Below are 144179 nucleotides of genomic sequence, written 5' to 3'. Positions count from 1 at the left end.
GCCAAAGATGAAAAGAGAAAACAATTGTATTTATGGAGTGAAATCAAAGGTTAGCATTTGTATTTATAAAATGAAATCAAAATTTTATTCTTATATTTTGATGGTTATAATTTGATTAAGTTTATTCCTTTTTCTTTTTTTTTTCTCTTGTAGGTGCTTCACCTATGCCAAAAGATTATACAATTCAAACAATTCTTGATGATGTGGATGAGTTTGATGTTGATATCCTACCTTTTGTTTTTGATGGTGTTGACATCTTCTAGGCTATTATAATTTTTTGGACTTGTGGGTTTTATTTAGTAGCTTTTTAAACGTTTGACTTGTTGTTGTAAAGCTAGTAATGGTCCTGGACTTGTGGGATTTATTTGGTAGATTTTTGAACATTTAACTCTTGTTAATTTTATGTTTATCATTTGAACTTAGCTCTTTTTTTTTTTTTTTTTTTTTTGGGCTCAAAATGAAAGTTTATGATTGAAAAATAGTGGCTGGGATGAAACATATTATTTATTAGTTTTATGATTAAAAATGAATGTTTATTATTTATTTGCTCAGTCTATGTTTTATTTGTTTTCTATGAGCTGGATTTTAGATTTCAAAAATGGGCCATAGTTTATGGGCTTCAATTCAACCTTTTTTTTTATTGGGCCACGATTTGGGTCACGGATTGGGCCCAAATTTGGCATGGCTAAATGGGGCCCATGGGGTAGGTCTGGGAGGGCAAAAAAAACTTGTTTATTGAACGGGCTGGGTTTGGGTAACGGGTATGGGCTCACGGGGCGGGTTCGGGTATAAAGAAACCTAGCTCGAACCTGGCCCATTGCCATTCCTAAGAAAAAGTGAGAAAATTTTGAAAAATATAGCCTAAGAAAATTCAAAAAAAAAAAAAAAATCTTCCTCTCCTCTCTCTCTCTAGGAAACCCTACACAAAAAAGCCTCATCTTTATTTTATTTTATTTATTTATTTTTAATCTTTGTGGGGAAGGCTGTATGGATGGGTTAGTTCCTTAATAACTAGACCCATCACACCCCTTTATTATCTTGTAAACATCATTTCCATATATATATGAAAATCATTTCTTTTACTTTGCTTGTTGTTCATAATTGCTTTATTTTTACTATGCTCTTGTACATATTATTTATATATCTATCTCCTTATTTCAATGTACATATTATTGTTGTTGGTTTGTATTATTATGTTTGTATCCCTAAATGGGTATTGGACCATCAGGCTGAAGAAATCTCATCCCACCTAGGCATCTAGGGATTTTACAATTAATGCTTTTATTTTATGTCATCCCATTTACTTTCAAGCAATCCTCATCCCCTTTTATTTTATATTTTATGTCATCCCTTTAATTTCTTGCACATTCCCTCTCCCTCTCCCCCTTCACTTTGTTGCTCTTATATATATATACACACACACAAATTTAGCAGGCTGGGTTTCTCATTCCAACGACCATTCATTAGGAAGAGTAATGAATGCTTATGTTAGGCCCATGTTGCTAGGAGAGCGTTAGGGCATGAGATGTATGGGGTTGACTAGGGTATGTTATGAAATGCAACGTTTGTAAGAAAGAAAAACATGATAAATGAGTTTTAAACCTAGGCAGTATGGATAGATTATTTAGATCAAACTCTTCTGTTAGCTCCAGATCTAGTATACCTCCTGATATTATAAATGAGGAAGATAGGATAGTGCACACGAAATAACTATAAGAATGCTACATAATAATAATATGCAAGAAACAGTAGGCTAACAAGTTAGTTACGAACATTTTGCAATATGTTAGTTACAATGTTAACTGGTTATTCACTCTACCTCAATAGCAGATCGGATCAATTCAAGATCAATGACATTGTTTAAAATTAGCACTAAGTTGATGGGCATTATGTTTTGAAATGAATGAACAAAGTGCCTCACTATGTCAAATGGAGTAGGGAATTAGGAATCAAAGTCGTCAGTTGTCTTATGTGTAGCCACGCCTAATTGTGTGCGCACGTTTGGAAAAAAGAATGGCAGTGGATTCATTTTTTAATTGATTACTATAGCTTCTAAATGAGATCTACTGACTTTGAACATTTCTGCTCCATGCAATTTTCTTGATTATTTATGCTTCATACCATTTTCTCTTTGGATTAAATACAATTCTGTCTAAACCAAAAGATTCTACCATGTCCAATGTCTATTTGCAAATAATCAAAGAACCCTACAGAAATAAAAAGAAACGATTTCGACATGTCCAAAGTTCAGTACAACTACGTACCTGACCGGCAAGCGTCTCCCAAAGTGCCGTGGATCAATGACCCAGCTGCTGCATCAACTGTGTACCAACCGTGGGTCCAGGATCCACATTTCCCACTTGCTGCATATCTGACACGCATGCAATCATGTTAGACATGTAGGTCTATGTTTAATAGTGAAGAAAAGCTTGGCTTTGGCAAGTAAACACAAGCAAGTAATTGAATGTTCTAGAACAAACTCACATAAACAAATAGAGAGAGAAAGAGAGTGAAAGAGAAACAGAGTGAGAGAGAGATTTGACAAAAAATTGAAAACATATAATTGCTCAACTGAATTATACATCAAGCATCTATATATACACTGATTTTCAATCCATTTAATCATATCAAGGAAGTGTTAAAGTAAAACACTAAAATATAAACAACCTAATGTTCATGGCTGCAAGGCATAAACAAAAAGGACACATAGTTGCAAATTGTATAAGCAACCAAACCAACCAACCAAGGTAAGAATCAATGTCTAAATCAAACAAAGTAAACCAACAAATAAACACAGCAAAATGCAAACCAAAGAATCAATTAAGCATCACAAAAAACACCATTCTAAAACACAAACATAGCTCTAAAATTAAAAGGTACCCAATTACGCCTAAACAAGCCCTGCCACCCATCAGTAGTAGAATTTCCCTTCTTTAAACAAAGTGTAAAGTTCTTTTCTTTTGCTTTTGCTTGTTCCCGTACTTGACATCACACTCTAAAAGAAATTTTATTTCATAAAGCAAGAAGTGAAAAGGGTTCATTGTAACTTAGTGGCTAGTGAGCTGTGTTTTCAACAAAAAAAGGTGGAGACAAACATGGAAGTAGGTAAAGGTGCCATTAGAGACTCTAGTGCAATGGACATCTCACTCACAAGCACAGCTTTGGAGGCAACTAATAATAGTCAAATTAATATTGAGCTTAATTAAATGGATTAAACAACTGTGAGACCTATACCGTCAAATGATGGTGTGTGCATAGTTATGTGTCAAATGAACACTGAATTGGTGACCATAACAGTCCAAGAGCTTTGCTTTCTTTTCTTTTGGTTTTTTTTTCTTCATTTGTTTTTATGAAGTCAATTATTTTTTTTCTTAGAAGTCAATTATATTTTTATTGGTCAAGTCTTGGTCATAAATTAGGTTATTAGTAATTCATTTCTTTTCTTCGAATCAAGCAAATTTTTTAAAATCAATAGTTGGCTTTCCTAAGTCAACTAGAAATAGGGTCAAGGTAGTTAAAGGTGAAAGGCAACCTTAAGGTGCCAAGGTCTTATATCGCCCGACGCCCTAAGGTGTGAGGTGACAAGGCCTTTGGTGCAGCCAAGGCCAGCCCATTCCAGAAGACCTGGAATTTACCAAATTGTCTTTATTCTGGGAGAACTTAATTAAAAGTAATCCAACAGGGAAAAACAAAAACAAACAACCAAATAAGAGTCAATTCAACTTTAGATTGACCAAGAAAGGTCCCAAGAAAACTCTTCATCATCTGAAATTCCCAAATTAAAAAGTCTTTAAAGGAAATTGCAATCAAATAAGAGTAAATTCAACTTTAGACTAAGGAAGGTCCCAATAGAACTCTTCATCATCTGAAACATCCCAAATTAAAAAACTCTTTAAAGGAAACCGCCAGTTACATTCCCATCACTGACTCCTAGGTTTTTAATTTTTTATCATTTTTCGTCTTTGTTTTTTTATTGCAATTTTCCATCTGCATCAAAAGCCTAGGTGGCAATTCATATTCCATTCTTTTCCATTAATTAAATTATATATCAATTCCCATTCAAAAGCCTAAACCTTTGTACCCACAAAAATTAATTCCGACACACAGAAATCAATACCTCCACCAATACCCTTGGGAAATAAGTATAGTAGGCCAAACCACCAAAAAAATAAATAAATAAACAAAGCCCTAGGTTCGTCAGAAGCACCCTAGAAGCACCGACACCTGAAAACAGTTGGCTTTTCAGAGGATGTACTATTTCCATTCCCAAAGCCACCACAAATCTTAATGCTCCCTAACCTAACCCAACCTATTATGAAAGGATTGGGTGACCCTAAAAGGCCACTAAGTTCCCTTTTCAACCCCAAATGTAATAAATGATAATAATAATAATTCAATGTACTTAGTCAACAAACATAACCCACAAAAGGCTGCTAATCTGACACAAGACAGAAGCTTGAACGGGCTTTAATACCAAATTTGATGTAGGATTTTTAGGAATTTCAGCACTAAACTAGATTCTTCATAAGATATTGAATGTGTTGATGGCTGTTTGGTATTAAAACAATAAAAAGAACATCAAATAAAGAAAGATAAAACACTGGGCAATCACACCTAGGCTTTCCTAAGCAATCACATTTAGGTAGGAGATAGCAATCGCGATTGAAAAAAGTTGGAATGTTATTAAAATCTATCAATATTATCGACTACAATAAAGCCATTATATAGGCTATTTCTAAATCCTTTCTTAGAAAGACTAGGAATTCTAATAACAAAAAAAAAAAAAAAAGTACTTTAAGAACTTCTAAGACAATTCTAGTCTCTTAAGACAATCAATTATGCATCTGTACACCAAATGTAAGTGACTTTCAACTGATGTGGTAAGTAAGTTTATATGTTCCCATATGATATTACAAGGATAATGACATGAAACCAACCAAAAAAAAAAAACTAAGATGTTGAATAAAAATAATATGGCACAGTTAGAGCCCTAAGCAGAGTAAATGGCAGCAAAGGTTTTAGGATGTCCATGATGTGCATTTTATGGTCTGTGTGTAGATATATGCATGCTTATCCATTATACACACATTATATCTATTATAATAATAACTTAACAGAGTGGAAACTTGTAAAAGCCAGTAAGTTTGAAGCTTGTAAAACCAATAGCTTCTCAATTCAAGATCATTCAACATTGAATTAAAAAGAAATTTTCCCTGATTCAAAATCATGACATAATTTGTTGAAATTATAGAGTTTGATTTGATACATTGTCAAACTATATGAATTACAAAGCAATTCCCCCTAACAATGAACACTATTATCATGCTAACTATATGTTACATGAATTTCTGCCCTAGATGTGCATCAAAACCCAGTTCAAAACCAAACCCAACAAAGCTAAAACAGCAACAATAATAATGAATAGAGATAAAGAAAAATCTAACAGAGAAAAACTTAAGAAGTCACACTCAAATCAGAGTACATGCACAAGCAACACTTAACTCAAATTACATGCAAAGGGAAAAAAAGAAAATTTGAACTCAGCATTTAGAAATTACCTTAATACGTTTCTAATCCTTTAACTCTGAAGACAAATTGGGTTGAGCTTCGGCTATGGTGAGATTGAAAAAGTGTGGGTTTGGGTGTGGGTTTAGATTGAGCTTCGGAAAAGGCCTACTGAACGGTTTGGTTTGGGTATGGGTAGAAATAGGAGAACTTGAAGATGCGTTAAACTTGGGAAGGGTCTATTGAACAAACTGAGGGTGGCTACTGATCGAACTGAGGAAGGGAGAGAAATTGTTGCGGAAGGAAGACAAACAGTTTTAGAGATGTTACATTCAAAACTCCTTCTTATTCTGCATATAACTCGGTTTCCACATTGCCGAGTTACAAACAGTAACGCGGGAATATTTTATTGCCCAAAAGCCAAGCTGGAACACCAGCGTGGCAAGAACCTACACATTATTTATGAGTTTTATGATTAAAAATGAATGTTTATTATTTATTTGCTTAGTTTATGTTTTATTTGTTTTGTATGAGCTGGATTTTAGATTTCAAAAATGGGCCATAGTTTATGGGCTTCAATTCAATCTTTTTTTTTATTGGGCCACGATTTAGGCCGTAGATTGGGCCCAAATCTGGCATGGCTAAAAGGGGCCCAAAAGGTAGGTCTAGGCGGATAAAAAAATCCGTTTATTAAATGGGCTAGGTTTGGGTAACGGGTATGGGCTCGTGGGGTGGGTTCAGGTATAAAGAAACCCGGCTCGAACCCAGCTTGTTGCCATTCCTAAGAAAAAATGAGAAAATTTTGAAAAATAGCCTAAGAAAATTCAAAAAATAGATTCTCTCTCTCTCTCTCTCTCTCTCTCTCTCTCTCTCTCTCTCTCTCTCTCTCTCTCTCTCTCTCTCTCTCTCTCTCTCGGAAACCCTCCACAAAAAAGCTTCATCCTTTTTCCTTTTATTTGTAATCTTTGTGGGTAAGGCTATAGGGACGGGTTAGTTCCTTAATAACTAAACCCAACAAACCCCTTTATTATCTTGTAAACATCATTTCCATATATATATATATATATATATAAATCATTTCTTTTACTTTGCTTGTTGTTCATAATTGCTTTATTTTTACTATGCTCTTGTACATATTATGTATATATCTATCTCCTTATTTCAATGTTCATATTATTGTTGTTGGTTTATATCTCTAAATGGGTATTGGACCATCTTCTAGGCTATGTATGGGAAGTACCCTTAGGCTGAAGAAATCTCATCCCACCTAGGCATCTAGGGATTTTACTATTAATGCTTTTATTTTATGTCATCCCATTCACTTTCAAGCAATCCCAATCCCCTTTTATTTTATGTCATCCCATTTACTTTCAAGCATTCCTCATCCCCTTTTATTTTATGTCATCCCTTTAATTTCTTGCAAATTCCCTTTCCCTCTTCACTTTATTGCTCTTATATATATATATATACACGCAAATTTAGTAAGCTGGGTTTCTCGTTCCAACAACCATTCATTAGGAAGAGTAATGAATGCTTATGTTAGGCCCATGTTGCTAGGAGAGCATTAGGGCATGAGAGGTATAAGGTTGACTAGGGTATGTGTTATGAAATGCAACAGTTGTAAGAAAGAAAAACACGATAAATGAGTTTTAAACCTAGGCAGTATGGATAGATTATTTAGATCCAACTCTTCTGTTAGCTCCAAATCTAGTATACCTCCTGATATTATAAATGAGGATGATTACTCTGTTGAAGAAAATGATTTCACTAAGTTTAAAAAATGGTGCATTCCTAAAGTTGACACTAAATCTATATGTAAAACAAGTTGGATTCAATCTACTTTTAATACTAAGTATAATGTTAAAACTGTTGAGCAAACTTACTCTATCTCAAAAACTCATGAAAAAGGTTGCCTATTTAATAGAAAATGCATTAATGAGTTTCTTGATAAAGGATACAGTTTTTTGCATATTGGCTTAGTTCAAGTTGCTGTTAAACCTCTTACTCGAAAATGTATTAATGCTTCTATACTTATGCGCTTATGAGATGATAGATTTAAAAATTGTCATACTAGTATTCTTAGCATGATTCAATTGTCTTTGTTTGATGACCCTGTTTATTTTTATTGTTACCTTGATCTAACTCTTGCTTTGGATGACCCTAATATTGTTAAGGCTTTGACTTTAAATATTTTAACATTTGGTTATGATATGGACAAAGGAAGTAAACTTCTTGCTATCATTTATCGCATTTATTATAGATTATTAATCCAATGCTCCACTCTAGATGCTAAGATTCAAATTCCAAAAATGATTCGTTGGGAAGATATTACTCTTCCTAATGAATGGTTGTTGGAACGAGAAACCCAGCCTACTAAATTTGCTTCTAATGAAATTAATCTTTATTATATCCAACAGTATCTTGATGGAACTATTATAATAAGTTTTGGTAATAATAATTGTAGGGATGAAGGGCCCAGATAAGGATATTGGGCTGTGGAACGCGCCTGAGGATGTCAAATAGCCCGAGGACAGATAAGTACTAGCGAAGGTAGATAGATTATTAGGCCGAGGAAGATGTCAGGTCATAATGAATAGGTGAAGTTGTCTGAGGAGCTATCCCTCCTCAGCCAATAAAGTGGAGGCCTAAAGTCTGACCACCCATCAAGTACTAGGCAACAGGCAACCGTGCTTGAAAGGATAAGCTTTAGAAAGAAATGAGTCAATAGAGAATTGAGAAATATCTAGGAAGAAAGCTGTTATCACCGCATTGAATACTCTGCATCTAACCCCCTGACCGCATTAATGTATAAGTGATACCTAAACAGTAACTTTTAACCTTACAGCTACCCACAAAAACTTTCGAAATGTGCTGATGGGACAAGTATCAAGGAGATTAGCAATCTAATCTACACTTGGAAGGTTAAGATGAAAGAGGAGAAGGGAATATAAAAGGGAAGAGCTCCCTTACAGAGGGGATCATCAGAAAAACCAAAGAAAAATCATTGTGTAACCAAGAACTTGAATATTTGTATAAGTCTAAGAAAAATATATAAGAACATACCTTCTTCGGACCTGACCGAGGAGTACTTTTCTTTTTCAAACTGTTTGTCTTGTTCATCCTAATACTAACTAGCCTATTGTGATCAATCTTCTAACTCATTGAACGTTCAGTATCAAGCCCACTCTCTAACAAATTCATTGTTTTGGGCTCATTGGGCCATTGTCTAATCTATTTGGGCTGTGGACCAAAGTGTGTCCTTACATCAATAATATATATTTATTTTAAAATTGTTACAATGTACATAATACACATGAATTATATTTCAAATTTCCATATTCATCAAAATTAATTCGCAAATAATAGAATAAATTAGACTCTAAAAAATTAAATAAAGGTAATAAAATAAACTTAGGATCAACCAATAGACCATTACCCACAGACCGACGACCCATTGGAATAATGGGCAGCCCGACCCATTGCTATAAAGGCTCATAGGTAGCCCACTAGACTAGTTGGACAAGGTATGGGCTAGTTTATATGACCATGGATGCCCAAAAAATCAGCCCATTAGCCTAGCCTGTTAGTTCAACTTGTTGCCCAGTCCAATAACTTGGAATTCATAACAAAAATATATAGGGAGAGAATAGGGGATTGATCTTAAAACATTATAAAGGAATTTTTTAAGAGCAATCCCTTAAGCACATACTTAAAGTGATTGTGTTAAACTTAGTATACTAAATATATTTTTCCAGTAGTCTAGCAACTTTGAATTCACTAATTGACATTTTTTAAATTAAAAGTTAAAAAAAGAAAAAAAAAACCATTTAAAGCTTTAATAAATAAAAAATTAAATTGGTTTCTATTAACAAAACAAAAAATTAAATAGGTTTGACCTTGAAAAAATTTAAAAAGTGTTAAATTCTTTTTTTTTTCCTTTAAAAAAATAGATAATTTTTTTCTTATAAAAAATAATTAAATAAGATGTTAACACAAGCCCATAGTCCCAACCCGGTAGCCCAACACGATAAAGAAAGAATGGGCATTGCCTAAGGGCAAGGTCATAGGCTAGGGTTTTCTCTTTCGACCTAGTTTAACCTGACCCATTAACTAGTCAACAGCCTACTATGCCCAGCCCATTGTGCCCATAGGCCAAGTAAAAATGGGCCGACTTGGCCTATTGGCGACCCTTATTAAACCTATATATATCTCCAGATGGGTTGTGTTAGATGGGTTAAGAAAACTGTCAATTTGAATCTGTTCCATCCTAAGGCTAAAAAAGAATTCCAACCCACCCTACACCCATGAAAACAACTTAAGGCGTTAATTTTTGGTTTTAATATGCTGTTAAAATCTATCAATCACATTAATTGTCACGTAAGTTTATAAACATCTGGTATGTAAACGAATCATTTTTTTTTTCCTAAACCCATATTTTTAATTACTTCACTCACAAATGACATTTTATTCTTATTTTTCCTTTAACAATATATTTTTCTTGTTTACTTTACTCACATAGGCCACGGTTTTTTTCTTCATTAATAATTATTTTTCTTCACTTATATATTACATATTATATATTTATATTATGTAATGATGATATTAAGAATGTTCATCATTTGATTTTTAATTTATAATTTGATATGGTATAATGTGATGAAAACTTAGGTGTGTGTGTGTGTGTGTGTGTGTGTGCCGGGGGGGGGGGGGGGGGGGGAAGGTAATCCCAAAATGGTACTCCAAAATAGTCTAGTATCGAAATGTTTTGTTTTAATGGACAAACCGAAACGAGGTCCAAAATGATATTCAGAATATTATTTGAAGTTATCCATTTAGAAGAGCATCATATAGCAACTAGGTTTGAGACTACTGCCTTCAAATAAATAATGAATTTTTAGTTTTTATAATTATTTTATAACTCAAATTGTTTTTTTTTACTAAATGTAGATATCTCATTTTGCAATTTTTTTTCAACCTCATTCTAAGTGCATATGGCTATTTTACAGCATAAGGGAAAAATTAATTTTTTCCATTCAATATCTCTGCACTTTATTAAAATTAATTTCTCAAAACAAATTAAAATTTTTAATGGTCAAACCAACAGATTAAGAGTTATAACAAATGCAACTTTTAATGGTCAATGTGCATCCTCAAGATTAGAACTAACCACGTTTAGTTTTGACTAATTAGTTATGATTGGTTCTTTAATAGATTAACTGCTTTAAAAATCATTTTGGGAAACCTACCAACCAAGCTTACTTTTATAGAAATTTATTAAATACTCTAGGAGTATACTTTCTCTCTCTCACATGGAGGTGGACCCATGGCGGGTGGGATCCACCCCTATATGAGAAGGAGGAAGTATACTCCCAGAGTACCCAATAATCATCCTACTTTTATGTATTTACTAAGGGAAAATAACCCCGCCCATAGGAACCTGCTAATTTTGTGGGAACTTGTCAAATTGCATTAAATATAACCAACCTACTTAGCTTAAGGTTATTATTCTAGATTTTATGGTAAATTTAGTAGCCCAAATCAGTGTTTTTTTTTTTTTTTCCTCTGTTTGTGAACAGCACAGGGGTTGTTCATGGGCCTCTAGCTTTTACTAGCAATCGTAGATTACTATGTAAAATCCAAGTTTGGGTCTATAGGTAAACCACTAAACCCACATAGGTCTAGTCTTTTATCTTTCAAACCACACTTCTTCAATCCTCCAAATGAAAACCATCAGCTTGGCCTATATGAAAATAAAATGAGAAATTGTAAATTGCAGCTGTATAGTTTGGGGTTTACACGCTAACATTTCAGAATTTGAATTTTACCCCCTAAAGTTTAGGAATATTTGGATTTTACACCTCAATTCCGTAACTTTAGGGTATAAAATTTCAGAAATTTTAGGGTGTAAAATCCATACCTTAAAATTTAGGAGGTAAAATCTAAATTCTGAAACATTAGGGCGTAAAATTCAAACACCCCCAAACTTCATGGGGTAAAAATCCAAATTCTAAAACTTTAGGATATAAAATCCAAACACCTCCAAACTTTAGAGGGTAATTTGCAATTTACCATAATTTAACTCTATACATTCTACTCCTTCAGACATTTATAACCGAAAAGAATTCCTTTGGACTTTAATTTGTCTTTTCACATTTATCTAGATCAAGCCGCAATAAACTAATTGAAAGAGGAAAAAGTGGGTCATTTATATTGATAGATATAACAGCTGAGATTACTACTATATAATGATAGTGGATCAGTGTTGCAATTTATAAGATGTTTAGGATTTTTTTTTTTTTTTAGTGATGTGTGTGATTTATGGAGTGGGGTTTTTTTTCTTTTTTTTTTCTTAGGTACTAAGTTTTACTTTTCTTTTTCTTTTAAGTTCATAAAATTTACATTTTTTTTAAAAAAAAAAAAACAACCTTATAATTTTTTTTTTTTTTAATTTGGTGAATCTTTACATATACCATAATTGCATACATTCCACTACTTTAAATTTTTGTAACCGGAAAGAAGTCCTTTGGTTACTAGAGGACATGTCATTTTATTGTTTCTTATTTGTAAAGTTGTGAGTTTCAATTTTGTTATTGTTGGCTTTAATTCTATGTCAAATTTGATTGTATTTTATCAATCATTTCTTTGTATGTTCATATGGGTTAGTGTGTGAAATTGGTGGAGAAATGTGAAGAATAGAGCAACTCGCAACTTACTCGCGAATGGAGCAACCCATGAAAGGTCACATGAGGAGCACATGCTAGAAGTTGAAGTGTTTAAGTGTGATGGCATCTTGCAAGTGACTCATGACTTGGCCAACTCACGACTTGACTCATGAGATGTACTGCCAACCTATTTGTGTGTTTTTCCTCATTTCTTTATCCATACTATATAACCCCACATTACCCACAAAATTGTAAGGAGATTTTCAAAGAGAAAACCCTAGAACTCCATTGGAGAGTTAGAGATTGTACACCTACAATCCTCTACACATTTCTCTTAGTTTTCCTCTATTCCTACCTCTCTAATTACATATCCTTTGAGAAGTTCTTAGCCCAAACACATACCTCACTCATTCTAAGTGTTGAGCTTTTTGGGAAGCATCAAGTTATGTCATTCTATGGTGGATGCAATTGGTGATAATTACGGTATCTAGAATGCTACTAAAAACAAGGCTCAATGAAGCTTGTTGGTAGTAGGAACTTGGAGTGTCTAAGTACAAAGGGTAGTATAGGGTTGATGGGTCTATATTGTAATCTTTTTTACTCCAACTTATTCACTAGTGAATTGATTTGGCTTGGAGGATTGTGGAGAGGTTTTTACGTCGAGCACTTCGGTTTTCCTCTTCAATAACACATCGCCGTGTTATCTTGTGTTCTCTCTTCCCTTACTTCTTGTACTTTACATTTAATTATTAATTATGTATGCTCATGCACTAGGTAGTAGTCCAGTTAATTGCACTTTATTTACTCTTATTCCGCACTTAGTTGAGTGAATTAAAAGCAATTAAGCCGTAATTTTAAAATTGGGGGTCTAAATAAGCTATAGTAGTTTTACTATTGAGCATTTATTGAATATAAATTGCAAAAATTCAACTATAATTTTGAATTTATATTCTTGTATTTAATGATTGATGATTTATTATAATTGTGTGTATGCAACACTTGATTTTCTTGAACTTTAAAGGTTTAAGTGTTTGGCTATTTAATATTTTGATTTGAGGAGGTTGCTAAATTTAAATAATAAGTAAAATTGTTTCTCAGAAAAAAAAATTAAGTAAAATGAGTTGTATGAGATTATTTTTTGATTGTTAAATAATTGGAGTTATAAATTTACCTAAAATGAGGAAATGTCATGGAATATCTAGTTTATTATCTAATTTAATTAACAAATTCAGTATTAACACTCCTTATATTTAGTGTGAACATTCCTTAGGGTTAAAATTTATTTTTTGAATTTTAAAGGTTTAAATGTTTGGTTAATGAAAATAAAGCAAAATATATTGGAAAGAGAAAATTCTCTCCATACAGTGTCATCCGTACAGTGCTTACAAGCTATGATTTTGCCTGTGTCGTTTGGAATGGCACCACAACCAGCCTTGGAGCTGTCAAGGAAGAAGGAAGCGGAGCTCACAAGGAGTAATAAGAAAGTAAAGGATGTAAGGCATGCTGGTTTCATGGAGGAACAAGGATCGGGCTCGGGATCCTTGGAGGCAAGCAAGGCTTTCACCTTCCGTACACCACCATTATCCTTTAAGGATAAGCTGGTGGGCAAAATCCCTGGAGCTTATACCCAGGCTTTCAACTTTACGGAAAGTATGGATGATGATGTGGAATCAAAGGATGAAGTAGAACCTCTCAGGCAAGGTCTAACGGAAGTAAAGTTCATAAAGGAGTTTAAGTAGAAAATTAGAAACCCTTTGTCAAAAGCTCTCATTATCAAAGTCTATGGTAGAACAATGGGCTTCAGCTTCCTACACTCAAAAATTCATTCTCTATGGAAACTGGCGGGTCGTCTAGACTGTGTACCATTGGGTCACGATTTTTTTCTCATCCGGTTCTCTTTAAAGGAAGATTCTGAAGCTGTGCTAATGAAAGGACTTTGGTTCGTGGGGGAGCATTTCTTATCTATTAGGCTGTGGGAGCCTAACTTCAAACCTTCTACTGCCAACATATCATCCATCGCGGTATGGGTGAGACTTTATGAACTCCCCATTGAATATTACAATGCCGAAGCACTGCACCAAATAGGTAAGGCCATAAGTAATGTCTTAAGGGTGGATACCCACACGGTAACTGAAACAATGGGCAAGTTTGCACAGCTGTGTGTCCAGATAGACATTAAGAAGCCGCTTACCACAGCAGTCAAGATTGGTAGGCTGGAACAACCTGTGAATTATGAAGGAATTCATAAACTCTACTTTTCATGTGGTCATATTGGTCACCGACAGGAATATTTTCCGTACATAGTTCGAGGTGATAGCATGGACAAGGAGGAGGAAAATGGACCAGAGGAAGTACAATCTAGACACTCATGCATCTCTCATAAAGCTGGGAGCTTTGACCAGGTAAAAGGGACCACTTTGGATACGCATAGGAAGCAAGGGACAAAAATTCGCAAAGGTAGTAGAGGTGAGTCTAATAGGACGCATGACAACAAATTGCAGGATCGTGAGGATGTTGAGAATGAGACAAGATCAGAGGCTGATGTGTGTAAAACTGCTCCTTTTATTAACAGCTGAAGAGAAGGGAAAAGGAAATTATCTCCTTTGAGAGTTCCAATGGGCCTCCAACTCTCTAAAATGGTGCAATATATCAAGAAAGGAAGCACTCCTCTGGATTTGTGTGCTGTTGGCCCAGGCCCAAAAACAAAAGCCCAAACATACCCGGTTACAAAACAAGGCCTGTTAAAGACTAAGGTCAATCCAATTAGTAAGGGCAATAACGTAACTGGACGTAATAGGGTTTACAAAGCTTCATTTAAGACAACATCTAATAAGGCCACTCCTTCCTCATCACCGAAAATCCAATTTCCTATAACCCATAGAGATGACAAACCAGAATAGAGAGCTCCTGCGGAGTTTCAGCTCACAACCGGGCCCTGGCCAGAGGTGGGCTATAAATTTGGAAGGCATGGCGGTGAAGATACCAGAAGTGGTAAGTGTGGAAATTGCGTGGAAGTTTGTTTTTCCACTGACAGTGACGAGTGCTAGAAAAGACACGATGTCAATGATGGACCTAGCATTGCAAGAAGCTCTCAATCCATGGTGGCACTTTCTCGCCGATGTCCCATCCCCAATGGAAGAGCAAAGAATGAGGTGGGTGAAATTGCCACGGATATCACCATCGCCTCTTCTATGTGAGGTGGACCCAAGTGAAGATTTATTGGAGAAGTGTATGCTGGTGGATAGACTGATTGCGTCATTCATCATGGGGAACAAACCCATAATAAAGCTGTTTCAAGTGCTCAAACCCACAGAAGAATTCAATCTCCATGTGATAGTGTAAGAAATGGAGATGGGATTTTTGCAACACAATCTAACTCTGATTCCGAGGAGAGGTCAAACGATAGAGATGATGAGAAAGATAGGATGGAACTTGAGGGAGGAGGCAAAGTCACTACCTCTAGTTGATGAGTGTCCCACCCTTTACCACTCTTTAATCATGAATATTACCATTTGGAACTACAGAGGCGCTTTGAAGCCCTATTTCCAAAAGCATGTTAGGGATTTGGTGCACAATCATGATCTAGCGATTCTCATAGTTACGGAGACTAGGATTGGTGGAGACAGGGCGGTGGAGATTACTGAGAAGCTTCCTTTTGATGGAACGATCCATACTGACACAATTAGATACGTTGGTACCCTTTGGGTGCTATGCAATTCTGATAAGGTGGAGGTGGCCTCACTCACCAAAATAGAGTAGGAAATTCCTGTCTCCATTAAGGTATGTAACTCTACCTCCTCATGGCTTCTCTCTGCTATTTATGCTAGTCCTAAGAGTGCCGAAAGGCACATATTATGGAATAACCTGTCACAAGTTGTAGACATGCACAACTTACCTTGGATTATAGTGGGTGACTTTAATGAACCCCTTGTAAATGAGGATAAGTTTGGAGGCAGACCTGTGAGTATTAATAGATCCCTTCTTTTAAAAGAATGTTTGGATAAATGCAACATGGTGGATTTGGGCTTTTCAGGTCCAAGATACACATGGACCAACCGAAGAGATATTCAAGGGCTTATACAAGAGAGAATTGATAGATTTTTTGTTAATCACAGCTAGTGCCTGCTCTATTCGGATGTGAGAGTAACCAATCTTACTAGATGTCACTCAAACCATTACCCAATCCTCTTGGAGATGCAGTCTAAAGTTCAGTCTTGTCGAGTTAAGCTCTTCAAATTTCAAAAGTGTTGGCCCTTTGATTTGACCTTTGCTGGGGTAGTAGCAAATGTTTGGAATCAAGACCCTCTACTCATAAGTGCAATTAAGAAATTTCAAAAGGATGCTTCACTATGAAATAGGAATCATTTTGGTAACATTTTTATAAAGAAAAAGACAATTATGGTCTGGCTTAATGGAATTCAGCGTGCAAACTCCATTAGACCTTCGGCCTTTCTTATTAACCTTGAAAATGAGCTTCTCCGGGAGCTGGATGTGATCATGGGGCAAGAAGAGGATCTTTGGATGTTAAAGTCTCGGGTTAATTGGATGCTACAGTGAGATTGGAACAAAATGTTCTATCATGTGTCAACCCTAGTTAGAAGGAAAAGAAACCAAATCCTAGCAATTAAAAACTCTATTAGGGAATGGATCCAAGAGGAGAAGAAAATTGCGAACTTTATCAGGAATGGTTTTGGGGATATTTATACTTCTTCGCTGGCAGCTTCATCAAGAGCAATGCCAGCGATTTCTTAATGGCAAAACCAATTTAATGAAGAGGAAAAAAAGAGCATTGGAGGGCAGGTGACAGTGGAGGAGATCAGATTAGCCCTTTGGTCACTAAAAGCCTATAAGGCACCGGGTCTAAATGGGCTGCATGCAGGGTTCTTCCAAAGTTTTTGGCCAATAATGGGTGACTCTATAGTTAGGGAAGTTAAAAGAATTTTCATGGAGAAGAAAGTCCCAGAGTATCTAAATCAGACTCACATCGCTCTTATTCCAAAAATTCAAAGTCTTGAGACCATTAGGAATTATCGGCCTATTAGCTTGTGTAACACAATTTATAAGGTGGTTACAAAAATAATAGTAGCAAGACTTAGACCGTATTTGGATAAACTTATTTCACCTCTTCAGACGGCTATTGTGCCGGGGTGTAAGGGCATTGACAACGCTATCATAGTGCAGGAGCTTATTCATTCCATCATTAAAAAGAAGGGTAGGGTGGGCTATATGGCCATCAAGCTAGATTTGGAAAAAACCTACTATAAGCTTGAGTGGGCTTTCATCAGAAATGTGCTACTGAGAATAAATCTTCTTGGAAATCTCATAAACCTTATCATGAGTTGTGTTACCTCAGTTTCCACATCTATTCTCTTAAATGGTGCACCTCTAGAGCCAATTCTTCTGCCTAGGGGAATTAGACAAGGGGACCCCTTTCTCCCTATCTATTTATACTTTGTATTGAGCACCTTGGTCAGCTCATAGAAGAGAAATGCAGCAACAATCTATGGAATCTAGTTAAAGCGTCTCAAAGTGGGCCAGCGTTCTCTCACTTAATGTTTGTTGATGATCTAGTACTTTTTGCAAAGGCCGATCACTTGAATTGCTCCACCATTAGAGAGGTTCTTGATGAATTCTGTGAAGTTTCAGGCCAAATGTTAAGTGAAGCGAAGTCCAAAGTTTATTTTTCCTCAAATGTGGATGAAGGCACAAGGGAGGAGCTTAGTGATGTGCCTGGGTTTGCTTCCACTCAAGGGTTAAGGAAGTACCTTGGTATACCTATTAAGCAACTTGGCTCTTCCACACAAGACTTTAACTTCATCTTAGATAGAGTAAAGCAAAAGCTTGCAAGCTGAAAGGCTAATTTACTATCCCTAGCAAGCAGGGCTATTCTTATTCATGCTTCTTCATCAACCATTCCATCATATGTAATGCAATGCTCTTATCTTCCTACGAGAATTCTTGAGGGAATGGATCGAATCAATAGGAATTTTCTATGGGGTACCTCGGAGTCAACTAGGAAGGTTCATTGGGTGGGTTGGCAAAAGGTAACAAAGCCCAAAAAGGAAGGAGGATTGGGTTTACAAGCAGCTAAGGGCAGAAACACAGCCCTTCTAGCGAAGTTAAATTGGCGCTTTCATACAGAAAAAGACTCCCTTTGGGCACATGTGTTAAAATCCAAGTATTGCTCAAGCCAAAGGTTAGCTTCAAGAAATCAAAACAAGCTCCCATGCTCCCAAACGTGGTCTGCTATGAAAAAGGGTAGAGAAGTTTTCAACAGAGATGTTAAATGGACAGTTGGAAGGAGTAGCAATCTTAGCTTTTGGTATGACCATTGGGCAAATCATGGGGTTTTGCGAAGTTTAGTGACAGGTCCTCTTTCACGGGAAGATTTGAACATGAAGATTCGAGATATCTTCAAGGATAATATGAGGGATTAGAGTTGTCTATATTTTGATTTACCCCAAAATGTGAAGCTCATGATTCAAGCTACCCCTTTGGCCTTGGCAGCAATAGGAGAAGACAGACTAGCGTGGTTAGAATCTCCCCAAGGAAATTTTGATTTAAAAAGTGCGTATAAGATGGCTATGGGGGATGACTTGACGCTTAGCTTTTCAGTCAACTGGATTTGGAAGTTGGATATTCTGCCAAGAATTCAAACTTTTGTTTGGACGTGTGCCCATAATAGCATTGGTATTCGAGATTGTCTTCGAAGAAGGGGGCTGATGGAGGATGCAAAATGTCCTCTATGCAACAGGGGGGCTAAGTCGATCCTACATGCTTTACGAGATTGTGAAAAGATCAAACCGGTCTGGAATCACCTTGGAATATTATGGACAGATCCTTGCTTCTAGTCTAGGAATCTTCATGAATGTTTGGAGTGTAATGGGCAAGCAACAGATACACACAGAGCTGGCAAGCCTTCTTGGAGTGTGATCTTCCTTTTTGCAATATGGACCATATGAAAAGTCGAAAAAATTTTGTATTTAAGGGGAAAAGTCCTAACCCAGCTCTGGCAAGGGATATAAAGAAACAAGCAGTGGAGTATTTCTTTTATGCCTACTCGCCTAAGAGTGCAGCCCACTTAACTCTAAGGCCTATCAAATGGGAAAAACCACAAAATGGATGGATAAAAATGAATACTGATGGGTTTGCCATTGAGAACCCGGGGATAGCTGGTTGTGGTGGAGTATTGAGGGATGAGCAGGGCCGTTGGATCAAGGGCTTCGCTAGGAAAATAGGGATTACGAATAGCTTTGTTGCTGAGATGTGGGGACTAAGGGATGGACTCCTCATTTGCTACAGCTGCAATTTTAATTGTGTTGAGATTGAACTAGATGCTAAGGCTATAATCGATGTGCTACTCAACTCTAATTATGTAAATAATATAGTGTCTCCCATCTTGGATGATTGCAGGCAGTTGATATCAAACTTCTCACAAGTTCAGATTAGGCACTACTACTGTGAAGCGAATCAATGTGTAGATAAGCTAGCCAAAATGGGATCGAGTCATAATTTCGATTTTACTATTTTTGACAATCCACCTATGGATGTACTTGCTATTTATGAGGATGACCTCAATGGGGTGTATGTAAACAAGCTTTGCCCTGAGACTGATTTGCTGTTTTAGTTTTAATGAAATATTTTCTTGACCCAAAAAAAAAAAAAAAAATGTTTGGTTAACTAATACTATGATTTTGAGGAGGTTGCTGAATTTAAAGGTTTAAATGTTAAGTCAAATGACTTGTATGAGATGATTTTTTTTTTTTTTTTGTTAAATATTGGAGTTATAAATTTACTTAAAATGATGATATATCATGTAACATTTAGTTTATTATCTAATTAAATTAACAAATTCAATATTCACACTCCTTATATTTAGTGTAAACATTACTTAGGATTTAAATCTATACATGTTTTTGTATGGATGAATACTTTATGAAATAGAAATTCACCACCAGCAACTGCATTATAACTCTTATGTCAAGCCGGGGAGGTGGGGTCATTTAAAACAATAAAGGTCAATGGCAAGGCTTCTCTATCAATATAGGGTATTGGCGTATTGCCATAGGTAATTTAGCTGAATTGTCAATTGTGTGCTGCTAGGTATGAATTAAATATTGAATGGCAATCAGATAGTGCTTAATTAGTTAACAACTAATTATGTTTTTTTGTACCGGATATTGCTATTTTGATATTTGATTGAAGGACCATGATAAATGGGGACTAGACCGTCCACCTCAGACACATTTTTTTGTGAAGTTAACAGGCGTGCAGACGTTATGGTAAAAAGAGGCCTTGACCAAGAGAGCAAGGTTGAAGAATATGAGAGTTGTCCCGTTTTGTCAAGAACATTGTGTATTTATTTGGGCACACCACGAGCGTGCTCTACAGTTATATATCTAAATAAAACTTCCCTTCTGTGAGGGGTGGGGGGTTTTTAAAAAATGCTCCCACCCTCCCTTTCCTTATTTTTTTTTTTAATTTAAATTACTGCTTATTTTGCAAAGTCGGCTGGCTCTAGACATGCTCCAGGTTCAACTTGAAATGCTCTAGACATGGCCCGAATTCACTCTAACAAAACCCAGACACTTAATTCTAATGGACCTCAAAGCCTATCCACATCAAAACTATAATTCTAGATTACTTTTACGAACTTGTCATCCTACAGTTCTTCCTAGTTGGGCAAAGTGTTTCACTCCACCCCCACCCAACTCACACACACAAGAATATCATGCCCCAAAATTATTAGTCAATTAGTGTTCTCATGGCTTCCTTAAAATAGGGACGCAACACAAATACCACTCCATTTTACTAATTGATAGAAAAATGCAGTAATTATGTTGTGATCTTTGTCAGTCAAACAGCTTAAGTGAGAGAAAAGCACCCGCCCTTTGGGGAGAAGGGGGGGGGGGCTTTGTTGCGGTGGAGGGTTTGGTTTGTGGAGATTTCTTTGAAAGAGTTTTAACTCTTTAATAACATTAAGCTTTCTTTAGAACTTCGACACAAAATCAGCCTCCAAATCTGTTATAAGCAAGATTATATGAATAGTTCTCATCATCCGGTTCCAACACTCACTGGTAGCAAGAAAACCAAAAGTCAACCTTATTCTGACATCTGCTTCTTTAAAGACTGCCACTTTATTCAACTGAAAACTCAAACAACATTGTGTGTTGATACTTCTCACCAGATTGAACAACAATAGAAGGGAAGTTTGGTTGGTTTATGGCATTTGGGAATCCCTGAGTCTCCAAACATAGCCCGGCATGCTTTCCATAAACAGCACCTCCTTTACCAACAACCCCATTCACATAGTTCCCAGTGTAAAACTGCATCCCAGGGGCATTGCTCCACAAGTTAAGGATCCTAGAGCTTGATGGGTCCTTCACTTTTGCGGCATGTTTCAAACCTGCTTTTTCCTCCCCACAGTCTAGAACATAGTTGTGATCATACCCTAAACCAACCTCATGGATTGACTCACCTATCCTCTTCTCGGCAGTGAAATCAAAGGGGGTACCCTTAACTGGCATGATTCCACCAGTTGGGATTGTGTTCTGATCCACAGGAGTAACATGGTTTGCCCTAATCTGAATTGAATGGTCAAGAATGTTTCCAGAGTTGTGGCCAGCTAAATTCCAATATGTATGCTGAGCTAAGCTGATTGGAGTTGGCTTGTTTGGCACAGCTTCCATGTCAAGCCTCATTGTTGTGCTTGAAGTAAGCGTGTAAGTCGCAGTCACAGAGACATCACCCGGGTAACCTAGTGACAGGAGAAACAGATATGAACAGCAAATAGGAGAGAGAGAATAAGAGACACTGAGCAAGAGCAAGAGAGACAAATTACCTTCCTCCCCATCAGAACTGTGATATTTGAAAGTGATGGATGGATTCTCGCCCTTCGTAATATTAGTTGCCTCCCAAACCTTCTTATCAAATCCCTTGTGCCCACCTAAAGAAAGGGGGGAAAGTTAGTGAGAGAGAGGAAGAGGAAGAGAGTGTATGATGCATACTACAATGAATATAGAACTTGTCAATTTTCAGTTACCTTAAAAGCAGAATTCTAAGCAAAAAGTAAGCTCACAAAATAAAACAAAGGTTTTTTTTTTGGGTTTCCAAAAGACTTTTCTAAAATTGGTGTATAATCTTGATCTGAAGATTCTGAACTATGGGGAATACAGATCAATCCTACAAGCATAAAGTTCCAACTGGTATTGATTTTATATTATGCAGAAAGGCACTTCCATCCATCATTTTTGTCAAACGCTGAGTTATCGCATTGCATACAAACAATGAGTGCGGATTTGATTTGGTTTGATCTTTTAAACTTGCTCCAAGCCAGGATGTATGCCAAGCCACCAATAACACATGCATAGGAGAATCCCATTCATAATGTGCAAGTACTGATCTCACCCTTTCTTAATTGGCTAATTAGGGTAAAATACCAAAGGAGCCTCAAACAAATTTACTTTTCTAGAAAAAAAAAATCCAAGGAAATATTTTCCCATAAATTCTTTTTCATTACAAATCACTTTTAAACCCACAAATCTTTTAATATCTTTCAATTACAAAATATAAGAGAAAAAAAACCATGTCTTTCACACTATCACCAGCATGCTAGATGGTAATATTCAGGTTTGTCAAGAGTCAACACAAGCAATTAATTTTTGGAAAAACCAAAAAAAATATTATTAAAACTTTCAACATTCAAACACAAATTAGTAGCAATTTTGGCTAATTGCAAAATTAAATAGATGATCTCACAGATATTTAGAACCATGATTTTCATACCACACTGCCTAGAAAAGATTGATTCAGACTAGCATTAAGGATAAAGAGTTTCACGATTGTCATACCATGGAGACTGTTTGGGGGCTTGTTGATAGGCAAAGAGTAATCGACCCCATTGAGTTTAAACTTCCCATCTTTGATTCGGTTTGCAACCCGACCAACGATGCTGCCAAAATAGGGTGCAGCACCTTTCTGATCATACATACATCAAAACCCACAAAACTATGAGATTAAATCAATGTTCACCAATTTAGAATAAAGATACAGCTAAACCCAATAATTGATCTAATAATATGTATATCGCTATGCCCAAAATCATAAATCATATTTTCATGAATACATAACAAACTTTAAAATAAAATAAAAAATTGAATTGTTACAACAAGTGGGGAGGGGATTTGAACCCGACCAGACAATGTCTTACAAGGTTCTTGGTAAATATATAACATAACAAATGTTAAATGACATTTCTGAAAAAGTAAATGGATTTCACACAATTATCAAATTATAAAACTTTATCAAATACAAAAGTAGAAAAATCCAATTTATGCAGAAATCATACACCAAAAAAGACATTGCAGATAAAGGTGGATAGAATTCACAGAAGCATAAAGTTGCAACCTTTACCGAATAATTTCCTTTGCTTTCCCTATAATAAATAAACAATTCCAATCCATGCAGAAATCAATGCACCCAGAAGCAGTTTGACCAAACAAGATTAAAAATCAAATGGGGTTCAGAGAATATTACCAGATATGGTTCAAGAGAGTCGAATCCAAGAACAACATCAGCCAATTTGCCTTCAAAATCCACAGAAACCAGACATCAGCAACATTCCCACAAACCCAGAAAGAAATAATAATAAATGAAAAGACTAGGCAATTGGCAAAAGAATATATAATAAAAATACCATCTTTGTCAGGTACAGACAAGGAAGTGATGGTGCAGCCCAGGTTGGTGATGAGTACACGCATGGTTCCATTGTTGAGTTCGAAAATCTCGGGCTTCAGATTTTGATCGGCCATTGGGTTTTCTTTCAGTTTGAGAATTGAGAGAGATAGAGAGAGTGTGTGTTCAGGTTCTGATTTCTGAGCTGTGAGAGAATCGGATACTATTTCAAGTGAGTCAGATATGGCACAATGACGTAATATTCTCCAACCATGTCTATTGTCAGTTACGATTATGTTAATCCTCTTTTCTCGTACTTTATAGGATAGGATTTTTCCTTTGGATTAAATTGTAAATTACAATCCTAAACTTTGTAACCATTTGGATTTTAGATCCTAAAATTTTAAATTTTAGAATTTACCCTCATAAAGTTTAGAGTTGTTTAAATTTTGCATCTTGACGTTCTAAGATTTTACACCTTAACATTTCAAAATTTGGATTTTATCCTCCTTAAAATTTGGGAGGTGTTTGGATTTTACACCCTAACGTTTTAGAATTTGGATTTTACCCCTTAAATTTTAGGGGTATTTAGATTTTACTCCTTAAAATTTAGAGGTATTTGGATTTTACACCCTAAAGTTTTAGAATTTGGGATGTAAAATCTAAACACTCTCCAAACTTTAGGGGGTAAATTCCAAATTTTGAAACTTTAGGGTGTAAAATCTAAACACCCTAAACTTTAAGGATGTAATTGCAATTTACCCGTTAAATTATATGTGTTAACATGTAATAGACTTGTGGGTTTTAGGCCCACTTTACTTGTTTTACTTAACACACATACTTATACAACATATTTATTTGTAAGGGTGTTCACAATGCAATTTTTGGCCATTTTTAGCATTGCACTTTACGGTGCTGTTTAACTAAAATTATAACTATATCGCACCTCATTTTTGTGATCACATGTGTATTGCGATGTATAAGATACGGTTTGAAGTTGGTATATTTTTCAAATTTTGGACTTTTCCTACCCTAACCCAAAACTAATTTTTCCCTTTGTTTTGGGTCAAGTTTTAAATTATTGAGCTAATTTTTCTTTATTTTAGGTTGGCTTTTCTAATTAACACTTGCTTAAATTATTAAACTTTTTTTTAATTAAAAACCAGGGTTATTAAACTATTAATAATATATTTAATATTAAAAAAATAAATACATTAATATATAAAGAGTGCAATGCGGTGCTGTTTATGCGATTTTCTTATTATAAAACCGCAAACTGCACTGTACCATGTAATGTGGTGCACTGTTAGTTGCGGTGTGGTACAGTTATGTCATTTAGTGCAATTTTTGCAATTTGTGCAGTTTGATGAACACCCCTATTTACTTGTAAAGCACATATAATACTTCTATCATGGCATCCAAGTAGTATGTAAAGATTAAAAAAATAAAAAAATAAATAAAATACATGTAAAGGTTTCCAACCAAAAAAGGATATGTAAGTTTTTATGAACTTAAAAAGACCATGGAAAATAAATACTTAATAACTACAACTATCACTATTTCATAAATCACACACAACACTACAATGATCATCCTGAACATTTTATAAAAGGTAAATCGCAAATTACACCCCTAAAGTATGGGGTATTTAGATTTTATACCTTGAACTTTCAAATTTTGGAATTTATCCCCTAAAGTTTGGAGGTATTTGGATTTTACACCTTGACGTTTCAGAATTTTGATTTTACCCCCTAAATTTTGAGAGTGTTTGGATTTTACACCTCCAAATTTTGAAACTTTAAGATGTAAAATCTAAATACGCCCAAACTTTAGAAATTAAAATCTAAACATCCCTAAAATTTATAAAGGTAAAATTTAAATTCTGAAATATTAGAGTGTGAAATCCAAATACCCCCAAACTTCAAGGGGTAAAATTCAAATTTTGAAATTTTAAAGTGTAAAATTCAAACACTTCCAAACTTTAGGAGTGTAATTTGCAATTTTTCCTTATTATTATATTAGTAGTATTGTTTTTTGTTCAACAAAACAAAGACAATGTAACAACAAATTCTTTAGAAAATAAAGTAAAGGGTAGATTGCAAATTACGACCGTAAAGTTTAGGGGTGTTTGGACACCTTGAAATTTCAAAATTTGGAATTTATCCTCTAAAGTTTGGGGGAGTTTGGATTTTACACCTTAATGTTTTAGAATTTAGATTTTACTCCCTCAAATTCTGAAATTTTAGGGTGTAAAATTCAAACACCCCCAAATTTTAGGAAGTAAAATCTAAACACCCCTAAAGTTTGGAGGGTAAAATCTAAATTTTGAAACATATAAAATTCCAACACCTCCAATTTCATAAGGTAAAATCCAAATTTTGAAATTTTAATGTATAAAATCTAAACATTATCAAACTTTAGGGATGTAATTTATAATTTACGCTATTATAAATAACACCACTAATCCATTATAGCTTATTACTACATGCTGTAACTAACTATACCATATAATCAAAGCATGAACATACAACATGAGTTAACTTATTAATTGCTAATCCAAATTTTCACAATTGTTAAAAGAGAATCGCTAAACTTTTTAGGCAAGATCAAGATAAGATACACACAGTTTCATTTTTGTCTTCCATAGAAAAGTAGATTGTCCATACTTTTAGCTTAATTAGTATTAGTATTAGTACTAGAGAGTTCTCATATACAGTGGCGGAGCCAGGAATTTATATTTGGGGGGGCCAAATATAAAATTAGACAACTAATTATTTTTGTGTATATATTAATTATATCCATACTAACATAATGTATATACAATTTAATAATCAAAACCCAAAAGTGTATTATTTCTGAATTACCAACTCCTAAACTTGTCCATAAACTTAGATTTTTCAAATTAAATTATCACCCATTAAATATAATGACTAAAATTTTAAAAAAATACTAATAATTTAAAGATTTTTAAATAAAAGATAAACAATCATTCAAATTTCAATAAAAAAAAATAGCTATAACTACAACCAAATACATGTTATATTATTTTTTATATATATAAAATGATAAAAATAATATATTTTAATCATATACATTTATGATGTTATGATACATTGATTATTTTAATATTTTAAGAACAAATAAAAATATGAGAAAGTGAGAGTAGCCTACACAGCTACACAACTGCTTTTGCAGGAAGTATTTTAACCGCACACATGGTTATGTAGTGGAGGAAAATTATTTAAGTGCTACCTCTACAATATTTTTACAATAATTTCATAATAAATCCTAAGTGGTAAGTTATTATTAGTTCTAATTTTAATCCACAACTAAATAACTTTTTTGCGCACACATAACAACCAATAATAACTTGCCACTTTAGATTTATTGTAAAAATATTGTAAATATAGCATTTCTTTATTAAAATAATTCCACTATATATATATTATTTTTTCCAAATATTTGCGGGGGTGGGGGGCCTTAGGTCCACTGCTCGTGTACCATGTGTTGCAAGCAAAGTAAGCCACATTGATGTATCAACAATTTGAAATGAATGTTTACACATTCCAAGAGATTACGTGGACATGTTTTACGGGATTTATGACTTTATCACACTACTGATGTGTACAGTATTTCTTTAATTATTCTAATAATTTATTATTTTCAACGTACTGTTTTGTATTCTAATATATATATATATATATATATTTTTTTTTTCAAGATTATGTTTAGTAAAACCATATCATATACTCTATAATAAAAGTTAGATTTAGAAATTGTGATTGCACCAAGTGACTACTCTCACTAATTAGTAAAAAACAATTGTTAAATATTATCTCTTAGAGGAAATATATCCTAACCAAAAATATATCATTAATTTACTAATTAGTGAGAATAGCTACTTGGTACAATCACAATTTCTAAGTCTAACTTTTATTATGTAGGGTATGATTTCTAAACTTAAATCTCACACAATCCACGTTTTTGTTTTTTTTTTTTTTCCTCAAGTTGCATGATTTAACAATAATTTAAAAAAAATTTAAATTCTATTCAAACTAAAAGTCTGTTATAAAATATTTCTAAACTTAAATCCCACACAACCCACATTTTTATTTTTTTTTCCTCAAGTTATATCTTATTAAATTAATATTTTATTAGGATATTAAGCTACAAAGCTCTTGACTAAGGGATAAGATTTAACAATAACTTAATTTAGATCAAGTTTTATCATCTAAGTTTTAGAAATTTAAATTATACTCCAACTAAAAATCTATTATCATTTTTAGAAATTATATATATATTCAATTATGATTTTTCAATACAATCCCTCTTAACCAATAAATCATCCCTATAATTAAATCCCACACAATACACCCCACGTTGTTGTATTTTTTTTTTTTTTTTCCAAAATGCAACTTATACTTATGTTTTAATCTAATAAATTCATCTTACTTATTGTAAGTTTTTTTTTTTTTTTATATATTCAAATTTTGAACTCTTTTGTGTATGTTTTTATTTTTGGTTTTGGTTATTGTATTGTATTGTATTTGTGAGTGTGTTGATTCTTTCAATTAGACTATCACTAGGAAAAAAATTGGTATTAAGGAACTATTTTGTTTATTATTGTTTGTGTTGGTTAGGACATAGATTAAACATAACACAAATAGAAACGATCAAACTCATTCTATATCTCATATTAAGAAATTAACACAAAGTACAAAGAGAATTTTAAAATATGAAAATAGATAAACATTGATAAAGTCTAAACTCTAAACAATCAAAACTTAAAGTAGTTTTTTTAATTAAAATTATTTATTTATTTTATAATCTATTATTACTATTTATTTTATAATTTAGTTTTAATTATTCTAAACTTTTTGAGCTTACATATGAATCTTTATCAAGCCATGTATCACACAAAAATAATACTAGTAACGTGTAAGACAAAGCATTTTAATAGAGAGGTCATGTTAATTGAGTGAGTTAATGGAGTTGAAAAGATTTTAATAGTATTATTCTAAATTAAAATACAATATTATTGATTTAAAAAATTAGTCTTCTTAAAAAAATGTAAAAAAAATTATGTCAAGTTTTTCAAAATAACCTCACTCAGTAATGTCCCAAACTCACTACTCACATCATCTGCCAAATCATATATCAGATGGTTTTCAATTTTTTAAGGACAAAATTTTAAATGTAGCACTTTAGTTGTATAATTCTTAATACATTTATTAATATCAATGTTGATATTAATAAACGTGTTCAAAATTATACAGCTAAACACTAAAGTGGTACATTTAAAATTTTGTCATTAAAAAATAGAAAACATGCGATATATGACTTGGCAGAGGGTGTGAGTAGTGAGTTTGGGACACTATTGAGTGGGGTCATCTTGAAAAATTGACATAAATTATTTTACATTTTTTTCGGAGACTAATTTTTTTAAATCAATTATATAGTATTTTAATTTAGAATAGTATTAAAATCTTTCTAACTCCAATAGCTCTGTCTCTCTCTCTCTCTCAAAATGCTTTGTCTTACACATTGTTTTACTAAACAATACATAGTTGACATTATTATTAATTTTCATTCACCTGATAAAATATTGGGTAAACTATATATTTGGTCCCTATTCTATACATCATATTTTAATTTGATCCCTAACTTTTCAATTGTGTCAATTTAATCGGTAACCTTTTAGTATCGTGTCAATTTAGTATCTACGGTTATCTTTTAGATGAAAATTGACGATGTGTCTAATGACCAAAATAAAAAATTAACTTTTGTTGATGTGAAAATAAACTAAAATTTTATTTTGGCCGTTCGCTATGTTAGCAATTTTCATCTAAAATATAATAGCAGAGACTAAATTGACTCGACACTAAAATTTTAGGGACCAAATTGACATAATTGAAAGGTTATGAACTAAAATGAAATATGGTGTAAAGTATAGGGACCAAATATGTAGTTTACCCTAAAATATTTTTCCAAATTGCAACTGACAATTTAAGGGTGTTCACCAAACTTCTCAAACTACACGATCATACTCAAACCGACTAAAACCGCCCGCAAAATGAAGTAACTGCAAAGCACTGCACTGCACCGCATTATGCAATTTTATGATAAGAAAACTGCACAAAACCGCACTGCACCACACCCATATATATATATATATATATATATTTCATATTAAATATATATTAATAATTTAATAATATATGAAACAAGTGATTAGCCTAGCGTTAGTTCATTTCAATTTCATGCTAAAACAATTTCGCTTTGATTAAATACAGAATCAAAAGTTTAAACCGATTGGTGTCTTGGTCAAAAGTGAACGTCATAGGTTGAAACTCTTTCAAGTTTAAAGCATCATTCACTTCTCCATCTCACTCTCACAAAATCAAAAGTTTAGAAGTTTAATATTATTTTGTTTTGTTTTGTATACACTATATATTTGTAGTCCTTTTAGTTTATTGTCAATCTGCCATGATTTTTTTTTTTTTTTGTGTAATTTTTTTTTCACATAGGTTATATTAAAAAAAAAAAAAAAAAAACTTACTATCATATTGTCATTATTATTTTTGAGAAAAAAAAAATTACTATTGTCATGATTAATAGTAAATTGGCCATGACATCTTTAAAAATATACCATCTCAAAACTAACTAAACCATACTTTGTACACTGCACTACACTATACATGTGCCGCAAAATTGAGGTGCGATGCGGTGCGGATATGAATTTGGCCAAATTGAACCGTAGAGTATGGTGCTTAAAATGACCAAAAACCGCACCATGAACACCCCTAACTGATATCTTTATTTTTTTTTTTTTTTTGGTAAAAGTAATTATACTATTGGTGTAAATTATAATGTTACTTAATAGTAATTGTTGAGTACCTGATCATTAGACTCCCATTCCAAGGATATTTTATCTTGATTGTCCTCCTATTTTTTGTGTTTTTTTTTTTTTCTTTTCTCATGTGGTATTTGTTCCTTTAATTGTTGAGGAATTCCTTCAATTCAAATACGTTCCATATTTCTTTCATGGTAGAAGAATAGGATTAAAAAATAGTTAATAATTATTATATATGAAGATTGATATTATATTAAATTAATCTATTAGAATGAAAGTATGTTCAAAAAAAAAAAAAAAAAAAAAAAAGAAGGCTTTTTAAAACATTACCTCTCAATCAAGGTTGCAGTCTCATGTTTTTCTAAATTTATGTACACTTTTGTTGCACATGTAGATGACAAATAGTGTTCTACTGTATTTAAATTTAATAAAAGAAAAATGTTAATTATCTAAATGAACAAATATGTTTTTAAAAATATATTACCTCGAAATATGTTCACAATCGTAGATGTTACTACTAGTCTACTTACTACAACAAAGGGTCTCGGATTGTTGGTGTAAAAATCATCCTCAATTTGATCTGTTGAAAGTTCCCACAGAGTATTTATTATTTTGATTCTTTTGTTGGATGCAAAAGTATATGAGTTATAAATAGTTTAAAGTAATATTATTTAACAAATCTTCTTTTATTTTTCTTTTTTATTTTATTTTATTTTATTTTATTTTTTTTATTGTAGGAACATTATATAGCTTACTCTGCATTTATGTCTTATGATATCAATATTTCTCATTGGGACAACAGATACTCGACCATGATCGTTTTCTGCTGGTCCAATAGTTGGTTAAGTAATTTGGAACATAATTTAATTTAAAAGAAATTAGAAACTCTTTTTTGTTAGTCGAAATAATAGTTTTAAGATGTTTATATGTTAAAGTATACATAATAAAAATAAATTTTGATATCCAAATCTAATCCGTTCATCTATAAGAAACATGTCCAAAAGTGATCAGTTCTGAATTTTTTTCCGTTGACAGCATGCCACACTCTTGAAACTCGGACTTTTTTTCTTTCCAATTCTCTTTTTGATTAGAAAGTTGCTTGATAAGATTGTAGCTCATTTTTTAATTGACAATATTATCAATAGTTTGTACTCGATTCAGCTGAACTGTTGTTAGAATGGAAATACACATAAAAAAAAAAATATATATATATATATATATATATTTGCAATGATGTGCATAACAGAGCATAGTTGAAATCTGCTATGATGTTGATTTATCTTATGAAATAGAGAAAAAAAAAAAGTTTTTGAGAGGCATAATAGAATATACCTTGTAAACTAGGAGTATTTTTCTCTTCAATAGAGAAACAAATAGTTTTGAGATGTAGTATAGAACATTTTTTTTGAGAAACTGATGTAGTATAGAACATACATTGTATATAACGAGTAATTTTTTTAAAAAAAATTTTTATAGTTGTTAGGTCATCTCTATTTATGTAAAGGGAAAGTTTATTCTCTTGCTAGTTTTTTTTTTTTTTTTTTTGATAAGAAAAGTTTATTCTCTTGCCTTTTGTATGTTATCAATAAGAAATAAATCTCATGGCATGTCTTAAATAGCTTAAAAGTGGTTATGTTACTGCTATGTAAAAGTTTTTTTTTTTTTCCCTTTGAATTTCTAAGGTAACTTAAAGAAATTTGTTTACTTTCGTTTCAATCAATTTTTTTGAGAAAGAGGTTTCCAATTTCAATCAATTGGTATTCCGTTTGTAACCGAAAAAATAATACTGTTTCATGTAATTTATTTTTCATGTATATGAATTATGAAATAATGGCGATATTAATATATACATTCATAAAACCACCTTTGCCATATGAAAAATAGCAAGGTATATTGCAATGACACAAAACTTGAACAATTCTCACTCATTCATTGCAATCCTGAGGTTTTATTTTCAACTATATCACGATATAAGCTTTCTACATTAAAATCCCAGAAAATGACGGCAGCAATCTTTAGAAGATGTTAGGAGGTTATATTATATTGTCTTCCATTTGAATTACGTGCTTCAATCAAGCGAATTCTGACATTTTGAATTACAAATTCACTAAATCTACCCTAGCCATTTTAAAATCTTTCACCAATCGATTACAATCACCTAGCATCTCCAATAACCCAACGACAATATCAGAATCTACGGCATCTTTGTCATCTTTACGTACCACTGCACCAATTCTATTACCTATTTTAAAACTAGTCTCCAATAATATACTAGATATTACGAAATGTATGATTATGGAATACATTACTATTTATTGAATTATTTCAAGTTGTAGTTAACTATTTTTGTTAAACCAACCAAAATGTAAATATATATATTTTTTTAAAAGCTTATTAAAGCAAATAAATCCTAATATATATTATCATTCAAGCTTTCCAAATAATATATTATCATTTTTTTTTTTGAAGAAATAATATATTATTATCATTCTAACTTTCCAAATAACAAAACAAAAATTATCACACGCAAGGGTTTGTGACTAGTTAATTTAAGTATTGAGCTTTTTACATTGATTACATACAAATGGATTAAGAAGCAGTTCCTAATGAAAGGGAAATTAAAATCAATAGTGAGTTTATTTTCTCAATCTACAGGGTACTTGATGTATGACCATCGTCTCTCCATCAATTGTTGCCTTTGCGCAAATCAACCTACCTTGTTCTAACCAGTTCAAGTGGCAGAGATTCCATTGCCGTCTGAAATATGAGAAAGCACAACTTCAGACAACAATTTAGGGCCATTCATCAATTAAAAAACACAAATAACCAGCTTTAGTAATAAAACTAAAAGATGCTTACCCAAAGCGTAGGGGTTGTGGGATCAGATTTTGGATGCAATTTATATAGCTGTGACTGAAAGCTTATGACTACGGAAACTTTGAATTCGATTGAAAATGGACTGCAGATATAATTAAAAAAATGGAGTCAACACTACTAGTAGTTTCAGTTGTATCTAATAAATACAATACTGGCAGTAGAAGAACCACAGAGCACATCAGCTGTATATATTTGTGAAGAACATGTGCTGAAATCTACTACATTTAGAAGGTATGGCAGCTCTGGTTTACCATCATTGTTCTGTTTAACAAGACCAATTGTTACCAGGAAAAGGAACACCAAAGATATCAGAACTAAAAAAATAAATTTAAATGTCCCCATCTTTGATTTTTTTTTTTTTTTTTTGTCATGTGTTAACTGAAGTTTAGTTGCCAACTTGCTGATTTGCCTAAATAATCTATATCACCCTTTCTAAAGTACAAAGCACACACAACACATGAATTCATATGATCTATTAAATTCTAGTTCCTAGGACAAACAGGCAAATTCTAATGGCTAAAAGTGTTGAACCAATCAAAGAAATCATATACAGTTGTCTTTTCAAACTTCCTAACTCCCTTAGGGAATTCACCTCCCACCCCCTTTTTTATTTAAGAAAAAAAAGAATAACATGAGAAGAAATGGGGGGCACCCTTGAGAAAAGCTAATTCCTCAAAAATATAGCAAGAAGCCACAAAATTCTATCATATGCAGATTAGGCTTCATGCTGTTGCATGGTCACAATAAAGATTGCATTCATTTTGAAACACTGATCCTAAACATAATCATAAAAATCTTTAGTCTATCATGGGTCACACAAAACTAATCCCACATTTGTCAATATGCAAATGCCTTCATGTAAGCTAAAAACCAACTCCATTGCATCAAATGTGTTTAGTCTATAATTGATTGTTATGTCACTCAAATCTGAATAACAGAGAATAAGGTTTTAAAACATGGTGTGGTGGGTAAGGGTGAGAAAAGCTTCGGATTTTAGTGTTTTTGAGGGAAGCATGGTCGGTATAATGGGCTGTTTCTGTACACTGATTTTGTATTTTGGATAGATAGGATTTGTTTTTTGATGGGAAACGGGGTTGGGCATGGTCGGTGTAGTTCTGCTTAGAGCCTAAGCACAAGCCCACACCTAATTGAAGTAAAGCGTTCATTTTCAAATATAATTGATATTAACATATAAGGGGGAAAATGTTAAAAGAATATAAATACTAAAATATGTTTGGCCCATTAGCTAAAATTGATAGAGCATTGTGCAAGTAACTAATTTGTCACTTACGAAATAATATAAATAACAATAAACACAAATCATGCTATGTTTGGGGTGAAAGTGAAACATAACAAAATCAGTGCTTTGTTTTTAAGTTAAAGAGTGCAAATGCAACAGGCGGGGAAAAGCACTGGAGAGTAATAGAAGCAAACACAATATGTTCAGGAAAGGGAATCCCCCCCAAAAATAAAAGAAAAAAAAGAAGAAGAAAGAGATATTGCTTTTCTTTAGGGGGAAGAATGAGGAAAGAGAGAACATGCCCAGAATTTTTCTTTTAAAGGGCCAAGCTTGAAAACATTCCCCAAAAAAAGTAAAAGAGCTTTCTCTTTGGCACTTGGGACTTTTCCAAAAAGTCCAAAGCACAAAGCGCTAAAAAGTGCATATTTTTAGTAAACACACTTCACTTCAGTAATCAGAGGCGCTACACTCCTTGTGCTTTGGGTAAATTGAGATTTCTATGCAGTAAGGAATGGTTTCCAGATCTGATTGCGGGTTTGAAGAAGAATGGAGGTGCAGGAAATCAGAGAAATAAATTGACAGGATAAATTAAAGAAACATTCACAAGTCACAATATCAAATGTCAAACCAAGAAAATCTGTAAATCTCAAGTTATCAAACACTAATTCAATAAAAGAGTTACAAACTTTTATAAACAAAAAACCCTAGTGTGAAGTACTGCTAACCCTTGAATAAAATATATCAAAATCAATCATATAAAACATTCACTATAAGAATAAGACTTACAAATCAATAAGGCCCAACAAGTACCATGGATAATTAACCACAGAGCAAAAGACTTATTTTTTATTTTTTATCTATTCATAACCCTGGACCAAAAAGGTTTTCGATTGGATGTGCCTCTTCATTGACACAAGGGCGCCCCAAAGCCTTATAGTCTTGGCATGTGTCATATTCATATTCAATTGCCATTTGTTCATGGAAAAGTATTTCTTCATAAAAGAAAAGCCAAGATGCTAATGCTCGCTTTGACAAAATTAGTGGAAATAAATTTCTCATTGAGCTCAATTGGTAATCACACTTAAAAGTGCAATATAATTGGCTTTTGCTATAACAAATTTCCTCTCCCCTTGGGGCCAAAAACTTTTTAAAAAAAATACTCTTACAAAAATGTATTCAGATAAGATTTGAGAACAATTACTTATAACTAGCAAGCAGCAACTCACCCAGCTAAGATTGTTGGACAAGTCAAAAGGCGAGGAAGTATAATATAGATGGGCAGAGTCATATTATGACAGACATCTCCATCTGCTATCTAACAAATGAAAAGAAATTATATAGCATGTTAAATATAATGTTAACTAACTTTAAATAAGTTAAAAAGATGTAAAATGTCACATGCCTGGGTACTCTGAATCAGAGATGTTTCAGTTACAATTTTCTCCCCAAGAAGAATTGACTCTACACGGAGCAAATGAATGTCAATGGAGTAAATGGGAACTGCTGACGCTTCTACAGTTAGTTCACCAGTGATGGGATCTGATAAAGAACATTGAGTGGACATCTTTCCTGTCACCCTGAATCCACCTAGTCAGTAACCTCTATTATCAGAAGTGGGATAAAGTCATTACTATATTCTCAGATAATGTCATTACCATAATTTCAATACTAATCAAAGAGAGGATAAAAATAGAGGACACCTAGATAAGAATTTTTTTTTGCAATGCATCTAGGCTTTCAAGTATGCGGCCTTTTAAATGCATTAAAAAACAAAAAGACAAACATTTCCAGCATTCCACATAAATTGAAATTAGTACTTCAAATGTTAAGGGACCAAAAAAAAAAACAAGAGAAAGGGATAGCAGAGGAATGTGATAAGAAGCACACCTGATTTTAATTCAAGAAGTAGTGGATGTCTTTGTGTGTCTTGAGTAATATAAAAGATAACCATTTCAGGAGAAACTGGTCGCTCGAGAAGATCATCTGCCGACAGCATAACAAAAAGTAAATTAATTTTATTATCTAGATAACATAAAGAAAGACTAAGACTGAATCATACCTTTATCACTTTCGACTATGAACTCCACTGTTGCAGATAATGTTTTTTGTAGGTATCCTCTTATTATATCTACAGTTACCAGATACTATCAAAAGTGTTGTTAATCATCCACTGTCACTTAAATGTATAAGAAAAACAATGCCTAAATAAGGGACGAAAAAGAGAGACAAACACAAATGGTACTTTCAACACAAAGGTGAACCTGCAGAGATTCTATCAAGACAAAAACACTCACCTGAGCACTGATATTGGCTCCATGGAAGGTCTCATAAAATCTTTCTAGGTTGTCTTTTCCTGGCTGTCTCAAAAACATGGAAAATGGTATCTGCCACAATACATGAACAATTATAAATTACAGAGGATACAACAGGAATATGCAATTCACAAATCTGTAACAAATAACAAACTAAACCAAAGATCAAAACCAAAATGCATTTAGCATGACTTTGAAAGAGAGCAGAAAAGATAAGGCTACTAAAGACGTAAACCAGACAGGAGAAGAAAAGTAACTCAACCCTTTAATTATTTTTTTTTTTATGAGAAGCTGACAGAACATTTAAGCTAGAAAATATGTTACCTAAGTAAATTTTAGAATTATACAGAAGCATTCAAAATTCATGGTGGGAGTAAAAAGGGAAGTTCACACCACACATGAAGAGGAGAGAGCTTCCATAGCAGAACCTAGGAGACTTATAACTAATACTTGAGTCCCAATACCCAAGGATACAACATTGCACATTTCTAAAGATAAACTATAGAGAAGGCCAATTAAAGAAGACCTTCAAGTTAAACTCTTTCATCAGTAGTGCTGCTGCTGCACCATTTTTGAAATCATGATATTGTGTCTGGTAGAATATTAATCAAACAACTAGATTCACAATGTCCTAATAACTTAAGTTTTGGGGATAATCAATAATTCATCATGGTATCAGAACAGGTGGTCTTAAGTTTGAACCCTGTCTCCACTCTACCTCTCATTTAAAAAATTTTAAAAATCTCGTGTTGGACCCCAATTATCAAGAGAGAATATGGTTCACATGTAACGGAGAGTGCAAAAATAATGGTCAAGTAATTAAATTTTCCATTTCCTAACCGTTTAAACGTTTGGGACAATTGGTAATTTATCAATTTCAAAGCAAAGAATTGTAAAAAAAGAAAAAAGGATAGTTCTCCGGAGATGTAATACCTCTGTTGTACCCAAACCAATCTTCCCGGAAGGTCTAACCTCTGTACTCTTATTTCTGTTTCGAAGTAAGAGAAAACAAATTATCTGTACAAATCTCCATATGAGGCAAACATAAAAGTTAACTATCATGAAAGAAACAATCAACTAAGTAGCTCAATGGAATAGCTATTAATATTAATAGTTTATTACATTACAAATCATCACAAACATAATTAACATAGACCAAAAATAAACACAGAAACCGGAATTACACATTATATAGGAACCAGAATTCACATAAACTGAAAGGTATAATTGAGTTATGGCTTCAAAATATGAACTTCGCAAAATTAGGGCTTCTCAAAGATTGAACTTACAAAATGGAGATAGGCTTGACAACACCATATAAGGACTCAATAATTCCAGCCGATCCTCCACGAATCTTCAAACAAATAAAAGCATTTCAGTTGAGATTTTACTATGATAGAGAAACGAAAAGAGAAATAAATAGCTCTGTTTGGTTGCTGAGAAATAAGGAAAAAAAAAAAATACGAATCTCGTTTAAAAACAATATTTTCCGTCATTTTTTCTGGGAAACCAAACGGAGAGGACTGATTCAAACCCACCTGCAAATTGACGGATCCATTGACAGTGAGACGAACACCATAGTGAGAAATGGAAGAAGAAGATTTTACTGTGATTTTTCCCTCCAGAGGTTCCTGAAATTCCAATACTCATCTTTTTAGAGAATAGAGAGAGAGACAGAAATAGTAGGTATCTATGTGTGTATATAGAGAATGAGAGAGAGAGAGAGAGAGAGAGAGAGAGAGAGAGAGAGAGATGAGCTACCGAAGGGTGATAGATACGACTTGCACGGGAAAGTTTGAGCTCTATTGACATTGTGAGAGACGACGATTTGAATGAAGAAGCTAATATTATAAACCAGACTCATGTGTAAACAGACAAAAGCCTGGTAATCTACTAATCTAGCCTTTTATTTTTATTTTTTTATACTAGTACACAATTGAAAGTTTGGCGCATTGCTACTCTCCTCCCTCGTTCCCATACTAATACACAATCCAGCCTTTTTTTTTTTTTTTTTTTAATTGAGAGTTAACTAACATATCACTTGAGTTTTGGTATTAGGTGAGATTTGAACATAAATATGTTATTCAAAAACAAAAGATTTTACTAGAAGTTGAAATCCTACCTATTTTATTCCGATTTGAAGGTACATTTGTTTTTTACTAAAATTATATGTGTATGGGCTTTTAGATTGTCATGTAAGGACAAAGTTTAGTTACAAAATTAGTTATAGTATAAGGCTACAAATTCACTCACGCTCTGTTTGTTTTAATAATGACGTTTTCTAGAAAACGAGTCATTTTCCAAGAAATATTTTCTATAAAACTATCTCATTTTCCAATTTTTGGTAGCAATTTTAAATGAGTTGAAAAATAACCTCCTAACTTCCCTTATTTAACTTACTATGAGATATAGTTATTTTCCAAAAAAATTTAATGGAAAATAATCTCTAAAAATAAGCCTTACTTTTTATGTTGACCAAAGATAGTTTTCATTTGACTCATATTTTTTTATACTATCAAACGCTAGAAAACATGGAAAACTATCTTTACACAAGGTTTTCCATTGAAACAAGCGAAGCGTCAGTAAAATAAATATTACAATATATTTTGAAAATCTAACCGTTAATTGCATGTTCTTTATGCTCTTAATACACATCTTAAATTTTGTATCAATCAGATATTATTTACTATATAATCTATAAGCCTATATTTTATGCATAATTTTAAATTACAAAAACTTGCAATTTAAAAAATTTATTGATGACATAGTTATTGATCTTTAATTTTCTTGAAATTTTGCAAGCATTGAGAATATAAGAAGAATATGTAATCCAATGGTGGATTTGTCAAAATTCACCTCCAATAAAAAGATATTAAGTATGTTTATAGCCTAAGGGTACAACTAATTTTGTAGCTAAACTTTATCCGCCATGTAATGCACGTTATACCAAATATTTAATTTTAGGAGAAATTACATTTTACCATTTTAAACTATATCATTTATTACATTTTGTATCCTAAACTTTTTTAATGAACTTTTTGCACTCTAAACAATAACACTCGTTACACTTTGCACCCCAACATCAAGTTTGAGGTTAACTTGAATGGAAAAGTATGATACCGCCTAAAAAGACTCAATTATCCATTTTCTCAATTCCTTAAAAATAAATAAGAAATTATATTTTACCATCCTAAACTATTAATTACATTTCAGACCATAAACTTTGGATTTTCTTCCAAGTTAATAGCAAACTTGATGTTGGGGTATAAAATATAACAATAGTCATAATTTATGGTGCAAAACATTCATTCGAAAAGTATAGGATGTAAAGTATAATTTTAGATATTGTTTAGGTGGTAAAATATAATTTTTCCTTAATTTTATTGATTGCACATCTGGCAAGATAAGAGTAGGCCATGTAGGAGACAGGTAACAAATTAACATACCAAAGCCCTTAGGAGAGACAAACGGCATCAATCTACGAGAAATTGAATAATAGCAATTATCTCGGGGGTTTTGTCTAAATGGGTGCTCGTGAATACAAACAGTTACCTTGATGCAGTTACTAGAGGGTATTTTAGCCAAAATTTATAGATATGGAAGCAATAAAAACATGACACTAGCAGAAGGACAAGGCAAACTATCCGAGCCTCGAGTATAAATAGGGAGAGATATTTCAACATTAAGACACAAAATTAGTCACAGAAATACAAAGTATCATCTCTTTTTTATCAAAACAATCTGTATCAAAACATTGAGGCAAAAGCTTTTGAAGTTGGCCTTCAGTTTACAAAGAATGTGGAATTACAGGAATAAATTTAGAAGGTGATTCTCCAAATGTTTATAGTATCCTTGCTAGATTATCTCCTTCCCCTGCTGTGGTAGCTCCTGTTGTGTATGGAATTCTAAACTCTTGCTAGGAGGTTCGTTATGTAAGGTTTGCTCATGTGCCTAGGAAAGGAAATAGACTAGCTCATCTTTTAGCTAAGCATGCCATTGACATTGTTGGTTATTTAGTTTGGATGGAAGAGAGTCCTTATTTTTTGGAACAAGCTCTTCACCATGATGTTGTCTTTTGTTAATTAACAAAGTTTTAGTTTTCCTATAAAAAGAAAAAAAATTTGTAGACTTGTAAGAGACTCTCATGCTTGTAAGTTTGTAAAACAGCCTATTATCAATTCAAGTGCATATCACTTTGAATAGGTTTTGTTATCTTAAACTTGTTAATTTAGGTTATTTCCTTGTTCTCATTGTTAACTTGGACACTTCACATAAAAGTCATATCAAGCTAAGTTAGGCACTGCCAAATCTATAACCTCTTCCTTGAAGTTAGATAATTACCTTTGAATAAGTGTAAATCACATAAACTAGCATAAAAATTGGTTTTGACTCAAACGATGGTTTGAAGGAAGTTTCCTCCAAACTTAATTGGAGGTAAACTTTTTTATTTATTTATAATTTTATAATTTGTCACATAATAAGTTGGAATACTTCCAAACCTATAACCTCTTCCTTGAAGTTAGATAATTGCCTTTGAATAAGTGTAAATCACTTAAACTAGTATAAAAATTGGTTTTGACTCAAACTTATTTGGAGGTAAACTTTTTTATTTATAATTTGTCACATAATAAGTTGGAATATGTTTGGAACCAAATTTTGTCCAAGGAAATTTAAATATTGAATGTCTTCGTTTAAAATACCAATTGACCAAGAGATGCCCAATTGTATACACACGTATATAAAAACTTATTTCATGCTTTTAAATTTGTCACTATGAAGTCACACTTTTATAATTGTATCAAATAAAGTCTCATTAGATTTTCTTTAATAGTCTAACTAGAACACAATAAAATTGCATATCAACATGCTTTTAACTTGATAGAAATACGAACGCAACCAACTTTTTTTCCAGAAAAAAGAGAGAGAACCTAACATTTATAAGGGAAGTCATGTAAGTAGTGGCACTTTGTGAAAGTATGACGTTTAATTTGTTATAATTAATGATAAAACTTCTTCTTTTTTTTGTTAAATTGGTTCTAAAGTTTCATAGTGTGTCAAATAATTACTCTATTTTCTCAATGTTTTCTTTTCTTTTCTTTTTTTCTTTTAAAATTTGGTCACAAGAGCTTTAATTAAAAAGTTTGATCAGAAGACACCTCTATACTCTATCATTTGTTCTTCTTCATCTTTCAGTTTTGTGTTTCCATTTTGGTTTTTATCCACCCCAAAAAAAAATCCTATTTTAATTTTGCTTTTTTTTTTTTTTAAATTTAATAGATAGATTGAAATTCCAATATAATGATGATATATATTTTAAAATTTCCTCTTTCATTCTTATAACCATCAAATTATAAAGGATAATCCCATAAAAAAGGATAAACTTTCGCTACAACATAATTTGAAAGAAATTCCTTCAAACAACAACTTAGGTGGCATATTATAAAATAACAAGCTTGTGTCCTAATCAAGTGTCAACTTAACAAAATCCTTTCCAACTTAACACTATTAAGCTCCCCCTCACCCTCTCTATCCCCTACCATGTCTTCGCCGTTCTCTCTTTCTCTCTCTCTCTCCCTCGGGTGCATGAAAACTTATTGAATCACATTCTACAATTTTTGAGTTGTGGTTGAATCCCAGTAAGTTTTTCTCTCCCCCATCCCCCCCTCCTCCAACCCCCCCCCCCCCCGGCACAAACACTACTCTATCTAACTCAACAAATCTCCAATTTCACAACTTGACCTCTCCTTACAGAATACGCAAATCTTCAATTTTGAATAAACCCATTTGTAATCTTTGATTGCATTGTAAACACCACACCCAAACTCTTAAACCACTGTTATTGTCGGTTCAAGCTCCTATCAACCTTCATGTTCTCTCACCAGTCACCACTTGCATCCCCAGCACAAGCCCATGTTGTTTGACCCATTGTCATCAACCTTGAGCTCCGACATAAGGACCATCAATGGGAGAGGCAATCATGGAACACACAAACCCTGAGTTGGTTGTTCACAACTTGATTCTGTACATGTAACCTATTTTCCAATCATTGAGTGCTAAATTGTTGATAGACTTTATAATCTTTTACTTTGAGAAAGAGACTCCCTAGAACAGGTCTCAATTGGAAAAAAGTGACTCTTTTAAAGTAGTTACAACCCATCCCACCTTTCAACTCATACATGCACTCAAACCTTAATCCCATCGCCATATCAACATTTCTCTCTAGCTAGCTCCGATCCATTCTAAAATATTATTGCATTACAATCAATCCCTAAGCCATTTATCCTTGAGAACCCATCCTACATCTCACCCACATTTCCACATTCAATTATAAACAAACCAAATAACCCTTGAAATCCTAACCCCTTAATCTTTTCATATTTAGCAAATAAGGTACTCAAAGTCAAATCTATGGCATAACAAACAAACACTCGCTTGTGGAATTTGGAGTTTTTGGCAAATGCTGCATTAGGATTCTTAAAATAGGCTCAATTTCCTTGAAAATTCAGTAGCGATACAAACTAGATAAACGAGTCCACGTGCAAAAGACAAAACTGTGCTCATCAAAAAAAAAAAAAAAAAAAAATGAAAGAAAGAAATAAAGACAAAACTGTGGGTTGTTCCAAGGTCTGCTGCTCAAATAAAAAAAAAAGTTGTTCCAATATCCTATCAACGAACGCGTTTGCTCCAACTTTTATTACAGAGAAGGTACCTGCATGGAACAGTCAAAAATCTACATCAGTGATTTTTTTTTTTTTTATGAATTACCTCAATAATTTTGATAACTACCATGTCACTTACGTGAAATAGATAAATCTCCGACATATTTTACCCATTCCCAGAAATCCTAAAATTTCTTCTCCTCTTCTTCTACTGCTCGAACATCATTGATCAATGAAAACAATGCCTATAGCAATCCAAAATCTCATACTCTCTCTCCTAATTTTCTCTCTCTATCCTCTCTCAGTCACCGCCCGCTCCTTCTTCATTCTCTCTGAAGACGATTTCAAAGACACCACCACATCCTCTTCTGATGACTACTCGGCCAAGTGGGACGAGTTCGACCCTGGCTCCTGGCGCTCAGTCTTCGAGCCTGACTCCAGCTACGCCAATCCTGTCTCTGTTTCGGAGCTCGATTCGATGTACACCTCTGGAGTCGCCAAGATGGTCTCGGCGGCGAGCTCGGGCAACGCGCCAGTGATGGAGGAGGCTGTGTCGGAGATCGATGCAGCCGCATCTGAGGGACATGCATGCGCACGCGATCGAGGTCGGTGCAAGGGTTTCTGTACGGGACGGGAATGATGGGAGAGAGGAACAAATACAAAAGCTTTACTGTTCCATCACTTCGCTGCCAATGGCGGTAACATGCAGTCCAAGATGGCCCTCGCTTATACCTACTAAGCGCCATGCTGTGAGTGAGCGTCGAGGGGTTTTTACCTTTTTTTGAAAATTTTCATTTGAAAAGTGAATTCATGTTCGCGAGTTAATTCCACTGATAAATCCTTTTATTTTTTAATGTGAGATATGAAATTCAAATTTTACCTACCAAAATTGATTAATGACTTGGTCTATTGAAAAAAAAAAAGAAAAAACTATAGTTTGAAATTCTATATCACATACACCTATCAAAATATTAGTAATAGTAATAATAAAGATCAGTTTGAAAAATAACAAGTTATTCATGTAATCGTGAAGCAACATCCAAATGTAAGAAAATCTACGACAAATTAGTGACGTATTCAATATATTATATGTATGGTTTTTGCACATTAAAACTTCAATTTGTTATTTTATTTTTAAAGGCATGATTCTACTTACTGATGTAAAAATATCTAGTTGTTACATCAAGTACAATTTATGTAGGTCTTTTTTTATATAATTAATTTAGAATCAAATTTATGTTACTTTGGTAAAGCAATAGTATAGATTTGTTTATTTAGCTTAACATGTACGTCCGCTTATTTATTATTCTTAACTAATCTATCGTTTTTTTTTTTTTTAAGTCTTCACTTTATATATATATAATTTATTTTTTAAAATAAAATATTTCAATAAAAAAATTTGTCCAAGCACACTATGATCGAACATTTGTGAACATGAATTGTTACAAGAACATAACTTAAAAACAATATCAAACTCTAGAATTTAACATGTATTGTGTAAAACAAGTTTTTACCTTTAATTATTTAGTTAGATTAATTTTGGGTTCTCTAAAGTTTAGTACATATGCCATTTAGTCCGCTAATTCCTTAGACCACGTAGCTAAACTAAAATTTGACACATTATTACTTTGCAGTGACTTAAGTTTATAATGTGTTGAAAATTGAGATACATGTTCAGAGCACAAAAAGCAAAAGAAGACTAAAGAAGAAGCAAAGTAGTTTTTTGTTTTGTGTTTTGTGTTTTTTTTTTTGTTTTTTTTTTATTTTTTTTATTTTTTTGAGAAACAAGGTAGTTTTATGTAAATGAGAAGCTTATGGCACTTATTGACATGACATCGTTTTGCAATCTCTTTAATACATGTTTTAGTGAAACACTGCCGTATCACCTAGATAGATTAGTTCCCATTTCTGTTATTAACTAAGTCCACGTATTAGCTTGTAATTAGTGGTTAGATTAAAATTGTTTTCCCACTTAATCAAGGAAGGAAGTTAGATTTTGCTTCTTTCTTTTCCATAATTCTATATATAAGGGATTAGATATTTTCTATCTATTCTTAGTTGCTTGTAATCACTTTTACTTGTGAACAAGAAAACTAAGTTCTATTTAGTTTTCTTCTTTTTTCGAAGCTTTGAGTTTTTACATAATAACTTTATGTTAAAATCCATTTTCTCTCTTCCTTGTGTGTATGTTTCTAAAAAATTAAAAAAAAAAAAAAAAAGAAGTTTATAATGACTAAAAAGCAATCACCTTAGACTTATGTCTAAAATTGCTTATGAGCTATAGTTAGGGTCCAACTGCGCATTTTGACCTTGATTTTGCTTTGTTTACAGATCTATGATAAAGCGGTTAAGTTCTATGCTGAATTAGCGGAAGCAGCTGAAAATAGTTTCCGGATATCGAAAGATTCATTAATGATTGAACAAGTGAGGATTAACAATGGAGCAGAAGAGAATGAGGATGCACTAAGGAAGCTCCGAGGGGAGGATGACGAGGAGTTCCAGATGTTAAAACATCAAGTAGTACTCAATGGGAATGCTGAAGCCATGTACAAGATTGGCTTCTTTTACTTCTTTGGTCTCAAAGGTTTAAGGTGCGACCATGCCAAAGCTATGTCATGGTTTCTCAAGGCTATGGAGGAGGGGGAGCCTAGGTCTATGGAACTACTAGGAGAGATGTATGCACGAGGTGCTGGGGTTGAGAGGAACTACACTAAAGCACTTGAATGCCTTACCCTTGCCTCCAAACAACAACTTTTCTTAGCTTTTAATAGGTTGGGCTATTTGTATGTCAAAGGCTATGGAGTAGACACAAAGAATTACACCAAAGTAATGGCCCATTTGGATGGAGGGAGAGTGGAGGGGAGTAGAATAATATTGGTTAAAACTAAGCTAATTTTGTGCTAAATCTAATCTATTCTTTCTCCCTTCCCCTCAATCCAAACGGACCATAAGAGTTATTCATAGCTCTACTACACAAAAGTTAAAACATTTCCTTGATCCTCACTTGAATAATACTTGCAAGTTGTAACATGTGGTGTCTATAGTTTGAAACAATTTATATTTTCAGTTTTTTTTTTTTTTTTTTTTTGAAAATGGGGTTGTTTAAATTTTTTTATTTCAAAAAAAGAACTACATGTTTAACAAAGTTGTAATTTGAAAAAATGTGATTCAAAACTGTTTTACGTACAAGCTAGACAGTTTTTTGCCACCACTCGTTATATTAATCATTTTTATTACGGGCAATAGAGTACTTTGCAAAGGCCGCTAATTTGCATGATCCTCACGGCCACTATAACCTAGGAGTAATGTATCTAAAAGGGATTGGGGTAAAGAAGGATGTGAAGATAGCATTTAAATATTTTATAGCGGCTGCTAATACGGGTCAACCAGAGGTAATCTACCAGTTAGCAAAGATGTTTCATACGGGCGAGGGGCTTTTTAAGAAGAACCTTCCTATGGTAAATTAAATTTGATCACATTCTTTTATCGTCATTTGTTTGTTTTTTTATGTTTCACATACTTTATATTTCTAATGTACTAAGATATCTGTCTTCCTGTTGATTTTTCTTTTTCTTTTTGACAGTTATCTCTTAAAAGTTTAGTGATTTTCTTGGTCAGTACTCTTAGAACTTAGAAAAATAGCATTTATGATATTATAGTTTAAAAGAAGTTATAACTTATAAGCCAGTTTTAGTTCAAATAGCACCTCCTCTCGTTATAAGAGCAAGGAGAAGATAAGATTGTGAATTCATATAACTTCTCGATCAATTACTAATTTCTCAAGGAAATTATCCTTATGAATTTCTCTCCATATATACTACCTAATTATAAGGATGATTTCCTTGAGAAATTAGTATATCCCTACCACGTTTAGAATTTTATTCAAGTTACGTGTTGGAAAATATCATCAACAACAACCAAAAAAAAAATCAAGGAGAGCTAGCACATTGCCCGGGTGTGCTGTTGATTGCCCATGGAAAGTAATTGGGTCCTGATTTCGAAAACTTAAGATAAACATGGCAGAATTAATTGGGCCAATGTGAAACCAACTCAAAAATAAGTACTACAAATTATCACTAGCATTTGCATTTATATTTAGAATTATTAAAAATATTTAAAAATAAACAGAAATACATAGAAAGATATAATTCAAATTAAAGAAATTCATTTAAAATAATAGTAGCTTATCGATTCAAGTTAAAGAAATGACAAAAAAAAAGAAAAGATAAAGATCTTTAATAATATTATTAGTAGAAATAGTTAAAAATTACTTGCTAATTAAGAAGGTGATAGAGTGTTTGTATAGGATAGAATAGAGAAAATGAATAGATGAAATTAACCTTGATTATTATTTATTTTTTTGAGAGGGTATCAACCTATAATATCCACTTTTAATGATACCCTTTATCATCAGATCAAGACATCAATCAACTTTTTGTGTAGGCGGAGATTGAACCCCAAATCTCTTATTCAACCATTAGAGACTTTACCAGTTGAGCTAACTGAAACCTACAATGTTGATTATTTAATTTGTTAAGAATCAACAACCAAACCAAAAGTTTGGGACTTAAGGCTTTGTTGTTGTAGCTGTTCTTTTTGACAAGTTATTTAATGGCAAGATAGTAAATGCGTTTGACCAATTAATTTAATTAACAACTACTTTGTCTCCCCAAGGAAAAATTTTTACATTCGATCGCCAATGGATTTGGATTTATCAAAGCACTTTCCTTTCCCCCCCCCCCCCCCCCCCCCCCCCCAAATGATCAAAATTTTTTACAATCCTTTTGAGAGTTAGATATTTGAATTGCATGTAAATTCCTAGCAGCTATCTTGAATCTTATTGAGTTGCCCTAACTCTGATTTATCTACCAATCAATGATTGAGCTTTATATGATTTTAGGCAATTAGATTCTACAAATCTGTTGCAGAACGTGGACCATGGAGTTTGTTATCAAGATGGGCACTTGAATCATATTTAAAAGGTGATGTGGGCACTGCGCTCTTCTTGTATTCAAAGATGCATGGCTGAGCTAGGTTATGAGGTTGCACAGAGCAATGCTGCATGGATACTCGACATGTATATGGGAAACGAAGCATGTGCATGGGAGAATATGGATTGTGCACAGATGCAGAAAGGCATCAACGTGCACATTCTTTGTGGTGGCAAGCTTCCGAGCAGGGTAATCAATATGCTGCTGTGCTGATTGAGAACCCAAACCATATTCCTGTTTAGCCTTATTGACATTTTAGGAAAGTGAGAAACCACGATTTGAATAAAGCGAATGAAGTAAACAATCAGCTGGTAAACTATAGCTTCTATAGTCTATACTTTACATGTAGAAAAATGATATGTTTGGTGCATTTTGCAAACTCTGTCCTAATTAATTAATCAAAGTTTGTAAATGATCCAGCTGTTTGAATTTTACTTTTTTTTGGGGGGCAAAAACCAAAAAAATAAAATTTATAATTTTATGCTTGTGGCAAATTAAATGTTTAGATTTCCTCCATTTTTTTGTCAGATATGAGATATGTTGCATTTATTTGATTTCTTGTGATTTACTTGGGTTTCTTAAGATTATTAGATCTTTTTAAAGGTCATGCATCTTGCATTTGGATTAATATTGATGGATATTGGTGGTTTTTTTTTTGGTTACTATTAATTTGATAATTACAATATGAGAGAAAAATATTTGAATCTTGAATGTCTTTGCTAAAAACACTAAAAAATGATAATTAATTGAATTACGAGACTCTTGGTGAAATTAATGGATTTAAATTGAATGAGAATTTTTTTAATCATTTTTATTTTGAAAAATTGGCAGGGATCTATGGCAAACATCCACCATCTCATGGAACATACACACCCCGAGTTTGCATTTGGATTAATATTGATGGATATTGGTGGTTTTTTTTTTTTTTATTGTTAATTTGATAATTGCAATATAAGAAATGAAGATTTGAATCCTAAATGTTTTCACTGAAAACACAAAAAATTTATAATTAATTGAGTTACGAGACTCTTGGTGAAATTAATAAATTTAAATTGAATGAGATTTTTTCCAATCATTTTTATTTTGAAAACTTGGCAGGGATCTATGGCAAACATCCACCATCTTAGGTGGTTTTATATTATATATATTATTTATTCTAGTAGGGAAAAAAATGTACGCACACGTACATATATAAAACTTATATATTTCATACTTTTGAATTTGTCACTATGAAGTCACACTTTTATAAGTGTCAAATAAAACCTCACTCTTTATTTAGATGGTTAGATTTTCTTTAATATAGTCTAACCAGATCAACACAAAATAAAATTGCAAATCAACATGCTTTTTACTTGATAGAAATATGAACGCAACCAAATTTTTTTCCCGAAACAGAGAGAGAGAACTTGACATTTATAAGGGAAATCATGTAAGTAGTAGTACCTTGTGAAAGTATGATGTTTAATTTGTTATAATGATAATTTTTTTTTTTTGGTTAAATTGGTTCTAAAGTTTTAGAGTGTGTCAAATAATTACTCTATTTTCTCAATTTTTTTTTCCTATTTTCTTTTAAAATTTGGTCACAAGAGCTTTAAAAAGTTTGATCAAAAAACAACTCTATACGCTATCATTTGTTCTTCTTCATCTTTCAGTTTTATGTTACTGTATTGGTTTTTATCCACCCAAAAAAAAATCCTATTTTGATTTTGCATTTTTTTTCCATTTAATAGATAGATTGAAATTCCAATAAAATGATAATATATATTTTAGAATTTCCTCTTTCATTCTTATAACCATCATTATAAAGGATAATCCCATAAAAGGGGTAAACTTTAGCTACAACATAATTTGAAAGAAATTCCTTCAAACAACTTAGGTGGCATATTATAAAATAACAGGTGTCCTAATCAAGTGTCAACTTAACAAAACCCTTTCCAACTTAACATTGTTAAGCTTCCCCTCAACCTTTCTCTCTCTCTTCGTGGGTTCCCCCACCCCTACCATGTGTTCGCCTCTCTCTCTCTCTCTCTCTCTCTCTCTCTCTCGGGTGCATGAAAACTTATTGAATCACATTCTACAATTTTTGAGTTGTGATTGAATCCCAATAAGTTTTTCTTTCTCCCACACTTGCCACCCCCGCGCGCACATAAACACTACTCTATCTAACTCATCAAAATCTGCAATTTCACAACTTGACCTCTCCTTACAAGATACCCAAATCTTCAATTTTGAATAAACCCACTTGTAATCTTTGATTGCATTGTAAACACCACACCCAAACTCTTAAACCACCATTATTGTCGGCTCAAGCTCCTATCAAACGTCACTTTCTTTTACCGCTTGCATCCCCACCAAAAGCCCATGTCAATCAACCCATTGTCATCAACCTTGAGCTCCAACATAAGGACCACCAATGGAGATGCAATCATGGAACATATAAACCCCAAGTTGGTTGTTCACAACTTGGTTCTATACCAATTGTAACCTATTTTCCAATCATTGAGTGAAACTACTAAATTGTTGATAGACTTGATATTCTTATGCTTTGAGAAAGAGACCCCCCTGGAAGAGGTCTTAATTGAAAAAAAGGTGACTCTCTTAAAGTATAGTTACAACCCATTCCATCTCTCAACTCATCCATGCACTCAAACCTTAATCCCATCAACCATATCAACATTTCTCACTCCATTCCAAAATCTTATTGTATTACAATCAATCCCTAAGCCATTTATCCTTGAGAACCCATCCCACATCTCACCCACACTTCCACATTCAATTATAAACAAATCAAATAACCCTTGAAATCCTATCCCCTTAACCTTTTTATTCAAGATTCCACTTGAATTTTTGAAAGAACACTCACTGATTATTGTGTTCCTAACACTTAGCCTTGACGCCTCTTTCTATCTCAACACTTTCCCAAATTTGTATTATCTCTCTCTCTCTCTCCTAACTCATCCCCATTGTCACGCCAAACTCTCATCACATAGAATCCCATCCCTATTGACCCTTTCTCAATGGCTTCTCAATCTATCTAAAGAAAAGAAAAAAAAAAAATTCTCATTGAAACGGTGAGCTTTGTGCGTTCTCAGTACATTATAAGTTCTCGATCTTATCTTTTTGGTTAAGTCTCTATATAATTTTTTTTTTCTTTTTTTGAAAAACAAACACACCAAAATAGATTAAACTATGTTTTAATAAAAGTCATTTTATTACTCTACAAAGTACAAACAAAACAAAAACTCATTTTTATATATTGTAATAATAATAATAAGATAAGGAATTGAAATTATGGCTTCCAATTCCAACTCGCAATTTCTAATTCGAGAATTGTTTAACTGTGGTGCTTAGGGCTGTCCACGGGTCGGTTCGGGTCGGGTTTGTGCCCAACCCGGAACCGACCCGCCGGAATCGGGTGGGGGAAAAATCCACCCGCCGCCGACCCGCTGAGTAATCGGGTCGGGCGGTTCAGATTATGAACGGATGGCGGGCGGGTCGGTCGGAGTCGTAGATCTGAGAAGACGGCGAGAAAACGGTGAAAAAAACACAGATCCGGCGAAGAAACCCAGATTCCGGCGATAATTTTCCAGATTCCGGCGATATATCCCTTAGATCCGGCGATAATCTAACTGGATTTGATGAGATTTCGCAAGATCCGGTCAAAATCTCACTGGATCTAAGGGAAATGTCGCCGAAATCTGGGTTTTTCGCCGGATTCTGGAAAATTCTCACCGGAAACTGGAAATTCTTGCCGGGATCTGGAAATTTTGGCCGGAATCTGGAAATCTTTCGGTCGGTTTGGATTTTTCGGGTTTTAGGGGAGGAAAACCGAAACCGATCCGCCGGAATCGGTTTCTGGTGGTGAAGATCCGCCGCCGACCCGCCGGAGCAGTCGGGTCGGCCGGATTCGGGTCGGTTCCGGTCGGTTTTTCGGGTGGATCGGGTTACCGGATGAATCTGGACAGCCCTAGTGGTGCTCACAAGATCGTGTTGCGTTAGTGTATGCTAACATGGCAAGATCTGATTGGCCAGGTGACAACCATTGACGTGGCATTCAAACCCAAAATGTTCATTTCATAATCCCAAAATTACCCTTCCCAAACGAACAAGTTTTACAAAATTCAACAATCTCTCTCTGCTTCTTCATCTTCTTCTTCTTTCTCTTTCTTCTGCATCAACAATCAATATCATCGACCAATCAAAACGATGCGTATCGCAACCAAAAACCTCATACTGTCTCTCCTAATTCTCTCTCTCTACCCTCTCTCACTCACCGCTCGCCCTTTCGTCTTCATTCTCTCCCAAGACGATCTCAAAGACGCCACTTCATCCACCTCCGACGACTCGCCCCCCGATCCCACCACTCCCCATGACTCGTCCGAGTGGGACGAGTTCGGCTCCGAGTCCGACTCGCCTCACAAGTCCGAGGACGAGCTCGACCCTGGCTCCTGGCGCCCGATCTTCGAACCTGACTCCTCCTCCTCCTCCTCCTCGGCCCCACCCGATCCAGTCCCCGCCTCGGAGTCCTATTCGCTTTACTTCTCGGGAGTCTCGAATATGGTATCGGCGGCGAGTTCGGGCGACGCGCGGGTGATGGAGGAGGCGGTGGCGGAGATCGAAGCGGCATCGAATGAGGGATACGCGCATGCGAGGTCGGTGCTAGGGTTTCTGTCCGGAATGGGAATGATGAGAGAGAGGAACAAAGCCAAAGCATTTCTTTTCCACCATTTCGCGGCCGCGGGCGGTAACATGCAGTCCAAAATGGCCCTTGCTTATACCTACTCGCGCCAGGATGTGAGTGCTTCTCTGCTCTCCATATTGATTTAGTTAGTTGGTTTGTTAGTTAGTCCCTATAGAAATGATTAATTTCGGGCTTAATTACAATGTTGGTAAGTTCAAAGTGATGACTTTAAACTTCAGGACCAAAATTGATCATTTTTAGTATTTTAAGGACTAAAAGCGATCATTTTAAGTTTGTTTTGGATTAAAAGTGATAACTTTCAACTTTAGGACTAAAATTGAGCTGAAGTTTAGGGACAATATCCATCCAATAATGTATTTTGAGCTTGATTTTGCTTTGTTTGTTTGCAGATGCATGATAAAGCCGTTAAGCTCTATGCCGAGTTAGCAGAGGTAGCTGTAAATAGTTTCCTGATATCAAAAGATTCACCGGTGATTGAACCGGTGAGGATTCACAGTGGAGCAGAAGAGAATAAGGAGGCATTGAGGAAGTCCCGAGGGGAGGATGATGAGGACTTTCAGATTTTGGAATATCAGGCACTCAAAGGGAATGCTGGAGCCATGTACAAGATTGGCCTCTTTTACTACTTTGGCCTAAGAGGTTTGAGGCGTGATCATGCCAAAGCTATGTCATGGTTTCTCAAGGCTGTGGAGAAGGGGGAGCCTAGGTCTATGGAACTTCTCGGAGAGATATATGCACGAGGAGCTGGGGTTGAGAGGAACTACACTAAAGCGCTTGAGTGCCTTACTCTTGCTGCAAAACAACAACTGTTTTCGGCTTTTAATGGGATGGGTTATTTGTATGTCAAGGGCTTTGGAGTAGACAAGAATTACACCAAAGTAAGATTTATCATATATATATATATATATATATATATTTTGTAGCTTGCATTTAAATCACAACCACACCCTGCACCCTGTAGAATACTGCAGTTGGTGGAGGTGCCGTTAATAAAATTTATTCATAGCTCTCAAAGGTTAAAGAATTCCTTAATTGATACTCACTTGAAGAATAACTCGTGCCTGTTTGGTATCAACTTATTTTTCAGTTTTTTGAAAATGGTTTGTTTGAAAAAGGTGTATCTAGAAGAAAGCTAAGCGTAGAAAAGTTGTACTTTGAAATAGTGCAGTTTGATACTGCTCTTCCTAATGTTCTTTGCCCTCGCTTGTTGTGTTCAAGCTGTTTATGGTCTATTGATATGTTAATATGAGAATATATGCATCATACTAATCAAATTGTTCTCATTACAGGCAAAAGAGTACTTTGAGAAGGCTGCTAATAACGATGATGCTGGAGGCCACTATAACCTAGGAGTAATGCATCTAAAAGGGATTGGGGTAAAGAAGGATGTGAAGATAGCATGTAAATATTTTATACTGGCTGCTAATGCGGGTCAACCAAAGGCATTCTACCAGCTAGCAAAGATGTTCCATACGGGTGTGGGGCTTAAGAAGAACCTTCCAATGGTAAATTCAGATTGATTATGTTCTGTTATCTTTGGTTTTTTGCCTTTATGTTTACAAAATTAATATTTGATAAACATTGCAACTTAGCCTTTTGTCTTCATGTTTCTTTTCCTTTTTTAAATTCATTTGACAATTATCTCTTACAGTTAGGTGATTTTCCTGCTCAGTGCTTTGGCTAACCTCATGACTTGTTAAGATTAGCTGTTTCTTATTTCATGATCAAATTAATATTATTTATGATATTCGAATTTAGAAGAAACCATAAGTCAACGAGCTATAGCTCAAATAGCAATAGCACCTCCTTTCATTGTAAGATCAAGGTGGAGGGTGAAATCAGGATTCAAGCCTCACTGAGGCCATTTGTAACTTATTGATTAAAAAATAAAAAAAGAAGAAGAGAATTTAGAAGGAGCCATAACTTTGAACAAAGCTTAAGGTACTACATATCAGTACTTGCATATTTATTTAAAATTATTTTTAAGAAGCCTGATTTATATATTTATTTCAGGATGTTTATAATATTTCTGCAGTTAATCGTTTTCAAAAATAATTTTCTTTGTTTAATGGTAAAACATGAGAATATCAAAGATGGATAAGTGCAAATACAAAGGAAGATACGATTCGGAATGAAGAAATTTACTTAATAGGGGTAGCCCCTATCAATGAAAAGATGAGGAAGAGTCACTTGAGATGGTTTGGTCATGTACAAATGAGAGTGATTAATGCACTGGTCTCGAGATAAGGGAATGAGAAAAGGTAGAGGATGACCTAAAATAATATTAGTAGAAATAGTAAAAAATGACATGTCAATTAGGGAGGTGATGGAGAGTTTGACTCTGTATAGGATTTACGTGTTACCAAGATTATTCTGTTTTGGGAATTGGGACTAAGACTTGGTTGTTGTTGTTATTTAATGGCAAGATAGTAAATTCTCTTGACCAATTAATCTAACAACTACTTTGTCCCCCCAAGGAAAAAATTTTACATTCACCAATGGATTTGGGCTTATTAAAGCAATTTTTTCCCCAAGAAGATCAAAACTTTTTGTAAACCCTTTGGGAGTTTAGAACTAAAAGATTGATTTGCAAGTAAATTCCTAGTAGTTATCGTGAATCTTATTTGTCCCAATTTGATTTATCAATCAATCAATAATTTGAGCTTTATATGATTTCAGGCTACTGCATTATACAAATTAGTAGCAGAGCGTGGACCATGGAGTTCGTTATCTAGATGGGCACTTGAATCATACTTAAAAGGTGATGTGGGCAAGGCGTTCTTCTTGTATTCAAGGATGGCTGAGCTAGGCTATGAGGTGGCACAGAGCAATGCTGCATGGATACTTGACAAATATGGGGAGCGAAGCATGTGCATGGGAGAATCTGAATTTTGCACGGATGCAGAAAGGCATCAACGTGCACATTCTCTGTGGTGGCAAGCTTCTGAGCAGGGTAACGAACATGCTGCTTTGCTGATTGGGGATGCATATTACTATGGTCGGGTATGTCTCAAAGTGAAATAGTTCATTGGGTGCTCAAGTTTCAAGAGATTTAGGTCCAACAGTTTGGTCTCACGCAATGAGTTCCTTAATCTTCTTATCTTTTCTTAGGGTACTGAGAGAGACTATCATCGTGCAGCAGAAGCTTACATGCATGCCAAATCCCAATCTAATGCACAAGCCATGTTTAACCTTGGCTACATGCATGAGCATGGCCAGGGACTCCCATTTGATCTCCATCTTGCCAAGCGATACTATGATCAAGCCCTAGAGATTGATCCTGCTGCAAAATTGCCTGTCACACTTGCCCTTACAAGCTTGTGGATACGAAAGAACCATGCTGATGGTTTCCTGGTGAGTATCCTGGTCTGATTTACTGGCTCGCCTTCTTGCAATTCTAATACTATTATAATTTTAGACAATCAAGTGTGGCAAATGCCTTCTCTATGAAACAGTTGCACCTTGCTGGTTTTCAATTCATTACCTGTAAAAAAATTTTAATTATTTTCAGTGTTAGACATTTTTTCTGATTTTAGTTCCCACATGAATAGGACTAAGACTGACATTTTCAACCCCAACTCCTCCAACACTTACTGGTAGGAATATAAATTTACAGTACTTCACACACACACACACACACACACACACACACACAACACACACACACACACACAAAAAAAAAAAAAAAACCCAATAGGTTTGAGAACCTTCCTTTGAATGGTGAAAAAAAAAAGGTGCTGCATCCCAATATGAGATGTTTGGTACCTAAAAATTTTAGCATAAAATTATATGAATATGTTGAACATTTTCTATATACTTATTTTTTGGAATTTTAAATTACTACTAAGTTGCAATATTCTAGTAAAACTGAAATATATATTATGGGTGAGGGTAATGGGAGCCCTCTGATAGAGGAAGGAACGTGAGAGTTTGGTACAAGGTACAGTTCTGTTTAGCAGGTGCCCTATTTCAGAAGTTTGGCCCTTGTTGCCTGTTTCAGATGTATAATTAATAAGTGGAGAATTTCATCTCCATAAATTGTTAGGCACCATTTAAGTTAATATACCCAATTTTCTTACCAGATACTTTTCCTCGAGGAATGCAAATAGAGGAGAAAAATGTGGAAAAATCTCTTGGTTGTTACCTTAACCCTAAGAGCTTGAAAATGTTGAAGACTCAAAAAAAAAAAAAAAAATGGTTCTCAAATTTTTTTTTTTTTTTTTTGGATAAATTGAATTTCTCTATTGTGCTTGATCTTGTTGATTACAAAAGTTCATGGAAAAAAATCTTCTGATACTGAATTAATGGCTTAGTTTTATGTGTATTTAGGTCCATTTGATTGATTCTTTGCCTGAACTCTACCCAAAAGTAGAAGTTTGGGTGGAGGATGTGCTTTTCGAGGAAGGAAATGCAACCATACTCACTCTTTTCGCTTGTCTCCTCACTGTCCTTTATCTACGCGAGCGGAATCGTAGGCATGCCGTTCCTGCAGCTGGCGAAGTGGCTGTGCCACACAACCCTATCGAACATGCTGCACCTGTACCCAATTAATTCATGTCACTGGTGGCCTACAGAAACTACATGGCTATTTTATTCTCTCTGAGAAAAGGAAGATTTTTTCTACCATATGATGTACAGTTACATGTTTTAGGGCACATTGTAGCATAGTCTTAAGTGAAGTGGAAATAAATTCACATGAAAAATCATGTATTTTACATAGATTTATTACATGCCCACTTTAGTTGCGGAAGGTGTAACTCCCAAGTTTAACCCCTTTTTGTTTTTTTTTTTTTTTTTGTTGAAATTATTCGTACCAAAGAAGGATGGCAGAAGGTACACTTATTGTCCTTAACATCATGAAGTGGTAATTCTTTTGGGGATTATTACGTGTCAGATTTGTAAGATTCAAGCATAGAACTCAGTTTTGAATTTTAATACTCAAATGACGATTTTGAAAATTTTCTCTTGTTCCCCCACCACCTAAAAGAAATTTGGCAAGGCAATTTTCCTTTGTGATATACTGCCATGGTGGAAGTTGTTTATAAGTTGTTTATTTCATGTGAGTGTGATCCATGTGGAAGTCAACATCCATATGCACAATATACCCTTGGTATGACCTGCATTGCCCTCCTAGAGTGGCAAATAGTGAATAAACTTGATAGCAGAGCATTTGCACCAGTTCGTCTAAAATTTTCTGTCTATTTTAGCATAACAACTTATTTTTTCTATTTTATACAGTCATTTTTACAAAACATTTATATCAATTCATTTATTATACACTCTTTTATTTAATTTTTTTTTTATCTTTTTATTATTATTATTTTATTAAAATATCTCTCAAACTCACGTTTCTTCTCTCACTCTCTCATCCCAAACGGCAAAACCCTTCTCTCAAACTCTTCACCTCTCTCTCATCCCAAGCTCCTCACAAAACTCTCTGCCTCTCTATCATCAAAATCTTCTCAGCTGCTTATCTTAGACCCCTTATCTTTCTCTCAGATTTCTCTCATGGCAATGGCTATGGAGACTAGTCCATATTCATCAGCGACATCATGCATAAGGACTATGATGATTTGGGTTTGGGTTGATGGTTTTTCATTAATGGTTTATTTTGGGTTTTTCATTTGATATGTTGGAGTTGATTTTCCATTAATTTCATGTTTGATTTCCACTGATTTTTGGTTTGATTTTTGTTGAATTTGGCTTTGATTTTCTATTGAATTTGTGGTTGGATTTTTATGTGTTGTATGGTTGCGGTGGTTGGGTGGTGATGGGTTGCGATGGTTGAGTGGTGGTGGGTAGACGGTTGATCGACTACGCAAATGAAGAGAAAGAGAGTGTGAGAAGAAGAAGAGAGAAGAAGGGAGAGAGAGAGGGCCTGACTGTGAGAGAGAATAAAATATAATAAAATAATGATTTGCAAAGTTACAGTCAATAACCGTGTATATATGCTCAGTTACTGTAGCAAGTTTGGATTTTACCCAATAATACATTGTCTGATGCGTGTGAGTTGTAGGCTATGTTGTGTAAATTTTTGCACTTTTTCCATTTTGCACTCATTGATGTGAGTGCTCTTACTTGCATACATTTTCTAGGATGGCAATATTTGACAAGACTTGTGAACTCAAACTTGAGACAAACATAATATAGAATTAGCATTTTAGTGTTTAGCATTAATGTAAATAAGTTTGTCAACACGAATAGATATGAATAATAAATGGGTCTAATTTAGGTTGATACGTATAACCCGTAATAACCTATTTGACCCAAATTACTAAACTAAATTTTATCAATTTGCCCTTTCTAACCAGGTATAGAATCCTCTCTCTCTCTCTCTCTCTCTCTCTCTCTCTCTCTCTCTCTCAATGCCTAGTCCCATCCAACCTAAATTGTTTGACCTAACTTTCTAAAGGCGAATTTTATGAATTTTTCCTTTCTAGCCTCAGGTATATAAACCTCTTTTTCTCTCACACGGCTATTTTCCCCTCTAGCACCCTTACAATCGACACCCAGCCCACTTAACTCCTCTCCTTACCTTCTTGTTGCCACCAGCCACTGTCACAATCATTAGCCCATAGCCTAAAACCCGCTATTGTTGCTACAAACCATCATTACAATCACAAGTCATTGTGTTAAGAACTTAATTCTCTTGCATAGGTAGTGGTGGAGCCAAGAATTTGTCTTTGGGGGGGCCAAGTATAAAATGAGACTACAAATTTTCCCTTTGTATATATTTTATCTATATTATGTATAATGAGAAGCGCTATGTTTATAACATTTTCAAAATAAATCTTAAGAGGCGATATTGCGAAAGTATAGTAAAATGTTTAGAACGTAGCATTTTTCTATATAGAATATTCTAAAATAGAATTATAAATAAAATACTACAATTATTGAAAATATAAAAGAATATAATCCAATAAGAAAAATAACCAATCATATGCTTTTGTCAAATTAATAATAATGTATTATATTTATATGCTATTTAATATATTATATTTATCATTGTAATGGTGGTAGGCCTTGTTTGTAATGTTGGGCTGCTTCCTACTACACTAGGCCCAAGTTTTCTGGATAAGGGAGTTGGGACCGATCCAACTGAAACCTACCTTGGTCCAACTTGTGCACAAACTACATCACGTCTGCCAGGCTTTGGTTACATGCCCATAGCAAGCAGAGCCGCTATAAAGAAGTTATGGTACGCAGATATAATACGGATAACACAAGAAAATATAGTCAATACTTTTAACTATAATAAATAAAAGTGAGCAACTAAAAGCTCTTCGTACATAGAATAAGCTAAGTGAAGGATAAACAAAGTTAGTAAAATCAAAGTGTTAGTCTGCCATGCCAAGTAATACACGGGATTAAAACCAAGAAAGGGACCACCGTTCTCTTAACACGAGTAATCTCAGAGAAGAGATTAATTGTTTTGAGAGAACAGGCCTAAATGGTCTATGCCCAAATACAGATCTTTTGCCTTTTATAGAGAGAAAGGCTATTAAGGGAGAGAGGAAATCAACTTATTGGTGCATGCTTGCCGTTCTAAACTCTCTGTTATTCTTTTCCTCTCCTTCCTACTTCTTAGTTTTCTTTTTCTTTGGTTTTACTTCCTTTCCTTCTCAGTGTTTACTTTTGGGTTGTGTTTTTCTCTAGAAATTCCTATTACTGTGATTTTTCGAATCCCCCCTTCTCAGTGCACAGCAAGGGGTCCTTTATAGAGCCTACCGTGACTAGTATTTACTATTTTAGCCCTTAACTGCTTTTACCTGGTGTGGGTGTCCTTACCGACCACTTACTGGTCGTCAGTAGTTCAGCCACCACCACTTACCTGTGCTGGCTGTATCGCTCCCCTCTGCCAGACAAAGAAGGTTATTTTGTTTGTTTGCTTGCTGTGGCTTTTCTACTCCTTACAGTGTGTGTGGTTTCTCTCTCTATCCCTCATGGCATGCACTTGGTGCTTCCAACTCATCCTTGCTTCTTTTGGGTGGCATGTTATCCCAGCAGGACATTTCCCCCAAAAGAGCCTGAGTAAGAACCCCAGAATAGGTTTTTTTTTCCTCTCCCCACCGCCAGACCATACCCTCTGACCCATGGCCCACCACTTCCTATATTGGCTGGGTACAGACTAGTGGTGCCTAGGTCTTGCGCGTGCTTCACCTTCTTCACCCGCCGTTCATGCATTTGCCGTGTTCTAGAGATTGGTCTGTATATTCTGCCATGCACTTTTGGCTTCTTATGGTGTGGGTTGTTTTCCAATCTGCCGTTCTTTTTGACTTGCTTCTTTTAGGGATTGGGCCTTGTTGGATCATAGGCCTTCCTTCCCCCGGCCTATTCTGTGTTCACTCCATGGCCTTGTTAGCATTTTCCTGCCATACCACTTTGCTATTTTTGCCGCGATGTTGTTTGACTCAATCTTGCTAGGCCTCTTTGGGCCTGCTGTTTATTTCCTTCCCAGTGACTCGGTGTGTTCATTGGGCCTTTTCTTACACTATTTGCGAGCTCCTGTATCCCATTTCCCTCTTGGGCATCCTTGGCCCATTTGCTTTCTTTGGGCTTCCTCGGCCCTTTTCCAATCTTGCTTTCCCATAGGCCTTTGCTAACTCTCTTGGGCTTCCTTGGCCCAATTATTTTATACTTCATCCTTGGGGCTGATGGGTCTTCCATTAGCCCCTTACTTTCTTTACTTGCATTACTTTGGGCCTGCTGTGGCCCATTCTTGCTTTTCTACATATTGCCCATGGGTTTGCTTCCTCTCTCTTTCCAAGTCCATTCAGGCCTGTTTGCTTCTTCAGGACCCACTTTATGAGCCCTTGAGCCATTCACTCCTGCCAATTGGGCTCAATGGCTTTTCTTGCTTTACTAACTTTAGTCTGCCCATGTTGCTAGGCCTTTTCTCTTACTGGGCTTGTCAAAAATGAGCCTTAACAATCATAAATCAAAATAGTATAGTTTTAATTTATTAAAAAATAAAGAATACAAGAACTAGAAAAGGAAAGTGGGAGCTAATTTACTTTCTGGTTGTAATTGTTTTGTATCCCATCCCTCTGTTGTTACCCCTTTTTTCTTGTCTAATTCCTTGGGTTGTCTCAAAACAGGGCTTGCCCAAGTGTATCCATTGACAGTATTTCCTAATTAATATTAACTATCCTTTTTACCAAAAAAAGAGAAGGAAAGCCACAAACCTGGGGACTTGGGGAAGAAATGAGAACATTTTTTTTTTTCTTTTGAGGTGTAATGTTTTTAAACCCTACATGTGGTGATCTCTTGGAATTAGAGCAAATATTAAAATATTTTTAGACTTAAAAATTTGTAAAGTACAAAAGGATTTAGAAAACAAGTTAGACCAAAGACCAAAGAAGAAAATTTTTAAAATTTTTCCAGATACAAAACTAAGACAAGAAACAGTCAAGCTCATAAGAAAGGTCCTGTGAATTCATAAAAATTTTGGAGGGGCCAAGGTCCCCTTCGGTTTCAACATGGCTCCACCACTCATAGGCATGTGTGAATATTAAGGTTTTGTGCCACTTGTGGGCTAAGATTATGTGTAAAGAATTAGTTATAGTTTTCCAATGTAAGCATGTGTTAAAACAATTAAGTATGTGTGGGATTGAAGATAGATAGTAGGATATTAGTCTAGTGCCAGCTGGCCAGTTAGATAGATACATTGACAAGCCAATCTTGGCCTTTGTATTATAATAAGCCCTAATATAAAAGGCTGCCACTCATTGTAATCATGCATTGTAAAATGTTAAGCAAATTCTAGTTTCCCATACCTATCCTTTCTCTCTAGACTCTTTTCTTACTTAAAAGGCTTGAATACCTAGAATTAGCCACCCAAATAATCCAATCTACACTAATCAGTTCTTAACAAGTAGCATAAGAGCAGTTCAATCTTAGCATAACTAAAAGAACTCGAGTTGAGATTGGATCCTGAACTAACAAATGAGGCACTAAATAAGCTAACTAAGGCTAAATAAAAGGCAACATGTGCCTCAGATGCTTAACTTGCAAGATCCTACAGCAATAAATGCAACATTGATCAATTTGCCTAAGCCCATCAAACTTGAATTTCCAAGATTTAAGAGTGAAAACCCTTCTTTGTTGGGTGTATAGGGCATATCACTTCCCTAATTTCTACAATATAGTATTTGACAATGCTCCAATATTCTTGATAGAAGAAGGCAGGAATATTGTCAAGCACAGGAGCTTTGTTGGCCCCAAGCTAAAACACAGTAGATTCAAACTCTTCCCTATTGACTTCTCTCTCCAGGAGTATTCTTTGGTGATGGTCCAATTTAGGGATAGGGAGAAAATGGAGCTCTTTGAGGATGTCCTAGAATCTATTAGGTTGGTTTGCTTCATATAGTTACTTGAAATATCTTCCAAACTCAGCCTCAATTTCTTCCAATTTATCGGTAGTATTGCCTTCAGTTGTTTTCGGTTGAAGTATTTTGTATCTGGCTCTACTTTACTTTACCACAGTCTGAATATACTTAAGTGTTTCTATCACCAAATATGACCCAATCACTTCCAGCCTTTTGAGCCCGAAGTATTTCCCTTTTGTAGTAAAGACTCGACTTCTTTTCTAACCCTCCTCCAATGACAAATATCCTCCGATGTTTTGATGGAGAATATACTGAAGTTCCTGGTGTTTCACACTCCACTTTGCCAAAGACCGTTCTGTTCCATAATCTAAATTCCTTTTTCTTTTTCTTTTTTTTTTCATTGATAAGCTTGCATATAAGCCTATAAGCTCTGGATCCACTTGAATTAAGACTCCAAGCATGCTGGGCAACTTCTATGCAATTGGGGTGGAGTAACCACATTTTTTCAAAACTGAAAGGTCTTCTAAATGCTTGTTGCATTTCCAAGTCAAGAACAACGGGTCCATGATACAATCTCAGAATTGGTAGATTCTTTAGAGCATAAAACGAATATGAATTGACCCAATCCACACTAGCAAAAGCTCTATCCAACCTTTTCATGACAAAATCTTCTCCATCTCTCTTGTTCATCCATGTAAATCTCTAACCCTTGGTTGAGAGGTTCTAACTCTGAGATAAGATCTTGTAATTTTTCAGCTCCAATAATTTTCCCCTTGTTGGAAGATAATTTTCCATTGTCTAAAATGATTTGGTTGAAATCTCCAATGCATGGTCCATTAGGATGGGAGGTAGACAATTGTCTTAGCATGTTCCAAACATCATTCCTCTTTGAATGATCTGGCTGTCCATATACAAAGGTAATAGTAAGTGTTACCTTAATTGTCCACCAAATCAGTATCCACTATGTGTTTGGAGTTGTACTTGATTTGCATTCTTTGTTTTGGATTCATCTAAGTAAAAGACCGTCCGTAAGCCTCTCCCTGGGAAATTCCCAACCTTCTATAAATCCACACTGAACCAAAATTCCATCATTTATCCTTTGCTAATCGAGTCTCCATAAAAAAGATTAGATCGAGTTTGAACTCAAGGACCTTTTTTTAACATTGACGAATTACAGAGGATTTGCCCAGCCCTCTACAGTTCTAGCAACAAATCCTTATGGCCCTTGGGGAAGCTGTTGAGGGCCAGCTTCCCAATGCCCATACACGGTATCTGCATGTGTGTTTTGCCTAGTCGTTGCTGGGTTGTTTCTCCAGTTGAAGCACTCCTGAACAATCTCCTCACTAACTTGATCTTCTCATGTAGATCCTTTGGTGAAAATATCACAAAGAGTCTTTGTTTAATGTTCCTGCCCAATATTCCTCTCCTTTTGAATCATTTTCCTTGTATTTGACTTTTTGGCAAGCGTTGGAAAACATCTCTTCACCCTTTTAAGTAGTGTAATTTTACAAAGCAGGTGCAGTTATTAAGTAAAGGGACAATAAGAATTAAAGTGATGCTGGTGATTCCATCCATGGAAGACTTTTTAAGGTGGGTTGTAATGCTTTGTCAATGTAGACAATTTTAAGAGAGATAAAGGAGGAAGATTGTAATCATGGAGTGATCCTACCAGATTATTGACTCGTTTACTCTCCGTTTAATTAACTCCAATCTAATTCAGGCTACTCATATGAAGCCATTTCACTATGATTGGCCAGAATGAAATTTTTGGCAGAGAAAAAACTTTTGCCACTTCTAAAGTAGCCAATTGTGAGTAGAAAAAAAAAAAAAAAAAAAAAGTTTTATATGAAAATGATTGTCTACCACTCACATTTGATTACTTAAGCATAATATGGCAAAAGTTGTGACCATAGAAGAATTGCTTCTGACAATTGCCTTGAGAGTTGAGACAACCTACAACTTGGATAATCGTTGTGTATTGCATTGAAATTCCCTCACTTACCATCTTGCTCTCTCTCTCTCTCTCTCTCTCCCCCCTCTTATATATATATATAGTTAGGAGAGTGGGATTTGAACTTTGGAGTCTCCGTTGGAAACATCAAAGAGGTGTCAATCATCTCACCCATAGTTCTAGCACACTAAAATATCATGTTGAATTGTAAATAATGTAAAAATGCACATGATTTCTGCACAAAAACGCAGAGATCGTATATCTTGGACTAAAGAAACAATTAGTAGTACCAGGCTTCCAGCTTTACGACATAATCATATAAATGACAAAAACACCTTTAACACGGGAAATCTAGATAATCAGCAAACATTTACAGCCACCCATCTACAATGGGTCTCTGGCACGAAACAGATGTTCCCTAATTTATTCACAGACACAAACAGGATAATACAGCATATACAACAGTGCTAGGCAGCTGCTGTTACAAGTAAGATGTAAGGATTTAATAATAATAATAATAAATAAATAAAAAGACGTAGCAACAAACAAATATCTACTCAACCACCTTGGTGTCAAAGATTCTGTAGTGTCTACTTCCCCAAACTTCAGTTTTGGAGAGGTAATAAGATTTCAGGCAAAACTGTACCCATGGTGGATTTCTTGGAGAATTGTTCATTTGCTTGCCATTATCACTTACAGTTAGTCCAAGTAATTTGTTTAGCTTCTGTGTCAATGCATCCACGGAGGGATAACCACCAAAGAATTTCTCCTATTATAAATGAAGATTACAAAATCAACAAGAATCCAAAGATGTAAAAAGAGCATGGATGAAGGATAGCAGTATATAGAACTGGTTGATTTCAATGCATTGATGAAATCTAAACAAATTCAGCAACCATATGAACAAGGAGCCCCAGGAGAAGATTTTGGATATATGACTTTATCACCCAAAATTGTGAAATTTCAGTCTTGTTAACTGTCACTATTTCTATCTATGGGCTTTACACGGGAAGAAACTAATGTCTGAACCTCAATGTATATAGGAAAGATAGTTTTCAGTAAACACAGTACTGTTGGTACAAAGACATTTTCAGGTGCAATCTAGGTTCCAATATATCTAAGTTACATTAAAAGTCGATCTGAAACTCACCGTTCTAAGTGGCAAGAGAAAAGGTAGAAATTAGTTGGTATGTTAGAGAGAGACATCAACCTCATGTAAAAGCAAAAAAGCAAGGAAGTTGGAAGTTCAATTGTTATGAAAACATTTCTTTTCACGTGACTCACAAGAAAATATTACAAAGTTCCTCAAATTTACCATGTTGCAATTCAAATGAACATCTATGTATACTTTCAATCACATGACCTATTTAATAGTAATGCAACTTATTTAGATAACTCAATCGGTTCATTTTATTAAAATGTGTATGGATAGTCATTTGCAACATCATGAGTTAGAAGAGATCCCTCTAAATTGGTTTGCAGTAAAACATTGTCTCACAAAATATATGATTAGAAAGGTATCTTGGAACTCTTTAGTATGGATCACTTAATTTGCATTCGTTATTTTTTGGAATCTCTTCCTTTAGACCTTCCCCTTTTATTAATAAAATTATTTATTACTTATAAACTTGTGAATACATAAATGTTGAAAACAATAGGGACATCTTATAAGGAAATTTTTTTTTATCAATATGAAGAGATTTGAGATGCATTCTTACCCCATCTTCACCATACAAAAAAGCATGGATTCTGGCAGTTGGATCCTCTAGGGTCAACCTGATCCTGTAAGTCCCAAGTGGAGAGAGGAAGTCCTCAGCCTGCCATGGAAATGCTGCTACAACTCGGGCTACACACTTGAATTTTGCTGTTACCTAAGAGATGCAAAATTCATCAATCACTGAGATAAAGCTTGTATGGCCCCTGCATAATTTATAACCTCAACTTTATGTGGAAATTAGCCTCCTCCAAATGTCCATTTTGACAGAAAGAGAGAGAGATAGACAGCAGGCCTCCCGCGTGCCCCCCGCCCGCAGGGGGGGGTGTGGGGGTTGTTTGGAGAGAAGAAGCCGCCTTGTTTTATTTCTTCCCCAGTCAATTTCCAGGTCAAAGCATCACAATTGCCTCTTACCTTCCCTCCCAAACCCTAGTTATTTCCCTACCCAAAGAACACAGACAGTTCCCAAATTTATCCTACATTACTTTCCCACTTTCGCTCAGAATTTTAGATTTTTACCATCAAGATCAGTTTGAGACTTGGTGACCACGCAAAATGAATTGATCAATAAGGTCTACCATTTTTGTTTGGAAGAGATGGGGGAATGGGAGAGGAACATACCCCTCTCATTGATCTTTTACTTCCTCTTTAGTGGCAGTTATGGCCAATTATGTTAATTAGTACATTCTAGCCACCTTACTCTCTCCTCTAACCCCCATCTCCCTCCATTCCAAAAATACCCTCTCTTTGATATTTTATGGCTTCTCTATTGGCACTTTTTTTTTTTTTTTTTGGGATGACGTGGAACCTAGAACACTAGAACCTATCCCACCCTCTAGAACAGTGTATTAGATAATCTAGGGGAACTCCTAGTGGGAATCAAATCTAAGATGTCTAGGTCTACAACTCATCCCAAGCCTCCAACCACTAGGTTGCACCCTGACAGGAAGATTATCTATGGGCACTTATATAGGAAACAATGAATATCTCTATAGGGCTTTAGGATTCAAATTCTAACCACTAGGTTGCACCCTAACAGGAAGCTTATCTATGGGCACTTATATAGGAAACAATGTATATCTCTGTAGGGCTTTAGGATTCAAATTCTAAACAGCAAAGCCTTAATCCAAAAAATTTGGAGCCAGCTATTGATCCTCGACAGATTAGATTGGGTTGGCCACATGAATTCTTTTCCTTCATTTTATTCTATCTAAAGTAATGCTCTTTGTTACTTACCTAATTGACACGTCTATTTTATTACTTCTAATATTATTTTTGGCCTTCCTCTACGTTTGTTCGTTCCCTCAACTTGGATCATCTTACTCTTTCTTACCGGTATATTACTCACTCTCCTCTGAACATGACTAAACCATCTCAAACTACTCTCATCATCAATAGGGCTACCACTATAGTTAGATGGATTTCCTCATTTCCATTTAACAAAATAAATGAGAAATTGATACAAGGTCTTGACCCTCGAGGCTATGTAATGTAGACTCTTTAAATAAATAAATAAAAACCATTTCTCAGCATTTCCATTTAACAAAAGCATCGATAAGACGCAACAACTCTAGATTTCATGGTTTTGACTCAATTGTATTTTAAACAAGTGCTAAAAAAAATGTATAATTGGATCTTAAATAGATGTCCTTGAATATGAAAAGAATGTCAATGTAAAAAGAATTTCCACCAACGATCAAGTCAACCCATCAATAAAAGAAATAAGTTCAAAGTACACTTTGTGTAACTTTTAGTTAATGTTACACAATCCAATATCTTTTTTATTGTCCAAGTATTTCAGCAAACCCGCCTTAGATAATATTTTTTTCTTCATACCCATCATACTTGTCCAATATCAAGATGATCGAAAATTAAAACTATCTTATCTATAAATCATTTGGGATTTTAGTTTTTGTACTTTTTAAAATAGAATAAATACATAAATTTATGATTTGAATAGTAAAATGACATTTGATTGATTAAATTTTGACGTACATGGTAAGTATAGAGATAAGAAGTGTAGTTACCAAAGGAATATAAAAAATAGTAATTCAATTTACTAAGTGGTGTCACTTTACCAAGGTGTGACTTATACTCTATATATATGTATGTTTATGATAACATGTAGAAAAAATAAAATTGGTAGAATTCCCATGCGATGCCCAAACAACCAATAAAAAAAAGACAATTCTAGCACAGTTACGAATTCCTAGAAGTTTTATATTACAACCTTCCTAACTAATGCACAAATTCTTCTTACATGAGAATTACTTGCCCATAAGAAGTGCTTAAAAAAACTAAATATGAATCCGTAGATGATAAGTGATTGAAAGTCCCAGAATTGCAGGGAAGCATAGGTGTGGTTCTTTGTTGAAATGAACAAAATTCGATGCTCCAAAATTAAAAAGTTGGGAAGAAGACATTATCATTATAAAGATCACGGACATCAAAATAAAAAGAATTTAGATGTTACATTTAGATGCATCAAAAGCAAAAGAGTACTACAGGGAACAGATATGGTACCTTTGAGTAGCTGAGAACATCCCTTAATGTAACAAATGGCACATTGTCATAATCTACCACTGCGCGTTTGTTGGGGAGAGGGGGTGGGAAGAAGATATCATTATAAAACTTCCACAACATGAAATCAATATTATTTATGACCTTTAATCAGAGAATTAATGAATGAGAAACCTGTAATATTTGAAGGCCATGGAAAGCTCGAGTATGGAATCCGTCCCCATTTCAGTGATAACCGCTCATTATATAACCTAGCAAAAACAATTACATTGCTACATTTTCTTAGCAAAATATTGATGCCATATCCACTCTTTCATTTTATGATAATTAAATAAAATTTAAAACTTAAAAAAATAGAGAAAATGGATGTTATATTATTATTAATCCACTGAAGTGTCAATCAAAGATTCAAAAGCAACAATAACCTTTGCCATGCTGATACAAGATGGTCCTCATTTGGCGTATATTGAAGCTTTGTGAAAGGCGTAAAGACACCACGCCATAATCCTGAATGCACTTCGCAAAGTATGTTCACAAATTTTACCCATTTTCCAGTATGTAGAAAGCGGAGGAGATGCTTCTGCATGCCTTGGTCAAAGATCACCCTTAAGATGGTTCCAATGGTAGGAAAAGTACATAATACATCTCCAGGCAGGGGCATGGGTTCCAATTGTAAAGGAGCAGGGTTATTCATTTCATCATCTAGCCTGTCATTCATAGTAAAAAAATTTGAGATCTAATATACAACCAGAAATTTAAAACCACATATCCAAACACACACACACACACACACACACACACACACATATATATATATATATATATATTAGTTCACGCCTAAAATATGTCGTCAAATAACCAAATTTTGCTTTCTAGAGCTTCAAGATCACTTGTAAATCAAATATCTGAAGAATAAATCTTCTTCTGGCCATTATTGGTCAAGCTTATCACCTTTTTTTTTTTTAATGTTAAAATTTGATAGTTACAATGTGAGAGAGAATTTAAACCTTAGATGTCTCCATTGGAAACACCAAAAGGTGCCAATTGAGCTATACAAGGCTCTTGGTGTCAAGTTTATCACCTTAAACATGAGATAAATGAGTAAATTCAAAAAAAATTTCAAGCTAGAATTACTCCACTAGGCAATCAAGAATGGACATGACAATTCTTAAAAAACTTAGACATGACACAGCAGCGACATGCAAATAAATTAACTAGCTAGTCGATTAACCCATGCAATAGTTTTAATATAATATAATAGATAGAGGATGACTGCTAACGGTGAGAGCTAATGGGCCAAGATGAGTGCTGAGACCAGCGGCGATGAGATTTGCCGTAGTGTAGATAGAGGAAAATAGCAACCAAATTAAGAGAGAGTGATGATGGGTTGAGACCACCATCGACCAGGTTGAAAACCATTTTGTTTTTTTCATCACTGTGTCACGACCATGTCCTACTAGCCTTGTCTTGGTCAAGTCCAAAATAATGAACAATTTTTTTTTTCTCCTGCCGGACACTACATTAACACACTGAGCTTTTTGTTGTGTCTGTGCTTCCTCGCCATGAGGCATGAAAAGGTAAGGTGATGCTCCTACATCACACTATTTCACATTTCACATATAGATTGGAGTTGATATTTAACAGGTCAGGCAAAATAAAGCCCATTCAAGTGTTGTGGGTAAAGATATATTAAACACTACTACATGTATTGCAATTACCATTCTGTTTTGTCTTTAAACTGTGAAAAGTTAGAGAGTATCATATACACTTATAGTGAATAAGAAGTTCAATTGCAATTCATCTGCCTTACAATTAGAAAGATTGAGTATAACTCAAGATGAAATACTAATCAACTCACTTTGTAGGAAGACTAATTGGTGGAGCATCAGTTCCATCCCAAAGAAATGCCATCCACTCATCTTTAGCAACCTCACAGATATGAACTATCTTAAGGCACAATACATTGAAAATATGAAAACTGATCAGTACTATAGGATACAGAAAAAGGAGAATAACTTGATCAGGTCAGCCACTATATAATCTTCAAGCACAACCAAGAAAAAAAAGGAAAATTACATTTTTAAACAACCCTTAACCCATAAAAACTGCAAACACAACACCATTCCACTTAAATGAGCAGGGGTTTAATTTGTTAATTTCTAAAACCTCAACATTTAAATTTTTTACTTTGAAACTATTACACTTAGAATGTAATTTTCCCAAAAAAACAAAAGAATAAACTGCATTAGTCTTTATGATTAACTAATGTACATAAAATGGTACAAAAAATTTGTTGAATTACCTTGCATATCAAATTAACGCGTTCTTCTTGTTTGATTTCTCTCAAAAACAAGAACTTAGTCAGCCCTACAAAGCAAATGCATAGTTCAAAGCTTTGCATCAAGATGAAATGCACAGTTCAATTCCAGCATTGTAACAGAAAGGAAGGAAATGAAGAAGTTGTGAGACATGTTAAGAGTGTGTCAGGAAGACAAAATTAACCATGACTTTAAGGAGATAGTATAAATATGAAAGAGAGTTGAAATCGTTGTTTAGTGACATCAATGTATCTTAAAGAGTACCTTCATCAAGCTGAAAATCAACCAACCATTTACGCAGGCCTTTTATAAAAGTCTTGTCAAGGTCTCTTGGGCGAAATTTTGAAGAAACTTGATAAGGAAGACAGTCTTCACCACCGATCCCTTCATATAAAGCAAAAGAAGAAAACCTCTTATTGAAAACAGCATTCACTTCCCCACAATGAGTTTTCATCTACAGAAGAACATGCCCCAACTTTTAGCATGCATAAGACAATATAGTTGCATTAAAAACAAGTAAAATGACTCCCACAAAAAAGCATAAGGTGGAATAGAGAACAAAGCCAATTTAAAAATTAAATTAGTGGACACTTGTACCATCTGCCTTCATTCCTTTCAGAGGGAAGTTTTTCAACTAAACTATTATAGGTGTAAGATTATATTATCTGAAGCTAATTTGAAGATACATTAAAAAATGTACATCATGCTTCATAACAAGATATCCATTAACAAATTTAAAGGCCTTAACTCCTTGAACATTTTCACATGTCAACCATATGGTACAACCCCAACAGGTAGCACAATCAGCTGAGGACCACACCTTATGAAGCAAGGGTCACTGCTTCAAATCTCACATTCCCTCTCCCCCGTGGGGCAAACAATTACTTATCAAAAAAACATTGGAATAAGCAAAACATTTTGAAGACTATTGCAGGCCAAAATTCATTTATTACCTTAGACAAAATTATGTAAGCTAGAAATATTGAGCTCCCCACTTTTTCTAATTACTCATTTCCTTCTTCCTCTCCTTTTCCATATGTTGTTTCATCCATTAAAAGAATATATGACCTAGTTGGAATTGCTGGTGTTTCCTTTTTTCTTTTCTTTTTTTTTTTTTTTCTTCCTTTTTTGAAAAGTAAAATTTATACAGGTTGTGTCCTAAAGGTACACCAGCACAAGCACAAAAAGAACAACTAGCAATCACCTTAAGCATATTGGACCAAAAATAAGGACCAAAAGCATTCACCCACTCAAATAGAGATTTGACTAACGAAAATTTCAGATATAGAACAGAATTCTCACAATCCTCAAAATGTCTGGCATTTCTCAACCTTTAAATGCTCCACGAAAGACAACGTGATATCAGGTCCCAAATTAATATTTCTGCATCTACCAAACCTGCCTTTCCAACAAGCTAATAGGCCTGCAACCGTTTGTGGCATCACCCATTGAACCCAAAGGAGAGAAAAGATCAAAAGACCAAACTCCAAAGGTCATGGGCTACAGGGCAATCGTATACATATGACACCAACAAATAATAATGACTCATCTCTTTCTGAGATTATCAACTGTGAGAATTTACCCTAAAACCGCTGTCCAAAGAAAGAAACTGCCTTGGTTTGGACCTTAATTTTCCACTCCAGGGAAAATATGAGCAAGTTGGAGGGTTGGTTCAACACAGACTATAATAGGATTTAACAGCCAAGGCATTCTAAGAAGATGATATCCAACGCCTTAAATCTTCCCTATTTCGCCTATGCTCGGAATATAGGATATTTATGAATATTACTACTGATTCTAGCTCCTAATCTTTGACTGATCTCACAAAGTAATGCCCCCAATGGTAATTTTTCCCAAATGATCAATCTGCCATTGAAACCTCCTTATCACAAGCAACAGTAGAGTTCCAGGAAACACTCTGTCAGCGGTTGCCCTCCACGCCAAGAATCATGCCACTGTACGCGAGGACCATCATCCACCTCACAGCTAGTGAAACAAAGAAAGCTTTCCCAGCCTTTCCTTATATTCTTCCATAAACTCACCTCTTTTTTTTTTTTTTTTATAGGTAATGAGAGAACTATTATTAATGAAAAAATAAGGAATGGTACAAGTTGTTTATGATGATGAACAACATGAAAAAGATAAAACAAACAGCAAAAAAGAGGGAAATCAGGAAACTAATCTAAGAGAAAACATAAACTCAGAGAGAGAAGAATAATCAGTAAAACCCCAACAACGAGACCACTCAAAAGACTACATTGGCATAAAACCCTTAACTAATCCAACGTCATCCATAAACTCACCTCATACGAGCCTGTGACCCTATTAAGCACCACCCACCCCACATGCTACCATATTTATGGTCCACGACCCTTCTCCACAAAACCCCCTCTCAATTGCATTCCTCCATTTACCTAATAAAGCTTGATTGAACACAACTAGGTTCTTAATGCCTAACCCTCCACTTTTAGTTGATTCACAAATTTTCATCCTTTTTTTTTTCTCCTTTTTGATAGATAAAAATAATATTATTGAAACGAGACTACTTCTTGAAAATAAGCAAAAAGTAACCTAAAGAATTACAATGGGAGAAATATCTACATATGAATTGACTCTAAGAAGAAGTGAATAGAATTACTATTAGTAAGACCCCAAAAGACTACTCATAAAGAGAACTAATGAAGGAAGCTTGCAATTGAGAAGACGTGCACTCCACATTTTCAAAAGTATCAAAAATACATCAAAAATACACCGATTTCATTCCCTCCATATCAGTGGCAGAGCCACATTAAGACCAAGGGGCCCCATGGCCCCTCCAAATTTTTCCAAAATTTCCATATATATAACAGTTCAAAAAAATTTCAAAATAATGCTACTTCCACAACATTTTCACAATAAATTTCATAACAAAATTTAGGTGATAATTTGTTACTGGTTCTTATTTGAGCCCACCGGTGACATCACTTTCTACCTACCACTAACAATTCACACTTGCACTCAAAATTTGTTATGAAAATGGTGTGATCTTAACAATTTTTTTTTTTATAAAACTTTATGACTAGTAAACAGTGACACTTCTTGGAACTCTAAAACTTTTACCGATTGAATTGAATTTCTTACTAATTTATAAATTATAAAAAAATTTAAAAAACTAGTATTAAAGTTTAAGTTCAATTGCAAGACTCCAAGCATTTGTGTACAGAATAAACTAAATTACAAAAAAATAAATAAAACCCTTTAAATAGGGATGATAATTGACATGATAAAAACAGATAATTAACATAATTTTTTACCATTAAAGTTTCAAGTTTGCATGTTTTCAGATTTAAAATACAATCTCCTAACACTGCATACACTTTGACGTTGATCAATTTACAGTAAGACCAATTTTTAAAAACCAACGAGTATCTAGCTAAAATGTCGATAAATTAGAGTTATATCTTAACATTTCTTTGGGTACTTTCAAAACTAAATCACATCTATAAATAACGCAAAAAATATTAAGCATATTTACATTTTCATTTTCATGGAATCTAACTTAATGGACATAATGTATCATATAAATATAACATGGTTATAAAGTAATTGTGTAGTGAATTGCTTTGATACTATTCGGCCCTCCCAATGACAAATTGCTGGCTCTGCCACTGCTCCATATAGTCTGCATCAAAGATAATGGAATAAGATTCTAGACATCTGAATATGGTCCTCGACATAGCCACCCACATAATAAATCAAGAACCTTCTCCAATAAAACCCATTGAACCCCAAACATCATAAATATAAAGCTCCACAACTCGAAAGCCATGCTACAGTGAATCAAGAGGTGATCCACAGTCTCCCTACTACAACGACACATACAACACCAACTCACCATTGAATAACCTCCCTTGATGAGATTCTCACAAGTGATAATTTTCCCTCAAGCAGCTGTCCACAAAGAAAGAAACTCTCCAGGGGGCCCTGGCCCTCCATATGGCCTTCCAAGGAAGAGGCATAGGGCATGAGCCCCGCAATGTCTCACAAAAAGATTGTATAGTGAACTCCCACCCCAATACTCTTTAACTTTCATCTCATCCTATCATTCCCCTCATTAAGGGGATTGCAAGAATTCAACAAATGGAAAAATAAAGTAACCTCATCAATCTCTTGCCTTTGCATTCCACACAACAATTCCTACTTTGCCCCTCCACCAATCTCTCCAATAATGATTCCACATAAGCATTCTTATACACGGAAATTTCAAATAATACAGAAAACATCAGTTTTAAAGGCTAATCCCCACATCAAATATCATGCTAGGATCAAACTCGACTACCAAAACCTACATCAAAACGAATGCACTATAAGAAATGATCTCCCGTCATTCTAATGCTCCTCCAAAACCCACAGCCACGAATGCCTCAAATAGATTTCAATAACCATCCACCCCATTCCTCCCCATATTTCACAGTAACTAACTGTCTCCACAATATTTTTCCTCCAACCCAAACCTCCATATCCACTTTCCTAACTAAGATTGATTGAAAGTGGTAAGTTTTCTAATCCTCAACCCCTTCCCCCCTGCCCCACATTAGCCAAAGGCGTGCACACCTTATCCCATCACACCAAGTGGTGCCTGTACTCCTCTATAACCTCTCTATTCAATTCACCACATTGGAGGGAATGGTGAATAAAGATAAATAATAGCTAGGCAAGCTTGAAAGCGTACTCTTCAATAACGTTGACCTTCCCTCTTTAGATAAGTACATCCTCTTCCAACCAGCTAAACGACATTAAAATTTCTCCAAAATGGGATTCCAAATTCCTATTGATTTAAAAGATGCCCCTAATGGCATTCCAAGATAAGTCATAAGAAAAGACCTCACCTTGCAATACAAAAGATTAACCAGTTCATGCACATTCTCCACCTCACCCACTAGCACCATCTCACTTTTTCTCAAATTAACCCGCAACCCAGTCACTGCCTCAAAACAAGTTAGTAACAATCAAATGTACAAAACCTCTTTCGTGCTTGCATCACAAAATATAATAGTGTCCTCAACAAATAGAAGATGTGAGATAGACATCCACCAACATTTCCCACCTCAAAACCTTTAATAAGTCTTTCCTCCTCCATCTTCTATAGCATTCTATTGAGAACCTCCATGACAAGGATGACGAGCAAAGGAGATAAAGGATCCCCCTGCCACAGTCATCTAGATGGGCAAAAATACCACAACGAGACCCATTAACCAAAACAAAAAACTGTATTGTGGTGATACATGTACGAATCCACCCTCTCCACTTTTCACCAAACACCATCCTCTCCAATAAATAAAGAAGAAGCTCCCAATTAACATGGTCAAAAGCCTATTCTATATCCAGCTTATAGATAATGCCAGGAATGTGACTTTTGATTTTGCTATCCATACACTCATTGGCAATGACTACTGAAACCAAAATTTTTCTTTCACCTACACCTGCATTTTGTGATGCAAAAATAAGTTTATCCAGCACTCCTTTCAATCTATTTGCCAACAACTTAGCCACAATTTTAAAACGCTTCTGGTCAAACTGATAGGTCTAAAATCCCTAACATTAATAGCATTAGATTTGAGGATTAATGCTATAAATGAGGAATTAAGTGATTTTTCAAACTTACAGTATTTATGAAATTCCTCAAAAACAGCAAACACATCTACTGCAACCACCCTCCAACAGTGCTAGAAAAAGGCCATAGTGAAAACTTAAACTCATCACCAATTCCATCCCACAAGAAATCCTTTTGCAACTTTTCAATAGAAAGAGCAACCCCTATAGGATTAGGGAAGGGAGATAGGTAGCATTGGCAGGTTGGATAATGTGCTATTATTACTTATCAAAAAAAATAATGTGCTACTAATTAAAGTGACTCAGCCTCCCTTAGAAAAATACATCATTTTCCATCCAGCTAGTTGTTTCTCCATTGTTTCCACAACAAAGTTCCAAACTACCTTCTGATTAAAAGTTGCCCCTAAAAGAAGGCCAAGTATTTCAATGGGAGCACCACCACTTTACATCCCAATTGTCAGCTAGATCTACAACATTCTGCACAAAACCTACCAATACCAATTTTGAATTCCCTAAATATATCTTTAAACTTGACACAGCGTGGAATCACAAAATTAATTTATCATCTGCAAATAGTAGATTTGAAACCATTAACATTGAGTTAGTTGAACCTCCTACCCTGAAGCCCAAAAAACATCTCCCTTCAACAGCCTTCTCCATTCACCTACTCAAAGCCCCCATAACAATTATAAATAATAAAGGAGATAATGAATTGGCCTGTCTCAACCCTTAAGAGCTTTGGAAGAAACCACGCAAGCCACCATTCACTAAAACAGAAAAGCGGATGGTGGAGATTCAGGAAACAATCCAGTAATCCACCTTCACATTTCACCAAAACCATAGCCTTGCAACAGATAAATGTGGAAATTCCAGTTAACATGATCATATATGTTTTCCAAATGTAGCTGCACAACACCCCTGGCATGCCCATCTTCAGTTTGTTGTCTTGTCATTCATTGGCAATAAAAACAGCCAGTCTCCCTTTAACAAAAGCATTCCAGGACTCAAACACCACCCCCGAAAGCACTATCTTCAACCTATTAGCATTGGCCCATTTCACTTCCCACCAGCCATCTAGGCCATGCTCCACTCCCAATTTTAAAATTAGTTCAATACATACATTGATGATCCAACCCAATCCCCTCATTCAAATCACACCCATGCAAAGCCACTTGGCTCCCTCTCCCCCAAGTACAACATTGCTAATGTGATTCTTCTTTCATTCGATTATATGTAATACATTAATCAAAAATAAATAAAAATTTATCCGCATTTTTATGATGACTTCAAATGTTTTCTATTATAAATAAAAGAAACGTCGTCCTTCCCATCCTTCTTTGCTGTATCTTATTACTTTGGCCGTGGTTGTCGTTTAAGGTAGTCAGTGGTTTCTGGGGGGATTAGTGACCTTTTTTTTTTTTTTAATAGCTTTTTGTTATCTCATTTCTGATAATGAAATATAAACTGATCAAAAATATAAATAATTAAAGTAAAAACCCTGGGAAGATCCAATAATTTACTAAAACAGAGAACTTGAAAGAAAAAGAAATTGACAAATTGCCTATATCTTAAAAATTTATCACCTAGAAAAGCATAGTGGAAATCATATTTTGGAGGAATTTACAACTAGGATGTACCACAACATGAGAAAGCTGAATTATATCCCCAGCTGACGCAACGTGGGGAAGCATTTCCATACTTTCAGCAAAAAAATTAACTGAAATCCCAGGTTTCGAGCGTGATTCATCAATTATTTTTAGTGTGCAAAAGCAATCTGCAAACAAATCATAATATTTGTTAAGAGTACTAAAGTGCAAGAATATTCATAGCAACAACTTGAACACTGAAGTTCACTTATCAAAAATGGTTTTAAAAAAGGTTTTGCAGAAGGAATTATGAAATTTACAATTATTAAAGCACATGAAGAAAACTAAAATCATTGGGTCTCAACTAAAGCAGAAACAGAAAGTTAAATTTTCAGATAACTATTTAGTATTTACCAAGTGACTTTTATATACTATTTACCAAGTGGCTGGATTATGAAAATTAACATATGTAATATGTGCAAACTTTGACTTTAGAATTTACTAGGAAATGAAAGCCACACAGTTTAGAACCAACCAAGATTCCCAAGATTATCTAATTCAATGTTCAAGAATGCATTTTTTTCTCCCAAAATAATAATTTTCATCTAACTTCAAAAGCTGGAGAAGATTTCTTTGTTTCAAAATTTGCATAGAGATCTAAAGCAAAATATGCCATCCACAACAATGAGATGATTCTAAGATACTCATTGTCAATCCACAACTCTCACTAGTCCTTTTGTAATATTGAGAAGAAATTGATTCAGCCATGGAAGAAAAGTCAAGTTGCTGCCTTTAGAGAAATTTTCAGCTTTTGGCAACTAACAAGCTTTTCATGTATATAGCAATCATGCAACGTCTGACCCAACTAGGGTTGTTTTTAGAATCATATTTGGTATTATTTTAGGATTTCTAATAGTATTAGTAGCTGTATTGGGTTTTCTTAGTCCTTTAGTTTACGAGTCAAAGTCTTAATTCTAATGTGATTGGTAAGAACCAACAAGTGTATGTATATGAGGCCTCAGTGGCAGATTACTAGAAATTTTCTAATGGCAACATCCACTGGGGACATTGGGTTATGCTAAAGTCAGTTGTGGGACTCCTAGCTTGTTGGCAAGGGCGATTTGGTTGCCATCGGAATGGTCATATATGGATAATTGTTCCCCATTGTTTAATGTGGTGTTTTGAAGATAATGAGAGATCCATATCAGACCTCAAGTTATTTTTCTTTAGAACCTTAGTAGATTGGCTGTTAGCTTTGCAAAACCAATCATTCTCTTCCTTTCTTGAATTTCTTAATTTATGTAATTTTTGTACTTGATTTGTTTGACCCCTAGTACACAGAAGGCGTCCTTTTTTTTTTTATATCAATAAATCTTATTACTAATCCAGAAAAATAAACATCCATTGGGGACATTATTACCTTTGTCAAAATAGTGCAAGATTAGGAATTAGAGTCCCTAGCATCTTCCGTGGATTTAATTAGTTAATTTACTCTAACAAAGTGGGGTAAAGATATATTATGCTGGAACCCATCAAAATTTAGACTTTTTTTTTTTTGGAGTTAATAAAACCACATATCATTTGTTTCTCCTCATAAATAAAGAGGGAGAGAAAAAAAAAATACCCAAAAAACAAAAGTGGAAAAGATAGTAAAAAAGATGTTGTAAATTGGCAACATTATTAGATTATATGAAGAAAGAGAGAGAGAGCGAGAGAAGTGGCTCAGAGCAAACACCTTACTTATTGTAGTTTTCATCAGTCTACTACCAAACCAACTAAAAAACTGGTAGCAGCAGTAAGTCCAGCCTTTGTTTCATCATTGCCCAGCAATAAATTACCATTTTCATTCAAACAAATGGAATAACATAGAAATGAAATGCATATAAAAGAGAGAGAGAGAGAGAGACCAGTGCCCTTGGTTTGCTTAGGGAAACCGATCTCGAAGATGACGCCGATGAGGTTCACCTTCTGGTTTATGGAAGTAATGGCGTCCCTTATTTGAAGGAACTTGTAGTCATCCACCATCTCTCTCTCTCTCTCTCTCTCCAAAACCCTTTCTTTCTTTCAAGCGAGCAAGTCTTTTGCTTTGAACCAGTTGCTGTAGCCTGTATCTGCTACCGTTTTATAATATGCCAACCCTTTTTTCGCTTTTTATTATGCTACTCTTCTACTAGAATCTACTAGAGCCCACAGAGCACTGCGGTCACGTGCTCAAATTAAAAAATTGTTTGTTCCTTTTTCTTTTCTTAAATCTAGATTTCATTTTACATGATTTTTTTTTTTTTTAGAACAACACATTTGTGTTTGGTTTGCCTTGTGAACATTGGCCAAAATGGAAAATTAACCCTGATTTTCAAATATTATAATTAATAGGCCACGTTTTCAAACTATATTTTTTACTAGCATCTCGAATCTTAGAGATTCAATTTAAGGCCTATAAATCGAGTCTCAAAGACTCGATTTTCATGGGTTGATCACGTCTGATGTGGTATTTTTTTCCACGAGGCGTCTACCTAGAAATCGAGTCTCTAAGACTCGATTTATAACCCAAAAATAATTACAATCATTCATACTCTCAGAAGACCCAAAATGCAAAAACAGAAAATACGCAAAAAGAAAGAAAAAGAGAGAGAGAGAGAGAGAGAGAGAGAGAGAGAAGAAGAAGAAGAAATGGAGACCCAGGCCGACCCAAGCCGCGCTGCCCAAGCCAAAGACCCAAAATGCAGAAACAGAAAAAAAGCAGAAAGAAAGAAGAAGAAGAAGAAGAAGAAATGGAGACCCAGGCCACGCTGCCATGGGCAGCGCGACCTCTCTCTCTCCTATCTGATTTGGGTCTCTAGATCTTTCTCTCTCTGATCTAATTGTTATGTCTCTGATCTGATTGTGCTGGATTGTTGTGTTTCTTGGATTTCTTTTTTTTTTTTTTTTTTGGGTATTTCTGGGAATGGCTAAAAGACTTGAGACTTAAAAAAAATTTGGTTTATAAATCGAGTCTTAGAGACTCGATTTCCAGGTGAACGCCACGTATAAAAAATACCACATCAGACGGGATCACAGACCTTGGAAATTGAGTCTTTGAGACTCGATTTATAGGCCAAAATTGAGTCTTAAAGACTCGAGATGCTAGTAAAAAATATAGTTTGAAAACATGGCCTACTAATTATAATATTTGAAAATCAAGGTTAATTTCTCATTTTGGCCTGTGAACATTACATCCACATTGGTTCTCAAAAAAAAAAAAAAAAAAAATTACATCCACATTATTGTATTGTGAATTTTAGGGTGTTTGACTCATTTATTGGTATAAAACATTATGGTACTACCTCCGTCTCAATTTGTTTATCCTGTTTGAAAAGTCAAACTTTTTAAATGAACATTATTTATTGTCTTATCTACCTCATTAAAATGTATAAGTTTACAAAACTACCCTTAAATAAATTTATCAGCTTTTTTTAAAAGAGTCATTCTTAATGAGGCAACTAAAAACGTGCTCCAATTAAATTGATTTTTTAAATATTTATTAATTTTCTTTTCAAATAGTTTTGAAAATAAAGTATGGGTATAATAGGAATATTAGTAAATTAATGATTTTTATTTTATATTAATAATAATTTTTTTTTTTTTGTAAAGTTGTGATTTACAATTATGTTTTATGTTGGCTTTATTCCATGACCAAAACTGTTGTAATTGCTTTAATTTTGTTCCTTGTATTTTATGGGTTTTTATTTTATTGGGTTTAGTATCAAGTTGGTGAAGAATCAAGTATAAAATGAAGAATCAGTGGATTTCGCAAGAAGCTTGCAAGAAGCTAACCCGTAAAAGAGCCACATGAGGAGCACATGACTGGAAGCTGAAGAGTCGTACCACGCTGTCATTTTCGCGAGTGTCTAGCTAGTAAGGTCTTCCCGCGAGGTAGTCGCGAAACATTCTGCTTGGAGGATTTTTAAGTGTGACTTCCCTACCCTTCACCCATACTATATATATCCTTATTACCCACAAATGTAAGAGAGACTATTTAGAGAAAAAAAAACCCTAGATAGGTTTTCTACAACACACACACACCCATCTTTTAGAGAGAGAGCTATTCATCCTTAGTGAGAAATCATTGTAACCTCTTTTCCTTCCCTCCCCCATTGTCATACCTTGAGAAGAGATTTGTACCCAAACACAACCCACGCCTATTCAAAGTGTAAAGAGTGTTTTGGAGCTTAGGAAACTTTGTGGAATTGCCAAAAGAAGCCAGTGAGGCTTGGCGGATGCAATCAGACGTATTGCGAGATTCGAAAAACTAGACAAGACATGGTTCCGAGAAGCCTTGTTGAAGTAGGAGCTTGGAGGGCTTAGGTACATCGGCTAGGACGTTACAAAATCTTGGTCTGAAGTTCACAGCTCATTCTGTGACTGTTGCTCCGTCCGTTATGTTTTATCATCAATGAGCATAATAAATGCGTGACATTGTCTCTTGGTTAAAGACGGTTTCAACTTAATGACAATTGTAAATTTCTGACTCATCAGCGGCCCCCTTGTTCGAATCTTCATCTGTTGGACGAGATGAGAACATATTCATCTGACGCTTCATATTTCATATATTGCGCATTTGTGACAAGTTAATTTTTGACTAGTTGAGTGCCACATGTACGGTCAGGATGTGTTCGACGTGCAGACACTTCTCAGTTTTCCCACACGTGTTTTGGTCACTTATTTTGCATTTTTCCCTCCTGTTTCCCTTTCTTTGTAATCTTTCCTAGTTTAGTTTTCATTTTAGGTTTTGTTTCTCCTTCAAGCTTCCTTTCTATGTCCTGCGTTCCCTGGTAAGTTCTTCATGCTCCTGTTTCTCTTTCTGTTCTTCCATGGTAGATTACTCTTCTGTTAGGGTTGATTGTCCTTCAATAGCCTTTCTTTTTGCTCGCTTAGGTTGTTTGTTTGAGGCTTTATAGGGAAAGTGTCTCAAGTGGGTCAGTTTCTTCGTGGGGGAGGACTATCCACATAATTTTGTCCTTTCTTCTTTATTCCCTTTGGTTTCCCATTCTACTAAGGTAGCTAGGTCACTGAAGATGTCTGAGGTTAAGTCTAGTGAGTTGGAGACGGGGTTATCCTCGTCTGATGACCATGTGATTTCTAAGGTAACTTCCCTTTACACCCTTTATAAAGTTTGGAACATCTCGTGTTCCCTCACGGGAAAAAATGAGAAGCGAATCAGGGATAGGTTCCAGTTTCCTAGTTTAGTTAGGATTAGGATTCCGAGTGACAAGGATAGGGTCTGTCACTCTTATGCTGACGAAGTTTATTTCTACGAGGCAGACTTTACTAGTGGTCTTCGTTTCCTTGCTCAGCCTTTTGTTATGGAACTTTTTTCTTATTTGCACCTTACTCTAACACAATTAGTGCCCAATTCTTAGAGGATTGTCATTTCTTGCATGGTGGAATGGATGTCCACCAATGATGGGGATGCCATCAAGAAAGACGAGTTCCTTCATTTTTATCATTCAAAAAGTCCAAAAACCCTGGCTACTATGAATTTAAGCCGTGGGATAGGACGTCTAGGTTAATACTTGATTACCCATCGTCTCTTCGAAATTGGAAGCCAAACTTCTTTTTTGTTTCTGGAAGTGGTTGGGAGTTCGTCCCTGGTGAGGACCTAAATGAAGCCCCCAAGTTTTTTCGTAGTTGGGGAACCCTCATGTCTGGTGCGTTTTTCTCGTCTTTCTATTGTTTTTCATTCTTTGTGAGTGACAATGGTATGTGACATATTTGTGTTTTTGTTTGCAGTTTCCCAACGCCCTCGTTTGAAGAAGAGATATCAGCGTCGTGCTGAAAAGTAAATGAATATTTGGAGATCGTCAAGGACTTTGACGAGCTTGTCTCACCCCAATCGTTATTTCTCCATTTCCTGGGTTCGGAACCATCAAGTAAGGTCCGGAGAAATCTCAAAGTTGTGAAAAAAAAGTGAGTGTTCCATCTTCTCTTCTTCTCTTTCTCTTTTATATATATATAGTCTCTCTTTTTCATCGGGAATGACAACTAGATTTATCAAGCAAAAATTGGCTGAGGCTCAAGAGAAGAAAGCCAAAGATGGCCTCGTCAGTGGTCTTCTCTCAAAGAAACGTTTAAAGGTAGGGGACGTTTCCAAGGATGATCCCGTGGTGACTCCTCCTTCTGCCTATTCTCCTGCTAAGCATCCTGCTTCTCCCACCTCGTCTCTGGAGGTAATTGCCTCTGTTGGGGATGAGACTAAGAAAAGAAGAAGGTTGGTGGTAAACCTTTCCTTCCTTCCTTCTAGGACGATGCTAATGCTGCTGTCGTGAAGGCTTATGAGGTGCTCTTTGTGGATGACCTAAACCCTTTGATGGCAAAGTCGTCCAGCAAAGTGATGCCGTCCCACATTCAGAAACTCATGTAGGTATGTGTTGATAACATAGATTGCTTTTTCTTTTTTGTTTTGCTTTTTGCTAAGAGTGATTTTATGTGTAGGCTCTAGGGGAATCTTTGTTCGTTTCTAGGAAGCTTCTGGACTTGGAGAAGAAGGTATCCACAGTTGAGCCTATGATCAAATCCCTTTCCGCTGAGAACAAGACGCTGAAGAACAAGGTCGCCATCCTTGCTGTCAAGGCTGAGAATGACAAAGAACGCGTGGCGGCCTTAGAGAAGAGTCTTCAAGTGGAGAAAGATTTTTGTAAGCTAAAGGATAAGTAGATGGGAGATTTGCAACTTAAGTTGCAAAAGGTTAGGGCTATGGCAATGCAAGAATTCAAGGACTCTGACGAATACTCAAACGAGCTGTGTGGGTATTACGTGGAAGGCTTCAATCTTCTCCGGAAATGGATGACAAAGCATCACCCTGACTTGGACCTTTCTAGTCTAGTTATTGGTGATGTTGAGAAGGAGCTCCTATCTGATCGTCCTTTTGAGGCTACAGCTGAAAATATAATGGAAGAAGCCACAACCATTACAAAGGTGACTGAAGAGGCCGCGCCCATAACTCTTGCAGATCCTACTCCAGACAAACAGTGATTTATCATTTTTTTTTTTTTTATGTGTAAGACAGAAACAATGTCTTCTTATGGGCTCGTTGTAATAGACCAAGAATGTATTGAACCCTTGTGACAAATTAGCCAAGTGAATTAATTAAGTTAATTAACATGCAATACAAGTGGTAGCACAAACAAATCACCAACTAAGTTACTATGTAGCGGAAAATTAAGTAGACATGGTGATTTGTTTACAAATGAGGAAAACCTACACGGCAAAAACCCCACCGAGTAATTTTAAGGTCATCACTCCCGAGAATTCACTATTATCACAACAAGCGGTTACAAGTAAAGGAATCCCAGTACCTTATACCAACCTACAGTTGAACCCTTACCTCAATATCTAATTGGACTTGTTCTGTAGTGACAATCTCTCCTTTTAATGCACGGATCCCAATACATGACTAACCAATTGATGCGTGAATCCCAGTATGCAGCTTACACACCAATTTGAGAAAGATATTAGTAGCAAAGTTCTTTAATTCATCCACACGATGAAGATCACGAAACTCCTTGGTTACAAAACCCTACGGCGTACAAACGCAGCAGATTCTTGAAGAGAAAGATGAACTAGGGCAAATTGTCTCCAGTCACAATATGCTTGTGAAAAACTTTTGCATCAAGTTGTACTCACTTGCATCAGCTATGACAGCCATTAAAATAATTCTTATATATGTTTAGGGTTGTGAGAAAAGAAAGCCCAAACATGTATACACAGATTGGATGAAAAACAAAACTGAAAATCTGATTTTCATAGATCTCGATAGATAGGGTATCTATCGAGCAGCTGTCAAGTATCGGGCTAAACTGCCTTTTAAACCTCGATAGATGCTATCTGTCGAGCTATATGTCGAGTTTTAAAATCCAACACTTCTTCACTTGTTTCTTGGACAGACTTGCATGGTTTTAACACTTGGACTTGAACTCTTGTTCCTTGAAACATTAAACACATCTTAAATCTACCCAATTATAAGTAAAGTGCATTTTGTCAAAGGATTAACCAATTCTATATTGACATATGTTCCTAACATGATTCATATATGTCATAACACGTTGTTTTGAGCAATTCACCTGAATAATTTCTTTGGGCCCGTATGTTTTGGGCATAGATCCTTTCTCTAACAATGATAAGTAAGTTTATGAACTTCACGCTTAGCTGTAGTAAAGAACTTTTTTATGCTTAGTTGTGTTTAGACAACCTTTTATGACGATATTGGTTATGTTGAAACAACTTTTTGCACTTAGCTGGTGTTTGAACAGCTTTTCATCTTTAGTTGTGTTAAAACAACTCTTTATTGAGTCATATTTGAATGACAATTTTAGTTGTGTTTGAACAATTTAGTATTTTTTAGTTGTGTTTGAACAGCTTTTCATTGAGTCATGTTTGAATGACGGTGTTAGTTGTATTTGAACAACTTATTACTCTTAGTTGCGTTTAAACAACTTTTTATTGAGTCATGTTTAAATGACAATCTTAGTTGTGTTTGAACAACTAGTTATTTTTAGTTGTGTTTAAACATTGGAACAACTAGTTATTTTTAGTTGTGTTTAAACAATTTTTTATTGAGTCATGTTTGAATGACGATGTTAATTGTGTTTGAACAACTTATTATTTTTAGTTGTGTTTGAACAGCTTTTTTTTTAGTCATGTTTGAATGACAGTGTTAGTTATGTTTGAAAAACTTATTATTTTTAGCTGTGTTTGAATAGTTTTTTATTGAGTCATGTTTGAATGACGATAGTGCGCTGTACTCGTGACTTAAAGTCGTGGTATTGGAGCATTTTTAGGTTAACCGTTTTTTTGTTCATTCATGCTTGAATGATGGTTGTGTTTAAACAACTCTGATTTAGTCGACTTTGGTAGTTGTGTATTAACAACTTTGATGGCTATGACGCCGTTGGCTGTGTAGGAATAGCTTTTGGTTTGAAATTTTAATGACGAAAATCCTTGGTACGTCTTCCAAGGGTAACTCCTAGTGTTGCACATATTTTCATTGATAAATAACTCATGGATAATCATTGATAAATACTCATTGATAATGTTTTCATGTATTATTGATCTATGAATGACAAAAATAATAATTGTCGTACATATTAATATGAAAATTAGGCAACTTGAAATGTAAAGCATTCCTTACTGGTAGTATTTCTTCAAGTGTTCTATGTTCCATGGTCAAGACAATTCCTGGCTGTCTAAAGACTTTAGGTAGTTGGAGCCTTCTCTGGAGTGGCAGATTACTTCTAGGGGCCTTCCTAGGTTGGTCCCAATTTTCCTTGGGATGGGTCCTTTGTTGCCTGCAATACCTTCCTAAGGACGAGGTCTCTTGTGTTGAACCTTCTTACCTTAAACTTTTTGTTGTAGTGTATGGTCATTGCTTTCTTGTGTTTGGTCATTTGCTTCATAGCTCCTTCTTTGACTTCACCAATTAGGTCTAAGTTGCTGTTAAGCTCCTGCTAGTTCTTCTGGTCTTCATAAGTTTTGACTCGGAAGTTAGTCAGTCCCACTTCCACTGGTATGACGGCCACAGTGCCAAATGCCAATCTGAATGATGTTTCTTCTGTTAGAACTCTTGTGGCCGTCCTATATGCCCAAAGGACATTTTGTAATTCTTCAAGCCATGCTCCCTTTGCCCCCTCAAGCCAAGTTTTGATAATTTTGAGCAAACTTCTGTTCAAAGGAAGAAAAACGCAGAGCAGGAAAAAAGAAGAGTAAAGTAAAGAGGAAGAAGAAGAAGTTTAAAAAGCTCCCTCAGAAAACGGAAACCATGGGAAGCTTAAGAGTTTTTCTTAGAAAAAAGTGCCACTCCCAAAAAATCAGAGCACAACATGTGCATCACCGTCATGTCGTAATAAATGCAAAAGAAGAGGGAATCCCAAAAGTCGTGACCAGCAAAAAGTAACCCTTCGTATTCCTAGGATCGTCATTACGTGTCTTAACGATCATGGAATAAGGAAGCAGCTGACGAAACCAATAAATCCCTTCGTCCAGATAAGTCTATGCTAGACAAGGGAAATCACCATTAAGCCCATATTAAATGGAATGCCGTTACTCACCACTAAATGCAGGAAATAAGGTCATTGGAGAAGATATCAAATCTACCTGGTTAAATTCATCCAGGGGCATTATGGAAGGACATTCAAGACACCATTAAATGCCACCAACGGCTAGAAGGGAAGGCCCTGTATATATACAGGGCCTCAAATCCCAAAGAGATGTACGAATTTATTTTTATCCACATATAGCAAAATCAAAGCTCTTATCATTACCACTATTCCTTAGTCATTTGACTTTGCCATCGAAGGCTCAGTGGCTGGCACCACACTAGTGGCCTTTCGAGTGGAAATTCTCTTATTGTTCTCGTGCAGGTCATCTGACAACCTTGAGCGACTTCCTATCTGGACAATCACCACGACTGGCGATTTTGGCATCATCACCAACATTTTTCAACCGGTTTAAGTAGAGTCAAAATGTTATCTCTAGCCCAATCCTCCATACACTTGAAGATTTCAACTTTTTCAGGTGGCATGGAAGGGGTTACTCCAAGCCTGAGCTCTTGTGAAGGGTTAAACGATTTTTTGAGATTATTTCCCACTCTAACATTGAACAAAAGAAATAAAATTTAGGTGTTTGTATGTGCAAAGCCATAGTCGGCTTGACTAGCATGTATTAAAAGTAATTGGTTTTGATGTCTGGACGATCACCACGACTGGCGATTTTGGCATCATCACCAACATTTTTCAACCGGTTTAAGTAGAGTCAAAATGTTATCTCTAGCCCAATCCTCCATACACTTGAAGATTTCAACTTTTTTCAGGTGGCATGGAACGGGTTACTCCAAGCATGAGCTCTTGTGAAGGGTCAAACGATTTTTTGAGATTATTTCCAACTCTAACATTGAACAAAAGAAATAAAATTTAGGTGTTTGTATGTGCAAAGCCATAGTCGGCTTGACTAGCATGTATTAAAAGTAATTGGTTTTGATGTCCCACGTCAATTTTTTTTTTTTTGCTGAAGATGTCCCACGTCAATTAATCCTTCATATTCTTGTCACACGCATATTACACCCTTAAAATTCGTGATTACTTCAGTAGGAAAACCAGTAATTAGTGACAAAAAGTAGCAAGGAAACCATGATATGCACCTCCCTACAATACAGTACTTAGACCCGAAAAAGATGAAGTTATAATATGGGGTCTAGAATTTACCCCCAAAAAAGAAGAAGAAGAAAAAAGGAGGCCTATACAGTCCAATAATTATTTAATACATTTAATGTATGCATAATTCCTTTCACTAATAAAAACCGATATATATGTACTAATTAATTATTCTTACAACTCGTTTCTCAAAAAAAAAAAAACTTATTCTCACAACTCTTTTGAATAGAAAGATTGTGGTTGAGGAGGAGGGGAGTTTCAACTTCAAATCACTAACATGGGGCACTACAAAGGTATCATTATCACTACCTTTATCACGTGAACCCCACTTAATTACACGATTTTGAGATAAAATGTATGTGAGACTTAAGTTTTCTTATGGTAGATAAATTTTTTTACTATCATCATCATGATCTAAACTCCGAACTTTGGAGCAATAACTTCACATCAAATATTAGACTCTATAACACATATTGGGGGTTTGAAGTTTGATCTTTGAAGGACGATGGCTAAATAAAAATGATATATATTTAACTCAATTAAACAAAAAAAAAAGAAAAAAAAAAAGAAAGGTAAATTCCACTTACACACCTGAGGTCTCGGTTAATGCCAACCAAGTTCAAAAATTTTCAAAACTAGCCAATTTGGTCCCTATGACCAACTTAGTTCTTAAACAATTAGCTATTTTTTTTCAAATATCTTAGACCTAGTTAGCATTAACTCAAAATTCAAGGGGTGTGAATGGAACTTACCAAAACCCCTTTTTGGAGAGAATAAATAATTCAAAGAACACAGAAACTCACTTTAGAGGTGGAGAAGTGGAAGCCACGGGTTGGCTACCACGTGAAATGTTGGATGGGAGTATAAATGTATGATTGAGTTTTAAAACCATTTCTTTCTGTTCTCAGCCTTTGATTTCATTCTTAGTCCTTATTCCTTACCAAATACACCAACTTCACTTATGTAAGTGACAAGAAAGCCTCACTAAACGCCATCTAGATGAGCCTGAAAAAAGTGGAAGATTGTTAATCACTCTTTATGTGTGATTATGTATTTCGTGCTCTGAATTTAATTTCTTCCTACATGGAAATGACAGTTTCGATTTTGAAAGTAAAGGATAGAGCTATAGTCATTTGGAATTGACATGTATGAGAGAAATGATAATAGAGATCTATATCGTATTGTTTCCTTTATTCTATTTTATTTTATCTACAATCTACATAACATGTCAATTAGATTTCTTTTAGGAGCTCATCCAATTAAGATAAGTTAGCTTAAAACATGCCATTATTTATTTTGGACAACCAATCCTTTGTACCCTAATATTAGGTACATTCTGTTAAAAGCATTGATGGAACGATGTTTTCCAAATAACATTCTATATAATACCAAATCCACGTGAATTACATGAAAATATATTATCTATTCATTTCACTTCTACTGGTAATGAGCATCTTCAAGCCAATATCTTTGTGGTGCACTCTAAACACGTCCTAAATTGGTTAAGAGAAAATAGGAAGTTGGGCTGGACACTCCTGCAAAATGGGCCTTTAATTAGGTCATATCTTGCCACTCCCAACCTAAAAGCAAACATTAACGCCCAAAATCCAAAATAACAAAAAAAAATAAAAAATAAAAAATAAATAAATAATAAAAATATTAGAGGATAGAGTGGGTTAATCAATAAGGTAAAAAAGTACTTTTCTTGGCTACAAGGAGTTTTGATCCCAACCCCCACAGGCTTGTGGCTTAGCTTGTGCCATTCAAACCTGTGAGATTTGGAATCTCATTTGGAGTAGCCTGCATGTCAAATTATATTGGAAACCAAAATCTTTGTGAATAAAGAAAAGCACGGGTGAGTAAGGTTCTGGTAAGAGTGGAAGAACTAAGCAGTGCATGTGCATGCAATTAGATTTTGATGGGAGGAGTTTTTTTTTTTTTCAAAGGATGGGATACTGTCATACTGATAAATTTGTTTTGGAAGGTTTTAGTCTATAACTTTCTATTTTGGCCGGTTAGTCTCACTTTCTTCCTTGTTGCGTCCTTGAGCTGACCGAAACCTTCACTTATACCCAAAATCAAGGGAATCCCAAAGGCCCAAGCCCTTGGACAATGGACTCTTGATTTGTCCCTCTAATTGTAACCTTTATTTCTGCTTTGGTTAATTAGTGATGATGAGATAGTATTTGTTCATTCTAGTCAGCAATGGAAGATTCTTTATCTCGACAGAATGGGTATCAAGTTGCAGCAAAATGTTAATGGGATCAATTCAATGGCATCGAGCCCAAGGTATTAAACGTGCATCTTGTAGCAACTTTCCCTTTTTTTTTTTTTTTTTTTTTTTTTTTTTTTTTGAGGGAGATGTAGCAGCTTTCCTTTGATTCTTATGAAACATGAGTTCCTATATATATTTTTTTATAATAAATGCTACATCCACAACATTTTCACAACAAATCTTAAGTGGCAGATTGTTATTGGTTATTACGGATGAGTAAAAAAGTAATTTAAGTTTTGAATTCAAATTAAAATTAATAATAACGTAACACCTCTTGTTTTTAGAGGTGTGAGTTAAGTTACAAATCTCTCGGCACATCATTATTAGATTGAGATTCTCAACATTTTAAGGATTTTTTTACCATAAAAATTTGAAAATACCAACCATTTATTAGTAAGTGGTTTAGATTTTTCTCACATCATCAGTATTATATGTGCTTTAATTAACAATATTTCGATCCTTACCAAAAACTCCAAAACTTTTTTTTCCACTTAAAGTTCAAATCAAGATATTTATATATAAAAAAAATTAGCCTAAAATTGTAGCAAGAAATTAACTATATATATATATATATGAGTTGGGTTCAAATTACACCTGGTGTAACTCTAAGTAATGTTACACCACTCAATATTTTTTAATTGGATGTAAATTTTGATAAATCTACCGTTAAATTACATTATCTTCATATGTTCTCCATGCTTACAAAATTTCAAGATGATCAAAGATTAATATCTATGTCATCAATAAATTTTTTAAATTCAAGTTTTTTTAGTTTAAAATAATGCATAAAAGATGAGTTTATGGATCAAATGGTAAATAACATCCAATTGACATGAAAATTAGCATGATTGTTAAGAACATATAGAACATGTAATTCAATAGTGGGATTTTCAAAGTATGAATTTTATATCAAGTTATTAGGTGGTATAACATTACTTAGAATTACACCAGGTGTAACTTGAACCCAACTCTCTATATATATATATAGAAGTTTTGAGAAGATTATAAAGAGAACCGTCGAGGAGATCAATAGATTCAATATCTAATGAGTCCACCCACTCATAGATTGTTGGTTTGTGGACTACTAAGAGATTATGGGTCTCACACATGAATGGGTCTCATAATATATGAGTGGCTAACTCCACAAAACATAATCACAAGATATTTACTAGTTACGGTGGGATTATGGTGGTGGTACAAATGTATGTAAAAAGTTTAACAAAACAATCAATGTGGAATTGTATTTAAGAATAAGTATAACCATACCCAATTAATTTTAATATCTGTATATAAATCCAACCAAATTAAGAGTTTATTAAGATGTTTTTAGGTGTGGTAGAATGTATTGAATTTTAAGTAAAATGCTGATATGATAATCTCTTATTAGATAGTGTAAAACATATGTTTTACACCCTATCCTTACCAAATTCAAACTCTGTAACATAAGCTGTCATGTCAATCTATAAGATGACACAAACTTTTGAGAATGATTTTATTCTTTATAAATCTAACATTAATCTAAATAAAATTCTTTGGTTATAATTAGAGAGGGCTAAGAACACCACCACCTTATCCTTTATAATTCAAGATATGATTTGTACTTTATTTTGTTCATATAATCAAACATAAGGACTTTTATTTTTGTGATTTTATTTTAATTGTAGCTAAGTGACATTGCTCGAACTTCTTTACGTGGACAACCAAGTTCCCAATCTCCTGCCTGTTTATTGTAATATTTAAGATATTAAAAAAAAAAAGTGAAAAGAAGGTAAAAGGAAATAGGACCAAGTTGTTATAGGACCACAATTTTTGTGTTACAACTTTCACCACAAACTTTGATATGGTAGACTATGAGTAACTGGCTATTATTTTTACATAAACTCATAACTTTTTCTTTATTACCCATAATTAACCACATTAGAGTTGGGACAAGAAGCTCAAAAGCTGCCTCCACAAATTTTTTGAATTGGACCCATCTAATAAGCTAGCTATACCACTCTACCAGAAATCCAGCTAAAAGGAATGGTGGGTGCTTTTTGGGCCTTTGCAATAGCTCTCTCCTCTAGCCTTCTCATCCTTTGAGTCAACCTACATACATAGTCTTGGGCTTCTTGTCCCTCACTTGTAAGTCCAGTTAGCTTCTCTACCTTCCATTTAGCCACCAAAAGTTCCAAAATTTCTCTATAGTCCCTAGCTGTGTAGACCCCAATCCTTGATGCAACAATTGCATAGTGATCAAAAAGATTATGGTCATGGCCATCATACATCAAATGGGCTGGCATTGAGATTTTCCTCCTCATCATGTCTGCAAAGGCTATGACCATTTCATTTGGATCGATCTCAAAAAGCTTCTCAGCTATTTTTGTATAAGCACTTTCATGGCGCTTCTCATCCGAGGCAATTATACCACATACTTGGGCAAGCTTTATGTCCCCATGTTGCATGGCCAGCTTGGCTGTGTTCCCATGGGAGATAAATGCTGCTCGTTCTTGAAATGATGTGTAAATGGTCGAAAGGTATGGATCTTCCCTGGTGCCAATATCCTAGGCGCAAAATGCAATTAGACATTAACAAGAATTATATGAATTTTAAGACAATAGATCTCCACCCAACATTATAACTTTTAAGGGCATTAAACATGTGGAAATCGTATAAGGAACATCTTAAGCAAGGTTATCTAAATGTAATATGATAGCAAGGCTTAACTCCTCAATGGCAATTTAGGCTTAGATGCAAACTCCATGTGACATAGTATTAAAGAGAGTTATAATTATTGTATTTAAATCAAGTTAACAATTTGGTCAAAGATAGTGGCCACTGAAGGAATATTTGTCGGGTGGTCATTAAGAAACTTAAATTAAACAAAATATAATAAAAATAAAACTTGAATATAACGAGATTACAAAAAATAAATAAATAAATAAGCACAAATGCATAAAGTTTAAAAAATTTCTTTCTATGAGTTTTTCTTATTTTGAAATCATTATATGATAGTTTCATTATTAATATTATTAGCTACATTTTTTCAATGTACTCAATCAAACAATCATTAAAATACTGATTTCTCATTCAATTACCAACATCTTGCCTAAATAAGTAACAATATAAACAAAATACATCATACTTTTTTATGATATTTTCCATAAAATTTTTGTATTATTTAAACTAATTATGATTAAATCGATGCAAAGTTCCACATTTTTTTTAAAAAGAAAAATCATGACAAAGAGGTTGACAAGAACTTCTTTGTCAATATGCTCTTTTTAATTATTTCATCATGATCATTAGGATAAAAAGATGAGACATTTTCTCATAGCCTAGGATCCAAAAAAATATTATTCAAGTCAATACAAATTTTCTTAGAAAATAAATCTTGCAATAGAAATGATAGCAAAAGAATAAATGGGAAACTATAAGTTCATTCAATATATTCAACTTAGCATTAAACCATTACATTAATCATGTTCAATAAAGCATTGGTGCATTATTTTAGTGCATATGCATATATACAAGATATATCATATAAATCCAACAAATTCAAACTAAAGACTAAAACAAGCACTAACCGATTATAAATTTAAAAATATGCATTTTTAATATAAAAAAACAGCGATTTTAAAATATTCATTTAAAAAAATTAAAACGTCACAATTAAATATTTGATTTGGGCTTTTAGGTTAATTTTTTTGTTTGGAAAATTTTTGAGAAATGTTACGTCCACAAAATTTTCACAACAAATCCTATGTGGCAATTTGCTACTAGTTATAATATATATACCACTAAAATTACTTTTTTTATCTATTAGTAACAGTCAGTAACAACAAAACACTTAGATTTATTGAGAAAGTGTTGGTGGAAATGTTGTGAACAATACATTTCTTGCAATTTTTTGGTTCAATCTTCAATAGACCACAATTTTTGAGAGGTCAATTTTTTTTTTTTTTTAATGGGCTCAAAATTTTATTTAGGATGTTCTTGGCTTACCTTCAGTATATTTTCAATTGGATATCTCTTTTTGTTTTAAGTATACAATGGTAAGTGATAGTGGGTTTTATTCTCCACCTTTTATTTAGTTAATGGGTGGTGTGACAGTTTCTCATTAAAATAAAAAGAGATTTCATTTTAAAAAGTACTAGAGATAAACCAAATCCTTTAAAAACCAAGAACCGGTTTGATAGGAGTTGCATCTATGTGATTATCAAAAGTGAAAATTAGAACAATTATGGGCAAAGAAATATGAACACTTTAAAACCTCCAACATGTCCATGTTGGACAAGCTAGAGACTCTTCTACATACTTGTCTGTTTTAATTTGATATGTTTTTAAAGATTTTAATAGTTGTTATTTATTTTAAAAACTTATAAATAAAAATGAAATATTCCTATTATTATAATTAATTAATTAATACATCTCTCTCTCTCTCTCTCTCTCTCTCTCACACACACACACACAAAATTGTGTGTGTATATATATATATTTATATAAGATGGTGTAAAAAAAAATGTTAAAATAACAGTTAAATTATTAAAATCTCAATTTCTTAAAATTTAAGAGGTTTTAAAATAATTATGTTGCATATCTTACCATTCCTGACCGAATCAAGTATTGTGTTGTCTTCTCAATTTGTTTCATGTCCACTCTTCCAGAAAGGAAAAGGTATTTATTGAGAAGATCACCATGTCTGTTTTCTTCTGCACTCCATGCCCTATTCCAAATTGCCCAAGGAGTGTTATCTACACCTGTTTCATCATGAAAACATTCTATGGAATTAATTCGAGTTTGGTAAGTTGGAAGGGCTTCTTCTGTGATCATATCACCAACTAAGGCAACAAAGTACTCATCTGGAATGTCTCTTGTTCTCTTTCTTAGTTCATGGACTTGCTCAATAAATCCATTTGAGGTAGGATCTGGCAAAAAATCTTGTGGTTGCCAACATTCCTTGACAGGTTTTAGGAGAGTTAGGACATTGTTTTTAGCCCAATTCTCCATAGATTTGAAAATTTCAACCTTCTTAGGTGGCATGGAGCAAGCTAGGCTCACATTGAATTCACCAAGATGGTCTAAACCCCCTTCTGCTTCTCTAAATTCCAACAAAAAAGGAGAGATAAGTAATTAATATCAGGATGTTGAAGCGAAAATGCAATATGAAAACAATTGTTTGTCTATGTATATCTGTTTGGTACACAATAATTTTTAGCTTTATATTTTATGAGAATGGAGTTGTTTAAATATTTTTTACCTATATTAAAAATAAAAGTTTATTAAAAACTGGATCATAAAAAACTTAAAATAAAATAAAGTGATTTCGAATTGCTATGCCAAATAGCATGAACAAACGTATGCATCATCTACTAATAAGGTGTATAATTTAAACTAGGGGTTGATTTTAGGTGAGCCCAAGCAAAAAGGGAATTGGCCCAACTAACCTCAGCTCAAAAGAGAAGGGTGTCAAGTCCAAAACTCATTATAGATGTCCAATAGAGAGTAATGGCACATAGCAAAGAAAACAACTCAAAAAAATGAACTCACAATAGCTAAAATAGATGAAAAATACTTTCAATATCTATTTGTGTCAAATACAACAAGATGAGGAAAGCAAATAAGATGGTAAAACTATGAGAGAGAGAGAGAGAGAGAGAGAGAGAGAGAGTGAGAGAGAGAGAGAGAGAGAGCTATTGTGCTGCCACATGTACAATATACCCTTAAGGGTCTGTTTGGTTGAAAAGGTAGAATAGTTGGAGAATATAAAATGGTGGGGGAGTGAAAAAATGAGAGGATATAAAAGATTTTAATTTTTTTCTTTTTTGTTTGGTTGGAAGTGGAAAAGTGGAGGAATGGAAAAAATGTGTTTGTTTAAATTTACTTATATACCCTTGTTAAAAAATGATGCCCCATTAAAACAAAAAAGTGACCAAAAAAAAAAAATCATGTCTAGAAAAAAAAATTACATCTAAACAAAAACAAAAACAAAAGAAAGTAAAAGAAAAAAAAAAGTTTTCGTCATTTACTAGAGGCAACTTACAGACCAAAGGCAACAACGTACAGACCAAACTTCGGCGAAGTTTTCGTCATTTACTAGAGGCAACGTACAGACTACAGACAAAAAAAACAAAAAAACAAACAAACAATGTACTAGACAAGCCCATGTGCAAGTACACGTGGGCATTTTCGTCATTTGCCTATCAAACTTCCTCTACTTAATTTTCTCCTCATTTTGGAAAGAGAACTTTTTGTTTTTGGTGAGTTCAGGAAAAAATTACTTGGGCCCCACCATCATTTTCCTCTCTCCCCCTCTCAACCAAAAACTTTCTAAAAAGTTTTCTCTCCCTCTTTTTTTTTTTTTTTTTTTTTTTTTTTTTTCATTCTCTCTAAAATCCACTCTACCGAACACACCCTAAGAGCTCTTATCTCAAATGTTCTTAAGTGTTGAATTGAGTAAGTGTCTTAGGTAAGATGGGTATTATTGGGTTATTAATGCAAGGCTTTGAATTAAATCTGAGATGCTCTTAAGATCCATGATAAGATGGAAAGCTTCAATTTTGTTTTTGCTTAGGTTTTATGGTAGGTTGGTTTAATCATAGTTTGGGTCATATTTTTACTAGCCTTAATTTGTTGAACTCTTCTGGGCCAAAAATGACACCTGGAGAACCTGTTAAATTTGCCAAAGCTTGTCATAAAGCATTAAACGAAGTTGGCATGCTTCTTATTACTAAACGGAGTCAGACTGAATTTCTAGTCACATAGAGCAACTCTTGAAGGTATCCTTTTGTGTGTAAGTGGCCAGCATATGGGTATATTCACAGGCCTTCATATTTTGTAAGTGTCACCAGCCCACTTTGCAAGTGTTATATCTTATATCTTAGGACCATGTTAAACCCAAAATAGCCTCAGTCTTTACCCTCCATACCTATTTCATTTACTTTCTCCATTAAAGTACATGGACTTGGACCATTCATACGATAAAATAAGATATTTCAGAGCAAAGATAATTGGTCCCAAGGGCCTAGGATTTGCTTTGCATGGGCCTATCAGGTCTTTAGCAAAAATGAGTATCAACATATCTTTTATAATTTCTAAAGAATTAAGTGATCATACTAATAATTTAAATAAAATAAAAAAGTGAAGGTATCATTGTGACTTTGTGTGTGTGCGTATATACCATGTATAAAGAGCAAATAAAATATATCAAGATATTATAATACATGATATGAAAATCAACAATTCAAATGAGTTATTGATCTATCTTTCATTCTAATTATGAAAAATGTTAGTTCTTGTGAAAAGATGAGAGAATTTGAAGTTTAATCTTACTTCTTGTTGGAGAAGAGGGGGGAAGTCATGGAAAACTTAGGAGATCTCTGAGTTCTCATCAGTGAGAGAGCAAGTGTTGAAGGAAAAAAGCAAAAGTTGAAGGAGTTGAGTATTAAAGCCATGTCTTCTCTTTAACCTCTCTTTTAGCTCCAAAACACCAAGCACTAAGATAAAGGGGCTTGGTTAGTACTTAGTTGTTATGAAATTATGAATATATACATAGAAATCAGTGAGGGAGAGAGGTAGAAGAAGACAAGATGGATGGTGGAAAGAGTTTAATGTCTATTTGTCTGTTTTTGCTTTTGTTGTTGCTTTTTTAAGGGAGTTTAATGAATTAATGGAATTACATTATTGATGTCTAGAAGGATGATGAAATGGGCACTAGTGTTTTTTTAAATGTTGAATTTATTAGAAATCAATGATTATATTAGGTGTATCTTTTTTTTATTATTATAAATATGATAGAATTTCAACTAAAGACATTTGTTTTATGATGATTTTTTTTTTTTATTATCATGTCAAAATACAAATCATTTTTAGGTGTCGGCAGAATTTGAACCTAAATCTTGAAAATCTCATATTCGAGGTAAAAAAAAAAAAAAAAAAACCCTGCTAATTGAGTTCACCTTTAGTATGATTTGATTAAGGTTACTTTAGAGGGTTGATTCTTGTTAATAATTGAGTTCACCTTTAGTATGATTTGATTAAGGTTAATTTAGAGGGTTGATTCTTGTTAAACGTATTGGACCACAAAAACTGTCTCTCACATTATTAATCATTAACTTTTGATTATAATTTGCCTTGTCAAGTCCTTCAAAATTAGATTCCCCATCAATCAACATTTCAACAAACATATTCAACTCCCCACCAACTTCTGTCCCTCTGCAGTGAAAGGCGCTTTAACAATTGCCAATTGGAGACGACGACATCACCATGATGCAATTAAAGCGTCAACTTGGGAGTGGCTAGTGAGCGTTCGATCTCTATTATTTTATTTAAAAGAAACTAGTGGGTTTGTTTTTAGGTTTAAGTTTGAGTTTTAAATTTGATTTTTTTTATTAATTTATTAATATGGCCCTCTAGTTTCAGTGGATACGATAGACAAAGTTTAGTTATAGTATTAATTATAACTTTAAGTTACAACTTTACTTAATAAAATAAACATTATTATATATTTTGAAAATTTAACAGTTGAATTATATGTTCTTTACATTTTTAATACATATGTCAAATTTTGTGTCAATCGGATATTATTTACTATATGACCTATAAACTTATATCTTATACAACCATTGCTAATGCTCAAGTTTTTGAACATTTCTCTCTGAAGTCCAAGCTGATACAGATCTAGTGTATATGGCAAAGAAGCAATTCACCACTTTTTCCTCCTCTGAAACTTATCACATCAACCCATGTGAACTGCAATTTATTCATTGCAAAAATGCAAAACTGACCCTCTAACTTTCAGTTTTTTTTTTTTTCATTTCAGTCCTCTAACTTTCAGTTTTGTCATTCCAGTCCTCTAACTTTCAATTGTTGTCAATTCGATACTCCGTTAGACCTCAATTATCTACTATCGTTAAGTGAGCCAAAACCACGTCGTTTTGGTTTTTTTTTTTTTTTTGGTAATTAAAAAAAATTAAGAAAATTGTTATTAAAAAAAATATTCATTTTCTCTCTCGTCGGTCTCTCTCTCGCTTTCTCATTCTCTATCTCTCTGTCTCACAGTGCCGTGGTGCAAGGCCTCACTGCCGTCGTCGGCCTCCACCCACAACCTCCAGGCCGGCAGTTGTAACAACCATCTATTAAGAATATAAACATGGTCCAACCGTCTCTTTCTCTCTCTAGAATATATTGGGTGTGTGTGTGCGCGCAAACCACAACTTGTCATTGTTACAAGATTGTATCTTTGATTTGGTGGAACTTTTTTTTCTGAGGTAACCAGATTGTGTTCTCTTGTCTACTTGTCTTCCTCAATATAAATTCAACTTGTCTCTTTTGATTCTATTTCTAGGTCTTCATTAAAATCTTTTTTTATCTATATGGGTTTTCGTTAATTTCTCTTTTATCTTTCTTGTTATTATCGGATGGTCAACCAACTCCACTTGTATATGTGCTTTCCTGTTTCCAGATTAAGTCAAATATTAAATCCAAAACTAACCCAACCTGACTCCAGATCCCCTTCCTCCGTCGCCCTGATCCCCTGTGGTCGGAGCCTGAGTCCATTTCCCCAACCCGGAAGACGCGATTGAAGTGTTGTTCATCGATGGGTACTCCGTGAAAGTCCCAAAAGGCATGACGGTCCTTCAAGACTGCGATATCCCTCGATTCTGCTACCACAATCGCCTCTCCATCGCAGGAAACTACCGCATGTGCCTCGTCGAGGTCAAGAAAACGCCTAAACCCATCGCTTCTTGTGCCATGCCCACTCTTCCCGGTTTGTTTTCTCTCTCTCTCTCTTTCTTCTCACTCTTCTTGCCGCTGCCAACCTAGATGGACTCTCCTTTCTTCCCCCAAAATTCTCAATTTAGGGCTGTGGTCAATACTACCTAGATTGTGAAGGAAATGATCATGGAATTTTGGGAATGAAGTTTGGGTTTAAGATTATGGGGGAAAGGGTGTGAGACTATTTTCTTTGCTTTTAGATTTTGGTGGAAAGGGGGTATGAGACTTTGGGTTTCAGATTTTGGTGGAGTGAGTGACGAAGAGAGAGAGATGGAGAGATGGAGGCCAATGGTGGCAAGGAGGTTGTGGGTGGAGGCCGACGGCGGCAGTGAGGCCTTGCACCAGGACATTGTGAGACAAAGAGATAGAGAATGAGAAAGCGAGAGAGAGTCCGACGAGAGAGAAAATGAATGTTTTTTTTTTTTTTAATAACAGTTTTCTTAATTTTTTTAATTACAAAAAAAAAAAAAAAAAAAACCAAAACCAAAACCAAAACACGTCATTAGATAACTGAGGTCTAACGGAGTACCAAATTGACAACAATTGAAAGTTAGAGGACTGAAATTACAAAACTGAAAATTAGAGGACTGAAATAAAAAATGCTGAAAGTTAAAGGGTCAGTTTTGCATTTTTGTCTTTATTCATATAGAACTTATCACATCAACCTGATCCAAAAAAAAAAAAAAAAAAACTTATCACATCAACCCATGTAAACTGCAATTTATTCATATCACATCAACCCATGTGAACTGCAATTTATTCATATAATTGAGTTTTGGACTTTTTTCTTTTCTACTGTAATCTTTAATTCAACTTCAGTAAATACAAAAAGTAGTGGGCCGCACTTTGTTTTTATTTTACCAGTTGATTTGTCTTTAATTCATCCCAAGTGGGCTTAAAATTTTACTCTTCTACTATTTTTCCTTATTTTTAATTTTCCATTTAGCAAGTCTTTTCATTAGTATAAATATTATCATACTTTTGATAATGTTAATTTATTGAATTATGTGACAAATAAATTTTATTAACAATATCGGTTACAGGTGCATCTACAAAAAGAATTTTTTTCAAAATCACAAAAATTGTTAAAATTCAATATAAGATCTACTATATTAACAAAATTTTAATATAAAAATTCATTTAGTAATATTATATATCAAAAAGTAAGAAAAATAAATTTTAAATGAAAACTTAATATCAAAAATTATTTCTTAATTTCTTTTAATTACAAAAAAAATAAAAATAAAAATAAAAAAACCAAAACGACATCATTTTGGCTCACTTAACGGCATTAGATAACTGAGGTCTAACGGAGTACCAAATTGACAACAATTGAAAATTAGAGCACTGAAATGACAAAATTGAAAGTTAGAGGACTAAAATAAAAAAAATAAAAAACTGAAAATTAAATGGTCAGTTTTGCATTTTTGTCTATATTCATATAGAACTTATCACATCAACCTGATCCAAAAAAAAAAAAAAAAAAAAAAACTTATCACATCAACCGATGTGAACTGCAATTTATTCATATCACATCAACCCATGTGAAGTTGTGAACTGCAATTTATTCATATAATTGAGTTTTGGACTTTTTTCTTTTCTACTGTAATCTTTAATTCAACTTTAGTAAATACAAAAAGTAGTGGGCCGCACTTTGTTTTTATTTTACCAGTTGATTTGTCTTTAATTCATCCCAAGTGGGCTTAAAATTTTACTCTTCTACTATTTTTCCTTATTTTTAATTTTCCATTTAGCAAGTCTTTTAATTAGTTTAAATATTATCATACTTTTGATAATGTTAATTTATTGAATTATGTGACAAATAAATTTTATTAACAAAGGTGCATCTACAAAAAGAATTTTTTTCAAAATTACAAAAATTGTTAAAATTCAATATAAGATCTACTATATTAACGAAATTTGAATATAAAAATTCATTTAGTAATATTATATATCAAAAAGTAAGAAAAATAAATTTTAAATGAAAACTTAATATCAAAAATTAAATAAATATTATTTTAATTAATTTTTTAAAATATGAAAATGCCTCATTTAAAATTATAAATTATCGCACACGACCATGACCGGCTTATGTCTGAAACACATGAACTTAAAAGGTTCTATAGTTGCTGTGGACTTAGTGACTCCAAAGGTTTCCTATAATTTAATTTGTTTCTTGGGTTGAAAATCGAATCAAGTTTCTGTTATGGGATTGTAGAGCTGCATATATGTTTCACCTGCCATAATTTGGTTAAGCATGTATTGGCAGTAGCTGTGACAATTATATAGGAGTAATGCTTGGTTAGCATTTCAAAAACTGATTTCTTTCCGCCACTGAAAAGGCAAAACAAAGAGATTTAAGAGATAAAATTTCCTGCCTGGTATCAGGAGAAGCAATATGTAATTGCCTTTGGCAGCCAAACTTTTAACTTTTCTTATTTGATCTAACAGAGTGGCAATGGGCTGCCACTGCTGTTGCTATGGCCATAGCCTGTGGCTGTGACTACAACAGAAGCAACTGACTTTACTGTGAATACTGTTGACATCTGCTGCCAACCTATGTAGTCCTGTTCCTGTCATGGACGTTCGATTCCAATATTCTATTTGTAGCATCAGCAGCAAGCCACAAGGCAAAAATATATATAACAGTGCTTCTGCTATATATGGCCCTAAAGTTAACTGCATCTACTCAATACTCAATTGCCATCACCATTGTCTTTACTAGTGGTAACCTGAAACAACCATTTAATTGAAAAAGACCGGCTGGTGATGTGGAACAGTTTTGAAGAAGAAGGGAGAGGGACAACGAGTCCTTCCTGGCATAGCAGACATTTTATAAGTCCATTTTTATATATTTGTATAGATTTCAGTTTAGCCCTCCAAGACAATTTGGATTACAAATAGTGTACCAATAAATCATATGCAGGCTGCAGCTTTCTTACTGTACAATCTTGTCCCCAACAAAATAGACACATAATTGTCACACTTTTTTTATATATATTAGTCGTAGATCCGCGTATTGCGTGTGATAATTTTTTTAGACTTATCTCATAAATATATATTTATTATTATTATTATTGTTGTTGTTGTTGTTGTTGTTTTACTATTGTCTATGTAACTTAAGTAAAATTCTTATATGATAAAATTATCAAAATCACGTTATGCAATATAATAATATTATATTCTTTATAATGCAATAGGATAACATTTAACAATTAAAGAGAACAAAAAATAAAAGAGAAAAAAACTCAAAACACAAAACTAAATTGCATCAATTCAAAGTAGAGTTATTTAAAATACAAAAAATTAATAACCTAAAGCAAAGATGCAAGAAAAATAAAAGAAATCCACCAAAAAATTGAGAGAGAGAAATAACCTTTTTTGGTGAGGGAAAATTATGCGTAGAAATATAGAATAGAAAAGATAATGAAAATTTTATAATAAGAGGATAAGAATAAGAATAAACAAAATAAATAAAGATAAGGGAAAGAAGAAGAGTGATATTAAGGTAGAAGGTAGTGGGGAGATGAAAATATGAAAGGAATGAGAAATGTTGGAGAAAGTATAAATGTTAAAAAAATGAGTACGATTTTATAAGGAATTTTTTATTTATTTGTATTTAATTAAACATTATATGTTTAATTTTTAAAAATTAAAAAAATGGGAGAAAATATTATTAATTTAATGATATGGATGATATGACTGAATTTAAATGGTCAATTGTCGTAGTGCTATTGATTTTAGCTTGAATATATATATATAGATTGCAACATGAAAAATGATAAACCCCTATCCATATAACTAAATTAAAGTTGTTTTATGATGTTGAGTTAACAAAACAAATTGGTGGTTACCAAGAAGTTAAGCATTTTTTTTTTTTTTAAAGAATAAACCTGAAAGCTAAACATGAATTGTCTTGTTTTGTTGCTTGTCATTTGGGTGAGATTGAATCCTCACATAAATTAATGAACCCTCATTAGACCTATCAACCATTATATCTCTAAAGAATACAAAAAACAAAAACTTAGCATAAATCAGTACTTACTCTTTGCAAGTCAAAAGGCTACACATACAATCTAGCGTACATCATTATCCAACAATGTTTCAACGGATGTGGCTGGGAGGGTGCCGCATTGGAGTCCGACATGGGGTGCAGCGTCCGATGCGTCTGCCCTATGCGTTGTGCTGCGTCTAAGCTTTTTTTTTTTTTTGGTCGGATTTGCATCAACTCAGCTCGATTCGCGCCAAACCAGGCCGATTTGGCCAAAATCGAGCCGTATCGGCCGAATCAGGTCGTATTGACCGGTGACCAAAACAAGCCGAAATCGTCATTGAATCATGCCTAAACAGCCAAAATTAGCTTTGAATGAGGCCTAAACATCCTAAATCTGTCATTCCTCAATTTTATTCTAAATATTTGTTGCTTCTTTTGTGTTTTGTTTTATGTTTCTTGCCTTCTTCTTTCTTTGTTTTGTGAATCAAGGCATAGTAATGTGTTTTTTAAGAATATTTTAATAGTAAAAATATATAGAAAATATAAATAAAAACATTTTTAATAATTTTTTAATCACTACACCCTGCCGCACCCGCACCCTATTTTTTCAAAAATTGCCGAGTCTCGCACCTGCACCTACACCCGAATCTGGAAACGCACCTGTGCTTCATAGATTGTATGTAGCTTTTAGGAAAAAATAAGTAATAGTGGTAAATTAAGCAACACTATTCAACTACTCAGATTTATCATGAGATGAGGAGAACATGAATGCATTATGGACCCCTTTGTTCCTTATGGCCCATACAAAATTTAATCTATTGGAATTAAGAAGAAATAGATTTCTAAATATATAAATAGAATAATTTTTGTTAGAAGTCAATCACTGCACATGAGGAGAGAAAAAAAAAGTCAAATGAAAGATAACGTATCAAGTCTAAAAGGAATTTCATAGAACAAATGTCATGTTGTACAAAAATAACATATATAGAACAACTAAATAGGTGAATTCAAAGCAACCCAAACTAAGAATTTAAAGAAAAACACATGTAATAAAATTAACAATTAAAGAGAGAAAAAAACTTAAATCACAAAACTAAATCGCATCAACTCAATATAAAGTTCTAAAGAACACAACAATTTATCAACTTAAAGTAAAGATGAAAGAAAATTAAAAAAATCCCCCAAAAAATTGAGAGAGAGAGAGAGAGAGAGAGAGAGAGAGAGAGAGAGACCTTTTTTGTGAGAGAAAAGTATGTAAAAAATGGAAGAGAGAATGACAAATTTATAGTAAGAGGTTGTAAATAAGAAATGATAAAAAAAAGGAAGATGAAGAGAAAGACGAAGAGTGATATTAAGGTAGAGGGTAATGGGGAGATGAAAAGGTAAAGGAAATGATAGTGGGGAGATGAAAAGTGATATTAAGGTAGATGGTAGTGGGTAGTGGGGAGATGAAAAAGTAAAGGATAGAGAAATGTCGGAGAAAGTATAAATATTTTTTTTTTAAAAGAGTAAATGTTAAAAAAAATATATATAAAAATTATAAAGAAAAATGATAATGACGTGGCTCAACCGAAACGTAGCAACAATAAATGTTATGCTTCAACTTTTAGATATATATAGATATAAATATAGATTTCGATCCGACTAATATATGCCCTTAGGGCACATATTAATCAATTATTTTTTAAAAACATTTTATGGAAATTGATATATATATATATATATATATATATATATATAAAGCAGCTAGTGGGTTTAGTCCGTGCCACTTGCTTAGGTATATATATATATATATATATAAAAAGCAGCTAGTGGGTTTAGTCCGTGCCACTTGCTTACCTAAAGCTCTAAAACCTTTGCACATGTGCAGACCTTTGGGTGAGTTTGGTTCAGCTTTTTGAAAAAGTGCATAATGAAAAAGTGGAGTTTTGTAAAAGTGCATAATGAAAAAGTGGAGTTTCAAAAAGCTGAGTGTTTGGTAAAAACTGTTAAAAAGTGCATAATGAAAAAGCTGAGTGTTTGGCTAGCACTTATAAAAGTGGCTTTTTGAGGGGTAAATGACCAAAAAGGACAATGTATATATAAGAGAATTTATTTCATACCTTTTTTTTTTTTTATGTGAGTTTGTTTCATACTTAAATCAATTACTTCATCATACTTAAATCAATTTTTCTCTTTCTAAAAAAATTATTTTTTTCTTACCAATATTAGCTAATAATAACCTACCACTTAAGATTTATTGTGAAAATATTGTAAAAATATTGTGATAAAAATTGATACTAATTTTAATTTGAACGGACTATTAAAATTATTTTTTTCTCTTTCTAAAAAAATTATTTTTTCTCACAAGTGTTAGCTAATAATAACCTACTACTTAATAATACCAATAATATATATATATATTATTGGTATTATTTTAATAATGTTTGGGCAATTTTTCTTTTTTAGTGTCATAATTATTTGTTATTACCATTAATGACTTCTTATCAATATTAATTAAATCTAAATAATTTTCATCATCATGAAGCACAAAATAAAAATGTAAAAAGATGATAAAATATACATCAATAATCCAAGTTTAAATTGTACTACATAAAAATGTAAAAAGATAATAAAATACATACCAATAATCGAAGTTTAAATTGTACTACATAAAAATATAAAAAAAATTGTACTACATGAGTTCTGCTCCAGTTGCTGCAATATCCCTAAACATTCTATCAAGTTGTTGTAGATTCTGTAGACCTTTATGTCGAAATTTTGAAGCTTTGGGTACTTCCTACAAAATGTAATTGTTATTTCACTCATATTACAATAATATACATAAATATTTCAAACTAGCTACATATTAATAAAATATTCAACTCACCTTCAACTTCATGTCCCACCAATCATCACTAGCATCAATTGTTCCCTTCACTGCATCCCAACCTAAATTTGTGTCAACACCCTTCAATTTTTCCCACACTCTCCAATCTGCTTTTAATACATCCCACCTACATTTTAATTGTTCCTTATCATAGTTTAGACCAGTCTCATCACGAAATTTGATTACCAAATTGCTCCAACCTTTGGCACTTAAGGCAGCAAAGATTCCCTTATTCCCAGCTTCAATCTCTTCCACACAAAGGTTACAAAAAGTAGTTGTCCAACTTGGATCTACCCATACTGCTCTTGTTTTTTTTGCCTTGGAGTTGGAAGTGTTGTTTTTACCCATCTATAGAGTTAAGCAACCATAAGAAATGCAAAAAATAGAATTCATAATATTCCAATCTAGTGAACTAGTTACAAACATGATCTAATAAATCCAAAAAAAAAAAAAAATTGCTACCTAGTCTGAGCATTAAAATATATGGCCAGAGGAGAACACGGGAATCCAGAAAAGAGGAAGATGAGACTACCCAAAACATTTAACAACTCCATATAATGATCTTAAAAATAATTAATCCAACAAATCAACTGCAGTATCCAAGGTTATTAACCTTGAGAACAAATCATACAAACCAAAATATAACAATCCTAAAACCAAGATATTAATTCCATTCAAATCCCAATACAAATATAACAATCCTAAAACTAAATCATGACCAATGTTCTAGTCCTCATTCGAACAAGTTTTCATTTCTACCAAATAATATATATATATATATATATATCATACTGCTTTTAATTTTAACACCTGCAACCAGACTTCCAAAGGGTACAAAGCCTGTTAGAATTGTTATAAAGTTAGATGAAAACATTAGCCTAAAGCATATAGTTCTATAGCAGCCCTGTATTAATACCACTAATAATTTCTTTTTCCACAAAGAAAAGCCAATCGTTTAATGTTACAAAGTCTTTCTACTCAGCATCATTCTCATTGGGTATATTAAACTTTTTTCTTGTGTGAAATAGCTAGTGGTTTGTATCTGCTATGTAAATGCGTCCAAATTCTACTGAAACTTTGTCCATAATGAACTTTTCATCATCTCACATAATGCCTATTTAACTAATGGACATGCAAATGATGGCAAACTTCATTGTCAGTCAAGAAGCACCATGCATTGCTCTAGATTTTATTTATTTATTTATTTTAATACTGTATTTACGGATCAGATTACATATTCTAGCAACCCAATCATCAATATCCGGATTTACGCATCAAGGAACACCAACCCAAAGTTTGTTCATTACATAACACATGGACACAGCTGAAATATCATTATAACTAACATGCGAATAATCAGCACAGAGTATTGCTCAACAAATCAAAAAGACAATGTAACATGGCATAAGTCTATCAATAGAATTATATGAGGCACAAGTTCGAGAAGAAGTTGCTACAAGCATTCTGAGGAATAATTAGTAAATTATTCCTCAGATTTCAAAATTATTCCTCAGAAAACCAAATTCTTTCCAAAATTTCATTTTCAATAAGATGATACAATCTGAAAAAGGTTAGTACCACATTAGCAACTGTCTACCCTCTCGATAAGATCTTTTATTTTGAAAAATAGGTTCATCTTCTATGAGTTAGAACGTTTCGCACAAGCTATATTCTAGTACACTAAATTTTAACAAGAATAAGTGAACAAATAATGTTACTCAAACAGCAATTCCTACAGATTATAGGAACTTTAAGGCACAAAAGCAATAAAGGGAAAAAAAAAGTGCCCACTTGATGCCTAATTCTCATGCCATAGACCAATTCCAATCAGTACATTCCTTTAATAATGTGTACACTACAAAATTCTAACAGGGCAGCGCTTGGAATGATATGGGGTTTTCGTTCAACTTGAGGGGATTCGAATTTATACTTTACTGGTAGAATTGGCAAGTTACATGAACTGCTTCAAATTTTCAAAACACAATCTCAATTAATCAATCACCAAAGAGAAGAGCAAATAATATGATTTGTTACGTAGAATTGGCAAGTAATATGATTTGTTACGTACACAAGTGTAAACTCATACCTTAAAACAAAAAATAAAGCTTATACAACATTTTTACATTGGACCCATGCTTCCAAGCACATCAAACTGAAGATGTTCATTAAATGGCTTGAAAAAAGACTCTGAGTACGGCAAAAACTCCCCACAGGAATTTGACAAAGGCAACTTATTAGATACCCCACCATTCATATCAACCCCCAATTGTTGGTCAGAAAAGTTAAATGAACCCAGGCCCCAAAACACAAGCTAACACAACTGAAATATATAAGTTCTACACATTCATAGCAACTGAAATATATAACACAACTGAAGCATAACAATATCTCCAAGTTAATACACATTCATAGCAAGATCCGAAATTTTGTTATAACAAAACAAATAAACAAAAACACTTCATGAGAACATGTATATATTCCAATCAGCAAGATCCGAACACAATACCCATTATATATTCATCAAACTAACACTTCATTATATATTCCAATCAGCAAAAACAAATAACAAAACAAGTAAAGGAACAACACCCATTCATAGCAAGATCCGAAATTTTTTTTCCCACACTCGGTAAAAAAAAAAAAAAATCAGATCAGTGTTGGTACCTGGTTTTTGGTAGCAGATCAGTGTTTTTGGTACCTGAGAAATCAAAACCCACACACCAAAAGTGAGAAATCAACCAAAGAACAGAGAAATCAAACCCAAATCCATGAGAAATCAACCAAAGAACAGAGAAATCAAAACCAAAAAAACCCAAATCAGACCCATGAGAATCAACCCCGGTTCGGTCCAAATCAAAACAACCCATACCCATGACAAATCAACCCAAAGAACACACAGAAAAATCACTACCCATAAAACAAACCACAATCCAAAACTACAGAAAGACTTACGGAGAGGAAGAACCAGAAAGAAAGAAAGAAAGAAGAAGAAGAGGAAGGCGAAGCGGAAGAAGAAGAGGAAGGCGAAGCGGAAGAAGAAAAAAGACAGAGATGAAACTTACGAAGGCAGAGCACGGCAGAGAGAACAGATGGAGGCGTCAAATGCGAAGGGAGAGCAGAGATGAGAGATGAGGGCACAACGCGCACAGAAAATGTGTGGGTATTTCGGTCTTTCCATCTTTGCAACGGTAATATAACAAAACGCGCTGTGCGCGTTTTGATTTATGGACCAGGGAGCCTCCATTTCCGTTGCGCGTTTTCCCTTCAGCTTTTCTAAAAGTTCAAAACGCAACTTTTTTATAAAAGTTGCGTTTTGAAGTTACCAAACGCACATTTGGGCCCAGCTTTTTTGAAAACGCCCGTTTTGGGCTGAAAAAGTGGAACCAAACGGGCACTTTATATGCTTGTTCCCTTTAACAATTATGATGGTGGTTGGATCAGGAAGAGGAGGGCGGCTACTTGCACACAAACACTAATAATAAAATGAATTGTTGACTATCTTTCTCATAGTGCCTACCAGTCAAAATACAGAGAATCTCAATCCTAATTTGCAAATTCATCGATAGACACTAAAATTCTCTTATTTTTGTTCCTATATTCTCCAACTCTGTTAACATTCTCTGGTTATCTGGTACATCGTTTTACAAGCTGGTAAATTTCCAGTTGCTTCCATGGCCACTCAAACAGCTTCCTCTTCCTCTTCCTCTTCTTCTTCTTGGAAATATGATGTCTTCCTTAGTTTTTGCGGTGTTGACACCCGCAAGACTTTTACAGACCATCTCTATACTGCTTTGAAACAGAAAGGTATTATCACCTTTAGGGATGATGAGAAACTTGAGCGAGGAAAATATATTTCTGCAGAACTCTTGAAAGCAATAGAAGAGTCCAAGTATGCGATCGTTGTTCTCTCACCAAACTACGCTTCTTCAAGGTGGTGCTTGATTGAACTAGCAAAGATTGTTGGATGCATGAAGGTGATCGGGTTGACAGTTTTGCCAGTATTTTTCCATTTGGATCCCTCTGATGTACGGAACCAGATGGGAACTCTCGTTGAAGCCTTTGCTAAACATGAAAAAGATCCTAAGGTCAGCACTGAAGATGTACAAGCATGGAAAGGTGCTTTGAAAGAAGTGGGCAATATCTCCGGATGGCATTTACATGATAGGTAACATCTGTCTTTTGCTGAGTAATTTTGTTCAAATTATTATCAATATCATAATGTTCTACGCTAAAACTCTATTGCTGACTTCCCTGTTCATTAACAAGACTAATTTTATTAGCTTTTTCAAGTCCAATCAAACTAGAGAAACTTTCAGCTTGTCCCCTAAATGTATATTATGAACTTGGGAAATTATAAGATCAAGTTGGACTTTGGCTGAAGAACCTTTGAGGCATGGTATTCTATTATTGAACTACTCAATATGGACAAACAAAGACTAGAACTTGGTAAGACTTATACCAGGCCATGATTAGGACAATTGTGCTTAGACATATATACTTTAGGCTAAAATTTAGGTACAATACCTTGAGCACAGTATATTTGGTCCTCAAATTAAATTCAAACACAAAGTTGCATTAAATTTAATTGTCCTTAGAAAAGATAACATTGTTTATGTTTTGTTGGTCAATGCAGTCATATATTTGAATTTAATTAGAAAAATCTAATGTATTGCACTTGAGAAACTATACTTAAGTTTTGCCAGTTTGTCCCATGTATAATTAACAAGCTTATTGTATAGGCTAAAATTCGAAGACCCTAGTTGATGGGTTGGGCTTGTATCGAAGGAAATTAATTTGTTAGAGATGGGCTTTTAGGACCAACAGTTGAGGGCCAAAATGGCCCATTAGCATTAATTTTTGAAATATTTAGCAACAGAGCACTGTTTCGGAAATAATTAGGGAAGTACCACTTTTTCCGAAAACGCCGCTATAGGGCCCGAAAACGTCACTATAGGGCTTAAAAAACGCCACTATAGGGCCCCTTGAACCTGTTATGGGGACTTATAAAAAAAATTTTGCAGGAAAACGCCGCTATAGGGCCCAAAAACGTCACTATAGGTCTTAAAAACGCCACTATAGGGCCCATTGAACCTGTTATGGGACTTATAAAAAAAATTTTGCAGGAAAACGCCGCTATAGGCCCCAAAAACGTCACTATAGGGCTTAAAAACGCCACTATAGGGCCCCTTGAACCTGTTATGGGACTTATAAAAAAATTTTGCAGGAAAACGCCGCTATAGGGCCCGAAAAAGTGGTATTTCCCTAATTATTTCCGAAACAGTGCTCTGTTGCTAAATATTTCAAAAATTAATGCTAATGGGCCATTTTGGCCAACAGTTGAGTCTAAAACAGTATGTCCACAAAGAGAATTGAAAATATAGTGCCAGAACTCAGAAGTCAAGTTTGTGTGATATGTTAAGACTTGAATCTTATTTCTTCTTCCTTGGAATTTCCGAGGAATGTTTACACTTAGGTCAAAATACAGGTTTGGGTTGTTCTCAATATTACAAGTGCTCTCTCCTTTTCTCTCTCTTTTTCAAGATCAAATCCCTGTACATGGGGGATCTCTTCCTATTTATAGTTCTAATGCTTCGATCCTAGCTGTCCACCTGGGGGTAGATGATTCTTCATGCAAGATAATTGTCCCATCCTTCTCCTTCCCTCCTTTTGAGGCCATGATGAGCAGGTAACAGGCTGTTATGGCACTATTTAGGTATCATTCAGTCATTAATGCGGGATGATTAGTTATTGCAGAGCATTTAATGTAGAGGGGACGATGGCTTCGTCAGGAAGCTTCCTCCAATTCTTGTTGGGGCTAATTACTATTACCTTCCTCGGACCAACACAATTGGCTTGGTACAACAACTCTTCAACCTGGTCAGTCTATTCTTCCCTCAGCCTTGGACCAATTGCTTCTTTGGACAATCTTTTTCCCCAGTCTATCCGAGCCCACATACCCATTTGAACATCTGGTTGGGCCCTTTCAGATTCCGGCCTAGGCCTAACTTGCTCTAAATCTCCTTGGCTCCACACTTATAATTTCCGAAGTTCATAATTAAGTTTTTCCAGTTTGTATTGCTGATATATATATATATATATATATATATATATATGCGTGTGTGTGTGTTTTGTATCAAAAAAAAAAAATCCCATATATAGCTCTTTTCGTAGTAGATTTCCCATTCCCATATAATTTTAGCACCCATATAATTTTAGCAGGTGTTTGAAATTGTTATCAATAGATTATAGGTGATCTTATTAACAAAGTTAGGTGTCAATAAGGTAATGTTAAAATGGAGATAAGTTTAACAAGAATCTTTATAACAAATAAAAAATCAAGTTAAAAATGATCATGGCCAAATTACATTTTGGAAATAAACAGATGGGAAGCATTTTGAAAGCTGTAAATTTCAGATTCAAAAGGCTATTGGTATGATTTGCAACAGTGCACGACCATAACCATGACACTTATCACAACAACTGATGATGACTAATCTTTTTAGCCTCATTGTCTCACTAATTCACATTTGCTGCAGAATAGCTTTGATGAGCTGGTTCTAAAAAACGTCATGAACAAGTAAATAGGCCCGAAGCTTAAATAGTTCAGCGGTCTATTAGTTATCATCTTTTTTCTTATTATGAAAAAAAAAAGACAAAAAAAGTGTACGAAAATAGAAATCAAAGAAGCATAAGACAAAGGACTAATAAAATTAAGTTCACTCTTATAACTCATTAAATAAGTAACTACATGGTTCTCTATTAGTCTGTATGATTTGCCAAACAAATCAAACCTCAAATAGTGCTATATTATACACTTTTTGAATTCCATTTTAACTACTGAACGAAATAAGATTGTATTTATCTTAAATATTTTGTATTCATAATGTGGCTAACTTTGTCTCATTTTGCTAAGATTATAGTTATGCTAACTGTTTTATGTTCATAATGTGACGAACTTTGTCTCATCAAAATGATTGTTTTGCTATCTTCTTTGTAGACATGAATCAATAGTTATCCAAGAAATTCTTAAAAGCATATTTACTGAATTGAATTGCAAATTCTCAAGTACTGATTCTAAGGACCTTGTTGGAATAGACTCCCGTGTGAAAGAAATGTTGGATCCATATTTGAATGAAGGGTTGAGTAGTGTTCGCTTTGTAGGGATTTGCGGGATGGGAGGAATGGGTAAAACAACTCTCGCAGAAGAAATTTATAAAAAAATTTCTAGTAACTTTGAAACTAGCATCTTTATTGCTAATATTAGAGAAGAAACTAAAAATCAATGTCTATTTTCTTTACAGAAACAACTTCTTTCTAAAATCCTTATGGAAAGCAAGATAAACATATGGGATGTTCGTGAGGGAGTCAATCTTTTAAGGAACAGATTACGTAATAAGAAGGTTCTTATTGTTCTTGATGATGTGGACAGAGAAGAACAACTAGAAGCATTAGCAGGGAAACATGATTGGTATGGTCTAGGGAGTAGAATTATTGTAACAAGTAGAGATAGCCATTTGTTGAGAAGACATGGAATGGATGATATATATATAGCTAAAGGGTTGAATGATGATGAAGCTTTGGAGCTTTTTAGTTGTAGAGCTTTCAAGAAACCCCATCCTGAGGAAAATTATGGGGATTTGTCTAAGGATTTTGTGAATTATGCTAATGGCCTTCCTTTAGCACTTAAAGTATTAGGTTCTGCATTATTTGGTAGAAGAATGGATGCATGGAAGAGTGCTCGAGATAAACTAAAAGCAGAACTTGATAGCAACATTATGGATATACTTCAAATAAATTTTGATGGGCTAATGGATACACAAAAGGAACTATTTTTACATATTGCATGTTTCTTCAAAGGAGAGGATGTATATTGCATAAGAGATATACTAGAAAGTTTTGGTTACTATCCAGACTATAATATTGATGTTCTTATGGACAAATGTCTCATTACCATTAATGAAATGGGAACTTTGTGGATGCATGATTTGCTACAAGAAATGGGTCAAGAAATTGTTCGTCGTGAATCTCCTAAAGAGCCGGGTGGACGTAGTAGGTTGTGGCTGTATGACGATATCCTTCATGTGTTGAAGAATAATACAGTAAGTTACTAATCAAAACATGAAATTATATATATATATATATATATATATATATTCTTCTAAAATTTCCAATTTTTATAAACTCGCCATTCTTGGTCATTAGGGAACAGAGGTAGTTGAAGGCATAGTTCTAAAAAAACCTATTCATAAAGAGGAACAATTGAATGCTAAAGCCTTTTCAAAGATAAAAAAATTGAGATTGCTTAAAATTGGTAATGTGCAAGCTCCACAAGGCCTCATTAGAGGTAATGTGCAACTACTACAAGGCCAAATTAAAGGTAATGTGCAACTTCCACAAGGACTCAAATATCTCCCTAATGAGTTACACATTATAGAATGGCATGGATATCCTTTAAAATCTATGCCAACAAGTTTCAAACCAAACAAACTTGTTGAATTCATAATGCATTGCAGCAACATCAAACAACTGTGGAAAGGAACTATGGTAAGATTTTCATTTATGCAAATGTGTATTCGCTTCCTTTTCGTTAAGGCTTGAGTTTATCTAATTAATTATTTGTTTATAGCAGAATTTAGATGGGTTAAAACTCATAGACTTGAGTGACTCTCAAAACTTGATTGAAACCCCGAACCTTAGTGGAGTCCCAAATCTTAAGCAACTAATTCTTCGACATTGCACAAGTTTGTATAAGATTCATGAATCTCTTGGAAATCTTAAATTGCTTATTCGATTGGATCTGAATGGTTGCGAACGCCTTGAAAGCTTTCCACACAAGATCAACTTGGAATCTCTTGAAATTTTTGTTCTTTCTGGTTGTTCAAGATTGAAGAAGTTTCCTAAGATTGTGGGAAATATGTCACGTTTGTCAGAGCTTTATTTGAACGAGACTGATATCAAAGATCTACCATTATTTGTGGAGCATTTAACTGGGCTTATTAAATTGGATTTAGGATACTGCAAAAACCTTTCAAGTCTTCCTGATGCCATTTGTAGTTTGACGTCTCTAAAAACTCTTAGTTTATCTGGATGCTCAAAACTTTACAAATTACCAGAGAACTTGGGGAATCTTGAAGGTTTGGAGGAGCTTGATCTAACTGAAACTGCTATAAGAGAGCTACCTTCCTTAAATTATCTAAAAGTACTACATCTACATGGATGTAAAGAGTTATCACCTAAATCATCAAATAAGTTCCTCAGTTTTCCTTTAATGCACGGAAGAAGAAGTCCAAATCCCATGGCTATGTTAGAGCATTCTTTATCAGGCTTATGGTCTTTGACCGATCTGGATCTAAGTTATTGCAATCTTCAAGCAATTCCTTATATTCTTGGCTCCATGTCATCTTTAGAAAATTTAAATCTAAGAGGAAATAATTTTGTTTGCCTTCCTAAAAGCATCATTGAACTATCTAAACTGCAAAGGCTTTATTTGAGTGGTTGCACAAGTCTTCAATCATTGCCCAAGCTTCCATTAAGTATTAAAGCAATTGATGCAACAGAGTGTACCTCATTGGAAACATTATCATTCAGACCAGAAGATGATTTTCATCCAGAATTTTGTCTTCTCAATTGTGACAAATTGATTGAGAATCAAGGCTATAGTGACATGTTGTTAACAATGTCAAGACGTTATTTCATCAAGGTCTCTCTCTCTCTCTCTCTCATGTAAAGTTCTAAGTATCATGATTTGTTTGTTTCAGAAACACTGTAAGCTAGACGGAGAGTCATGTGGTTTCCAAATTCCTGGAAGTGAAATTCCAAATTGGTTTAGCCATCAAAGTGTGGGAGAGTCAATAAGTGCACAAGTGCCATCAGATTTATGTAATAAATTGATGGGAATTGCTATATGTGTTGCTTTTATATTCCAAGAGCATCATCCAGTTAACCAACCTAATTGGAGATATTCCAAAATTACACATGAGCTTGTGTGTTCCATTAGAGCCAACGAATATGAATGTACCATATTGAACTTTCCTTTATCTGATGAATTTTGTAAGATTAAATCGCATCACCTTTGGTTGCAATATTTTCCCTCTCTATTTTTCAATAGGGGCTGGAAACAAGCATTGAATCAAGTCGATGATAATGGATTCAGTCAGATTGAGATCATATTTGAAACCGATGGTCTAGGCTTGAAGGTTACAAAATGTGGTGCCCATTTGGTATTTGAGCAGGATGTTGAAGATCTCAAACAAAATATGGTTAGGCCTAGCAGCTGTAGCATCACTCCTTATGACAATGATTTAGAAGATTCAACAAAAAATACCAAAATTAAGCGAAGTCATGATGACTTGGTGGGGATGAGGCTGGACCTAGTGGAGAAGGTACCTCTAACTCTAATGATGGAAACATACCACAACCAAAAAGGATTCGACTCTCTAATCTAATTGAAAGATTCACTCCAATTTTGGGAAATTTGTTTGGAAATTTAAGCACACAATTACAAGGAAACTCTGATTGTGAGGAAGAGGAATCCCCGTGAAAGTGGCAGCTTTGATGAATTTGCAGGGTTCTTTTTTCCTGATTTTTGGTGTAAGTCACAATCTCTCTCTTTCTCTATGGAACTTGTTTGTAGCTGTATTTTTTTTTTTCTTTTAATTCATTGGCAATTTGGCATATACTTTTTTTTCTTATTCTTTTTTAATAATTTGTGACACGGGCCATTCTAGTTCAGTAATTCGTGATTCTTATTTTTGCTACTTGCCAGATTTTGGATACGATGAAATTATTGGACTTTTTTTGGCAACGAGATATTATCACATTGCTAGCAGGCAAGAAGATGTGTGCAATTTCTTTTGAAACCAAAGTGATAGAAGATATGTGCAATTGATTGTGTGCTCATCATTTTTGTTCAATTTTGTTAGAGGGTCGGCACTTTTGCTGTTCTATTTATGGTATTTGCTATAATTTTCCATAGGAGATTACAATAGATGCATGCCACTTCAATGTGTAATCAAATGGAAAGAAGAAAATTTGGGCCCTTTTTCCCAAAGTTGACCTTCTCTTTAGATTATTTTCAAAACAAGTTGGATAGTAATTTCGAAAAATAGTGCTAACTACAACGTTAGTATATAAATAAATACTCACACCTTATTCTAATTCATGAGAAAAACTACAAGTAAAATCAACTCAATTATTCATGGAAATAAGATAGAATTTATCACATATATTATTCTCACATGCAATTAATCTCATACCAATTAATTTACATGCATGTTATCATACATTTCCAAGTATATTCATTAAATCTCAAATACACATGTTTATATTCACCATTTCATTTTAACAATTAAACTTACCAGTGCCCTTTGTGGAAAGTTTTTTCTCTGTCTCTGAAGGAGTGTCTCTGGGGTACCAGTAGACCTTCCTTGGGCTGTAGAATCTGACGTTCCTGCTAGGAGGACTCTGTGTATCTCAAGCATTTTAGTGCCTGGAGAGGTTTAGACGTTGGGTTCCTATCTTCCTGGGGATTGGGAAACACAAGAGGTGAGAGTTTTCAGAAAAAAATGGACAACCTTACAAAACATTGGCAAAAAATGACTCTGAATGCTAGGGAAGGTGAAGAGCTAGGCTTGGACGATGAGTCATCAACCAAAAATTTTACCATGGTAGCAAAGTTTTTTACAAGAAGGGCACTAAATGTTGAGGCAGTGATAAGAACATTCAGCCCTCTATGGAGGTCTGTAAAGGGGTTTGAAGTTAGGAGAAGTAGTGACCACATCCTACTGTTCACGTTTGAAAAGAAGGAAGAGGTGGAGCGGATAATGGACAATGCCCCCTGGAGCTTCGATAAACACCTCGTTGTCCTGCAGTGGTATGACAAGGAAATCCCTATCAAGGATTTAGAGTTTGAAAAAACTCCATTATGGGTTCAGTTTCACGATATACCGATACAGTTTATGAATAGAGTAGTAGCTGAAAAACTATGTTCAACAGTGGGAACGGTCTGCCAAGAGATTGATGAGGGAGAGATGGATGGAGGTAGTTTTTTGAGGATGAAGGTCACCATTGATACAACTAAACTACTGTGTAGGGGGAGGCTTATATCTCTGCCTCACGGTAAGCAAAGTTGGGTGTCTTTCAAATATGAAAGACTACCCAATTTTTGCTACTGGTGTAGTTGTCTAAACCATGGAGATAGAGACTGTCACCTTTGGATAGAGAGTGAAGGTACGCTCACGAAGGAGAGTCAAGCTTATGGAGCTTGGATACGTGCCTCTCCGTTTGTGAAGGGAAGAAATTCGGTGGTCAAGGTACCGGGCTTCTACACTGCAAAAAAAGCTCAACAAAAACAGAGTGTTGAGGTGCGTGGGGTGAACTCGCCGGTAGAGATTAACGGTGACCATCCTCCCTTCGTAGTGCATGCACAAACTGAGGCAACCGCGAGTTTCCAGGAAGCATTTAATGCGGTATTTGCTGAGTCTGAAGCAGAAGATACGGCAGCTGATTTGGTGAAGTTGGCAGGTCAAGGTTTAGGGGAGAAAGCCAAGGAACGGCTAAAGGTGATTGACATGGAAATGGATAGTTTTGACAAGGTGAGGGGCGTGATTACAGGAGACAACCCAGAAGGAGAAAATGGGGGAACCGAGGCCCTTTTGACTACTAGAAAAGCTGATGTACCTACTCAAAAGCCTACACATAGGCATGCAAAAAGCCCGGCTGGTACAAAGGACTTGTCATAATCACAGGTACTTAAGGTAAATGGAGAACTAAAGTGACCTTTTCTCGGTAACACTCCAAGAAATTGATAAGGAAATAGCAAAATTTGATTTGCCAACGAATGTGGTTGGAGATAAACAAAATCTGGTTTGTGCACCAACCCCATCATCAGTGGGCCCTCCGACCCCCACAAATAGTCTTTCTTTATCACCTACCCCCCATGCACGTGAGTTCACTTACTCCCCTACACACCCAGAAATTAAAAACGCTACTCTCACTGAAGTCCCTATTGCGATTTCTACTGAACTCCCAGTGCAAGTTGGCTCCTGGAAGAGATTAGTTCAACTCAGACCAAGAGTAGTGCCATGCTTAGAGAAGTCTCCTCTACTTAAAAGATCCTCCAGCACCTTGACCGACCTAGATGAGGTACCAAACAAACGTCGTCTGGTTTCTTCTTTGGTCACCGTTCACAATGAAAATTTGGCAGAGGTTGTTCAACAGCCCTGCCACAAGCAACGAGTTTTTTAGTTTGGAAGTGTCGTGGGCTTGGGAACCCACAAACAATTCGAGAGCTCGGAAATTTGGTTCGAGCACAAGATCCTGCAATTGTGTTTATAGTCGAGACATGGCTGGATGAAGCAAGGCTACAGTTACTTTTGAAAAATTTCGACCTTGGACAGAAGCATGTTGTAGCTAAGGTAACGCAAGGAGGCGGTTTGGTTTTGCTATGGAAATCTGATTTTGATTTAACGGTTGTTAACTCCTCTTTAAACTACATTGACGCCGTGATCAACGCCGGCAAGGAGAACCCATGGCGCTTTACGGGTTTTTATGGATACTCGGAAACCCACAAGCACTCTGAATCTTGGCATATCCTGAGAACTCTAAATCACAACTCCCCTCTACCGTGGTTATATGCCGGTGATTTCAACGAGATTGTTAAGTCTCATGAGAAACTGGGTGGGCGAGCCAGACCGGAAAATCAGATGCGAGACTTCTGTGACGTACTTGATGAGTGTAGTTTTGCTGATTTGGGTTATGTAGGACAGAAATACACTTGGAGCAAACGTTTGGCAGGGGGAATCACAGTTTGGGAGTGACTGGATAGGGCTGTAGCAAACACCCAATGGCTTTCACTCTTTCCGGGTTCATCTGTTATCCACCTCGACTCTGTTTTCTCCGATCACAAGCCACTAATCATTCACCCCGAAGGCATCCCAATCAAGAAACTTAGACCATGGAGATTTGAACAGGTTTGGTTAAAGGAAGCTGCTTGCCACACAACGGTCGAAATGGCTTGGACTCCCTCTCTTTTTTCACTCTCTCCTAGGTCAGTTGTGGAATCAAATTTGATGACCTGTCAAACAAAGTTAAGACGTTGGAGTAAGGAGTCTTTTTGCAAAATCACTCGGGCCGTAAGGGCGAAAATGGCCAACTGGCCTTAAAATCGTGACTATTTAGTTAGTAGGCTCTTCTTAGAAACATATTTCGTTAATAGCATCTCGAGCCTCAGAGGCTCGATTTTGGCCTCAAAATCGAGCCTTTAAGCCTCGATTTTCTAGTGTGATCTGGCCTGTACGGGGTGGAATGGTCCAGCTGGAAATCGAGTCTTTTAGACTCGATTTCCACATGCAAATCGAGTCTTTTAGACTCGATTTCCACATGCAAATCGAGTTTCTAAGACTCGATTTCCACGTGGATCTCGAGTCTTGGAGACTCGATTTCCAGCTGGAAAACGAGTCTCAAAAACTCGATTTTTGAGTACTACTCTCTTGTTTTAATCGTGTCTGATGTCTGGTCATGTCAAGTCCCACAGTTCAGCTGGTTTTTTGTCTGGTCTGGGGTTTCTCAGGAGTCAGCCTTTGCAGTTTGCACATGCTCACTCATTGTAGGTTACATTCAGTTGACTGGCTTATAGGTACACACATGCTAGTACCCACATCCTTCCTCTCACTCATTTTCATTTCAGCATAAAATTCATTATCTGGTTGTGCTGTTTTACTCTCATACAAATCTCACCCCATTACAAACTTCAAATCAACTCACCCCACATCCTCATGTCAGGTAAGGTTTCTCAATCTCTCTAATTGTTAGTTACATATATAAATATAATATATATATATATATATATATATTATTAGGTTTTTTTATGGGTATGTGTATCATGACTAATTTTTTTGTTTGGTTTGATATTGTTTTTTATATTTTTGATAGAATGATTTGAAGGTTTGTAATGAGGTGAGTTGTGTGTTTAGTTTTTTTTTTTAGTATAATTAATGATTTTTTATTTTTTATTTTATTTTGGAAACAAATGATAATGATTGGGTGTGTTTGTATGTGAATATGCAAATGTGGGGTTTGTAAGAAGTTATATTTGGTAGTGTATATATTTGCTAGGATTTTATACAAAGTAAAAAATATATTTAGGTATATATTTGTATTGTTAGGCTTTTATCATGACTATTTTTGCAAGTTAGTGTATATAATTTGCTAGGATTTATACAAAGTAAAAAATATTGTAGATATATATTTGTATTGTTAGGCTTTTATCATGACTATTTTTGCAAGTTAATGTATATATTTGCTAGGATTTTATAACAAGTAAAAAATATTGTAGATATATATTTGTATTGCTAGGCTTTTATCATGGCTATTTTTCTTATTGTTTGGTTTGATATTTTTATTTATATTAGTTGGAGCTGAGTTGAAATTTTGTAATGGGGGTGAGTTTTGTTTTTAGTTTTTTTATTTGTTTGAGTACGAAATGATAATGATTGAGTATGTTTGTATGTGATGTGGGGTGAGTATATGCAATTGTGGGGTGAGAATTTGTGATTTTTGTACTTTGAGTAGATAGAAAAGGTTTTGTAATTGATGTTAAATGAAAGAAAAAAATATGTCGCTAACATATTATACTTGACGATTTAATAGGTTCACAACATCTGAAGAATATTGATATAAATGTATACTACGGTGGACCCCTTAACAATCCTGGGGGGATTGAGGGATTTCCATTTATAGGGCCGGGTATCCAATGCTACCCCATGATGATACGTCGTAAGTTGAAGACGTTGAATGATTTGAAGTTGAAAATAATGGACGAATTGAATTTGAACTCTGCTTGGTATGACATCAAGATTATTTATCGTTACTCACAAGAAGTCCTACATGAATGGATAAATTACGGGTATATGGCGATTAAAGAAGACAAACATGTGAAGATGATGTTTAATAGGATCCAGAAAATGCCCCAAGTAAATGCTGCTGAGTTGTACATAAGTTTAGAGCTGCTTGCGGAAGTTGATACTGAGATGGTGCAACAAACAACTACGTCTTTACAATTTACAGCCCTTGATGATGGATGCACTGCAATGGGAGGGTATACAATGGGAGATTATATGCTCCCATCTCAAGATCATATTGTAAATACTGGTGAAACCCTCCATTGTCAAGAGACACATTTAGAGGAGGATGACGAAGACGAAGACTATGTTGAAGACGAAGACGAAGACGAAGACGAAGATCATGCTACGAATGATGGTGAAAGTATTGATGGTGTGGATGAGTACGAAGAGAGGATTGAACGAGGTGACCTTGAGAACGATGTGGATGACCATGAAGTCGTTCCCCATTTTGAAGAGGAAAATATGGAGTTCTATGATGAAGGTGATGCAGACGATGATATTGGCATCCAGCGTGATACAAATACGACCACTGGCTACAGACCTCCTGCCGACTCATTCTACGCAAATACTTGGGAAAATATGTTTGATCCTTCACGTCTATTAGAACCATTTGTTTGTACTTGGCAAGATGGGATGCATTTTTGTAAAGGGTTGACTTTTACAAATAAATCGGCGGTGAAACGTGCATTAACAATATACGCAGCAAATGATAATAGAAATTTTATAACCCGGAGGTCGAGCACCACAAAATTGTGCGTCGCATGCGTTAATGACAACTGCAAGTGGTATGTTGGGGCATTCATGAAGAATAAACTTAATGGTCTGTGGGTGGTCATGTCTTATGTGGGTCCACACACTTGTATACCCTTTAGCCTGCAAAGAGACGGTAGAATGATGGATTCTAATTTTGTTGCATCAGAATTGTGGAAAAATTGCGACAAAATCACACTGCTCGTATTGATGAGCTCTGGGAGATCATACGTACTAAGTATAATCATGAGCTTTCTTACTATAAAGTATGGGACGCAAAACAAAAGGCAATTGCTAAGATATTTGGGGATTGGGAGGAGTCTTACTAAAGGTTGCAGAAATTGTTGTTGGCATACTTGGATCAGGACTCAGGTACCAAGTACAGCTATCACACCATACCTAGGCCATACGAAGGTATTGCGGTACTTCACTATGTATATTGGGCATTCGCTCCATGCATTGCTGCATTCAAATAGTGCAGGCCAGTGATCAGTATTGATGGGACTCATTTGTATGGTAAATACAAAGGGGTGTTGATGATTGCAATGGCAACTGATGCTAACCAAAAGGTTTTGCCTCTCGCCTTTGCTGTTGTAGACAGGGAGTCAAGGCCTAGTTGGGGTTGGTTTTTAGAGTGTCTTAGGACTTCCATAGAGCATGTCATACCTAAGGATGACATTTGCATTATTTCTGACTGACATAAAGGTATCAGATGCGCCATTCGAGAGTGGCCTATAGGTGAGGACAGAAGGGAACAAGTATATCATCGATATTGCCTTCGACATGTTGCTAGCAACTTCAACACAAAATTTAAGGACCCGACTTTAAAGGCATTGGCCTTGAAAGCTGGATATGCGACTCATGAAGCAAAATTCACGTCCATAATGCAAACCATTAAGGAGACCGAGATTAATTTACTGAGGGGTGTAGACCCTACTAATCGCCACATCCTACTCTATATGCCTTACACATATCTAATGAGTGAGGATGTTGACAAATGGACCCAGTCACAGGATGGTGGAAGACGTTACGGGGCAATGACAACCAATATCTCTGAGTGTTTTAATGGGGTACTTAAAGGTGCCCGCGGTTTGCCCATTGCTGCAATGGTTGAGTTCACATGGTCCAAACTTGTTGCATATTTCTACGATCGACATGAAAAAATTCTTTCTGATCTCTCTCAAGGTAAGGTGTGGAGTGATTATGTAATGAAGATCTATAACAAAAATGAGCAGAAAACTGCAGGACACACTCTGAGGAATTTTAATCATGAAATTGGTGTATATCAAGTGGTTACCCCGTATAACGACCATAGAGGTGGAGGGGGAAACCACAGTCATGAAGTGCACGTAATTGAGCAAACATGTGGTTGTGGAAAGTGGCAAAACTTGAAGATCCCTTATTCACATGCAATTAAAGTTCTTAAAGGTCTGCACCTCGATGCGACCAGCTATATTGACCCATGTTACAGTTTGAACAACGCCATTCAGACATATTCACATCATTTTGTGGTGCCAAAATCAGAGTCATTGTGGAGGGATGTTTGCGGACCACGGTGGGTGCCTGACCCACAGCTGTTGCGGGGCAAAGGTCGTCCTGTGAAGTCAAGATTAAGGAATGAAATGGATGGGATACGACGAGAATGGGGAAGCCGGAGGGAAGATCCGGACTTGAGGGAGATTCAACCAAGGCAACGATGTGGAGTGTGTCATCAAGAGGGGCATAACCGCAGATGTTGTCCCAATTCCCATGGGGCTTCGACAAGTGGTAGTGCTGCAAACTAGGTAAGTGTTGTCACTGTTTTTATATAATATGCTCAGAATGTCATTTGGTTGTTGTTCTTCACATTTGGAAACTAACAACTGTACCTTCGTGGTTGTCAGGCGAGTGGAGACTGGATTTTTGAATGGCATTGTACGTGGGACTTGTGGTTATGTTCGGTATGGACAAGTGCAGCAAATTCTATGTAGACTATGTTGTATCAGTATGGAAAAGTTATAGGTGACTATGTAGAGTATGTTGTATCAGTATGGACAAGTGTTAGACGACTATGTAGACTATGTTGTATTGACTTAGTTTTTATTTTGTTTATTGCTAAATATTGTGCTAATTGAATATTTGTTATCCATTGTACTCGTTACATTAATTGCGTTGTGCAGCTTTTGCCTGTAATGCAATGATATGGCATTGACAATGTAGCTACTACTTTGCCAACTTCAACCACAGCGGCCTTGTTTGAACCGATGATAATGTATTGACTGTTTTTGTGTGCTAAGGGCAACTAAAATGCCCATGAATAGTAACTGTTTGAATCCGATTGTTTGCATCTGATGTACTCTCTCCTTGATTGGTGATTATGCTTGTATCTACTTCTTTACCGCTGACCATGTGATGTGTTCTAGATCTCTTTTACTATTGTAGGGGAAGGGACAAAAGTAATTCTGGTTTACACCTACAGGACTGCAAAACAAACGGGAAAAAAAAAAAATACTTCCCAGTGGAAATCGAGTTTCTAAAACTCGATTTCCATTTGGGTGGCATTATCGCAAATAATATACACAAACCAATTTACAAAAATGCCACGGTCAATGGAAATTGAGTTTCTAAAACTCGATTTCCACTGGGAAGTTTGCTCTCACACTTCCCCCTAAAAGATTTTGCTCTCGGGTTGTGAGGAAAATTCCCCAGTGGAAATCGAGTTTCTAAAACTCGATTTCCACTGATGGCATTCTTGTAAATATATCACTCGAAATCGAGTTTTAGAAACTCGATTTCCAGTGAACGTGGCATTTTTGTAAATATATCACTGGAAATCGAGTTTTAGCACAGGGTAATTTTCCTCCCAGCCCGAGAGAAAAAATTTTTAGGGGAAAGTATTTCCCAGTGGAAATCGAGTTTCTAAAACTCGATTTCCATTGAAGTGGCATTTTTGTAAATTGCTTATTGTAATTTATTTGCAATAATGCCACCCAAATGGAAATCAAGTTTTAGAAACTCGATTTCTACTGGGAAGTTTTTTTTTTTTTCATTTGTTTTGCATTCCTGTAGGTGTAAACCAGAAATGTGATTCAAAGGGAAATCGAGTTTTAGAAACTCGATTTCCACTGGGAAGGTTTTTTATTTTTTATTTTTTATTTTTTTTTATTTTTTTTTTTCATTTGTTTTGCATTCCTGTAGGTGTAAACCAGAAACTCGATTCAAAGGGTTGTATTCGGTAATCACCTATCTAGACTAGTTCTAAGAGCATCAAAAACGTGAATGTAGTACATTAAAAACAAAATGTATTGCATTTTGAAATTATTAATATAACATTATTATAAAATACACCAAGAGCATTACTGTCCAACTTTGTAAATGCAGATCCCACAATCTCATAATATAAATCTTGTAATACAAATTTCTACATAGCAAACCTTTCCAGTAATACAATTCTCATAATATAAACCTTGTCATACAATCTCGCTCCTTGCCAATAAATTTCCTTGCAATTGGAATAATTACCCTATCATACATGGGGACCCAAAAAATAAAACTGATGACATCAAAGGATGAGAGAGAGGCTGCGGGAATGGTGAAAGAACCAATGCTTGTGTCCATCATCATTCCTTGCTCCACAAACATTGTACACATCTGGGCATAAACAGCAGAAAAGACAATTCCAGTAGCCCAGATTGGAAACATGCGGATCAAAATCTTCAATTCTTCCACCTGTGTTACAGTGCAAAGCCTCCATGGATTGGAGAATTCCTCACTTTTGTTCTCAGCATCTGACACTACAGCGGCTTTATCAAGGCACCTGTGCAGCAAAAATAAATTAACAATGAATTTTTTTCCTGGGGCAAAATTTGTTATGCAGTTGACAAAGTTGGGAAAAATGTCAAACTTTCATGCAGGTACATACAGTGAAATGATCTCATGTCATCAGTACAATTCTACACAAAGATAAGTAATTTGTGTTGAACAAAGCATTAATTATAAAGAACAAGTTCTTTATAGTGAACAAAGCATGAATATAACTAGATCTATCATTATAGTGACAATACTTCAATAACAGCTACTATGTAGTGTCATTGCACATTAAATAATAAACAAAATTACCAAGACTTGTCTACATGAGTTCCATCCAGATCAGCACCACTAACACAACTTTCATTTTAGCTAAAAAATTAAGCAAATAGATTTCATTTAAGAAGGATACATATGCCTCTCCATCTAAATATTAGTAAAATCTTAAAGCAGGGGTTACTCGGTTACTCCAGATTGGCCCCAAATGGGGTCTAGTTTTAATTTAATAAATCAAGAGTATTATATAACAGTACCACTTGTGAAGAAAGGGAAAAGCATGTTACGGCTGGAGTGGCCAAGAGACTTGTAGTTCAATGGCATTTCCCAGATCTCTCCATGGAGAGAACTTGAGTTCAAATTAATAAGTTCCCCACAAAGAGCAATAATGAGGAACATTTTGCAAAATATAAATGGTGTGAAGATTAAAAAACTAGCAAGCACTATAAAATTAGAGCACATAGCCCAATCAGAAAGTTAAGCATAATTTAAACTTTTGGCAAAGCTTTAGAGACATTCATTCGGATGTTGGCCCAATAGAAGGAGAAGGATAAAATTTTATACCACAAGTAGATCATGCAGACCAAGAGGTGCAGTAACGATATATGACACATCACGGTGTTCTTTTGCAGCTTCAGCAGCTAACGAAGGAATATCCTGTAAAGTGACACAAAGCATTTTTATTTAAAAAAAAAAAAAAATCAATCTAGTCACCAATTCTGTACAGTATATCTATAATCAAGGCACCAGAGGAAAGTAAGCCGAGCTACCTGATGCCAGTGTCGTCCAGGGAAGAGAAAAAATGGGCTTACAATCACACGATCTGCACCTTGTTGAATGCAAGAAACAAATGCATCTCTTATTGATGGTTCTGCCAGCTCCTACCCATATCAAAGATATTTCAATAAATGAGAAGCCGTTTATGCAGAAATAAAACCATGACAAAAGCAACATAGTATTATGTCCACCCAAAAAGGCAAGAAAACCAAGTAGCAGCGCTACACGCACTAAAAACTAACCTAAATCATCAAGGCAGTACTGATCAACACAAGGTTTGATCCCACCAGTCCCCAAAACAACCAGATAGAGCCCGAAGAAGAAGACCATGTACTGAGCTGGAGTAGCTGATGGGCATACAGTCCCCATTTGGTCCACTTATCGATTGAATACACCTACCCGACTTCTTATGATACACCTTCATTTTCGTGGACCTCAGAGGTAGGGTCCAAGGAAACTGATGAAAAAGCTGACGAGGTTTTAAAGTTGGATATCTTGGACGGTTGGACTCCAGAAAATCATTATAGATGGTCTAAATCTAAAAATGTTTAACACTTAGATTCAGTCCATCCATAGTGATTTTCTGGCGTCCAACAGTCCAAGATATCCAACTTTAGAACCTCGTAGCCTTTTCATCAGTTTCCTTGGACCCTACGTACAGAGCAAAGTTCAAAAATAGATACGGTCCTGATAAACAACATAATCATACAACACATTTTCAAACTCCCCAACTTCATGAGGCTTAGCCCCTCTAAATGTTGTTAAGAAGCAATATGTTTATAAAATAAGTGTAATTGAAATGAGAATGTTAAGATGAATAAATGAAAAAAATAAGATAGAATATGAAATGAGGAAATTCGCTTAAAAATTGGATGGCCTTTATTAATAAAAAGATGGGAGGGAGTCATGTGAAATGGTTTGGTCATATGCCAAGTAGAGCAATTAATGCACCAATAAAAAAGAGAGTTTGATTCTAGTCAATGGAACGAAAAAGGTAGAGGAAGTCCTAAAATAATACTAATAAAATTAGCAAAACAGCACTTGTCAATTAAAGATGTAACAAAAACTATGATTTCGGATATAATAGAATGAAAGAATACGTTTTGAACTTGATTAATATGTCGAGTTTCCATAACCAACCCCAAATATTTGGAGCTAAGTGTTGGTTCTTATTGCTGTCATCATCCAATAATATTTGAATAACCCGCATGTGCACTAGCCAGAAAACATAACATGCAAGACTATTACACTCTTATCTGCTATACCTGTCTTGCTTTCTGACTTATGGCATTTCACTTCAGTTTCCTCCTGGAATGAGAATTCTTCGACTTTGCTGGCAGATATTTGTGGAGGGTTATTGTTGATAGATGCAACTATTGGACCTTCATGTGAAAAACTAAAATCTTGGAGACCAAGTCTCGCTCTTCCAAATAATGTCACTTTTTTGCTTGGAGGGGACAATTTTATAAGTCCTTTTAGGCCAGTAGATACTTTTACTGGTTCAAATTGAGGTTGAGCATAAGTTTGGGTGTGCTCTTCAACCATAGGAGAGCCACTAACACCTTTGACGGATACATCCAAATCTGGAGAACCTTCTGTGGAAATATCAAGAAGCTTCTAGATAGGGTCATTTGGAGCTACTTGATTGCCAAAGCAGTGTTTCTTAACAAAATCTAGCTCCATGGCCCTGCAACTGGGGGTTGTTGAAACAACCCATTTCGGCACAAGAAGTTGCAGGGCCCATTCTAATTCTTCCTTGGATGAGTGAATGGAGTAACAAACATGCCAAACACCAAATTGGTCCCTTACTGCCTCATTCATTCTCAGTTTTCTTTGACTTTCATTCTCCAAGAACTCTTCCTCACATGCATACCACTGTGCTGATGGGCGGATTATGAGAGGGGCAGGCTGGCAGTGAGCTTGGGCCTCCAAAAGCTTTGCTTTTGCTCTTTCATATAGTTTAGGAAATCCATCTAATACCTGGAAGTGGGACGAGGAATCTTCAGAGATAATGTCAGGAAATGTTAGGGTTAGAGCTTGGAAACACTCTGGATTAAAGGCTTTATCAACATAGATCTTGGACCCAAATGTTTGGGACACATTTGCCAGAATTTCTTCCTGGTCGAGAAGGTCACAGGTCAGATAAACCACAGGGGCATCAGGATGCTGCCATATACAATTAATAACCTATTTCATGGAAACGTAGTTTGAAATGTAAGAAGCAGATTGAGGTTATATTGATACAGTGACATAAGAAATGTGCTTAACATTTAAGATAGAACTGTAGAGAAGAACAATTACATGCCCACACACGCACTCACTCCAACGAGAGAGAGAGAGAGAGAGAGAGAGAGAGAGAGAGAGTCATAAACTGCTAAGAAATATAATAATAAAACATAAACATGAAACTTTTTTATTACGCAAACAATTGTCAAGATTATGACAAGGAGAATAAAAGGTCATCTATTTTAAAATAATTTGAATGGAATTTCTTTCACAATTGGATGCCCTTATTGATTACTATTACTGATATATAATAATGCTAGTAAGAATTCCCAAAGCCTGCTTAAGTGCCTTATGGACACTAAGATAATGATACGCATAACAAGAATGAACTGTGAATTAACAGCATCCATTTATGATATATACCTAAACCAGAATTCATATTAACCTTGAGGTTAGATGCAGCAATAAAAAAAATGTGTAGAGGAAAATAAAGTATCCTAGGAAAAAATTAGGCCTACATAAGGGCTCATTTATAATTACACATCAAATATGAATGCCTGCTAAATGAATTAACCATTGATGAGGTTTGAAATCAGGTTTCTAAGGATATGCTATCTACAGAAAAATTTTCATGATCCATAAATTAAAGATGCAGAATATTGTTTCCACAAATTTTCAAAAGATTACCTTAATGTAAAACAAACTAAAACTACAAAGGAGCAAGCAAGATAGATACTATCAATGGTAATAGCCATGAAAATAGATTTTGATTAAACCAAATACAAGTATATAAAGACAGCTGTATTATATTTGCAAGTTCTGCACATTTCAATCTAACATGAGGAAAAAAAAAAAAAAAGTATGTAGGGCTTACAGTAAGGTCATAATATACACATCGCAGCATGTTTGAGACCACCGATCACTTCATAAATTATAAAAGAAACATGAATAGAATGAAGACCGTGGGTACCTGTTGGATTGCTGAGTGCTTGCTGGGAAGGTTCTGACGAAATCTCCCAAATGTGCAGTCTAGGAAAACATAATCAAGTTGACACCTTGGTACTTTTCCTTTCTTGGCAACAAACTTCTTTGGTAAACTTTGTACACACTCAGCCGTGAGTCTGCAATCTCCTGTGTGCAAGATATTACCAAAATTGCCTTCAAACAAGAACATTACAGCTCCTGAGGTTTACAAAACCCATACCAGAAAAGGGACAATCTGTCAATAGAGCTTCTCAAAATCCAATTCCAAGCCTCACCCACAAGTTTCTTACCACTTGCACCCTCTCTGTTAATCATCTATCATAAGTTACCCTTCCCATGTCAAAAAATAGCAACAAAGTACAAGAAATTATCAAACTCTACAATCCATCCCTAAAAAATAAAATAAAAGAAATAAGCTGACCAAGGACAACAGTCATGACTATTTCATCATCCTATAATAATACCCAGCAACAATGATCAGGACAGAGTTACTACATTAGATAGATACTATAACCCAACAATATGGACATGATTAACTTTAAATACAAAAAGAGGAAATTCCTATATAATCCTAGCAACAGTGCAGGATCATGCCAAATAGTTCAATTCATAAAGAATACAAAATCAAACCCACTCTCTAAAATTCATCCAGATGAACAAGTTAGTCAACAATATAAACTCAAAGGAAATCAAAAGTATGTAGAATTCAAGACTTACATGGCGAGCAAGGATGTAACAGAATTGCTTCTTTCTCAGCTGATCATTACAGGAAGTAAAAACTTGCTTCACATACTGCCAACAAATACTTTGGACTATGAGGACCAAACCAAAATAACATTTTAAGGATTGCATCATAAATTTTATCAAGTATTTAATAAGATTTTCTAGTAATGTGTAGCTGTGAAATTCTTCAATCAATGAAGAAATATAATTCCCCTTGCAGCTCTTCACCAAATACAGGTAAACACAATGCACAATTGAATAGTAAGGGAAGGATGAGTTATAAAAAGTATTTTTCTTAAAGTACAAACCATGTTATCCAGAAATAGGGCAATCTGAAGTGCATTTGGATACTCCTCAAATTTTAAATAAATCATGTAGGCTGTATCTAGAACCAACATGTCATCAGGTCCAGGGAGGTATCTGCATTATGTTGCAATGTGAAATGTCATCAAGGGGGGGAGAGAGAAAGAGAGGTGAAATAAACAACCCGAGTCAAAAGATTGTAGTTTACTGAGCAATTATAAACTTAGTTTTGGTGCAGCATTTCATGCATGACAAAAAACTAATGTTGCAAGTTGCAATACTCTTTACAAATAAGAACCCTAAGGCAAAAGGTTGTCATTTACTGAACATATTGGTATAGCATTTCATATAAGGCAGAAAATTTATGTTGCAATGTTCTTTAGTAAATAATAACCCGTTCATCTCAACCCTTAAGAAGCAGCAAAAGTGTTCCAATTATTATAAAGTATAGTGTTCCAAGTCCTTGAACAAGAGCAAGCTCATGTCAGATGTCAATCTTTTACGTAGTTACATAGTATTCTCAAGGGATTTAATTTTTGAGCCCAAATGTAGATATCTTTTTATTTTAAGAAATAAATAAACTTTCATGTGACTTGACCAGAAAAAGAGCAATAAATGACCAAAACAGAACTCAAAATTAAACATACTTAAAAATAAAATAAAATAAACAAAAAATTTAAAAAAAAAAAACAAATAAATAACATAATAATAAGTAACACATGCACCAAATTGGTCTAACCACGAACCCCTACCCCCTATAAAAATCCCATGCTAGCTGGAGAACTGTAACTTTTAATTCCTCTCCTGTTTTTTTAATTCAAGCTTCTATAGTCTTAAATGATTAATCCTTTTTTTTTTTTTTTTTTGTGACAAGTAAAATGATTAATCCATTGGATAAAAATCTCCACAAATTTATGGTATAATCCCACTTACCTAGCCGAACTAGTCAGATAGAGACATGTCCTTCGGAAATTCGTGCTGTCAACATGCTCTATTAAAAGATCAAGGTCTTCAACCTAGCATTAGTCAAATTACACACATCTCATTATTGGCCAAACACGAAGAGGAGAAAAAAATTGAGGGCAGGAAAGCACAATAAACAAATCTGATCAAAAGAGAAATACTGCTCAATACCTCCATTAGAAGATCAACAGCTTCAGGCTCGGCATTGTGCTGCATTGCAATTCACAATGATTAGAACAAAACTAAAAACTAAAAATAAAATAAAATAATCCTTTCAAATGTCACCTATAGTCGTCATACTGTAACATGTTACTGAATCATACCTTCATGTGAAAAGCAACTATTTGTTGAACAAGCTCCATAAGATCCTTGATTGGAACTTCTTCGCTCTGTTGTGGTAAATTCAAAGAAATTAAATATATTAAAATTAAGAACGAGTTCTTAACAATAAAGTATTGAAGGCCAAATAAGATAAAATTCGTTTTGAAAATCCTCTATCGAAAGAGAATGCACCACTCTATTCACAGAGCAATGAGCATTATTAAGATGTAATACTACTCCAATACCATACCGCATAATACATATTTTCAAATTCAGGGAAGCAAGGATATCATAATACATAATAGTATAAAGTTTAAAGCACTTTAATCTGTTTATCAAGATGCATATGGAACCAAATTTAAAATTTTTTGAGCTGTAAATGCATATGAATAAAAAGTTGTTTTTTACTGGTTTCTAAAAATAAGATTTATAGAATGGTCCTAGTACCCATACCAAGCTTTTTTCTTCATAAAGAAAACTAATATAGCATTGATTTCTAACCTGTCGCTTAGCATATTCCTGTGAAATTTCTCCAGCTAAGTTCCTGATTACACATAAAAAATAATAATAATCAATAGTGAGTGAGGTTAATATTCATTTATATGGATTGAACTTCAAACACTACCATAACCTAAAAACCAGCAAGAATGAAATTTGATTTGACCAGATCAAACTACCTACCAGCACCTAAAAACCCAATAGAGACCACAATGTATTTTAATCAGACGACACTCACCTCACATATTCATGGCCCCATGAGCCAATATCACTTCCTGAATCCTCCAATCTATATTTTAAGCTCTCCTAAAAGAATTTTCAGCAATAGAAAAGCAATGAAATATATGTTAGTCCCAAATAACATAAAACGAATTTACTTTAGCAATTGTAAAGAGAATCAACTAAACAAATCAGCAAAAACAATACAATAAACTTCAGTCGTACCCTTTCTCCCTCAGCAGACATGGTGAGAGCCAGAACGGAGAGTATATCAGCGAGGTACTTCTGCATTGACAAAGAAAGTTAATTAGATAGGCTAGAATGCTACTTCTATAATAGACAATGTCCAAGCAAACAAAATTATACCTTCAATTCCGAGTTCCCCATGGTTTCATAAAATGCCTTTAATGTTCCATACTGTGGACGCAGAAATTTCAATGGCTTTGGGACCGAAGTCATGGAGCTTGTAGAGGTTCGGATTTCCTGCCTACAATTGGAAAAATTTTACATGCTATTATGACATATGTTTCCATTCTATACAGGGAGCTAATGTTTTCAAAGTTAATCTAAAACCTCAGAAATGTTTTTATCAATCAAGGAACCAAATTGATGAATTATAACTTATACCCAAAAATGTTAACAAAGTCCCAAACATTAAACCATAACATAAAGATCAGAATTATATTAAGTGAAAGCAAATATTAAATACTATTACCTCATGCTCTCAAGCGCAACCTTCTGTAAGTTAGGGTCAGCATCCTGAACTCTCTCCACATACAGCTCCAATTGTTGCTTCAGAGCAAGATCCTCTTCAGACTGACACAATACACAACACAAAAATTTGTTATGCGAATGACCCAACAACAACCAGAAATTTGAAATAGAATTCCTAAATGCTTATTTGTGTAATATCTAAACTTTTATCTATTTCTCTCTCTCTCTCTCTCTTTGTGCAAATTATGTGCACAAAAAGGGTGTGTGTGTGTGTGTGTGTGTGTGAGAGAGAGAGAGAGAGAGAGAGAGAGAGAGAGGCAAAAAGACAGTGAACAATGTTCAGAAAAGTCATCTTACCTCGCAACGGACAGCTACTGGTGCCCACTGGCTTTCAACACCCAACAAAAGAAGATGATCCAATACTTTTTTCTGCAACCAATATACACATTACAGGATAAGATACCACCAAGTTAATGATTCTAAAGGAAGTAATTATAGCAGATATGAAGTTAGTAAGAAACCTGAACCAGTGTTGCTTTATTTGTTAGCTTATTTGCATCTTTTCCAGGATCAGCCTCTGTACCTCCCATCATTAACAAATTAATGGTTTCTAATGCACTGAGTAGATTAATTGTCTACTGGCATGGCGTTTGTTTCAAGGAAAAGAAGAAATACCAGTAAGGCTTCTGTGACAGAAAATTCAAAGATCTATGGTAAAATCTTATATACATTTCAGTATCTAACCTTTTGTTGGGTGAAACTGTAAGTACTTCCCCGTAGCTTCAGAATTGATATTACGGGGTCAAATCCCATAGTCTCTCTCAGTAGTATCTGAACCACACTTGGAAGCATTAGGAGCATGAGAGAATCTCAAGCATAAAATATAACACAACAGAGGCTGCAGACCTGATTAGATGCATTAGTTCGGAGAAGGTTGTTCAACAATTGAAGACAGTCCTGCACCATTACATGCATAATAGTTTTATAACCAAGATATTCGCAGAATTCTCAAATGCTTGTAAAGAAAAATAGAAATGAATAAATTGAGGAATAGCTAAACAGTCAACGACCATAAGTTGTTCTGTGATTCTGAGAAAAACAAAAAGTTTTGAAAATGGGACTCAGAATCAAGGCCAATGCACACACCTCTGTTTATTGTAACAAATTTTCTACAAAGAATATCCCCCCCCCCTTCTCTCTCTCTCTCTTCTATGTTAGGTGTTTGTCTGGGCAAGTAGAACCATAAAGAGAAAATCATAATGATGGATCAACAAAGCCTTTGTACATGCTTTCTTGTCACCTAAAATGTTCAACTAGAATGTGTCAAATGAGCAACATAACCCATACAGGAGAGGACAGCCAAAGGATAAAATAAAGCATGTGGGTTTCAAACTCAAAAAAATGGTCAAAACTACAAGAGTCCTTAATTTAGGCTACAAGTAGAATCATAACCGTAAATAAAAAATGACAAAATAGAACATTCAGACCAAAACCCACAAATGGTGCTGAATCTCAATGTAATTATAGCATATAAACAGCTCATTTAGCTAGCGAATTAGTGATATGCAATAGAGTCACTTAAACACTATCATAACTTCATTGTTGAAGCTGTCTTAGTAATCCATGACAAACTACTCGATTTATTGATATAATTGAGAAAGTGTCACATTCAAAAGACCATAAAGGAAACAAGTTTTAAATTGTAGACACCCAAACAATAAGAAGCCATTTGCAAGACAAGTAATTTATCAGTAAACAAGCTAGAAAAGTTGATTAAACTACCATGATAAATTGAGTAACAGTAAATCACCTACACAACAACACCACCTTCTGAACCTCCTTCCTCTTTAATGATGCTGAAAATCTTCTCAAATGCACCTTCAAAGACCACAATTTTTTGAATCTCCTAAAATTCACAAAACTGTATTAATTAGTAGGGAAATCAAACACATTTTCAAGCACAGGTTCAGCAGAACCATTAGATGACAAAGTGGCAGGAATATCTTACCTCAGCTTCACGGGTCAAATAAGTAAGCAACAGTAAGGCCTCGTTTCGAATAACCTAAGAACCACAATTGTTTTTAATACAAGTACAAGAAGAAAACCAAACTGATAAATTACCAAGTCCCAAGAAGCTTAAGCTTTTAGAAAATTACCAGCCACTTCAAAATCGACCTAAAAGCTGCCTCCTCCAAGCTTATTGGCATTGGAAAAGTTATTTGTTGCTACTTTTATTGTGCTGAACTTGAATTTTAGTGCTTCTGGCCTTTTCATAGCATCATCATCTTCATGAACATAATTAATGAACAAACCATAATGATTAAGTAATTATTATATGACAAATAATGCTTTTTAGCTGGTCATATATTGTAAAATAAACTTTGAAAATGTATCATTTCAGTTACCTTTTTTGGACCTTATGCCGTCTCGTATAATAAGGAGGAGGTCTTGCATGTCCTTCGTCAGATGCCTCGGGCCCAGCGTTGTGTCCATGTTTGTGCCCTCCTGTCCCACAATGAGGTGCCTTTGATATGCGTTTCGGCCGACCTTCTTGTTGAACAGGTAACCCACCAGCTTCCTCAACATGAACATGGGGTGGGGTGATGGCTGATGAAGGGCCAATAGACGTATTGTCCGAGGGTGGCTCTTGCTGTATGTCAGGTGGGGTTAGATGAATACCCAAGTCAAAGGATGGAATGGGTGACACATCGGGAAATGACCGTGGGGTGGGTGGACGAATGTCAGGCCCAACACAAGGATGTGGAGTCAATGGGGGGATGGTGGGACGACGAGATGGATGTAGGGTGGGTGAAGGGATTGTGGGGCTAAGGGATGGATGTGGGGTGGGTGGAGGGGGATCAGAGGTAGGGACAACTAGAGGGGTACGAACACGCAGACGTCTAGTAGGAGCTATGCTCATGCTTGGGCTCTCAGTAGTGCTTGGCCTCTGAGTAGCTGCTGCGGCAGGAGTAGCTGCTGCAGCAGGAGTAGCTGCCTCCTCATTCGGGACCTCAGGGTGCCGAGGTCGTACACGGCCAATCGCCTGCACTGCAGTCAGCACATCAATAATGTCCTGGTGGTCCTCCGTGCCCACCGGGTGACGGCCCAACAAACGGAGGTATCCTTCAATCTGCACATGGAAAAACCAAGTATATTAGTAATGCAATACAGTTTATGTATGTACGAATGAACAATCAATGTTTTATGGGCCCTCTGCTTGTAGGGCAATTCAAGTTATTCCATAAAAAATTGGGAAGAAGAATGTATACCATAACTCTAAAGGCTGAAATAAGAAATATGACCTTCGATTTTGAAATTAGATTTTGAAATCAACAAAGTTCTCTATAAGGTAAACGAATAAAGTTCTCTATAAGGAATCTTAAGTAGAAAACAACTTTAACCTACTTCTTTGATGCTAAGCATACATTGGACCACATATATCATGTTTTATAAATAGTGGTTTCATGCTAAGAAGTACGGTAATATGTACAAGATGTGGAGAAGTTACCAGTATAGTCAATGTAGCACCAGGAACATCAATGAACCTCCGAGTCACCCTTTTGAACCAGTCGAAGTACTGATGCTGTGGAGGCATATCACCAAGCACTGCTTGACAACACCGTTGAAGGCGGTTACCCCAATTTAGTAAATGCAGAGCATGTTTCCGCATCCAATCAACGCCCACCTTCCCCCTCAAATCAATGGCATGAAGCACGGTGTCAGTGTCAACATCTTTGGGAATTTCTTGGATCATTCCAAATTGACGAACGACACGATCCGATGTATGTATCTCTACTAGGTGGAAACATACAAGTGGCACCGTTGCCATCCACACAGCCCTCCCTGCAACGCACCATGGCGGAAGATCCTCAAAATCGGCTTCATACGGCTGCCACACCACCTACAGTAGCCCAAAAACAAGTATGCAACACATTAGACAACTATGTTTATATTTCAAAATTCACCAAACATATATCTTGTTCCTAAACATGTTAACATGTTAAACAAGGCATTTTCATACCTGGCTTGGTAACATTGAAGCTATTTTCTGGCGATACCTGTCCCTGAAGATGTGGGCAGGCCTATTTTTCTTGTTTGGGACCCACGCCCACCTACAAGTGTTGTCAAGAACAAAAGATCAATATTTATAACTTTCCTACTAAGATAATGTCATGACTAAAACTATAATGTTATCACATATAACTACTAAGATAATGTTATAGATAAAAACTAGGCAATTAATAATATCACTACAATAAGAAATAATCCTTATAAGGTAGAGACTTACTTCAGGTACAGAGGACCACGCGCTGGAGGACCATAAGCGCCCACTGGTGGGCCACGCTCAATTGCCGGGCACAAATAGGGGAACCTGGCCCATACCCAATACTGCACCAACAGTAAGCATCCACCGATTTGACTGGTTTCCTTATGGCTTGCCCTGCATAGCTCTCGGTACAACCATGCAAGGCAAGCACTCCCCCAACTGTACCTTCGTGGGTTGCGAAGGTCTTCCAACTGCTGCACCCACATTAGATGCACCCTATCGCCAGATTTGTCCATGAATATTGTGTCCCCCAGTAGCGCTAGGATATAGCATCGTGCGTACTTATGCAGCTCATCCTCTTCGGTATTAGGCGGCAATGGATTAGCAACTTGCTCCAAAAGCCGTTTGATGAGGATCCTTTGGCCATGAAGTTCCTTATGCTGGTCTTGAGTTATAGGTTGAAAGCCAAGGAACTCCTCGCACACAGTCGTCCAAGTTTTCTGTGTGCTCCCTGTTACAGCGTCACCATCGATAGGAAGCCCGAGAATCACCTCCACATCCTGTAATGTAATGGTCATTTCACCATGTGGCATGTGGAAGGTGTGAGTCTCGGGCCGCCATCGCTCCACTAAGGCTGTAATTAGGCCGTGGTCAAGCTCTCTACCCGGCTGCCTCAGCAGTCCCTCCAAGCCCAATGCCTTAATGATGTCAACAACTCGATCGTCTACCATTGTCTCTCGGTTGGAGAACTCTTCAGTACAGCCACGACAAGTAAGGGCCCCTGGATCCTGCACAAAACGGATCATTGGATTAACATATGACAAACGTCTGCATGTATATTGTATGAATTAAATGCGTGTACATTTTACATAAATATTTACTGCTGTATTGTACCTGCCCATTCCAAATAGCTTTTGACCGATGGGTGGGCTGCAACTTTAACACCGAATCGTCAATAGGGCCAGGCCGTGTATGTTCAATCCGTCCAGCATTTGCAGCATCCATACTGCACAAGAATGATAAGCAATTAGCACGTAATATTGACATTGCAAGCAAACATAGATATGATGGTGCAAAAGTTTTTTCTAAGCTAAATAAAACAAAAATATGATAATTTAATATTTTACTAGCTATATAAACTTGCTGATTAGAATCTCAATGAGATCACTTAGGTCTAACTAGAATTACTATACTCCAATGAGAACACTTAGGTGTTCATAACCTTCCCATTTTTTTTCCTATATTGAATAATGGTCCAAAGCCACACGTAAGTGGATTGGATCCATATGATATTGCAGCAGATTGAACTAATCCTTTTACAAGTACACTACAATTATGTGACCTTAAATGTTTAAAAGTTCTATTAGTCGTGATTTATGAGGATCATTGTATAATCTCTACTTATTTGTGCTTTTCTTTAGTAAATTCTCTTGGTGAACGATTAAAAGTTATTTTTACCTTGTGAAATTTTTTTTGAATAGCCATTGTTGGGGACATTACACCTTCAGATGGGATTTCAAAGGAAGAGAAGAGTCGACAAGAACGAGAAGCATTAGACCACATGTGCAAATTACTTGGTGGAGGGTCAAGAGGTACTTTATTCACTAACTCTATGTGTGCGCACGTGTTGTTGTCAATGTGAGGAAAATGAATTTGTCATTCCTCTACCTGAAAGTAATTAGTTGTTTGACAATTTTTGACTTCCTATTTATAAATTGCAGCCCAAGAAATAGGTGAGTTGTGGTTGGAATATGAGGAGAATTCTTCACCAGAGGCTAAAATTGTTAAGGACCTTGACAAGGTATATTGCGGCTATAGTAATGCATTTTATTTAATAATAATTTAACTTTGATTCACTACTTTTGCCAAGAAGCCTTATAGTTCAATGGCATTGCTTGGTGTTTCCAACA

General features: G+C 34.9%; 9 protein-coding genes, 3 long non-coding RNA genes, 1 other non-coding gene and 2 pseudogenes across 19 annotated transcripts in view; 4 read left to right on the top strand and 11 right to left on the bottom strand.

Annotated features, from left to right (window-relative positions):
• Positions 1-21121: 21121 nt before the first annotated feature.
• On the bottom strand, positions 21122-24113 carry LOC115962489 (aldose 1-epimerase-like). Its single transcript, XM_031081338.1, has 5 exons — positions 23863-24113; positions 23703-23752; positions 23018-23144; positions 22009-22113; positions 21122-21924 (listed from the first exon to the last, which is right to left on the bottom strand). Exons 1-5 carry the CDS (start codon positions 23975-23977, stop codon positions 21305-21307), a joined length of 1017 nt encoding a protein of 338 aa, XP_030937198.1. The 5' UTR covers positions 23978-24113; the 3' UTR covers positions 21122-21304.
• A 9088-nt stretch (positions 24114-33201) lies between these two features.
• LOC115962936 (vacuolar protein sorting-associated protein 26C-like) lies at positions 33202-39070 on the bottom strand. Its single transcript, XM_031081822.1, has 11 exons — positions 38884-39070; positions 38661-38753; positions 38412-38476; positions 38056-38110; positions 37105-37194; positions 36870-36954; positions 36698-36793; positions 36213-36397; positions 36037-36125; positions 33553-33652; positions 33202-33450 (listed from the first exon to the last, which is right to left on the bottom strand). Exons 1-11 carry the CDS (start codon positions 38932-38934, stop codon positions 33406-33408), a joined length of 954 nt encoding a protein of 317 aa, XP_030937682.1. The 5' UTR covers positions 38935-39070; the 3' UTR covers positions 33202-33405.
• A 4952-nt stretch (positions 39071-44022) lies between these two features.
• LOC115964615 lies at positions 44023-49014 on the top strand (annotated as a pseudogene).
• A 3862-nt stretch (positions 49015-52876) lies between these two features.
• LOC115963793 (ERAD-associated E3 ubiquitin-protein ligase component HRD3A-like) lies at positions 52877-58432 on the top strand. Its single transcript, XM_031082959.1, has 6 exons — positions 52877-53566; positions 53864-54352; positions 54764-54979; positions 56154-56477; positions 56586-56828; positions 57804-58432. Exons 1-6 carry the CDS (start codon positions 52979-52981, stop codon positions 58023-58025), a joined length of 2082 nt encoding a protein of 693 aa, XP_030938819.1. The 5' UTR covers positions 52877-52978; the 3' UTR covers positions 58026-58432.
• A 7640-nt stretch (positions 58433-66072) lies between these two features.
• On the bottom strand, positions 66073-81591 carry LOC115964195 (protection of telomeres protein 1b-like). Of its 5 annotated transcripts, none has more exons than XM_031083550.1 (10): positions 81391-81591; positions 79535-79671; positions 72570-72759; positions 72290-72354; positions 71846-71934; positions 70413-70694; positions 70162-70238; positions 69991-70049; positions 67472-67624; positions 66073-66522 (listed from the first exon to the last, which is right to left on the bottom strand). In XM_031083550.1, the coding sequence occupies exons 1-10, from the start codon at positions 81506-81508 to the stop codon at positions 66307-66309; spliced, it is 1386 nt and encodes a 461-aa protein (XP_030939410.1). In that variant the 5' UTR covers positions 81509-81591; the 3' UTR covers positions 66073-66306. The 5 variants fall into 5 exon arrangements, with proteins under 5 accessions (XP_030939410.1, XP_030939411.1, XP_030939412.1 ...); XM_031083551.1 differs by having other exon boundaries at positions 81449-81539; XM_031083552.1 differs by lacking the exon at positions 81391-81591 and adding an exon at positions 81219-81382.
• Positions 81201-81308, bottom strand: LOC115966127. The gene has a single exon (XR_004086317.1). It is a non-coding gene; the product is annotated as a small nucleolar RNA snoR113 (small nucleolar RNA).
• A 7300-nt stretch (positions 81592-88891) lies between the features above and the next one.
• On the bottom strand, positions 88892-91587 carry LOC115962540. Its single transcript, XR_004085467.1, has 2 exons — positions 91470-91587; positions 88892-90105 (listed from the first exon to the last, which is right to left on the bottom strand). It is a non-coding gene; the product is annotated as an uncharacterized LOC115962540 (long non-coding RNA).
• A 3176-nt stretch (positions 91588-94763) lies between these two features.
• Positions 94764-100486, bottom strand: LOC115962539 (stearoyl-[acyl-carrier-protein] 9-desaturase, chloroplastic-like). Its single transcript, XM_031081393.1, has 3 exons — positions 100253-100486; positions 97526-98021; positions 94764-95484 (listed from the first exon to the last, which is right to left on the bottom strand). The coding sequence occupies exons 1-3, from the start codon at positions 100372-100374 to the stop codon at positions 94930-94932; spliced, it is 1173 nt and encodes a 390-aa protein (XP_030937253.1). The 5' UTR covers positions 100375-100486; the 3' UTR covers positions 94764-94929.
• An 8832-nt stretch (positions 100487-109318) lies between these two features.
• On the bottom strand, positions 109319-112918 carry LOC115965664 (L10-interacting MYB domain-containing protein-like). The gene is made up of 4 exons (XM_031084938.1): positions 112623-112918; positions 112225-112258; positions 109561-109908; positions 109319-109470 (listed from the first exon to the last, which is right to left on the bottom strand). The coding sequence occupies exons 3-4, from the start codon at positions 109906-109908 to the stop codon at positions 109366-109368; spliced, it is 453 nt and encodes a 150-aa protein (XP_030940798.1). The 5' UTR covers positions 112225-112258; positions 112623-112918; the 3' UTR covers positions 109319-109365.
• A 92-nt stretch (positions 112919-113010) lies between these two features.
• LOC115966086 (TMV resistance protein N-like) lies at positions 113011-120604 on the top strand. Of its 3 annotated transcripts, none has more exons than XM_031085421.1 (6): positions 113011-113725; positions 116558-117659; positions 117763-118104; positions 118190-119260; positions 119669-120150; positions 120326-120604. In XM_031085421.1, exons 1-5 carry the CDS (start codon positions 113232-113234, stop codon positions 119699-119701), a joined length of 3042 nt encoding a protein of 1013 aa, XP_030941281.1. In that variant the 5' UTR covers positions 113011-113231; the 3' UTR covers positions 119702-120150; positions 120326-120604. The 3 variants fall into 3 exon arrangements, with proteins under 3 accessions (XP_030941281.1, XP_030941280.1, XP_030941282.1); XM_031085420.1 differs by having other exon boundaries at positions 118187-119260; XM_031085422.1 differs by lacking the exons at positions 119669-120150; positions 120326-120604 and having other exon boundaries at positions 117763-117937; positions 118074-118104; positions 118187-118280.
• A 4768-nt stretch (positions 120605-125372) lies between these two features.
• LOC115964614 lies at positions 125373-128257 on the top strand. Its single transcript, XM_031083889.1, has 4 exons — positions 125373-126247; positions 126694-126833; positions 126918-127996; positions 128096-128257. The coding sequence occupies exons 1-3, from the start codon at positions 125373-125375 to the stop codon at positions 127994-127996; spliced, it is 2094 nt and encodes a 697-aa protein (XP_030939749.1). The 3' UTR covers positions 128096-128257.
• A 2617-nt stretch (positions 128258-130874) lies between these two features.
• On the bottom strand, positions 130875-131376 carry LOC115965956. Its single transcript, XR_004086235.1, has 3 exons — positions 131294-131376; positions 131045-131155; positions 130875-130931 (listed from the first exon to the last, which is right to left on the bottom strand). It is a non-coding gene; the product is annotated as an uncharacterized LOC115965956 (long non-coding RNA).
• Positions 131377-132266: 890 nt separating this feature from the next.
• On the bottom strand, positions 132267-134464 carry LOC115964613 (annotated as a pseudogene).
• Positions 134465-134868: 404 nt separating this feature from the next.
• On the bottom strand, positions 134869-139136 carry LOC115964612 (26S proteasome non-ATPase regulatory subunit 2 homolog A-like). The gene is made up of 15 exons (XM_031083888.1): positions 138909-139136; positions 138747-138833; positions 138524-138637; positions 138360-138431; positions 138004-138104; positions 137655-137775; positions 137514-137573; positions 137308-137375; positions 137073-137115; positions 136574-136639; positions 136422-136460; positions 136221-136303; positions 135293-135404; positions 134979-135053; positions 134869-134898 (listed from the first exon to the last, which is right to left on the bottom strand). The coding sequence occupies exons 1-15, from the start codon at positions 138975-138977 to the stop codon at positions 134869-134871; spliced, it is 1140 nt and encodes a 379-aa protein (XP_030939748.1). The 5' UTR covers positions 138978-139136.
• Positions 139137-143246: 4110 nt separating this feature from the next.
• LOC115962971 overlaps positions 143247-144179 on the bottom strand; it is a 2753-nt gene continuing 1820 nt past the window's right edge. Inside the window, exon 3 of the long non-coding RNA XR_004085648.1 lies at positions 143247-143275. This is a non-coding gene — a long non-coding RNA (uncharacterized LOC115962971). The remainder of the gene's footprint in view (positions 143276-144179) is intronic.

Source organism: Quercus lobata, chromosome 10 (assembly GCF_001633185.2).
Source record: "Quercus lobata isolate SW786 chromosome 10, ValleyOak3.0 Primary Assembly, whole genome shotgun sequence".
Lineage (NCBI taxonomy): Eukaryota > Viridiplantae > Streptophyta > Magnoliopsida > Fagales > Fagaceae > Quercus > Quercus lobata.
This window is presented reverse-complemented; position numbering and strand designations above follow the sequence as displayed.

Coding starts and splice junctions, on each gene's coding strand:
- LOC115966086 (XM_031085420.1), top strand. CDS start 113,232: ATGGCCACTCAAACAGCTTCCTCTTCCTCTTCCTCTTCTTCTTCTTGG. Junction 117,660..117,762: donor ATGTGTTGAAGAATAATACA/GTAAGTTACTAA, acceptor CTTGGTCATTAG/GGAACAGAGGTAGTTGAAGG. Junction 119,261..119,668: donor CAAGACGTTATTTCATCAAG/GTCTCTCTCTCT, acceptor ATTTTTCAATAG/GGGCTGGAAACAAGCATTGA.
- LOC115964614 (XM_031083889.1), top strand. CDS start 125,373: ATGGACGAATTGAATTTGAACTCTGCTTGGTATGACATCAAGATTATT. Junction 126,248..126,693: donor GTTAATGACAACTGCAAGTG/GTATGTTGGGGC, acceptor CAAATAGTGCAG/GCCAGTGATCAGTATTGATG. Junction 126,834..126,917: donor GGAGTCAAGGCCTAGTTGGG/GTTGGTTTTTAG, acceptor ACTGACATAAAG/GTATCAGATGCGCCATTCGA.
- LOC115965664 (XM_031084938.1), bottom strand. CDS start 109,908: ATGGGTAAAAACAACACTTCCAACTCCAAGGCAAAAAAAACAAGAGCA. Junction 109,471..109,560: donor GGTGGGACATGAAGTTGAAG/GTGAGTTGAATA, acceptor TACATTTTGTAG/GAAGTACCCAAAGCTTCAAA.
- LOC115962489 (XM_031081338.1), bottom strand. CDS start 23,977: ATGGCCGATCAAAATCTGAAGCCCGAGATTTTCGAACTCAACAATGGA. Junction 22,114..23,017: donor GCCCCCAAACAGTCTCCATG/GTATGACAATCG, acceptor CCCTTTCTTTAG/GTGGGCACAAGGGATTTGAT. Junction 21,925..22,008: donor CAGTTCTGATGGGGAGGAAG/GTAATTTGTCTC, acceptor TCCTGTCACTAG/GTTACCCGGGTGATGTCTCT.
- LOC115964612 (XM_031083888.1), bottom strand. CDS start 138,977: ATGCATGTAATGGTGCAGGACTGTCTTCAATTGTTGAACAACCTTCTC. Junction 138,105..138,359: donor CAGTAGCTGTCCGTTGCGAG/GTAAGATGACTT, acceptor GTATTGTGTCAG/TCTGAAGAGGATCTTGCTCT. Junction 137,574..137,654: donor TGGGGAACTCGGAATTGAAG/GTATAATTTTGT, acceptor TTGTCAATGCAG/AAGTACCTCGCTGATATACT.
- LOC115962539 (XM_031081393.1), bottom strand. CDS start 100,374: ATGGCTTTAATACTCAACTCCTTCAACTTTTGCTTTTTTCCTTCAACA. Junction 98,022..100,252: donor CCCCTCTTCTCCAACAAGAA/GTAAGATTAAAC, acceptor GTTGGAATTTAG/AGAAGCAGAAGGGGGTTTAG. Junction 95,485..97,525: donor ACTTGATTCGGTCAGGAATG/GTAAGATATGCA, acceptor TTTTGCGCCTAG/GATATTGGCACCAGGGAAGA.
- LOC115964195 (XM_031083550.1), bottom strand. CDS start 81,508: ATGGTGGATGACTACAAGTTCCTTCAAATAAGGGACGCCATTACTTCC. Junction 67,625..69,990: donor ATGTTCTCAGCTACTCAAAG/GTACCATATCTG, acceptor TGCATCTCTTAG/GTAACAGCAAAATTCAAGTG. Junction 66,523..67,471: donor TTTTGTATGGTGAAGATGGG/GTAAGAATGCAT, acceptor CATTTATAATAG/GAGAAATTCTTTGGTGGTTA.
- LOC115963793 (XM_031082959.1), top strand. CDS start 52,979: ATGCGTATCGCAACCAAAAACCTCATACTGTCTCTCCTAATTCTCTCT. Junction 53,567..53,863: donor ATACCTACTCGCGCCAGGAT/GTGAGTGCTTCT, acceptor GTTTGTTTGCAG/ATGCATGATAAAGCCGTTAA. Junction 54,353..54,763: donor TAGACAAGAATTACACCAAA/GTAAGATTTATC, acceptor TTCTCATTACAG/GCAAAAGAGTACTTTGAGAA.
- LOC115962936 (XM_031081822.1), bottom strand. CDS start 38,934: ATGTCAATAGAGCTCAAACTTTCCCGTGCAAGTCGTATCTATCACCCT. Junction 38,477..38,660: donor ATGGATCCGTCAATTTGCAG/GTGGGTTTGAAT, acceptor ATTTGTTTGAAG/ATTCGTGGAGGATCGGCTGG. Junction 33,451..33,552: donor CCACAACCCCTACGCTTTGG/GTAAGCATCTTT, acceptor CTCATATTTCAG/ACGGCAATGGAATCTCTGCC.